Here is a 142945-nt window from a genome sequence, read left to right on the forward strand (position 1 = left end):
CGTGGGCCAGACCCCGCCCATCTCTACCCAATCTCCACCCCAGACCCCGCCCCCATAATAGTACTAATTGCACCTTGCACGTCCCGTGCCTCATCTGGAAGCCTTCCCTCTGACGTTGCAACGTCAGAGAGAAGGCTTCCGGTTCAGGCGCAGGATGCCCGTAGGAGCCACTGCCCGTGGCTTTGTGCACTGAATCAGTTAGGAAGAGGGAGCTGGCTCGAAGATAACGCCGTATCGATCGCACCGTGGACCGGCGGCTGAAGAACACTGTTTTGGGCCTAATGCACATGCTGGCCCTGTGGATCGGCAGGAAATTTCTGTGGACCGGCATTGGTCCATGGACCAATGGTTGAAGAACACTGGACTAGAGAATGACACAGTGACAAAATTCATCACTGTTCCCGTCCCCGCGGGAAATCATCCCCGTCTCATTTTTGAGTGTCTATCTCAACCTCAGTCCTTCTACACCAGCGTTCTTCAATGCAAGGCTTGAGGGTTAGTGGCTGGGCCCATTCATGCTCCGATTCTTCCCTCTCTCCTTAAAGAATGACAAGGGGATGAGGACAAATTCTGTCACCGTGTCATTGTCTAGAATTTGTCACCATCATCGTCCCCGCAGATAACCGCGGGAAACCATCCCGAGTCATTCTTGAGAGTCTATCTCAACCTCAGTCCTACACCAAGGCTGGATGGGCCCATTCATACTCCAATTATTCCCTCTCTCCTTAAAGAATGACACAGGAATGGTTTCCCACGGGGACGGGATCTGTGATGAATTTTGACACCGCATCATTCTCTAATTCATATGCTCCAGGAAAAACCAAGATTTCTTACTCTAGCAGTCTTCTATGCTCACACATACAATGGGAGGGCATTTCCTTCCTCCTGGGTCCCTCTTTGGACACTGCAGTCCTTCCTGGTAACTCCCTGGATAATTCTTTCTCCCTGTTCTGTTCCCCCTCTAGGGATTTTAAGTTGATCTCAGTCTGAGACGCATTCCCAGCTCAGCAGGCTAACTCTTCCTACTTCAACCATGCCCTTCATAGACTGCAGTCTCTAGCCTTTTAAGGTGATCCTGCAAGAGAGACCAGCGACTTCCTATACACTCCCTCACAGAGTCATTAAGGATATGTCTGACAGCACATTTTAAACCAAATTCAAGAAAACATTTTTTTTTTTCACTCAAAGCACAGCTAAACTGTGGAATTTGTTACCAGAAAATGTGGACAAACAGCTTAATTAAACAAGTTCCTGGAGGAAAATTCTGTGAACCATTATTATCCAGGTAGACACAAGAGAGCCTGGGACCAAACTACAAGATATAGATCAGGGGTTTCAAAGTCCCTCCTTGAGGGCCGCAATCCAGTCGGGTTTTCAGGATTTCCCCAATGAATATGCATGAGATCTATGTGCATGCACTGCTTTCAATGCATATTCATTGGGGAAATCCTGAAAACCCAACTGGATTGCGGCCCTCAAGGAGGGGCTTTGAGATCCCTGATATAGATCTACTTTTCAGGACCCTACGGAGTGCTGCTGAGCCAAAAGAGCCACTTTCAGCGACAGGAAGCCAGGTTGGAGGAAACTCTCCTCCAGCACACAAACATACGGAGCAATTCTGAAACTTGGCATCTTGATTTGTGTGCTAAAATGGGGTGCACTTAGCGTCAATTCTTTAAAAGCTTTTAGGTGCACCTAAGCCACTTTGAATACTGCATTCAGTTCTGGTCGCCATATTTCAAAAAAGCTATAGCGGAATTAGAAAAGATTCAAAGAAAAGCAAACCAAGATGATAAAAGGGGATGAAGCTCGTATGAGGAAAGACTAAAAAGGTTAGGGATCTTCAGCTTGAAAAAGAGACGGCTGAGGAGAGATATGACTGAAATCTACAAAATCCTGAGTGGTGTAGAACGGGTACAAGTGGATCGATTCTTCACTCTTTCAAAAAGTACAAAGACCAGGGAACACTCAATTAAGTTACACGGATATACCTTTAAAACGTAGAGGAGGAATTTATTTTTTTTTTTTTTCACTCAATGAATAGTTAAGCTCTGGGACTCGTTGACGGAGGATGTGATAAGAGCAGTTAGCTTAGCTGGGTTTAAAAATGGTTTGGACAAGTTCCTGGAGGAAAAGTTCATAGTCTGCTATTGAGACAAATCTGGGGGAAGCCACTGCTTGCCCTGGGATCAGTAGCATGAAATGTTGCTACTATTTGGGATCCTAGAAACTTGCTATTTGGGATTCTGTATGGAATGTTGCAGAACGAGATTTAGGAGTAATCATCAGTGCAGACATGAAAACTGCCAATCAAGTGGAGAAGGCTTCATCTAAGGCAAGGCAGATATTGGGTTGTATCAATAGAAGTTTCGTCAGCCGAAAGCCTGAAGTCATAATGCCGTTGTACAGGGCCATGGTGAGACCTCATCTGGAGTACTGTGTGCAATTCTGGAGGCCACATTACAGTAAAGATGTGCGCAGAATTGAATCGGTTCAGCGGACGGCCACCAGGATGATCTCGGGGCTCAAGGGTCTCTCGTACAAAGAAAGACTGAACAAATTGCAGCTCTACACTCTCGAGGAACGTAGGGAGAGGGGAGACATGATCGAAACATTTAAGTACCTCACGGGACGTGTCGAAGTGGAAGATGATATTTTCTTTCTCAAGGGACCCTCGGCCACAAGAGGGCACCCGCTCAAACTCAGGGGCGGAAAATTTCATGGCGACACCAGAAAGTATTTCTTCACAGAGAGAGTGGTTGATCATTGGAACAAGCTTCCAGTGCAGGTGATCGAGGCAGACAGCGTGCCAGACTTTAAGAAGAAATGGGATACCCATGTGGGATCCCTACGAGGGTCAAGATAAGGAAATTGGGTCATTAGGGCATAGACAGGGGGTGGGTAAGCAGAGTGGGCAGACTTGATGGGCTGTAGCCCTTTTCTGCCGTCATCTTCTATGTTTCTATATGGTACTGTGACCTGGATTGGCCACTTGGAAATATGATACTGGTCTCACCTAGCATGGCTGTTCTTATGTACTAGCATTAACCTGCATTTGCGCGCAACCTTGGAAACAGTAGCACTTAATTACACCAACTGATATGTGTGTTACTTAACTTGGCCCCACACCCACCTTGGAGTTACCCGCTCTATAGCAGTGTTTCCCAAGTCAGTCCTGGGGTACCCACCTGCCAGTCAAGTTTTCAGGATATCCACAATGGAGGCAGTGTATGCAAATCGGTCTCATGCATATTCATTGAGGATATCCTGAAAACCTGACTGGCAAGGGGGTACTCCAGGACCGACCTGCTGGGAAACACTGCTCTATAGGATAAGGCCTATTAAAGGCACCTTTGATGCAGGTAACTGGCGCATAGTGCTAGGCTCAAGCTTATAGAATTGCCCCGATAGTCAACTTCATGAATGACAGCGAAGACCAGCACCGTCCATCCAGTCTCCCCAGAAAGGTGGCTAGAGTTGAACCTGGAACTCCCCCATGCTCTCTCTTTTCTTATTAAGAGTCAATTATGTTTTACTCGGAGATGCTCTTTATTTTTATTCCATCCTCTTCCCGTATAAAGGAGCCTCCGCGTGTATCTCACGCCTTTTTGAATTCCCCTTACTGATTTCATCCCCGCCTCCTAAGAGCGTCCCAAGGATCCACTACCTGCTTTCGCTTTCTTCAGGACTGGAAGATCCTGTCCTGAAGCTGCATCCTTTCCGCCTCTCTGCAGAGGGCTGTCCCCAGGATCCTTGGGGGTTTTGTTTTTTGGTCTTGACAGCCACGTCGGCTTCCCCCTCCAAGACTTTGATAATCAAATTCCACAATCGTGATCACCTTACAGTAACTCTATAAAAAAAACCACATACTTGGACAACATGCTTTTAAATATTAAATTTTGTTTTACAGGTAAAAGGAGATGCTGATGGTTCTTTTAAGTCTCTGTGGCTGGCAGAACTTGTTTTGTTTTGACTTCAGCTGCTTTTCACCACACACATGCCCCTAAGCTGTTACCCTAGGTGATCAACTGGTTTTGCCTAATGCAGTGTCGAGCCATGGTACACTAAATGTAGTGGCTGCGGCTCAAGGAATATGCAAGTGCACAGACGTTGCACGCATGCATGATGTCATCACGTCAACATCCATGCATGCGTGAAGGCCCTCTAGATGGGCCCTGAGCTGCTGTTGGGGGATGCCAGCAGGGAAGAGGGCCGTAGAGGCGCTGGCGTTGGCTGACTGCCTACAGGATGTACCTCTCACCACGAGAGGCATGTCCTGTAGGCAGTCAGCCGGCATCAGCGCCTCTCCTCCACCCCAGTGTGTCGCAGCATGCCTGAAATCTCAGGAGGTACACAATTTTCGATACACTGGCCTAATGGCTGGGTTGGCCCTGACTCTTAAAGCTCCCTTTCAGCCCCTTTTTGCTGCAATACCTCTTAAGCCTTCAAGGTCCCAGTCAGTCCCATCTTTTGACAGTCCTGTCAGGGTTGAGATCCTGGTGTTTCTCCAATATGGAGCTGATATTGTGAAAGAGATGTGTCTTTCTGTACATGGGCCTTCTGACACCATCAAGTGACCGATGGCCACACTAAAGGAATGCTCTTCAAGCCTGTACCATGCACTCTGCAGTAACCCATAGATCCTTTTTTTTCTGTGCCTGCTGCAAGTTCTCATCTGCAACCGTCCATTCTATGCTGCTATCAGTCCATATGGGTTTTCTCATGCAGGGCCAGGAAGGATTTCTGCGTGAAGCTCCTGTTACATATAGGACACTTATAGGGGCCCGTGTGAGTTCTCTGGTGCCGGATGAGGTCCGAATTCTGGCTGAACCTTTTGTGACATTGAGGACAGGGATGCGGTCTCTCTCCTGTATGTGTCCTCCGGTGGTGGTTCAGGTTGGAGCTGTGGCTGAAGCTCTTTCCACACTCCCGACACTTGTACGGCCTCTCCCCCGTGTGTGTCCGCCTGTGGTCTTTCAGCTGCGTGCTGCGGCTGAAGCCCTTCCCACACTCTGTACACTTATACGGTCTCTCCCCGGTATGGGTCCTCCAGTGGTCCTTCAGCTGCGTGCTGCGGCTGAACCCCTTCCCACATTCCGTGCACATGTACGGCTTGTCTCCCTGGTGGGGTTTCTGCTGGAGCAGTAGAAGGTGGCCCCTGGAAGCGTCGTCGCTCCAGTTCTGTCCAGAGTCTCGCCCTCCTGCGATGGATCTCGGCTGTTCTAGAATGCCTCGTAGTAAATCAAATTCCCCTCCGCTGCCAACATTCTGGTCCTCTCTATATGCCAAAGGGATTCCTGGAATCCACTGGGAGTCTGGTCTTTCCAGGCCAGAACACTCCAAGACACAGTCTTTTTCTTTTTCCAAAAAGCTTTCCTGTGGGTTCAGGTTCTGAACACTCTTCTCCAGTAGCTGATCCCCTTCTTCTTCAGTCTTCTTTTGGCTTCCTTGCTCTGTAGAAATAAAATCACAGTCCAGCTAAAACTGAATTATATAAGACGCCCCCCCCCCCCCCAAATATAACAATAAAAACTACCCAAGTCCACCCGGTCCCTGCAGTGATTTCTTGAATAAAATGGTGTGGTAGCCGTGCTAGTCCACTTTTAACGATTGTTATCTAGAAATAAAACAAAACATAAATGAAAAGGCATCACCTTATTTCATTTATGCTTGTTTTATTGTTAAGGAAGCAAACACGAGAGAAAATTCCTTCTCACAGCGGAGAGTCAAAGAAAGGACAGCGAAGGCGACCTCCGTGTTCTACCAATTTCATTTACTTGAAGACTCGTACTTGTTTTGGCCTAAACAGCCTGCATCAGGAGTCTTAACAGAGGACTGACTACACATGCACACACTCAATATAATGTTGTATTAATGAGTTCTTGAGGATACCAATCTTCAAAAAAGGATCAAGGGGAGAACCGGGAAACTATAGACCAGTGAGTCTCACATCGGTCCCTGGAAAAATGGTTGAGGCTTTGATTAAAGACAGCATTGTACAGCACCTGGATAACCATGACCTGCTGAGAGGTAGTCAGCATGGCTTCAGGAAAGGGAAGTCATGCTTGACAAACTTACTTCAGTTTTTCGAGGGAGTGAACAAACAAGTCGATAGCGGAGAACCGGTTGACATAATATACTTGGACTTCCAGAAAGCGTTCGACAAAGTACCTCATGCGAGACTTCTCAAGAAACTACAAAGTCATGGAATAGAAGGGGATATACTAAGATGGATAGGAAAATGGCTGGAAAACAGAAGACAGAGAATGGGCATAAATGGGAAGTACTCAGACTGGAAGAAAGTAACTAGCGGTTTGCCTCAGGGCTCAGTTCTTGGGCCTATCTTATTCAATATCTTCGTAAATGACCTGGAAGAAGAAACGACCAGTGCTATCATCAAGTTTGCAGATGACACAAAACTATGCCGAGCAATCAGGTCATAAAAAGACAGCGAAGAACTCCAGAGAGATTTGAAGCAACTTGAGAGATGGGCAGAAAATTGGCAGATGAGTTTTAATGTAGAAAAATGCAAAGTGATGCACCTGGGCAGTAAAAGCAAGGAGCATGGGTACAAACTGTTAGGTATAACATTGGGGAAGAGCGAACAAGAAAAAGACCTGGGAGTACTGATAGATAGAACCCTGAAGCCATCGGCTCAATGTGCGGCGGCAGCAAAGAAAGCTAACAGGATGTTAGGCATGATAAAGAAAGGAATCACGAGTAGATCAAGGGAGGTCATAATGCCGCTTTATAGAGCAATGGTCAGACCACACCTGGAATACTGTGTCCAACACTGGTCTCCATACCTGAAGAAGGATATAACACTACTGGAGAGGGTGCAGAGGAGAGCGACGAAGCTAGTAAAAGGTATGGAGAACTTGAGCTACAAAGATCGCCTCAGAAAACTGGGACTATTCACCCTTGAGAAGAGAAGACTGAGAGGGGATCTGATAGAGACTTTTAAATTGCTAAAAGGGATCGACATAATGGAGCAAGCTCACACACCAACAGGGGGAAAGGATGGTGAGCAAGAAACCGCATTATTCACATTGGCAAATGTAACCCAGTCTCGGACCAGAGGTCATGGACTGAAGCTGAGAGGGGACACGGCCAGGACAAACGTCAGAAAGTTCTGCTTCACACAGCGAGTGGTGAACGCCTGGAACTCTCTCCCGAAAGAGCTGGTGGAGGAAACCACCGTTCTAGGATTTAAGGGAAAATTGGACGCACATCTTCTTGCAGGACACATTGAGGGATATGAGTGACCATTGTATTCGCCAGGGTGTGCCTGGCTGAGCCTCCGCGTGTGCGGATCGCCGGACTAGATGGACCCCGGGTCTGATCCGGTGCAGGCATTTCTTATGTTCTTATAAATAAAGGGAAAACACGCTTGAATATCTGCTCCTGATGCAGGCCGTTTAGGCCAAAACACGTACGTGTTGAGTCCTCAAGTAAATAAAATTAGTAGAACACAGAGGTTGCCTTCGCTGTTCTTTCTTGTTTTCTTGTTATACATCACTTTTAAAGATAAAAACAAGTTTTTGTAAAACCCCACCCCAAAATTTCAAAACAAAATAGATGTATCTGGTTACGGTCAGCCCAGCCAAGAAAAATTCAGAAACCTTGCACCGAATCAGCAACAAGTCCCCTGCTCCCGGAACCGCTACTTGGACCCAGGGAACCTTGTAGAGCAAATTCAGAGATCATCCCGGGTTTCACCTCTTGTTCCCCCCACCATCCCAGGCTTTCTTGATCACCAGTATTGTTTTCACATTCCCAACACTTCCTCTGGGGGGGGGCTGCGCAATGCATTTACCATCCTTTCTGGGCAGAAATATTCCATTCTATGCCCAAGGTTTCCCTTTTCCAGCATTAGGCGAGTTTGTTCTGAAACAGAAGGTCTCGCCTCTCCCTAGTCGCAGGACACACCAAGCCAGTCGGTTTTCAGGATAACCACAATGAATATGCATGAGCTAGGTTTGCATGGAAATAGAGAATGACACGGGAACTCATTTTCCCGTCCCTTCCCCGTGCGTTCTTTTCCTGTCCCTGCCCCATTCCTGCATGCTCTGTCCTCATCTGTGTAAGCCTCAAACGCTTTAAAATCATAAGTGTTCGAGGCTTGTGTGGTTAAGGCAGAGCTTACAGGGATTGGGGCAGCGACAATGAGTTCCTGCGGGGATGGGGGAAACCCGATTAACATAGAAACATGACAGCAGATAAAGGCCAAATGGCCCATCCGCAGCATCCACTACCTCCTCTCCCTGTAGGCTAAGGCTCTTTACACTTGCATTGTGAGGTCAGAGACCAGTGGTTCCCAAACCTGTCCTGGGGGACCCCCAGCCAGTCAGGTTTTCAAGATATCCCTAACGAATATGCATGAGAGAGATTTGCATACCTGTCACTTCCATTATATGCAAATCTCTCTCATGCATATTCATTAGGGATATCTTGAAAACCTGACTGGCTGGGGGTCCCCCAGGACAGGTTTGGGAACCACTGGTCTCTGACCTCACAATGCAAGTGTAAAGAGCCTTAGCCTACAGGGAGAGGAGGTAGTGGATGCTGCGGATGGGCCATTTGGCCTTTATCTGCTGTCATGTATCTGCTGTCATGTTTCCCATCCCCGCTCGTCATGGCTGCCTACAAAGATATTTTTGTATTTCTAGACCGTTTTTTGATACCATATTCTCCAGCCAGGACACTCAGATCAACGGAAAAAGCATTTGCTGACTATCCCTCCTCTAAAAATAATAGGTACCAGAAGAGCTACAATTTTTTCAGTCCAGCTTTGGAACAATTTACCAATTTATCTACATGGAGAAACCTCTTTAGAAAAATTCAAAAGCACATTAAAATGCTACCTGTACAAAGACGCATTTGAGTCATAGTTAGGATAATTCATCTATCATTAATCCCAGGCTCAAATACCTAATTTTAACCAGACCTTATGTATAGGTCACAACCTCCCCTATCCTCTTTTAGGCTTAGCCATATTTTTAAAACATTCTTCGGTACCCTCCTGATGTTGTTATTCCTTAAATGTACTTTTACTTTTCTTAAAGATTGTAGTTCACCCCTCTTCCCTTTTGTATCGCTAATTTCTTGTGTACATACATTGTATGTTTATATGTGCAAATTGTTTTATTTTGCCTCCCAATTTTAAATTGTCATACGCATTGAAGTATTTGATATTGCGTGTACAACAAACTTTTAATAAACTTGAAACTTGAAAACTTTTTGATTTTTATGCTGGCTTAGCGATCCAGGCACCCAATGTGCACTTTAAGTGATTTTCATTTGTATGATGTCACTTGTATGATGTCATTTGTATGATGTCACTTGTATGATGTCATTTTTATGACGTCAACAGAGGGTTCAGCCTGATTGGCAAAGCACTCTGGCGGCGTTCTTTTCAAATACAAGAGCCATTTTGCAATCACTGTGAAACAGAAAGGCAACCGTGCAACATGTGAGTGCTGTTCTCTGTTACAAATCGTCCTTTGAATACGCAAAGTGTAATGTTTAGCTTCCATGACCTCTTTAGAATTGGCTTTGATGCATTATAGTGTTTTTCTTTCATTCATAGAAAATCGAGCAGCAGTCCGTTAGCTGGTATCGGCACTTATTCTAGCACTTCCCCTGAAGAAGCCAGTTAGAGTGAAACGGATTTGGCCTCCGTCGGAACTATAAGCTAAGTGCTTGCTGTCTATACATATCAATATGCCGTATACAGCTTTGCTAATGGATCGATTTTAGACCCGGTTGCTTGCTCTCTGTTCATCACTTCAGTATAGGAGTAATATGATTCTGAATGAACGATCATTTAAAGAAATAGAATTGAAACACTAAATTGATTTCAAATATTAAATTAACACTGAAATAATTTGAAAAAATTAAGAAAATATTTGATTAATTCAAATGGAGGTTTTGACCAGTTATAGTACCCATTAACCCAAAATTGGTAATTTCTGTTAACTGGACGTCTGGGGTTTTTTGAGGTCTTTTTCCTCTATTTGGATATGAATGTACATCACAAGCCATATAGTGTTCTATATTTTTTGATTGCCTTGGGATTTTTTTTGAACACTTAATTAAAGTTCCACATTTGACTTTGGTCAATTTTGTACTGTATCGGAACATAGAAACATCACAGCAGATATACCTTTGTCATTTATTTCCCTTTTGTATTTTCCTTAATGTTTCTTCTTTACTTTATGAACTGTATTTCATCCCCCCTTACCCAATGTTTAGAATATGTTAAACTGAGTGCCATTTAGTCTTTTTTAAGTATTTGTATGTATTGTATTCTCCCTAACAAATGTCAATTTTAATGTGTACATCGCTTAGAAATTTGATTAAGCGATTAATCAAGTCACCTAATAAACTTGAAACTTAAACTTGAAAGTGGTCCATCCAGTCCCCCCATCTGCAGCATCCACTATCTCCTCCTCTCTCTAAGACAGGGGTGTCCAATGTCGGTCCTCGAGGGCCGCAATTCAGTCGGGTTTTCAGGATTTCCCCAATGAATATGCATGAGATCTATTTGCATGCACTGCGTTCATTGTATGCTAATAGATCTCATACATATTCATTGGGGAAATCCTGAAAACCCGACTGGATTGCGGCCCTCGAGGACCGACATTGGACACCCCTGCTCTAAGAGATCCCACGTGCCTGTCCCACGTTTTCTTGAATTCAGACAGTCATTGTTTCCATCACCTTTAACGTGAGACTATTCTACACATCTCCCACCCTTTCTGTAAAAAAGTATTTCCTTAGATTACTCCTGAGCCTATCATCTCTGAACCTCATTCTACACCCTCTTACTCTGGAGTCTTCTTTCAATTGAAGAGACTTTCCTCATTCATATTTATGTCACGTAGGTATTTAAATGTCTCCCCCATATCTCCCCTCTCCCGCCTTTCCTCCAAAGTATACAGATTGAGATCTTTAAGTCTGTCTCCATAAGCCATATGATGAAGACTACCAACCATTTCTGTTGCCTTCCTCTGGACCGACATGGTGTGTCTTCAAGGACAGGGTTGAGAGCCCTTGTTCCAGAACTTTCTTCTCATAAAAGGGTTGTTTCTTATGCATTATTTAATACTTTTGTGTATCTGTAAAAATCTTATAACACCTCTCCTTCATTAGACACGTATATGTTTAAGTTCTTAAGTCTCATAGGGTTTTCGGTGGCCACCATGGACTGTTTGGTAGCCATTCTCCAAACCCTGTCTCTTCCTTTCCTTCACTGGGCTGGGAATATTTTGCGGGCATAGACTGCCAGATTCTATATATGTCACCTAAGATTGGGTGTGCACTTTTTGGCGTGGATGCCAAATCCATTCCTAAACTAATTAATTAGGTATTAACAAGGAATTATTGGCGATGATTGGAATGAATTAGAATTTATGTGTGGATTTGTCCTGGGGGAAGCCTTCCCAGAAGGTAGGCGTAATGTTATAGAACAGTGTCTCTCAAACTGTGTGCCATGGCACAATGATGTGCCCCGAAGAGATTCCGAGTGTGCCACGAGAGATTCCAGTATTGTACTTTGTTTTTAAAAATTCCTAAGTGTACGCTAGAATAGATTATATGCACATCATGCATGCAAGAGTCTATCAATGTTATGAGCGTCTGCGTGCGTAAGGATATAACTGACCAGACAAGCATCATTCTTTGACGTGATTGGTCCTTGTAAACTAATAGCAAGTAATTTTATTTTTATACTAGTCTTAAAGCCCGTTATATTAACGGGTGCTAGAATATATGTCTATCTTTCTTTCTGTCTCTCTCCCTACCCCTGTCTTTTTTTTTCTGTCTCTCTCTCCCTCCGGCTGTCTTTCTTTCTGTCTGTCTGTCTCACTCCCTGGCCCCCTTTGGCTGGCTGTCTCTCTCCCTGCCCCTGTGCCTTTTTTCCTTTCTTTCTGTCTCCCTCCCTACTTCCCTGTGCAGCAGCTGCAGCATTGCCTCTCCCCCCACTTCCCTGTGCAGTAGCCACAGCATTCCCTCCCTCTCCATTTCCCTGTGCAGCAGCAGGATTTCTCCATCCCCCTAATCTTCCTGCGGTCTGGCCAACTCCCTTGCCGGAGTTATTTTTCAGTTTAAAGGTGCCGCCACGGCTCCTCTAACGATCCCCGTCTGCATCAGAAGTCTTCTTAGAAGCAGGTGCAGCTCGTGACAGGAGCCGCGGCGGCACCTGTAAACTGAAAAATAACTCCAGCAAGGGAGCCGGCCAACTGGCAGTTCAATTCGGAGCTTCGGTCTGCCCTGCTCCCTGCTCGCCTTGCCGTATTGTATTTTTTAGTTGAAAGACGCGGCGGCGGCTCCTCTCACGATCCCCACCTGCGTCGGAAGTCCAACGCAGGCGGAGATCGTGAGAGGAGCCACCGCCGCGTATTTCAACTTAAAAATACAATACGGCAAGGCGAGCAGGGAGCAGGCCAGACCGAACAACAGGACGAAAAACAACCCTAAACAGAACCCATTCCAAGAAATACCTTGAGATTCAGCATCACTGTAGCCCCTACCAGCAGCCAATATCTAATATAATAAAACGGTAGCCACGCATGCGCACTCCTACCTGCGGGGCCCTACAGCGCACGGAAAATGGAACACGCAGGAGGGAGTGCACATGCGCGGCTAGCGTTTTATTATATTAGATTTTATGCAGTAGTTATCCTAACGAGCAACAAAGCAGTCAAGGCTTCATTACTGTTTGGTTCTTCTTTTCTTTGCAAACTTGGATTTTCCCAGCTTTGACAGATATTAAATAAAAAAAAGAGAACGACTGCAGATGGTGGATGATGAAATGTGTGTTTGCTTGTCGATTAAACGAGCCAAGTTTTGAGTTAATTTGCATTCAAAAACAAGCACATCCATTACTAAAAAGGTTAGGCCTCTTCAGCTTGGAAAAGAGATGGCTGAGGAGAGATAGAACTGAAGTCTACAAAATCCTGAGTGGAGTAGAACGGGTAGAAGTGGATCGATTTCTCACTCCGTCAAAAATGATAAAAGACTAGGGGACACTCGATGAAGTTACGGGGGAAATAATTTTAAAACCAATAGGGGGAAATATTTTTTCACTCAGAGAATAGATAAGCTCTGGAACGCGTTGCCAGAGGTGTAAGAGCGGATATTGTAGCTGGTTTTAAGAAAAGTTTGGACAATTTCAGAGTCTGTTAGTAAGAAAGACATGGGGGAAGCCACTGGGCAGTGAGGTGGTAGTTTTGGGTTCGCCCTATTATCACCTCCATATCTCTGAGCACTTTTTGATTCACTATCAGTTGTATAAGTGCTATTCAACTCTGATTATATATAATAGAGTGTTCTTGTTCAATGTTTGCTATCGCCATTTGATCACTCTACTCTCACTTTTTTGAGAGGATTTTGCCCCGATTTTTGTCTATTTGACTGAATCTGCCCTGAATCGGTAGCATGGAATGTTGCTACTCTTTGGGTTTTGGTTAGGTACTAGGGACCTGGATTGTCCACCTCTTAACTTAGGTGCTGGTATGTTTACAGAATATGGGCCAAAGGGCCGGATTCTATAAAATGGTGCTATTCGGCAGGGTTGTCAACCAACCGCTACAGAATCGCACCTACCAGCGCAAAACTCAGTCATCACTAGATGTCCCTAATGTAGGGTTTCCTGGCACCTAACCCAGACACCTAGCAATGCTTTAAGTCATGCCATGTCTATTCTCCACTCCAGGCGCCGTGCTGAATTCCACGTACAACTTCATTTAAAGTTGAATTAATGTTTTTATAGATTGACTTCTAATGGCATTTCCAATTAAGACGCAAATTAAAGTCAAGTAACAAACTTGGAGTTGCATGCAGAATGCGGCTAGGCGCCGCTTATAGAATCGGACCCAAAAGGCGTTCAAAGGTAGGACGCTCTTTATAGAATACTCGCTTGGTGTAATCATCCCGGCACCGAGAGGTACGCAACACCCCCTCAGACCCATATGCTGCGTCAAAACGGTTTTATTACCCTAATCCCAAACGTGAAAAGAAGGGTGCAAGTCAGATTGCTGAGGCTGGTCAAATACAAGACGAGGAGATCGCCATATGACAATTTAGTCCTTCGAGTTAGGATGACTCTGTGGGATCCATAACGCAGGACTGAATTTTGAATTCAGGCCTAGGAGGTTCTGACGCTTAGAGTTCACAGCCTCTTCCTAAAGCCCTCAAAACATGTTTGGATTCCTTTGCTGTTATTTTCAAAGCTGCCAAGTGACCCAGGTCCAGGAGGGAGGCTTCTGGCCAGTTCAAGTTTAAACTGACAGCTCAGGGCAATGTGAAATTTATAGTCCCTGAGCTACCCATTGAAATCAGCCCCGTAGACAATGAGGCTGTCAGAAATCCAGAACTGGCCTAAAATCTCCCTCCTGGAACTGGATAAGCGCTGTATTTTACCTCTCAGCCCAATATTGTTACGAGGATTTAGGAATTTTAAGTGTAAACAGTTATACATGTTCCTCGGCACATTCTCCCAATCCAGAGATGAAACTCACCAGGACGATTTTAGCGTGGGATGCGGAAAACAACTATGGAAGCAGGCAAATGGCTTCCGATCCTCTGGGCCAGGCTGGGCTCTCCTGCTCTTCTCAAGAGAAATTTAACTGGAAGCCAGAGGTGCCCAGGAGAGAATAAAATCAAGCTGAGGCCCAGGTGTTGACCACATGCTCAGGTGGGAGTAGTAACGGATGGTGCCTACCTTTACCAGGGATCTCTGCTTTTCCTCCTCCAGCAGGGCCGTCGCTCAGACCTGTTTCTTCTTCCTTCACGATCCACAGCGAAAGGTCAGGGTTGAAGACAGGGACACCGGCTAAAGACACAGAAACATGGAAGGTGATGACAGATTATTCAAGCTCAGCTCTTTCTCTCTCAATCTTATTAGGGCTGTCTCCCCATGATTATAGCCAGATAAAATTGTGCATAATAATGTTGTCCCTATGAAGAGCCCACCCAGGTCAGGACCCCAAAAGCTACGGTAGGATGTGCCCTCCTCTCCACCCTCTCGCTCCTTCTGCACCCCCCACGACACACTCATACCCTCTCTTCCCACCCCGTACCTCTTTAAATTTCAACAGCGCGAGCAGCTTCTCCGGATGTAAGATCATCTGTCCAAGGAGAACTACCGTTACAGGTAAGCAACTTCTATTTCTCCGGCCTGCTGCTCGTGCCAACGTTGACTTTCCCTCTGAAGTCACTTCCTGGCCCCACGACCTAGAAGTGATTTTGGAGGGAGCCAGGCCAGAGTAGTTGCTCGCGCTGGTGAAGATTTAAAGAGGTATTGGGGGGGCAGGGAAGGAAGGGCACAAGCGTGGCAGAGAGGTGTCGGCGCCTCTGTCAAGATGGTGCCCAGGGCAGTCTGCCCCCTCCCCCCCACACACACACTATGCCACTACGTGCCCACCCAAAATTCTCACGCCCTTGTTACAGGTTTTTCAAGGATCGATGAATGAAACCCCATCCACAAATAGCCAATGGAGATTGCAATGATTTTTGGTGTGGATTTCTGAGATCCTTTTTCCTTTGATTAAGCACTTTACATTAGACTATAAACCCTTTTGAGTATCTGAGATCAGTTGTGGTTTATGTGCATTTTCGCTTGTTTTGTGGATCCTCAAGCCCACCATCTGCAAGGGTCCTCCGGTGGCAAGAACCTCTCCCTCTTCCGCTTGCTCCAGCCCACAGCGCTGTTCAAGTGCTGACCTCCCCACTGCCGCGCATATGTGGAAACTGAATATGCATGGGGAGGGCGGAGCAGGGACGGGAGCGGGAGGCGTTCTTACTGCTGGAAAACCCCTGCAGCGGGTGGGGCTTGGGAATCCCCATCAGCTCAAATATTTTTAATGCTTTGAGTGGGCCCGGGGAGGGGGGCTGTGGAGACCACGTGTGCCCATCCAGTTTGCCCAGTGGCCCACCCAAGATATGAGGTCTCAACCCAGTTTGGGAACCTCTTACCACAGATACCACCTGATCTTTGGATTTACCGCTTACTATGACCTCTTGTTCTACAACTTTCCAACTACAAATGCCTCAGACAGGATTTTACGAGCTCTTTGCAATCATAACATGGAAGGTTCAAGTTTATAATTTAAGCAGTAATCAGCTCCTAGCAATGCTGTTCATAATTGGGCCTAACTGCATTAGATCTTAAGGCCATGCAACTTGCTCAAAATGCCGCCGCCTGCCTGGTGGCGCATGTCTCTCGGTTCGAGCACATTACGCCTGTTTTGGAAAAACCTGCGTTGGCTGCCAATCAGTACTCGTATCGAATTTGAGACACTGTGCTTCATTTTTAAACTTTTTGAACGTCGGCGGTCCTGAGTTGCTGCGGTCACCGGTGCACTTTTAACGTGCCGTCATGGAGTTTACGTTCTAAAGATAAGCTTTGTCACGATGTGCCCTCCCTGACTGTAGTTAAGCTTCTGAGATACCGGAAAGTGATGTTTTCTGTTCAGGGTCCTATTTGTTGGAACAGGCAGGCATCTATTTGTTGGATCTTAAGCAAGCATCATCGGTATTACAATTTAGAAAACAGCGGAAAACTTGTCTATTTTATTTATTTATTCATTCAATTTTCTATACCGTTATCCCAGGGGAGCTCAGAATGGTTTACATGAATTTATTCAGGTACTCAAGCACTTTTCTCTGGGTGTCCGGTGCAGTACTCAGAGAGACCCTCCAGGAAAGAGACTTGGGAGTACTTGTAGACAAGTCAATGAAGCCGTCGGCGCAATGCGCAGCGGCAGCGAAAAGGGCAAACAGAATGCTAGGAATGATTAAGAAGGGGATCGCAAACAGATCGGAGAAGGTTATCATGCCGCTGTACTGGGCCACGGTGCGCCCCCCCACCTGGAATACTGCGTCCAACGCTGGTCGCCCTACATGAAAAAGGACATAGTACTACTCAAAAAGGTCCCGAGAAGAGCGACTTAAATGGTTAAGGGACTGGAGGAATTGCCTTACAGTGAGAGACTAAAGAAACTGGGCCTCTTCTCCCTTGAAAAGAGGAGACTGAGAGGGAACATAGTCGAAACATTCAAGATAATGAAGGGAATAGACTTAGTAGAGAAAGAGAGATTGTTCGCCCTCTCTGAGGTGGAGAGAACGAGAGGGCATTCTCTCAAGTTAAAAGGGGATAGATTTTGTACCAACGTAAGGAAGTTCTTCTTTACCCAGAGAGTGGTAGAAATCTGGAACGCCCTTCCAGAGGTTGTTATAGGGGGAAACACCCTCCAGGGATACAAGACAAGGTTAGACAAGTTCCTGCTGAACCAGAACGTACGCAGGTAAGGCTAGACTCAAATAGGGCACTGGTCTTTGACCTAAAGGCCCTCGCGTGAGCAGACTGCTGGGCATGATGGACCACTGGGTCTGGCCCAGCAGTGGCAATTCTTCTGTTTGTCCCGGTGGGCTCACAATCTATCTCATGTACTTGGGGCAATGGGGGGATTAAGTGACTTGTCCAGGGTCATAAGGAGCAGCGTGGGTTTGAACCTACATCCTCAGGGTGAACCTACTGCGCCACACTCTCCCACTACGTGCTTTTTCAACCTGTAGCAGTGAGTAACGAGCTAGCAGTCAAGTTTCAGTCCGGATCCAGAATACTGCGGCTAGGTTGATCTTTGCAAAAAGAAAATCTGACCATGTTTCCCCGCTCTTGGTAAAACTTCACTGGCTCCCAGTAATCTCTAGGGTTTACTTTAAAAGCGCCTGCCTAACATTCAAGATCTTGCATGGCACTCTTCCCCCTTTAATTCCTCTATCTTGGAATTCTGCGAGACCTGGTATTACCAGATCTATCCAAAAGCTTAAATTATCTTTCTCCTCATTAAAAGGCGTTATCTATATTGGAAAATTAGGTAAATCACTGAGCTTTGGAACCATCTTCCTGTCCAGCTGCGTAACTTGGGCTCTTTCCAATTATTTTGAAAACATCTGAAAACTTGGCTATTTTCAAAAAAAATGTAAATTTTGCTGCTCTCTCTCTAATCACTAATTCTTACTACATTTTCAAGTTTCGAGTTTTATTGGGATTTGTTATCTACCCAATATCATATATTTCAATGCGTATAGCAATTGTTTTTTAAAATAACAATTAACAAATTGGGGAGGACAAAACAAGATAATATAGACAAATTTTGGCATTCTATTACAAACTGGTACAAAAGGCAAAAGGGGTGAACTACAAATTTTTTAAGAGAAGAAAAAGGAACATTTAAGGAAAAAAAAACAACACATATGGAGGGGTCATGGAAAACATATATGGTAGGATCTCAAATCTAAGATATAAAGTGAAATAAAGAGTATTTTGGCGACCTACACATAACACTCATTAAAAACTGGGATTTAATATTTGTAGGTAATATTTTCTATATATTGAAAGCGTCCTTGAACAAAAAGCTTTTCAGGGAACGCTTAAATTTTTCTAAAGAAGGTTCATTACGAATAAATAGTTGTAAATTGTTCCATAGAAACATAGAAATAGAAGGCAGATAAGGGCCACGGCTCATCTAGTCTGCCCACCCTAATGACCCTCCCCTACCTTTGCCTAGTGAATAGAACCCACGTGTCGATCCCATTTGGCCTTAAAATCAGGCACGCTGCTGGCCTCAGAGCTGGGGTGCTATGACCTTTCTTTAAACTTTTTGTAAACCGTGCTGAGCTCTATCTTTATAGAGAAGATGCAGTATATAAGCGTTAAGGTTTAGTTTAATTTAAGCAAAGAGATGCTGGTCATATGTTTTGTGGTTGGCTGTTTATTGTCGGTTGTATTGTTATATGTTTGTTTGTCGTATTGTAATTTGTCTATTGTATTGTGATGATCTGTTGTTTTTGAACTATGTGTTGCATGAGAAGGATGTAATTTGTGGGTTTTTGTTTAATTTGTATGTTTTATTGTACTCCGCATAGAACTGCAGGATAGGCGGAATATAAATTTTTTAAATAAAATCTCGAGGGACTTATACAATTTCTTTCTACCAGTTTCCCAAGAATCCATGATAGGAACAGAAGTGGGGCGAGAGTCCACCACGGTGAGGAAAAGGTGGGTAATGGGTTTGCTCACTCACTTTCAGCTGCAGAGGCACCGGTTCCATCAGTCACCCAGTGGTCCCCAAGGTCCTTTGCCTCTTCCGCCTGGATCCGTAAGACGATTTCTGGCTGAACAGCCATGAGGCCTGCGTGAAATGTGAAACACGAGAGATAACTCGTCAGCAGAACAGGGAACCAGAGGGAGCCACAGCCCTTTGTAGGCCAAGGTCAGACTTATCTATACATCGAGTGAAAAATACATTTTCTCCAATTTTTTAAAATTTTGCTACTTAGTAGCTTCATTACATGCCCTCCTAGTCCTTGTATTTTTGGAAAGAATAAACAAAGGATTCACATCAACCCATTCCACTTCACTCAGTATTTTATAGACCTCTGTTCTATCTCCTCTCAGCCGTCATTTTTCCAAGCTAAAGAGCCCTAACCTCTATAGAATGTCTCCATGAGTCGTTCTGTCCTCTTAATCATTTTGGTCACCCTTCTCTGTCCTTTTTCTAACTCTGCTTATAGAAACATGATTTAAACCAGCTCCGTATTTATGAAAATCTAAAGACTCGCTATTTAATCTCAACGCAAAACAGAGGCCTATAGATACAAACTTATAAATAGAAATTCATAAGTAGAGTCTTATAGACCTCAGCGGTACCTTCTGTATAAATCCAAACTTTTAAAACATACAGAGTAGCAGCACCCAAATCATTATTAATTCTTTATTCATTTTGAAACTTACAATAAGTGTGACATATGTTCAAACAAATTAACAATAAATACATCACTTAATAATCATCATTGGTACAAAACATAAACTTATCACCCCCAACTTCCCACCCTTTCCTACCATATAATCAAATATCTTATAGAATATGTAATAGTAAAATAACCCCCCTCCCCCCCTCACTATTGAACTTGTAGATTTAAGGGAAACAATTTCATCTAAACAGTACAATATTTTGTTAATGGCTCCCACACATCTTGAAATTTCCTAAAACAGCACCTAAATCATCATCGGTCCCAAATAAATATAAATATCTTATAGCATTAATTAGATTTTTCGTTAGATTTTTAAAGTAGTGAAATACTCATCTTCGTCTATGCGGGTGGGGGCAGGCACTCCGACATAGAACTATGTTTCGCCCGTGAGGGCTTTTTCAAGGAATTTCGCCTTAGAGAGCAACAGACTCATGCTTCCTGCGTTCATCCGTTTTAACCAGGAAACCGATGGCAGATAAAGGCTAAATGGCCCATCCAGTCTACCCATCCGCAGCATCCACTCCCCATTGGCTAAGGCTCTTAACATTTGCATCTCCTCTTCCTATAGGCTAAGGCTCTTTACACCTGCATTGTGATGTCATACAGCTTTATGGTGATAGAAACATAGAAACATGATGGCAGATAAAGGCCAAATGGCCCATCCAGTCTACCCATCCGCAGCATCCACTCCCCATTGGCTAAGGCTCTTAACATTTGCATCTCCTCTTCCTATAGGCTAAGGCTCTTTACACCTGCATTGTGATGTCATACAGCTTTATGGTGATAGAAACATAGAAACATGATGGCAGATAAAGGCCAAATGGCCCATCCAGTCTACCCATCCGCAGCATCCACTCCCCATTGGCTAAGGCTCTTAACATTTGCATCTCCTCTTCCTAAAGGCTAAGGCTCTTTACACCTGCATTGTGATGTCATACAGCTTTATGGTTATAGAAACATAGAAACATGATGGCAGATAAAGGCCAAATGGCCCATCCAGTCTAACCATCCGCAGCATCCACTCCCCATTGGCTAAGGCTCTTAACATTTGCATCTCCTCTTCCTATAGGCTAAGGCTCTTTACACCTGCATTGTGATGTCATACAGCTTTATGGTGATAGAAACATAGAAACATGATGGCAGATAAAGGCCAAATGGCCCATCCAGTCTACCCATCTGCAGCATCCACTCCCCATTGGCTAAGGCTCTTAACATTTGCATCTCCTCTTCCTATAGGCTAAGGCTCTTTACACCTGCATTGTGATGTCATACAGCTTTATGGTTATAGAAACATAGAAACATGATGGCAGATAAAGGCCAAATGGCCCATCCAGTCTACCCATCTGCAGCATCCACTCCCCATTGGCTAAGGCTCAACATTTGCATCTCCTCTTCCTATAGGCTAAGGCTCTTTACACCTGCATTGTGATGTCATACAGCTTTATGGTTATAGAAACATAGAAACATGATGGCAGATAAAGGCCAAATGGCCCATCCAGTCTACCCATCCGCAACATCCACTATCTCCTCCTCTCCCTGTTGGCTAAGGCTCTTAACATTCGCATCTCCTCTTTGTATAGGCTGCAGCTCTTTCCACCTGCATTGTGAGGTCATAGATCATTATTGTTATAAGCTAAGGCTCTTTACACTTGCATTGTGAGACCATAGAGCTTTATGGTTATATAAATATTTCATAAGATAAAGACCAAATGGCTCATCCAGTCTGCCCATCCGCAGCATCCACCATCTTCTCCTCTCCCTAAGAGCTTGTCTTACGCTTTCTTGAATATATATATATTTTTAGATACAGCAACTAAATTGGCACACAATATTTGAGGTATGATCGCACCATAAAGCAAAAGGTTTCCACAGCAACACAAAAGACACAGATATATGCTGTGGCCACTCTGAAAGCTGGACTGGTTGGTGGAGGATTCAGTAAGCGGCAGGGGAGGGGAGAGTCATTAAGATGGACCGATGTGGCAGTAATCCTCGATCCTCCTACTTACGCCTGCTGGAAGTTCTGGCGCTTCGCCCTCCATCCACATCCTGCCAGTCCTTGCTATACAGCTTGTCCCTCTGTTTAACTCTGAATATAATGTCGCTGTTCAGAATCCCATATCCTGAAGATAAAGACACAATGTTAACGCCAGTAAAATGCTTGCACTATTTTTATGAACTTTCTATTGTGGTGATAGGTTAGTAATTCATCACCTGTCTTTCTTTATTAAGGGTTTATTTTGATGGTCCTTATACAAGAACTGTGTGTGGTCTTATGGTATATTTCCTTTCGTGGAACACAGTGGCATGCAACATTTCTAAGATGTCTTTTTCTTGGAGGGAGGAGCTAAGTATTCTTGTGCTTCTATGCCGCACCCCTTCCAATTCCCATATACATGCAGGTTTCCTGTGGCAATTAGCAACATGATGTTAACATTGCAAGATTTACTTTTATGATAAACTAAATCAATTTTGACTATCTTTAATTCTTATTTTATGTATATTCTGGTTCTTTGACTATTTGTAAACCGAGTCGAGCTCCGATGAGAGATGACCCGGTATATAAACTGAAGACTAGATTAGATTAGATGTCATCTCTGCAGTGCTGGAAATTTGGATGTGGTTACATATTGAGCTAGAGTGTTCGCGTGAAGTTCAGCTCTAATTAATCTCTAATTTCAGAATCTCTGCAGAATTCAGAATCTTTGCAGTGCATCATAGGAATCCAGGGCAGGTGGAAAACAAGATGGCCGCCGCTTTGGCCCTGAAATAACTATCGGGTGTCTACGAAGATTTTAGTTTTACTCTTTGTGGTGCCTAAATGTTGCCCTTCAATAAATTTCAATAAATCAATTGTCCCCTCACCCAGAGAGATGAGGGCTTCATGGACCTCCAGCATCACCTTCCTGTAAAACTCCTTCTGCCACTCCTCCAGCCCTTCCCACTCTTCTTCTGAGAAATGAGCTGCCACGTCCTTGAAGGTCACAGAGACCTGGAACAAAATGATAAGCCTTTGGGACCCTCTCATCCTTACAATACGTGCATGCTGGCTCTTAAACAGTAACGTACAGAGAGTGGCATTATTCAGCTACTGTCTTTACAGTGAAGTGATTTACATTAGGACAGTAATTTTTCCGGCCTAAGTTAAATCAGTTAGCTATGTGAACAGCGGCCGAATAGAACTTATTTATACAAAACATTCAGGCAAGAACTGAAAACTATATTATTCAAGAAATTCGTCAAATGATCTAACCCAGGGGTAGGGAACTCCGGTCCTCAAGAGCCATATTCCAGTCAGGTTTTCAGGATTTCCCCAATGAATCTGCATGAAATCTATTTGCATGCACTGCTTTCCATGCATATTCATTGGGGAAATCCTGAAAACCCGACTGGAATACGGCTCTCGAGGACTGGAGTTCCCTACCCCTGATCGACCCTTCCCAGATCCCAACACATACTATATCTACCAACCTTGTAATCTCCCTGGGAATGCCCAGGCTAATTCTTGTTGTAAACCACCTGGAACTGAAAGGTATTAGTGGGATAGAAGACATCAATGTAATGTAATATTTTATTTATTCATTCAATTTTCTATACCGTTCTCCCAAGGGAGCTCAGAATGGTTTACATGAATTTATTTAGGTACTCGAGCATTTTTCCCCGTCTGTCCCGGCGGGCTTGCAATCCGTCTAATGTACCTGGGGGGATTAGTGACTTGGCCAGGGTCACAAGGAGCAGCGTGGGCTTTAACCACTGTGCTACCACTCTCCCCTCTCCACACTCTGAATAGCTGGTCATTCTTGCTCCACCCAGTGGCATAGCGGAGGGTAGGGGGGGGGTGTACTGGCTAGAGCACCATCTTGAAAGAGGCACCGGCACCTCTCCTCTTCTCCTCTCACCCACCTTGTCAAATGATCGCCAGCAGTGAGCAGCATCTCTAAGCTCTCCCTCTGACATCACTTCCTGGTCGCTGCTTGTGATCATTTAAAGAGGTACGCTGGGGGGGGGGGGGCATGATGCAGTGATGCTTGGCACCACCGCCCCAGGTGCCTCCTTCCTTCATTATGATGCTGGCTCCACCCCAGCACTGAACGGGCAAACAAAATTTTCAGTAACACTATGAATGCAATTCCTTACAGGGCGCCTGGTAGGAGACTAAAGGAACAGAAGTGCCTATTTTCCTTACAGAACACAATCCTAACTAGGTGCAGACCTGCAGTGGCGTATCAAGGGTGAGAGGCGCCTGGGGTGAGTAGTGGAGCGCCCCTTCCCCTGTATCTTTAACGTTCCCGGAGCAAGCAGCAACCCCAGCTCTTCCTCTGATTTCACTTCCCGGCCTTGCGCCTAGGAAGTGACATCAGAGGATGAGCAGAGGGTGGCCTGAACAGCAGGTTGGGGTTGCTGCTTGCTCCGGGAACGTTAAAGAGGTACAGGGGAAGGGGCGCGAGGGGGGAAGAAGCGGAGGGGGGGGGGCACCGCTCCGGATGCCTCTCACCCTCACTACGCCACTAGATAGATTTCTATAATTGGCACAAGGAAGTGTGAGCTCTGCTCTTACTCTGTCCATGTCCACCCCCTTGCCAAATGTCCCTGCTCAGTAGAGCTTACAATCTAATAAAGGAGACAAACAGGACAAGTAGAGGATTAGGGAGTTTCTCAGAGAGGGAATGATAAAGCAAGTACGTCCGATTTACAAGCGAGTGGGAGTCGGGAGTTGAAAGCAATCTCGAAAAAGTGGGCTTTTAGTCGAGATCTGAATACTGCCAGAGACGGAGCTTGACAAACTGGCAGTCTGTTCCAGGGCCAGGCGTAAGGCGCAGCAAGAGAGAAGGGACGCAGCCTGGAATTGACATTAGAGAGGAGGGGGTACCAGTGAAAGTGGATCCTCTCATGGGGTTGTAATGGCTGTTGCACCAGGGAACGAGGGAGAGGGCTGCAGTGCTGTAAGACCACTCGCCTCACATAGGGTGGTTGCATCAGAGAGGGAGCGCTGGAGGAAGCACTAGACTAGGGCTTTTTCTGAGGGGGGGGGGGTACTGGGGGATAATGAGTGCTGGCACCTTTCCCGTTGCATGATAAAAAATGACCCCCGATCCCCAAGTATTAATAAAAGAGCTCAGGGTCTGAGCTCATGGTCTGCGCATTCAGTGCTACCTTTTCATGGATTCTGTGGCTAGTTGCAAGGGGGCCTGGTTACTGTGGGGTCAATCCCTCGGTGATCATACCACTGGTAAAGAATGGCCTGGTATTTGAGTTCTGGCATAATTTTTTCGTGAAGAAACAAATGCACCGCATAGGACCCTTATGCAAGGTCACTGTACTAGGGAGGAAGGGCCGAAGGGAGCACAGGACCCTCACACAGAGTCACTGGGCCAGGGAAGGAGTGTAGGGTGCACTGCTGGGAGTGTGGGACCCTCAGATAGGGCTGCCAGCCCTCCCCCTCCCACAAAGGTCACCTCAAGCACTTCTGAAGGCTCCAACTTGTACCCTGGGGGAAGGAGAGAACTAGCCACAGCCGGCTCAGGGAAGAACAGACCATAGCTGTGCAGATCCAGTCCTGGTGTTGCATCCCTTCCCTTCATCAGCACAGGGCTGGATCCTGGGGGAGGGGGGTTCTTTCGTCTCAGTAGGGCATCGGGTGCATCCCCCCCCCTGACCTGCTGCCCCTTACCTGCTGCTGGTGCAGATGTGCAGGCATGCTCCGGATGGCCAAGGAGAAGGCAGGGCAAGTAAATGCCCCCCCTGCACCTCCCCCACTCTTTCTCCTCCACTGCAGATCCTGCAGCCTACCTAGGGGGCGGGCACCAGTGCTGGCCAAGCCTACAGCCAACCATAGAATGCCACACCTACTGTGCTGGGAAGTAGCCCTGGGCTTTTTTTTTAATCTTTTAAGGTGGAATGGATGTGAACCGACCCTTTCACTGTGGTGGTTTTTGCTGCAAGCTGCCCCTTCCCTAAACTGTATAAATACTGTTGCAGAGACATTTAGGTTTGATATAAATCCCAGATGGCTCATGTTTCTTGCTGTGATCTTAACACCCTCCTTCCTTCAATACTGGGCAGGAGGAGGAGCTGCCAAGATACCCAGTTCCAGGCTTTTGGGGCAGCCCTGATTTTGAACACATATCCCCAAAGTATTGTGGTATTAAGAGTCCCTGATTCTACCCATTTTGCTTTGCTTTTTCTTGGATTCTTTCTTTCCTATAAATCATTGTAGTTCTTTTCAATGGCGTAGCGAGGTTAAAGAGGTGCCTGGCATCGCCACGCCATGCGCCCAGTGGCATAGTATGGGTGAGCGGTGCCCCTCCACGCCTTTTTCCCAGCCACCCCTGCCCCCCTACCTTTTTAATTTCTCCGGCGTAAGCAGCATGCTCATGTCAGACTTGGGCAGACTTGCACGGTCTGTGTCTGTATATGGCCGTTTGGTGGAGGATGGGCTGGGGAGGGCTTCAATGGCTGGGAGGGTGTAGATGGGCTGGAGTAAGTCTTAACAGAGATTTTGGCAGTTGGAACCCAAGCACAGTACAGGGTAAAGCTTTGGATTCTTGCCCAGAAATAGCTAAGAAGAAAAAATTAAAAAATTTAAATTGAATCAGGTTGGGCAGACTGGATGGACCATTCGGGTCTTTATCTGCCGTCATCTACTATGTTACTATGTTACTATGTCAGTGTCTGCTCACCCTTTGATGTCACTTCCTAGGCACGGCTCCCGGAAGTGACGTCAGAGAGTGCGCTTATGCTGATGTGGGCAGCAACCTTATGCCGGGGAAGTAAAAAAGGTACAGGGAAAGGCAAGGGGCGCATGCGCGCAGCAAGGAGGGAAGCGTCAGAGGGTGAGGGGTGCCACGCCCTTAGGAAGACTACACCTGGGCAGACCATCCCCCGCACTCCCTTACTACGCCAGTGCATGCGCCTCTCCTACTTTTTCCTGCCCCCACGAGCGCCCACCCCCTGCATACCTCTTTAAATGTTCACCACCACGAACACCATCTTGCCCCTCCTGCTTGCGTCGGCTTCAGCTCCCTTCTTATGTCACATCCTGGTCCAGGAAGTGATGTCAAAAATTACAAAGACTAGGGGACAGAGCAATACATTTAAAACCAATAGGAGGAAATATTTTTTCACTCAGAGACTAGTTAAGCTCTGGTACATATTGCCAGAGGCTGTGGTAAGAGCGGATAGTTGCTCATGTTGGCTATGGCTCCCTTCTGACGTCACATCCTGGTCACGGGGTGCCGAGGCCCTGTCAGAAGGGTGCCAAGGCCGGCGCAAGCAGCAGGCGGAAACTGCTCGTGTCAGCAAACATTTCAAGAGGGATGTGGGGGGTAGGGGTGCTTAAGCGGCAGGGAAGAGTGGGGGGACGCATGGTAAGGTGGTGAAGAAAGGAGGGCGCATGGTGCGGCAATGTTGGAAGAACTTAATATGAGGGCTGATTGAAAAGTAATGAGATGGCCTCTGTTTTTCTTTCCAGGAAGTAGATGTGGCAGTGCCATGCTGTAGCTTCCCCCATGTGTTTCTCAATTACAGTCTATGGACTTTTCCTCCAGGAACTTGTCCAAACCTTTCTTAAAACCAGCTACGCTACCTGCTCTTACCACATCCTCTGGCAATGCGTTCCAGAGCTTAACAATTCTCTGACTGAAAAAAAAATGTCTTCCTGTTGGTTTTAAAAGTATTTCCCTGTAACTTCATCGAGTGTCCCCTAGTCTTTGTAATTTTTGACGGAGTGGAAAATCGATCCACTTGTACCCGTTCTACTCCACTCAGGATTTGGTAGACTTCATTCCTATCTCCCCTCAGCCATCTCTTTTCCAAGCTGAAGAGCCCCAACCTTTTTAGTCTTTCCTCCTACGAGAGGAGTTCCATCCCCTTTACCATCTTGGTCGCTCTTCTTTGAACCTTTTCTAGCACCGCCATATCTTTCTTGAGATAAGGAGACCTGAATTGAACGCAATACTCCAGATGAGGTCACACCATGGAGCGATACAGGGGCATTATAACATTCTTAGTCTTGTTAACCATCCCCCTTAATGCACATTGGGCGGAAGGTTTTATCGTGTTGTCTACAATGACATCCAGATCCTTTTCTTCAGTGCTAACCCCCAAGGTGGACCCTAGTGTCTGATAACGTAGATTCGGGTTATTCTTCCCAATGTTCATCACTTTGTATTTGTCCGCATCACAAATCTTTTTCGTGGACATCCTGAAAACCAGACTGGTTTGGGGTGTCCTGAGGATTGGGTTAAGTACTTTTCGTCTAGAGCATAACTCTTCAATTATTTATTTAATTTTCGATATGTTCTCCCAAGGGAGCTCGGAATGGTTTACATGAATTTATTCAGGTACCCAAGCATTTTTCCCTGTCTGTCCCGGTGGGCTCACAATCTATCTAATGTACCTGGGGCAATGGGGGGATTAAGTGACTTGCCCAGGGTCACAAGGAACAGTGTTGGCTTGAACGCACAACCTCAGGGTGCTGAGGCTGTAGCTTTAAGCACTGCACTACACTCATAAGAACCAATGGTCCATCCTGCCCAGCAGTCCGCTCACGCGGCGGCCCCAAGGTCAAGACCAGTGCTCCAAATGAGTCCAGTTTCGCCAGGTTAGCATGAACTTGTCCAACTTTGTCTTGAAACCCTGGAGGGTGTTTTCCTCTATAACAGCCTCCGGAAGAGCGTTCCAGCTTGCTTCCACTCTCTGGGTGAAGAAGAACTTCCTTACGTTTGTACGGAATCTATCCCCTTTCAACTTTAGAGAGTGACCTCTCGTTCTCCCTACCTTGGAGAGGGTGAACAACCTGTCTTTCTCTACTAAGTCTATTCCCTCTCCAATGATGTTTTGAAGGGGAAGAACTTAAAGTTGATCGGCAAAGTTGTATTCCCCCCCCCTTACTCTCCTGATTTAATCAAATTCAGAATGATGGACATAGCTGGGCAGAAGGTGCTTTATTTTTGTTAAGTACAGTTTTGCAAATACCCACTTAACTTGCAGAAGCCTGCTCTGACTTGAAGGTACTTTTTTTGTTTTGTTTTATAAATCTTTATTCATTTTTAAAACTTTCAACAAGCATAACATAAGATACAATCATTATATCCTTTAACATCACTTAATATACCATCAAATTGTAACTCACATCGAATATCCCCCTCCCTTATACCCAACAATTGTTCTTAAGCATAAGAAATCATAAAATATTCCCTCCTCCCCTCCCCGGATGTGTATGAAGAAAATAATATACTTTTTTTTTTTTTTTTTTAATCAGAGTGAATACTCCACTTCCTGTTAGTGAAGCTGTTGGACCTCTTCTTAAAAGCCGTGCTGGTTTAATAACGACTCACAATTGCACCTGCATGAGTGAAAAATTAATTTTCAAAATATAGTTTGTACTAAAAGGAAAGTGGATCGAACTGTAGAGAGAACTAGGAATGGGAGGAGGGTGGGACCTGGGATCTATGCCAGTTGGGCAACTATGGTTTGGGATTCACGCGGGCTTGTTATAAGAACATAGGAACATAAGAATTGTCATGCTGGGACAGACCAAAGGGGCGATCAACGATTTAAGCTATCTTGTCCAATCCGTAAAGGTATCAAAAGAATCAAAGCTTTTGGTCAATCTCTGCCCTTCAAGTTCACTCAACTTTGGAACGATCTTCCACTTTCTCGACGAAGTTTTCGTTCTCTTTCATCCTTTCGCAAGTCTTTGAAAACCATTCTGTTTACCAAACTCTTTGAACATAAGAACATAAGAATTGCCACTGCTGAGTCAGACCAGTGGTCCATCGTGCCCAGCAGTCCGCTCACGTGGCGGCCCTCTGGTCAAAGACCAGCACCCTAACTGAGACTAACCCTACCAGCTCACGTTCTTGTTCAGCAGAAACTTGTCTAACTTAGTCTTGAATCCCTGGAGGGTGTTTTCCCCTATAACAGCCTCTGGAAGAGCGTTCCAGTTTTCTACCACTCTCTGGGTGAAGAAGAACTTCCTTACGTTTGTACCGAATCTATCCCCTTTTAACTTTAGAGAGTGTCCTCTCGTTCTCTCCACCTTGGAGAGGGTGAACAATCTGTCTTTATCTACTTTGTCTTGAATCCCTGAAGGGTGTTTTCCCCTATAACAGCCTCCGGAAGAGCGTTCCAGTTTTCTACCACTCTCTGGGTGAAGAAGAACTTCCTTATGTTCGTACGGAATCTATCCCTTTTCAACTTTAGAGAGTGCCCTCTCGTTCTCTCTACCTTGGAGAGGGTGAACAACCTGTCCTTATCTACTAAGTCTATCCCCTTCAGTACCTTGAATGTTTCGATCATGTCCCCTCTCAATCTCCTCTGTTCGAGGGAGAAGAGGCCCAGTTTCTCTAATCTTTCGCTGTTTATTTGTATCATTTAATCACTGTTTTATATTTTTATTATCTTATCTAACCACTGTAAACCGAGTCGAGCTTTCCCAGATTGAGGACCCTGTATACAAAACTAAACATTAGATTAGATTAGTATCCTGTTTCCACAGCTTGCCAATCCAGGTCATAGTATCTGGCAACAACCCAAATAGTAGTAACAATAAACAAAACTTGCCAGGGAACAAGTGGAAGAGGATCAATATTAGAGTATATTTAGACCCTCTTTTACTAAGCCATGATTGAGGTTCTACTACTGCCCAGGGTGCTAAATGCTCTGACGCTGCTCAGACACACATAGAATTCCTAAGAGCGTCTGAACATTTAGCGCTCCGGCCAGCAGTAGAAACCCTACTGCAGCTTAATTCTCCTTAGTTGTATTTTGTTATTAAAATTCAATAAAACATTGGAACTAGAAGATTAGAGAGGGATTCAGACAGAATTGTTGATGTTTGGTGCCATCGACTCGTACCCGAGTCCTAGCGACTTGATGAATTGTGGGTCTAAAAAGAAATCGGTTTTGTGCTAGTCCGGAAAGGTCCTTCAGCGTCATCCCCATGGTTGTTTTCAACATGTCCAGCCATCTGATTGCAGGTCAACCTCTTCGCCTGGTTCCTTAGATCTTCCCAAACTTTCGACGATTACAAGAACGAGAGGGCGTTCGGAAAAATTAAAAGGGGACAGATTCAGAACCAATGCTAGGAAGTTCTTCTTCACCCAACGGGTGGTGGACACCTGGAATGTGCTTCCAGAGGGCGTGATAGGACAGGGTACGGTATTGGAGTTCAAGAAGGGATTGGACAATTTTCTGAAGGAAAAGGGGATAGAAGGATATAGATAGAGGGCTACTATACAGGTCCTGGACCTGATGGGCCGCCGCGTGAGCGGACTGCTGGGCGTGATGGACCTCTGGTCTGACCCAGCAGAGGCACGGCTTATGACGTCCTTCTCCAATGATCTTTCTCTTCTGACAGTATGACCAAAATAAGACAGTTGTAACTTCATCATTTGAGCTTCGAGTGACAGAGCTGGTTTGATCTCTTCCAGAATCGATTTGTTAGTTCTTCTGGCAGTCCTGGTTTAGTAAAAGGGGGAGTTAGATAGCAAACCTGCCCTACCGGATCAACTTTAACATAAAAATCCTTCACAGCCCCAAAGATTTAATACAAAATACTATAGAACAGTCGCTACACTCCTGCAACGTCAGAGAGAGAGCAGAAACAACAGCTCAGTTGTGATGGCGTGATGTGCGTATACGGTGCGTACTTGTGATGCGCATATACAGTGCGCACTGGTAATGCGAGACCTCGCAGCGTCAGAGAGAGAAGAACCATCGGCTCAGCTGTGATGACGTGACCCTCGGATACGCACTCGTATTGTGAGACCTCGCAGCGTCAGAGAGAGAAGAACCATCGGCTCAGCTGTGATGATGTGACGCGCAGATACGTACTCGTATTTCAAGACCGTGCTCATTTATCAAGTTAAAATGTAATACAACATTTTGCTTGTCTTGCAAAACACTCACACACCAAGTTACTCACAATCCAAGGTTTTCCTGTATAGCATAGGTGACCACAGACTAGAAACAGAAAACATGCAGACAAAACCTGAACTGGAAACCCCGAGGCGTCAGACTCTGCACGCCGCACAATGTCCAAATGCACTGTGCAAAATACAGAGGCATCGGAGATGCACGTTTCCCAAAGCTGAGAGAAAGAAAAGAATGAGCAGAGTCTCTATAATTCTGGGGGGTGAGAGGAGAAACGGCAGCTACAGCAAAAAAAAAATAATAATAATAATGTATTCTGCCACCAGGCAAGAATTATAATCTGGCCCGGGAAAGACAGATCAGGACCAGAACCCGGAAATTGTTCATATTAGTTGACTTCACTGTCGCTGCTATTACTGTATAAATTATCTTCCCCTGTCTTTCCTCTTTTCTGTCTACCAGGAAATGCATCACTTTGGTAACACATGTAAGACTGTCATGCTACGGCAGCTGAATCTGAATGCATAGGGCAGGAGGGGCAGGAACTGGGAGCATTCCCCGGCTTGGTTTTACCGAAAGGCTCCAGAAAAAGGAGGACGGATTGAGACATCCGGGTTTTACTTCCATTGCTTTCTAATGAAAGTAAAAACCCAGATGTCTCAGTGCCGTCCTCCTTATTTCCATTGCTTTCAATAGAAATAAAACCCGGATGTCTCAATCCGTCCTCTTTTTTTTTCTGGAGCCATATGGAAACCCTCCCCCTCCCCCCCCCCCATCCCCAGTGTCCTGCTCAGGCTGGGTAGCTGGTTAAAGCCTCTCTCTGTCTCCTCCTTCGTGCATGGGGGAGGAGAGCAGCGAGCATGCGCAGCAAGAAGAGAGGTATGGCAGTGTCCATTGACAGACACTGCAGACTGAGCTGAGCAGTGGGCAGTGGAAGGGGGAGAAGGCGATCCTGAAAGAGCCCGTAGCCGGGGCCTGGCTGCAAAGGAAGGAGGCTGCATGCAGTGGTAAGGATGCCCCTTTCCCCATCCCTTGGCAACGCAAGGCAGAGTCAGTGAAAAGGGTGTCTGTAGGCAAACCTTTGGCCTTATAACCCCCCCCCCCCCACCCCCTCAATGATTTTGATAAACTCAATAATCGTGATCACCACACAAGCATCCTTTAAAAATGTAGGCTGTCAGGTCCTATTGTTTGGCTTTGACCATGGTGGCTGTTTGCTGCCCTAGGCCTAATGACTGAGCCAGCCCTGATCCACTCCATGAAGAGGGGGTCCAGGGGCTCCCCCACACACTAACATTTAGCAGAAGTTCTTAGGGTTATCCTATGGCTCCAGAAAAAAAATAGGAAGGGTTGAGACATCCAGATTTTACGAAGCAATGGGTTTCCTGAGAAGGGGGAGCTGGTAAAGCAGGGCGGGGGCTATGATTCTCAGGGATGGAAGAGAGAGAGCACTTGCCTCTAACCCTCTGCGAGAAGTGTGTCTGTGTATACGGGGAGGGGGGCGCTGGTGTGGCGATTCACGTAACTTTATTTTGCATGACAGTTGTACATGCGTTGACAAATTAATGCATTTCCTTGTACAAAGAAAGAGGAAAGGCAGGAGGAGAAGATCATTTTTACAAAGGAAAAATATCAACATGAAAATATAGTTTATAGAGTTTGAAATTCAGCGCCATCTAGGCCAGACGGGAACGGCGAAATACAAGTAGCACATAGCCAGCTGTCCGGCGATATTCAGCGGGAGATAGGCGACTATTTTATGTGAAATCTCTAGTGTAGCGGATTGGCCGGTGACCAGCTAGTCATGTGATATGGCCAGTCACCGCCAGTATTCGGCATCTCACCAGTTAAGTTCGACAGCCAGTCGGGGCCACCTACAAAGTTGGTATAACTTTGGCCGTCAAGACTTAGCTGATGAGCCGTTGAATATTGGTGAAGCCGAGATATGTCTTGGCTGGCCCAAAATAGACCGGAGGTTTAACGCCGGGCACCGGCATTGAATTTCTGGTATTGCTGCGGGAGATCGCTGTGGTCTGAGTATCGGCTGGATAATGTACAGAGAGGTCACTAAAAAGGATTCCCAGGTTCTGGTCAGAATATATTTTCTTACCTGCTGTTTCTTCTCTTTGCCTCAGGATTATACAGAGTTTTTCCTGCTCATTCTTTTTATTTATTCAGTTTTCTATCTCATTCTCCCAAGGGAGCTCAGAACAGTTTATAGCAGGGGTGTCCAATGTCGGTCCTCGAGGGCCGCAGTCCAGTCGGGTTTTCAAGATTTCCCCAATGAATATTCATGAGATCTATTTGCATGCACTGCTTTCATTGTATGCTAATAGATCTCATGCATATTCATTGGGGAAATCCTGAAAACCCGACTGGATTGCGGCCCTCGAGGACCGACATTGGACACCCCTGGTTTATAGGAATTTATTCAGGTACTCAAGCATTTTTCCCTGTCTGTCCTGCTGGCTCACAATCTATCTAATGTACCTGGGGGAGTGGGGGGATTAAGGGCTAGATTCACTAAGCCAGTGTTTCCCAACCCTGTCCTGGAGGAACACCAGGCCAATCGGGTTTTCAGGCTAGCCCTAATGAATATGCATGAAGCAAATTTGCATGCCTATCACTTCCATCATATGCAAATCTCTCTCATGCATATTCATTAGGGCTAGCCTGAAAACCCGATTGGCCTGGTGTTCCTCCAGGACAGGGTTGGGAACCACTGCACTAAGCAAACCGATCGTGTACCGATCGGTTTGCGAGCCCTTTGCGAGCCGATTTCCCTCCTGCAGTATTCACTAACCTGTTTTGCGATCCGATTCCGACCCGCGCATGCTAATGAGGGGAACTGCATGCAAAGTGGGCAGGGACGCGATTCACTAAACAAATTTGCCGATTCGACTGTGCTGGCCGATCAACCCAAAAAGCGACTGCAGAAGACCAGTCGCTGAAGCCCTTTCCGACTGCCTTCTGCCGCCCTGCTCTCAGCCTTGCCAGCCCCGATCTCCTGCTTCCCCGATCTGCCTGCCTGCCCCGACTGTAGCTGCCCTGATCGCCTGCCCCGACTCTCCCACCCTTCCACGCAGTGTAAGCCCGTGGTTTTTACCCGCAGGCTTTAAAGCGGGTTAAAACCACAAGCTGTAAAAAAAAGTTAAAAAAAAAGTGCCGGGCCGCAGGTCCAGCGCAGGCGCAGACCATCTAAAGATGGTCTGTACATGCGTGGGGATCGCTATAGAGTGATCCATGCCGATCGCCCCCATCTACATGTTGCAGTTTCATGAATTTGTCGGACCTGCCCGGATTGGGCCCGGATCGGGCAGGTTAGTGAATCTAGCCCTAAGTGACTTGCCCAGGGTCAGAAGGAGCAGCATGGGTTTGAACCCACAACCAGTGGCGTAGCGAGGTTGAGCGGCACCCCTTCCCCCTCTGCCGAACACACGCACCCCTTCCCCGTACCTTTTTAACTTCTCTCCAATGTCACTTCCTAGGTGCGGGTCCCAGAAGTGACGTCAGAGAGAGGACAGCAAGTTGGTGGCTGCTTGCGCCGAAGTTAAAAAGGTACGGGGGGAAGGGAAGGGGTGCGCGCGCGTAGCAGGGGAAGGAGTGGGAAGGGGGTGCAGAGCAGGAGGCGTGCTGGCGCCTGGGGCAGATTCCCCCTCCTTACTACACCAGGGTGCTGAGGCTGTAGCTTTAACCGCGGCACCACTCTAGAAATCAAAAGTGAGCCAAGTTTAGGACAATCAAGCCATTATGACATCACCAATGAGGCTGTCTCTGAGGCATTATGACATCACAATACCAACTGTAGTCTTCTTGACTATTGCAATATAATCTGTTTAACATGCACCAAGAACAAGCAGTTAAATTGATTTATCGTCTGAGGAAATATGAAAGAACCACCAGGGACTTGAGGTAAAATTGCGTTATTTGCGGATGATGCTAAACTATGCAACATTGTGGGCAGCGCAACCGAGCCCGACAGCGCAACCGTGCCCGACACTATGAGGTAGGACCTACTTTTACTGGAACAATGGTCTAATACTTGGCAACTGAGTTTTAATGCCAAAAAGTGTAAGGTGATGCACCTTGGTAGCAATAACCCCTGCAGAACATACACCCTGAATGGTGAAAACTTAACAAGAACCATCGCAGAACGAGACCTGGGTATAATCATTAGTGAAGATATGAAACTGCCAATCAGGTGGAGAAAGCTTCAGCATCCGGAGAAGTTTTATCAGCCGTAAGCCTGATGTCATAATGCTGTTGTACAGGTCGATGGTGAGACCTCATCTGGAGTACTGTGTTCAGTTTTGGAGGCCACATTATCAAAAGGATGTGAAGAGAATGGAGTCGGTTCAGCGTATAGCCACTAAGATGGTCTCAGGACTTAAGGATCTCCCATATGAAGAACGTCTAAGCAGGCTGCAGTTATATTCTCTCGAAGAACGCAGAGAAAGGGGTGACATGATAGAGACATTCAAATATCTTATGGGCCGTATTGAGGTGGAGGAAGATATCTTCTTCCTTACGGGTCCCACGGCAACCAGAGGGCATCCGCTCAAACTCAAGGGTGGGAGATTTCATGGTGACATCAGGAAATATTTCTTCACCAAAAAAGTGGTTGATCGATGGAATGGTGTTCCATGTCAGGTAGTTGAGGCCAGTAACGCACTCGACTTCAAGGGAAGATGGGATAAACATGTAGGTACGCTTCGATCTCCTGAAAACTTCCAAAAATGTATGTGTGTGTGTGTGTGTGTGTGTGTGTGTGTGAGGGGGATGGGGAGACGACAGGGGGATCAATATTCAACATGGTTTAAGTGGATAGGAGAGGCTTCTGCCTATTTAAACCATGCTGAGTGGACTGTCCCTGGATTTTCAGCGGCCCTGAGTGGATAAATACTGCTGAAAACCCAGGGTCACCACTTTGGCACTGTCCAGTTAGTGCTGGCGCAGTTGTGGAGAGCAGTTGGGAGTGGAGCCAGTAGCTATACAGGCGCCCATCCAGCAATATTCATTGCTGATACCCAGATACCTAACCTAGGGGTTACCAGATGTCTGGGAAAACCAGGACATGTCCTTTTTTTTTAGAGGACTGTCTAGGTACCTGGAAGGATTTCCAAAACGTGACATTTTTTCCAGGTTTTGGAAGGTCCTCAACTCGGAGCCACATCTTGAGGGCTTCTGAGCATGCACGCATGTCAATGTGATAATGTCGCACACATGTACATGACATCTGCGTGTGTACAGAGGTCCCTCAAACTTGGCCTCGAGCTCAGGAAGGAGACATGAGGTTCATGTGGGAGTGGGGCTGGGGGTGGAGTTGAGCGGGGCCAAGTGTCCTTTAAGAGGAAATCTGGTAACCCTAACCTAACCAGGCAGATAGGACCACTTAAAAAGCAGTCCAATCTTTGTCCAGCCAGATACGAATATCACCCAGTACCCGTATCACTTCCAGGTAGGGTTTTACCATATAGCTCCAGAAAAAGGAGGACAGATTATCCAGGTTTTCCTTCCATTGGATGTAAAACCTGGTGTCTCAATCCGTCCTCCTTTTTCTGAAGCCAAATGGTAGCCTTACTTCCAGGTCCACTGAACCTTTTTCCCTCTCTCATCCCCTGGACCATGTGCAGCATCTTTCACCCCTGCCCACCAGCCCCATGCCCAACCTTTCTCCATCTATCACCGCTCTCCAGCACCATACCACATCTCTCCCTCCATTCCCTCCAGCACCATGTCCAACATTCCTCCCTCTTGCATCCCTTTCGATCCGTCTCACTGTTCCCTCTCCACCACCATAACATTTCTCCCTCTCATCTTTCTCTTCCCCATGCATCTGTACCTTATTCCTCTTCCTCACATTCCCCATGTGCACCATCTCTCTTTCCCTCTCACTCACACACTCACGCCCAACAATTCTCCCTTTCTATTCCCTTTCCCACCTCAGCATCTCTTTCCCTCCCTCCATCCTATGTCCCAAGTTCATGTCCCCTTCCTTTCTTCTGTGTCCAAAGTTTGGGCCCCTCCCATGTCCCAACATGCTCCCTCCTTTAGCCCAATTCAGTGCCAGTGCCTGGACGTAGCCTATTACTGAGGATCCTTCCCTAATTTAGCTGATGGTGGTCACGGTTTACAGAAATGTGGACCGCTGCCAGCTCAGAGTTGATCTGGGTGCTTCTGGGTTTTTTATGTGCATTTCTAGATCATTGTGATGGTGGAGGTTTTCTTGTAGGAGCTCTGCTGCTCTTCTCCATTTCACCTGCTTAGGATCCGGTATTAATGGCCCCCCTCTCCCCTTTCCCGTTATCAGTGAGGACCCTTTATCATCCTGTGCTTTGATCATTAACCCTTCCCACCATCAGATATTAATTACTATTAACAATCCTATCATGACCTACTGCCCTTCCACCATGTGTTATTGCTATTAACTCTTCCCTTGTCCTTTGTAATCTCCGTTAATGCCATTTCCCCGTCCCTAAGGGTCCTGTCCGCTGTACCTGAGAACCCTCGGGTTAGAGTGTGCTCTCTGGCCTTCGGTCTCACCACCCGGACCATATCTTTCTGTTTCCTCGCAGGTGACCACACAGTACGGACCTCCTGGGCTTCCTCTCTTTGGTGCATGTCTGTTGTCAGCTACGGTACAGCAAGGAGCCTCTACCACACCCCCAGGCACAGCAGCAGAAACAGCCATGGCTGAGCTCAGGTCCAGCCGGGTGAGACGTTCTTTCTTAACTGAGCAAATTGCATGAATTTTATGAAAAGAATGAACTGCCGCACCAAGTCCCTTAGCAACTGGCAAGTTTCTTTGACCGTGGGGAGGGCATCCTCTCTTAGGGGTTTATAAATTGTAAATTTCAGTGCTTATCTTCCAGGTGATTGAGGGGGGAGGCGCTTAAAAAATATCAGTGAAATCAAATAAATAGGGGCTGTCAACACAGGGAAAACCAAGGTACAAAACCAAAGTGAACATACAAGATAAGTCAGGCAGAGACTGGCATAGTAAGGGGTGTATGGGGAGGGGGGGGCACAGGCACCCATCCACCTCTCTGCCCTCTTCCCTAGTATCTCTTTAATTTTTCCTGCACAAGCAGCATTACAAACTTGCTGCCCGCGTCGGTGTGGCCTCTCTCTGACGTCACGTCTATGCTAGCGGTCTGCACGGGAACGGGGATCGCAGGAATCCCGCGGGTCCCGCGGGGGTCCTGCAGGAATCTCCCCTAATCCACGGGACTCCCATAGGGACCCCCCTCTAGCCCACGGGGATGGAAGGCTTTGGAAGCAGGGTTCGTCTATATAATATAATGGACACGTCAGCCTTTTAGTAAAAGAGGGGGGTTTATAAGTTAATTTCCTGAACAGAAAACAAAAAAAGGGTTCCACCAAAGAGATTCCACAAGGAAAACAGCAACACAAACAAAAAAGAAACTGTGGAATTGATGATCCTGTCAGAAGTAATTGCTGCTTTTTATGGGGACGGGTGGGGATGGAGGTAATTCCTTGTGGGGATGGGTGAGGACGGAGAGGATCCTGGCGGGGAAGGGTGGGGATGGGTGAGATTTCTGTCCCCGTGCAACTCTCTAGTCTGGGCTCCGCGCCTGGGACATGACATCAGAAAGATAGCTGACACAATGCAGGCAGCGAGTTCGCGCTGTTGCTCTCGCCTGGAAAATTATACAGGTATGGGGTAGAGAAGGGGGTGCGTGCGCGGCAGGGGATGGGGGATGGAGAAGAGGGTGGGGAGAGCTGCCACCACCCTGGGCAACCACTTACCCTCCCTAATGAATATGCATTCGTAACATACAAAAGCTATTGTGAAAATATTTTCTCATTTAATCAACTATAAATAACAAAAATTAGTATCAAAATACACATTTGTATCATTGATTATACACGAAACATCAATTTCATAATACTAAATTCATCTCCACATACTTAGAAATAATCATATTCATGAATACACATCCTAAAATATGTGTCCATTCAATCACTGTTTTTTGGGGGGCTCATCACACTAACAGTTCACCACGCGTTCCAGTAGATGTCCTTGCTGGAACGTCTAAACACAATCCTTTCCTTCTTCCTGTATCATTTCTTAATGTGAGCCAACAGCCCGACACAAAACGGTGTTTCAGGAGCTGTCCTGGATTGAGCTCAGGCCTTCTCATAATCCTTTCAAAACGGCATGTTCACTATTGGGCAACAGCCCAGGGTTTGTCAGAAACCAAGTTTCAGGTATCTCGACAGGATCCTCGCTGTCTGAAACAGTCAGTCATTTCCCAGAAATTTGTCCAGACTGATAGATGAGCTTAAATATGCAGACTTAGACTGTGAGCTATTACTGAAAAGACATGAGCTAAATCAAAAATAAAAGGTACAGAGAGGGCAGCCTCGAACAGAAGAGATTGAGAGGGGACATGATCGAAACATTCAAGGTACTGAAGAGAATAGACTTAGTAGATAAGGACAGATTGTTCACCCTCTCCAAGGTAGGGAGAACGAAAGGGCATTCTCTAAAATTGAAAGGGGATAGATTCCGTATGAACGTAAGGAAGTTCTTCTTCACCCAGAGAGTGGTAGAAAACTGGAACGCTCTCCCGGAGGCTGTCATAGAAACATAGAAGATGACGGCAGAAAAGGGCTACAGCCTATCAAGTCTCCCCACTCTGCTTACCCACCCCCTGTCTATGCCCTAATGACCCAATTTCCTTATCTTGACCCTCGTAGGGATCCCACATGGGTATCCCATTTATTCTTAAAGTCCGGCACGCTGTCTGCCTCGATCACCTGCACTGGAAGCTTGTTCCAATGATCAACCACTCTCTCTGTGAAGAAATACTTTCTGGTGTCGCCATGAAATTTTCCGCCCCTGAGTTTGAGCGGGTGCCCTCTTGTGGCCGAGGGTCCCTTGAGAAAGAAAATATCATCTTCCACTTCGACACGTCCCGTGAGGTACTTAAATGTTTCGATCATGTCTTCCCTCTCCCTATGTTCCTCAAAAGTGTAGAGCTGCAATTTGTTCAGTCTCTCTTCGTACGAGAGACCCTTGAGCCCCGAGATCATCCTGGTGGCCGTCCGCTGAACCGATTCAATTCTGCGCACATCTTTAATGTGGCCTCCAGAATTGCACACAGTACTCCAGATGAGGTCTCACCATAGGGGAAAACACACTCCAGGGATTCAAGACAAAGTTAGACAAGTTCCTGCTGAACAAGGACATACGCTGGTAGGGCTAGTCTCAGATAGGGTGCTGGTCTTAGACCAGAGGGCCGCCGCGTGAGTGGACTGCTGGGCATGATGGACTACTGATCTGACCCAGCAATGGCAATTCTTATGTCCTTATGTTAAAAGGTGCTGGGATAGGGTTACCAGACGTCCGGGAAAACCCAGACATGTTCTCTTTTTAGAAGACTATCTGGGTGCCTGGATGGACCTTCCAAAACCTGGTAGTTTGTCCAGGTTTTGGACAGCCCTGACCACTGGCTGCATCTGGAGGGCCTCTGAGCATGCGTGCATGATGTCACATAACCTCCAGATGTGGCCCAGAGACGAGAGAAGAAAGACAAGGCTTTCTGGGGGCAGGGCTGGAGGCAGAATGGGGCGGGGCCAATTGTCCGGGTTTCTACCACAGAAAATCTGGTGACCCTGTGCTGGCATGTTGTGTTTACTTTGCTAGGCCACAGTGACATTCAATGATGTGGCAGCCTATTTCTCAGAAGCCGAGTGGGAAGTGTTGGAAGAGGGGCGGAAGGAGCTTTACAGAGGCGTGATGAAGGAGATCCATTGGGTGCTGATGTCTCTGGGTAAGTAGGGTTACCATATTTTTTTGCAATGACCCTGCCCCATTCTGCCTCCAGCCCCACTCTGTTCTGTCCCACCCTGCCCAGTTCCGCCTCCACAAAGCCTCCTTTTTTCTTCCGGATGAGCTCCAGTCATGTCTGGAGGGCCTGAGCATGCACGGATGTATACAGTGTCATCTGCGCATGCTCAGAGGCCCTCCAGATACAGCCAGATCTCATTGGGGGCTTTCCAAAACCCAGACAAATGCTGATTTTGGATAGTCTGTCTAGGAACCCGGACAGTCCTCTAAAAATAGGACATGTACGGGTTTTCTCAGACATCTGGTAACTTTATGAGTAAGACTCCTGGAGATCGGAGGGGGAGGCAAGGGGTTAGAGAGCTTGCGCTAACATCCTTTGTCAGTGACTTTCTTTGATGCTGGCTGTCTTCTGTTTCCTATCTGAAGCAGTTGGTGTCAAATGATGGATTATCCTCTCTCATGGTTGAACACCTTTTTCCAAATGGGATGGTGGCCATGATTTTGACCACAGCACCTAGTGGTCCAAGGGTCCAAATGGGATGGAGGTGTTTTGACCCAATGATATGGGGACAGAATTTCTCCCTGTCCCTGTGGATAACTGCGGGAAACCATCCCTGTGTCATTCTTTAAGGAGAGAGACAAGAATCAGAGTATGATTGGGCATAGCCACTGACCCTCAAGCCTTGCATTGAAGAATGCTGGTGTAGAGGGACTGAGATTGAGATACACACTAAAGAATGACAGTCTCTGGTATCCAGAGCAGATATTGTGATGTCATGATGCCTCATTCCACCAATGCCCAAGAGCCAACCTCATCAGTGATGTCACAATGGCTTGACTGTCCTATACTTGGCTCACAAAAGAATCAGAGTATGAATGAGCACAGCCACTGACCCTCAAGCCTTGCATTGAAGAATGCTGGTGCAGAAGGACTGAGGTTGAGATAGACAGTAAAGAATGACACTGGATTGTTTCCCATGGTTATCTGCGGGGACGGCGACAAATTCTAGACAATGACACGGTGACAGAATTTGTGCCCATCCCCGTGGATAACCGTGGGAAAGCACCCCCATGTCATTCTTTAAGGAGAGAGGGAAGAATCAGAGTATGAATGGGCCCGGCCACTGACCCTCAAGCCTTGCTTTGTAGAATGCTGGTGTAGCAGGACTAAGGCTGAGATAGACACTAAAAAATGACAGTCTCTGGTATTCAGAGCTGATACTGTGATGTCATAATGCTTCATTCCACCAATAAGAGCCAACTTCAATCAGTGATGTCACAATGGGTTCATCATCCTATACTTGGCTCACATAAGAATCAGAGTATGAATGGGCCCAGCCACTGGCCCTCAAGCCTTGCATTGAATGCTGGTGTAGAAGCTTAAGAATGACATGGGATGGTTTCCCACGGTTATTCGCTGGTACAGGGATGGGGGTCAATTTCTGTCCCCCTGTCATTCTCTAGGAACCTCCCAAAACAGCACTGGCTGTGTGTCAATCATGCGTAGGCGCCGTTAAGAGAATCACGGCTTATGTCTACAGAGGCACCAATCAGTGCCTAAGATAATTTCTGGCGTAAACCATGTCTACTTTGACCTTAGGTGCCTCTGTAGACACGGATTATAGCATCCTTTTTTGCAGGCGCCTACATTTTTTCTAATGCCTTTTTAATTGATTTTAAATGACGTGGTCAATTACCGTGCCATTTAAATTAATTAAAACAATTAGGTTAGGCAGCAGTAGATACTGTTTAGAGAATTTGGGCCTGTCTGGGTATATTCAAAGGCACTATCCTCATGAGAAGTTTGGACAAGCTCCTGGAGGAAAAGTCAATGATCTCCTATTGAGACAGACATGGGGGAAGCCGCTGCTTGGATCGGTTGTATGAAATGTTGCTACTCTGTACAAACACAGCAGGAATTGATCAGTCCCTGTGGTGCTCATTTGGCAAAAGCAGGCGCACCCTCGGTGCTGAAGGAGCAGTGAAAATAGTACAAATACCAACCTCTTCATCTTCACCCTTTCTCAAAATGCCAGGTTACACGATCGTCAATGACGACGTTCTGCTAAAGATCAAACCAGGGGAGGAGCCCTACCATAAATACCATTTCGGTTCGGAAGACGCAGGAGGCACCATGGACCTCAGTAATTGTGAGTTTAAGCATCTGTATCTCAGAATAACCCCCCCCCTTGCCTGCAACTCATTCATCGGAAAAGGCGATCCATTCCGCCCCTACCTCCTCATTCTATAAAAAGTTACCTAAATTTAAATCCCTTTAAAGGTTGTAGATAACATAGAAGATACATCATTTTTTTAATATTCAAAAGGTTTTCATTGCCCCTATACTAATGGCAAATATTTAAGTATCCATAATGTCACATTTATAAATCATCAAATTAAAAAGTATGAGGTCTGATATCACTGGGTATGAAAATAGCCTCAGTTTGCTCCTATCACGCATAGTTTTGGAGCAAATCGCAAATATTTAGAGAATGAGAAGTCATAGTGTAACGCATTGTGCCAATTTAAGAGCTCCTGTAAATATTATATTCTAAAATCATTTTGCTTTTGAAGTGCATTTATAAACGAGATTAGGAGCATCTCTAATTAATATCCAACAGTATATCCAGTCAGCATTGATGAATTCCATCTGCCCAGATAGTTGGCGATTAAAATTGAAAAATTATAAAAATTTGATTAAGGAGAAACAAACTAAATATTATGCCCATAATATTAGTGTGGCAAGCTCAAATTGAAAGGAGCTATTTGGGTGAGGTGGAAGGGTGGGAATATTTTATGATTTCTTCTGCTTATGATTAATTGTTGGATATAAGGGAGGGGGATATTTGATGAAAGCTATAATTTGATGATATAAGTAATGTTAAAGTATAAAATGATTGTACTTGTGTTATACTTATTGTGAGTTTAAAAATGAATAAAGATTTATTTAAAAAAAAAAAAAAAATTGGTTAATTTGTTTAACATAGATTCTAAGACAAGGACGAAATCGGAGAGCCCACCTTCATCGGAAGCTCTTGCTGAGTTCTTTAAAATTAAAATCTGTAATTTGAGAGCATACTTTAGCTCTTTACCTAACAGATCCCGATACGATTATTATTCAATTACATGACGGAATTAAGGCAGATATGACCTGGGAACAATTTAGCTCCCCAGATTGGACAATTTTCTGTAAGTTATTTACTAAATATGCTAAATCCAATTGTCATCTGGACAACTGCCTATCCAATGTAATGAGGAATGCTTCTTTCACATTCAAATTCAAAATGGCTTCCTCATTGAAAGAAGGACTGTTCACGAAGGAAATAGGCCAAATTTTGGTTACTCCAATTATAAAAAATTCTGAAGAGTCTATTACTTGTAATTCAAACTTCAGACCTATTGCCACCATTCCATTATTTACGAAGCTTATGGAAGGATTAGTAAAAGTTGAACTAGTAAATTATCTGGATAAATTTGAAGTCCTCTGTAGTCCTCAGTCAGGATTCTGTTCAGGATTCAGTACAGAAACTCTATTGGCCTCATTGATTGACCATCTCTATGGCCTATTTAGTTTGGGGACTAGTGCATTGATTCTTCAGATGGATTTAAGTAGTGCCTTTGACCTGGTAGACCATGAGATTTTATTAAACTGCCTGGATTCAATTGGAATATCGGGTAATGTGTGGAAATGGTTCCAAGGTTTTTTGAAAAATAGATCGTATCAAGTATTTAGTGCTGCTGAATATTCTTCCTCGTGGAGTAACCCGTGTGGTGTACCACAAGGTTCACCACTTTCGCCAATGTTATTTAATTTCTATCTAGTGTCATTGGGAAACCTACTACATAACTTGCAGGTTAAATTTTGCCGATTATATAGCTACTAGTCTTTAAGCCCGTTACATTAACGGGTGCTAGAATAGATGTGTCTGTCTGTCTGTGTTTCTTTATCTCTCTCTCCTTGGCCGCTGTCTGTATCCTTCTGTCTCCCCCTCCCCCCCGAGCAAAGCTGTCTGCCCCCAGCACCCACCTCCCCCCCAAATGTCTCTCCATGGCCCTCTTCTGTCTTCCCCCCCAGAGCAAAGCTGTCTGTCCCCAGCACACCTCCCCCCAAAGCAGCCCCCTTTCCCTATCTCTCCATGGCCCCTTCTGTCTCCCCCCAGCACACCCCTCCCCCCAAAGCAGCCCCCCATCCCTCTCCCTGTCTCTCCATGGCCCCTTCTGTCTTCCCCCCCCAGAGCAAAGCTGTTTGCCCCAAGCACACCCCTCCCCCCTAAGCAGCCCCCTTTCCTTCTCCCGCTGACTCTCTCTCTGGCCCCCTTTCTCTGTCTGTCTTTCTGTCCCTCTCCCTGCCCCTGTGTCTTTCTTTCTTTCTGTCTCCCTCCCTCTCGCTGTCTGTCTGTCATTTTTCCCCATTTCCCTGTGCAGTAGCATAAGGGGTTAGGGAGTTTCTCAGGCTGGCAAACTGTCCTCTCCTCTCCCTCTCTAATGCTCCTCCTATGCTTTCCTTTTCTTTTCTGTTCTCTTCCTCCTTCACCATCCCCTCCTCTTTGTCCTCTCTCTCTCTCTGCTTCTCTCCTCCTCTCCGATTTTCTTCTTCTACCTTGCCTCTTCTCCACCCTCTGATGCTCGTCTTTCCTGATTCCCCCCTCTGGTGCTGCCCCACCCGTGGTTGGCACCCATTGGCTGCTGCGCGCGAGACCTGCCAGCGGCCGGATCCAATGGGAAGCAGCCATCTGTTGGAGGCTGGAGTCGGGAGTCAGCGCCAGGAGCTTTCACGGCTGGTGGTTCCGCGTAGAAAGAATCCCGTGCCTCTTTGAAAACTGTCACGCCGCTGGAGCCGGGAGGCGACGGAGAGGGCAGGGGGTGCTAGCGGCCGGCAGCTGCCGCTCCGCAGGTGCAGAGCAGGGAAGGGCGCGCATGCGCACTTGTCTTGCCTCGCATGAGGCCAGACTGTAAGCCGCGCATGCGCACTTCCTAGCTGCAGCTCACGGAAAACGGACGCACGCATAGGAAGTGCGCATGCGCGGCTTACCGTTTTATTAGATATTAATTTCTTTGACATCATTCACAACTGAAATAAAAAAATCAGATTTCATTTATTCTGGCGCAAATAGAACAATGGACTACTAAATTTACACTTAAGCTTAATCCGAAAAAAAAAAAAAATAAAGTTCTTCCTTGCTAGTCCCAAAGATAAAATCAATGAAAATGTACTCCATTTAAATGGTCAGAACTATTCAATAGCCACTACAATCAAAATATTAGGTGTTACGTTAGATCGTTTGTTATCTCTTAACTATCATACTCATCTACTGATTAAAAAATGCTTTTCTGTATTATGGAAGCTTTGTACTATTAAAAATATTTTGATTTAATGTCTTTTAGATCAGTGGTTCCCAGGTAATATAAAAATACAGGAAAAGGACAGTGATGAAAAACCCCTCAATAGTCACAAAATTTTATGTGAAAATAAATTATATAGAGGTACCCAGTTATCTAATCGCTCTTTAGAGGATTAGGAGGGTGTTAAAACCAGAAATGGATTTGCTTCCTCTGGGATAAGATGGAGCCAATCGATTCCTTCACCTTTAAGCCTGTCTCTAAGTTATTTTCTCCTCTTTTTGATACCAGTGAAACCAGACCTTCTCTTCAGGATTAAACAGGAGAAGGAGGAAGAAGAAGCTTGTCACTGGGACCCACAGGAGGCCATGGGTCAGGAAGAGCTTTCTCAGCCCGAGATAGGTGAGTTCTGCATCAGGGGACTTAAAGGCAGCCTGGTCCCTGAGTTTCTTATGAGTCTCTTTTTCCCTTATATCACTATTTTCAGGATTTCCACAGTGAATATGCGTTGAGATAGATTTGCATACCAAGCAGGCAATAACATAAAATTTTATTTGCATACCGCAATACTCCATGAAGTTCAAGCAGTTAAAAGGGGAAAAATGAAATGGGTGGGCGGGAGGGCGGGAGAAGGGAAGAGGAGAGAGGGGAGTGATAATGAGGGATTATGGTTTATAATATAAAATGATTGAAGGAACGATAATATTATTTGATAATATGTATTATATGGAATGGAATTTTGAAATATGTGAATTTATTTGTAAGGAATATCTTTATATATTATCTGAATGTATTTTCTTTTGTTCCTTCGATAAAAATGTTTTTGAAATAAAGGAGTTAATTGAAAAATCATACATTTGAGGTGAGGATATGAGTACAAGTAACTGAGGAGTACAAATAACAATGGACCATAGTAAGGTCGGAGTTGGATACTACTACTATTAATTATTTCTACCAGACGTACGCATCACTGTACAGCAGTGGTCTCAAACTCAAACCCTTTGTAGGGCCACATTTTGGGATTTGTAGGTACTTGGAGGGCCTCAGAAAAAAAATAGTTAATGTCTTATTAAAGAAATGACAATTTTGCATGAGGTAAAACTCATTATAGTTTATAAATCTTACTTTTGGCTAAGTCTTAATAATAATATTGTAATTTATAGGTAAAGATACATATGATCAAGAAACTGTTTTTTTGTTCTTTTTTGATTTTGATAAACGTACCGAGGGCCTCAAAATAGTACCTGGCGGGCCGCATGTGGCCCCCCGGGCCGCGAGTTTGAGATCACTGCTGTACAGAGTCACAAAGGAGACAGTGTCTGCTCAAAAGAGCTTACAATCTAAACAGACAAACAGGATGTCATGGGTACAGTTAAGGGAACGGTTAATCTGCTGGCTAGGATGGTGGGCAGTGGGGATTACAGGACAATCACGTCATTGTGACATCACTGATGAGGTTGGCTCTTATTGGTGGAATGAGGCATTATGACATCACAATCTCAGCTCTGCTTCCCAAAGACTGAAACTGTACAGCGCTGTACAGAGTCACAAAGAAGACAGTCCATGCTTGAAGGAGCTTATTATCTAAACAGACAAGACAGACAAACAGGATGTCATAGGTACGGTTAAGGGAAACGGTTAATCTGCTGGCTGGGTTGGTGGGCAGAGGAGTAGGGTTAAGGATTGAAGGCTATATCAAAAAGGTGGGTTTTCAGTCTGCTTTTAAACAAGGGAAGGGGCTTGACGGACAAACTCGGGTAATTTATTCCAGGCTTAGGGGGCAGCTAGATGAAAGGAACAAAGTCTGGAATTGGCATTGGAGGAGACCTGCATAGACACAATGTCGCCTCCTGTATATGCCTCTCTCTGTGCATCCCAGCATTCCCCTGGCTCTTTGGCCACTGTTCTCATCTGACATCTGCATGCTTAATAAAGCTTTGTTTAAAAATGCATAGAAACCAACTGATCTATTCCCCCCCTCCCCTCCACCACAGGAGAGCCTGGCTCGATGAACAAGACTAAGAAACGACACTTGGAGGCATGTATTGAAAAGCTGAAATCGCAGGAGCAGCTGCCAGCAGTTAGGAGAAACATCGAGCATGACCATCCGGATCTCGACAGGATAGCAGCTTTCAAGCACCAGAGGAAACCCAAAGCAAACAAAACCAAAGTGCCTTCCAGAGTCCAGGGAGGTTCTGACTCTCCGGCGAGTCCCGGCAAGGAGCCAGCATCACCAGTGGCAGAAGGGTCACCTGAAACCATGCGGGATGCCTACTCTGAGCCCTGCGACGCAGAGCAGAAGCGTGCGGAGAGACCATATTGCTGTTCTGAGTGTGGAAAGTGCTTCAAGAAGTGCTCACACCTGAAAGTGCACCAGCGGATCCACACTGGGGAGAAACCTTACTTGTGCGGGGTGTGTGGGAAGGGCTTCAGCCAGAGGGAGTCTCTCATTCCCCATCAGAGGGTCCACACGGGGGAGAGGCCTTATAAGTGTTCCGTCTGTAAGAAAAGCTTCGGCTATAAGGTGTCCCTGACCATCCACCAGAGAATCCACACAGGGGAGAGACCTTATAAGTGTTCTGAGTGTGAGAGATGCTTCAGTAAGAGCTCGCACCTCAGAGTGCACCAAAGGACACACACCGGGGAGAGACCATTCACGTGTGAGATATGTGGACGCTGCTTTAGTCACAAGGAGTCTCTGACAGTGCACCAGCGGATACACACAGGGGAGAGGCCATACCGGTGCACAGAGTGTGAACGAACCTTCATGACACTCTCCCACCTCATTCAGCACCAACGGGTCCATACTGGGGAGAGACCATTCAAGTGTGGTGAATGTAACAAATGCTTCATCAAGAGTGCCCACCTGCTCCAGCATCGGCGGACCCACACCGGGGAAAGACCTTTCAAGTGCACCGAATGTGAGAAGTGTTACACCAAAAACCAGAATCTAAAAGCCCACCAGAAGACTCACAATGGGCCAGTCCCAGCATTCCTGGAAAACGGGAGCAGTGCTAGTCAGGGGGAAGCTTCCTCAACAGAGTCAGGGCCCTGGGAAGGAGGGAAGCAACTTTCCTGCAACAAGTGTAGGCAGACCTTCTCCCAGTGTTCAGACCTGGCTGAGCACCAGGCCATCCACATGAAAGAGCGACTGTTTGAGTGTGAGAAGTGTGAGAGGAGATTTCGGCGGCATGGGAACCTGATGAAACATCTGCGCACCCACCAGGAAGATGAGGTCGTAGACCCCTAAGGAGACCTTCGGCCAGACGGGGAGCCTTGCTAATCATCAGCGTGCACAGGGGCTACAGGTTGTGCCCCTATGGAGAACATGACAGAATTTCAGTCACAGCTGCAGCTTCACCAAGTACATGAGATGCAATTGAGGGGCAAGATGCATATCTGTGACCCATGCACAGTCTGCTGACACCTCCTTGACTCTGCACCCCGAGGCGACAGCCTGTGCCTCTTGGATCGGGTGGGAAAGGAGGGGTGAGGAGAGTTTGATTATGCTTTTTAGTAGGGATAGTACTACAGTAAAGAAGACTAAGGTGGGAGAGGGAGAAATGCTGGACCTGGTGGGGGAGGGAATGATGGAGAGGGAGAAATGCTGGATCTGGTGGGTGAGGGAGTAAGGGAGAGATGTTGGACCTGGCATTGGAGGAAGTGAAGGAGAGGGAGAGATATTGGACCTGGAGGAGGAGAAAGCAAGGGAAAAAGAGAGACGCTGGGCCTGGTGGGGGAGGGAACGATGGAGAGGGAAAGGTGCTGGACCTGGCAGAGGAGGAAGTTGTCGGGTGTCGCTAGGTGCCATTTATAGAATCAGACCCCAAGGTCTCGTACGCTAACCCTGCGCTAATCAGTTAGCACGTTAATGACAAACTTGAAAAAAAATAGCCAATGTTTCATCTATTAGAAACATAGAAACATTATGGCAGATAAAGGTCAAATGGCCCATCCAGTCTGCCCATCCGCAGTAATCATTATTTCTTCCTTTCTCTAAGAGATCCCAGGCTTTCTTGAAATCAGACACAGTCTCTGTCTCCATCACCTCTTCTGGGAGACTGTTCCACACATCTACCACGCATTTCCCTAGATTACTCCTGAGCCTATCACCTCTTAACTTCCCCTGCAGTTGTTACCCCTGATACAGTCTATGAGCGAAACACGGCCCCGTTAGGTAAGGTTCAATATATTGGACTCCTTTCTATTTGATTGATCTGCTTTTCGGCTTGTTGTTTTACTTGTGGCAGATCTTTGCCCCTTTCCTTGTGTATATTGTGGATTTATGTGTAAGCCAGATAACCTACAGTTTAAGGTCTTGCATTACAAGGAAGCTTCACATTTCATTAAAAAAAAAAAAAAAAGTGAAGGGATACTTTTACTAAAGGGTGTTAAGCTGTAATGTGCCTTAAGGCCTGGATTCTTGAACTGGCGCTGACTTTTTAGGTGCCGGTGGGCACCCAATCTCGGTTAAAAAAAACCCCGTTCAAACAATGTTTTTAACAGCATCATCATCGTGTCAAATCTAAACCCATAGGCCCACCCCCCGGCCCGCCCAGTTCCACCCAACCCTGCCCTGTTAAGCCCGTGTCATGCCCCCCCAGGACTTGCCCCCAGCCCCGTCCCCTCATCTTGATCTCGTCTGGAGGGAAGGCATCTGCGCATGCACCGGAAGCGACGCGGTGGTGTCGCGCTTGAAAGCGTGCGTGGGCGTGCCTTCATCGCGTTGCATGCGCGGAAGCCCTCCCGCCGCAGTCCCAAAGAAGAAACTTTCCAAAACCTGGACAAAGTGCCGGGTTTTGAAAAGCCTTCCGGACACCCGGACATGCTCTCTATCTGGTAATCCTATAAGAGACCCTCCAGACATGGCAGGCTTTCCAAAACCTGGACAAGCTGACGGATTTGGGAAATATGTCTGGATTTTCCTGAAAATCCGGTACCCCTACTCCGACACTCATTCAATTCCTATGAGTGTTGTTGGAGCATGTACCTCGCCCGGCCCATGGTAAAGAGCTCTACCGCTGCTTGATAAAAGGAGCTCTTAATAGCCAAGTGCTGACTCCGCCCCCCAGAATTTTCCCCAAATAGCTGGTTTTCAGGTCGGCGCTAACTGGTTATTTTCAACGGCTAAAATTTAGCAATTTGTGCCGAATAGGTGATTTAACTGGCCGAGAGCCATTTGTGGCCTGTTAAATTGCTCTGAACATCGCTCCCCCCCTCACTTTTCAGCTTGTAAATTAAGATGAATTTTCAGCTGAAAAGTTATGCTCCAAGGTTTGGCTGAAAATAGGGCAGAAATTTAGAAAGCTAACTTAGGAGTAGAGAATGACACGGTGACAAAATTCATCACCGTTCCCGTCCCCACGGATAACCGCGGGAAATAATCCCATGTCATTTTTTAGTGTCTATTTCAACCTCAGTCCTTCTACACCAGCATTCTTCAAAGCAAAGCTTGAGGGTCAGTGGTTGTGGCCATTCATATTCTGATTCTTCCCTCTCTCCTTAAAGAATGACATGAAGATGGTTTCCCGCGGTTATCCGCGGGGACGGGGATGGGAACGGTGATGAATTTTGTCACCGTGTCATTCTCTACTTAGGAGCATGAATTTAGGAGTGCAGCATTTTTTTTTTTTGAATATCGGGAACATATCTCCTAGCTCATTTACAGGGATGAGCGGTGGCTCTTCCACCTCTCTAGGACAAATAATTTTAGAGCTTTGTTTATGAAAAGGGGTCCAAATGCTTGAGTGGTCAATTAATTACGTATTTTCCTTCAAGATTGGTACAGTCATTACAAGAAGAATCTATTAACGCCACACCAAGGGCTGCGCAAGCAGTTTGGCCGGACAGGACGCAAGTTCGGAGGGTCGCAAAATTGCTCCCAGCCCACTGTCTCTTCCCACTAGTGGTGGTTGAGTTACACTGTCCAGTTCTGCTGTTACTGAAGTTAAATATGTGGACACACACACACACACACAAAAAAAAAGGTATTTTCCTGTACCAGAACTTTCTTTTTGGATAGTTATGGGGGATTACTCAGTATTTTATATTTAGGAAACGCGAGGTTTTTATAAGGCGGCCTGAGGTGGCATCCAAAATATTAATTAAAGGCAGACTCGTGTGAACATAATGTGTCCTATTTTCAGATTTAATTGTATTGCTGTTTTTACTGTAACCGTATCACTCGTCTGTTTTTTTTTATAGAAGTTTATAGTTTTAAAAAGAAATGTTTTTAGTGTGTAACTTATGTTGAAGTTTTTGTGAATTTCATTGTGAGCTCCTGAGGAGCGGCTAGTAATGCATTTGAATAAAATATGCCTTGAGAATTTGTTGTCCATCATTGTCAAGTTTTCCCACAGTGTGCCACGTTATGTTTCAAGTTTCAAGTTTATTAAAATATTTTTTAGACCGCTTATTCTGGTTTCAAGGCGGTTAACAATATAAAATTACATAAAAACAAATAATAAATTGTATAAAAACGTATAAGAACAGGGATAATAAATATAAGATGAAGACGTACAGACTACACAACAATGGGATAGTAGGGAAGAACTACAATTAATATAGAAAAGGTAAGACATAAAAGGATAAAACAATTGATTAGGTAAAAAGTCATAGAAATTTAAATTTAGCCCTTAAAAGGGCAGTTATTATCCAAAAAGCATCTTGAAATAGAAATGTTTTTAATTTAGTTTTAAATTGTTTTATATCAGATTCGTAGCGGAGATGAATCGGTAATGAATTCCACAGAGTGGGGGCAGTAACAGCAAAGTTATTGGAGCGCAACGTATTAATAGATTTTAGCGAAGGTATAAAATTGTGTTGCAGTGAGCCAGAGGGTTGGCTGTATCAGTGTCTGAGTGTTTTGCTGTTTTCAGTGAACATTTGTGGATCGATATTCAGCCTGCAAGCTTTTTATTCCCAGATATTCAGCACCTGTATAACAACCCTGGATGTTCAGAGACTACTACCTAGAGAACTAACATACTGGGACAAACCTAGTGGCATAGTGAGGGGTGAGAGGCGCCTGGGGTGGTGGCGTCCCTCCCCCGCTCCTTCCCCAACCCCCCTGCCCCGCGTGCGTCCCCTCTTCCTTTTTCCCATACCTCTAGTTGCTCACCACAACTTCGACGTGCTCCTCGTGACCGCGTCGGCTCTCCCGCTGACGTTACTTCCTATGCAAAGCACCCGGAAGTGACGTCAGCAGGAGCTGACGTGGTCGCGAGGAGAATGTTGACATTGATGCTTGCAGTGGTGAGAAATTAGAAGTATAGGGAAGGGAAGGAGGGTGCACGCGGCGGAGGGAGGAGTGGAAAGAGGAGGGGTACCGGCACCCCCACCACAATGGCACCCAGAGTACACCGTCCTCCCCACCCCCTCATTAGTACGCCACTGGACAGACCGAAGGTCCACCAAGCCCCGTATTCTATTTCCAACAGTGGCTAATCCAGATCACAATTACCTGGCTTGTGGACTTTTCTTTTAAGAACTTGTCCACACCTTTTTTAAACCCTGCTAAGCTAACTGCTTCACTATATTCTCTGGCAATGAATTCCAGAGTTTAGTTACAAGTTGAGTGAAGAAATAGTTTTTCCGGTTTGTTTTAAATCTACTGCTCCCTAGTCATGGTATTTTTGGAAAGAGTGAACAAGCGATTCACATTTACCCTTTCCACTCCACTCGGTATTTTGTAATCCTCTATCATATCACCTCTGAGCCGTCTCTTCCCCAAGCTGAAGAGCCCTAGCCACTTTATTCTTTCCTCATAGAAAAATTGTCTCATCCTGGATAAAGCATCGGAGCAGAAGAGAGCATTTAGCATGCCTGCCGACGCTAAAAACTGTTTGCGCTGTTTTGTAAAAATGGGGGGTACATTGGGATATCCCTTAATTCTACCAACTTGCGTGCACAATTTTACACATGTGCGGCCATCACTATGTTGACATCATATGCAAACGCCATTGCGTCAATGTCCACGCATGCGTGAAGGCTTCCAAATGTGGCCTTCAAGCTCGGGAAGGTTCGTGGGGGACGGGGCTGGGGAGGAACAGGGCGGAGCCAGAGGCGGAATGGAGACAGAATGGGGTGGGGCCAGGCATCCTCTGTTTTTTTCAGAGGAAATCTGTCAACCCTAGGGTAGGAGTTCTTCTTACCCAGAAAACCCCTGGTGAATATCATCAAAAGCTTTTAGGCTGAAAGTTTAGTCTATCCAAGATTGAAGAAATAAGGTTTCCTGATAATCGCTGTAAAAATTCAAAAAATCATGTTGGACCCCCTTCTCTAAATTAAAGTATACTGCTAGGGTCTTAACCTTTCCATATCCTTTCTGGCTCTTGGGGTTTTATTTCAGGGATATAGCCACAAATGGGCCTGGGTGTAGGGTTACCACACTTCCGGGAAAACCTGGACATGTCCTGTTTTTAGAGGACTGTCTTGGTGCCCAGAGGGATTTCCAAAACCTGGCAGTTTATCCGGGATTTGGAAATCCCCTACCTCAGGGCCATGTCTGGAGGGTTTCTACATGTGCACAGATGTCGAAGCGATGATATTATACGCATGCGCACAGGTGTCCTCTTTTTTTTATACAGGAAATCTGACAACCTTACCTGGGAGGGACATGGCTCTCCATGTCTTTTGCTTTTGGAGTCACACCCACCCTATCAGCAGCCATAGAACAAGCCAATGCCAGAAAAACAGAGGAGGTATCAACAATCTTGGTGCCTTTTTAAGGTCCTCCCCACAACATCAGTATTTACACCACTGGTTTATTTGGTCTTCATCCAATGAGGCCTTATGATATGACTAGGCCTCAATGCTAATGCCCTGTATTTATATAAGGGAAGGGAGAGTCCTGGAGAGGTAGAGGACCAAAAATGCACACATTCTAGAGGCCTATCTTCAAGTTCTAGGCCTTAAACGAAGAGGCCCATCTTCAAATTCTAGGCCTTAAACGAAGACAAGGCCAGCCTACTGCTATCTTTAAACATTTAGTTTAAGCCCTTTGATAAATATCCTGGTTAAAGGTGTCATATTTATTTCTCAGTGCAATAAAAGGACTCAAGAACAAGAGCTCCCTCATGGAATGCACTCATCCTATTACCCATTCTGAGCTCTTTGGGGAAAACAGGATAGAAAATGAATTACATAAATCAATCAATCAACCACCCACCACGTCCATGACAACAGAGGAAACTTCACCAGTAAATACAGCAAGGCCCGTGTGATAGACATGCTGGGGATTAGGGCAGAAATTAAGGAGGGGCCCCCCCAATTCGTCTCCTCCCTACCCCTGCCCTCGATTTTCCCACCCACCAAATGCCTTCCAGCATCTCTCCCCTTCCTCTTCCTTCACTCCCCCTCCCCATCCAGGATCCCTCCATTTAAAAATCAGCTGCTTCAGGGTACCCTGTGGGCGGGGATATCCTTCCCTTCTTCCCACCCCATTCCCAAGCCCTCTCTCACCTGTTAAAATGCAAAGAGGTCAATGGCACAGCAGCGATTCTCTAGCACTGCTCATGGTTTCCTTGGCACTGTTACTGTACTGTGGCCCACCCAAGCGGAAACAGGAAGTTGTATCAGGGGGAGGCGGACTGCGACACAGGAACAGTACTGAGGAAGCCATGAGCAGCGCTAGAGAATCGTTGCCATGCCGGAGACCTCTGTGCATTTTAAAAGAGGAGGGGGCTTCGAAATGGGGTGGGGAGCAGGGAAGGATATCTTAACCCATGAGGGCCTCCTGGAACTGTGGGGACCAGGGCAGCCGTCCTGTTTGCCCCATCTCTAACATAAGAATTGCCGCTGCTGGGTCAGACCAGTGGTCCATTGTGCCCAGCAAAAGACCAGTGCCCTAACTGAGTCTAGCCTTACTTGCGTACGTTCTGATTTAGCAGGAACTTGTTCAACTTTGTCTTGAATCCCTAGAGGGTGTTTTCACTTATAACAGCCTCCGGAAGAGTGTTCCAGTTTTCCACCACTCTCCTTACATTTCTACGGAATCTATCCCCTTTTAACTTTAGAAAGTGCCCTCTTGTTCTCTCTACCTGGGAGAGGGTGAACAACCTGTCTTTATCTACTAAGTCTATTCCCTTCATTATCTTGAATGTTTTGATCATGTCCCCTCTGTCTCCTCTTTTCAAGGGAGAAGAGGCCCAGTTTCTCTAATCTCTCACTGTATGGCAACTTCTCCAGCCCTTTAACCATTTTAGTCGCTCTTCCCTGGACCCTTTCGAGTAGTACCGTGTCCTTCTTCATGTACGGCGACCAGCCCTGACTTAGAGACACATACAGAATCACTAAATTTCTGGAGTCGGATGACGGCGGCGACCTCGAGAGACCCTTGAGAAAGCACGATTCACGTGCGAAACATGTCGGGTCTGGCTCCCCTGGTTGGCTGAGATAAGTACCATTTGCACTTTTGATTATTATCTATTAATATAGCAGAAAGCTGAGGCACTGCAGGAAAGCAAAAAAAAAGGCTAAAGCAAACTAATGTTAGTAACAACACTATAGTATGAAAAGACAGCCAATGATGAAGCACCACACTATGCTTCCCGCGAGATAAAAATTATTTTTGCGGTGGAGTGGTGGGGCTGAGGCGTCTTGTACACCAACATAAGATTACATTCTTCAAATAATATCCAGACTGTGTATATTGAAGGGGATGCTATTGTTTATTCATGAGGCTGGATCAATATAAATAATAACAAGTGGTCATCACAGTAGTGTATTTATTTCCACAGCATTGCATAGGCTGTTAAATGCTGAATGTTGTTGCTAATCGCATAAGAGATAGCCATCTGCAGAAATACGGACATTCATAGAAACATAGAAGATGAAGGCAGAAAAGGGCCTTAGCCCATCAAGTCTGCCCACTCTAATGACCCACCCCCCCAACTTCACCCCCCAAGAGATCCCATATGCCTATCCCACATGCCTTCTCTTAAAATCTGGTACGCTGCTGGCCTCAATCACCTGAAGTGGAAGTTCATTCCAACGATCAACCACCCTTTCGGTGAAGAAGAACTTCCTGGTTTCGCCATGAAATTTCCCACCCCTGATTTTCAGCGGGTGCCCTCTTGTGGCCGAGGGACCTTTAAGAAAGAAGATATCATCTTCCACCTCGATGCTGCCCGTCATATATATAAACGTTTCAATCATGTCTCCTCTCTCTCTACGTTCCTCGAGTGAGTATAGCTGCAATCTGTTCAGCCTTTCCTCATACGGGAGATCTTCGAGCCCCAAGACCATCCTGGTGGCCATTCGTTGAACCGACTCAACTCTCAGCACATCTTTTTGGTAATTTGGTCTCCAGAATTGTACACAATACTCCAGATGAGGTCTCACCATGGATCTGTACAACGGCATTATGACTTCGGGCTTCTGGCTGACGAAACTCCTACGGATACAACCCATCATTTGTCTTGCCTTCGATGAAGCCTTCTCCACTTGATTGGCGGTTTTCATGTCTTCGCTAATGATCACCCCTATGTCACGTTCTGCCTTAGTTCTAGCTAAGGTCTCACCATTTCAACGACTTTTAGGCGGTTAACCTAGGGTTACCAACCATCCGGATTTACTCGTACGTGCCCTCTTTTTAGAGGACATGTCCAGGCGATCGGACAGCTTTTCAAAACCCGGCACTTTCTCTTGGTTTTGGAAAAACTTCCAGCATGGGACCGCGTCGGGAGAGCATCTGCGCGTGCGCGGATGCGACGTAGTGACATCACACTAGAGAATGACACGGTGAAAAAATTGGTCCCCGTCACCGCCCCGTCCCCGTCTCACCATCCCCGTCACCGCCCCGTCCCCGTCTCACCATCCCCGTCACCGCCCCGTCCCCGTCTCACCATCCTCTTCACCGCCCCGTCACCGCCACTGCCATCCCATTCACTGCCCCGTCACCGTCACTGCTGCATACATAAAAGCCTCAAACGGGTACGATTTTATATACTTTTCTAATATCTCCCCTATGTATCTGGCATTGCCCCCCCCTGTGTCCATATTCCATCCACATGGCATGTCCCCTTTTTGTCTCTGTCCCTATGCCCCAATGCACATAATTTCCCCTCTTTCTGTTACCTTCCTGTGTCCAGATTTCCCCTATCTTCCTCTTCCATACCAGTGTGTCTCTTCTTTTCAACCCCATCTAGCTTTTTTCCCTCTTTCTTCCCCCCCCCCCCTGCTTCTAGCATCTGGCTCACCTGCCTGTCCTTCCCTTTCTTTCCTGCTGTGGGTTTTTCTTTCCGTTTTCATCACCTTGGCCCAGAATCCTTTTCCCTTTCACTCCCTCCTTACAGTCTGAGCCGGGAACACTAGCGATCGCACGGTCCTCGCAGCCCCCACCCGCCTGCCCAATCGATCCTAGTGTTTAGCCAGCTCTCTCCCTTCTCCTCACCTTAATTTGCAGGCTTTCTTTTTCAGCGACCTGCACGCTTTCCCAAAGAGCCGCACACGCGCGGCTGCTCAGTGTTCAATCTTCTGCTCTGCTGCAACTTCCTGTTTCCGGTTGCGTCAGAGCAGAAGATCGAAACTGAGCAGCGGCGGGTGCGTGGCTCTCTGATAGCGTGCGGGTCGCCGAAAAAGAAAATCTACAAACTAAGGTGAGGAGAAGGGAGAGAGCTGGCTAAACACTAGAATCGATTGGGCAGGCGGGTGTGAGCTGCGGGGACCATGCGATCCTTCATGCCTCACTGCGGGGACAAGACCCATTCACCGCCCCGCGGGCGGTGAATGGCCTTGTCCCCGTCGCCGCAGCGACTGCTAGTTTTCTTCCCCGTTTTCGGCGGTGACCCGCGGCTAAAATGCGGTGGCCGCGGGTAAACCGCCACCGTGTCATTCTCTACATCACACGAATGCACGTATGCGTGCGACATCATCATGCCACACCTGCGCAAGCGCAGATGCCCTCTCGACATGGCTCTGACCACGAGAACAGCTTGAGGGGGCAGGGCTGGGGGGTGAGGCTGGGGCGGAACAGGACGTGAGGTGAGTGGAATGGGCCGTGGCTGGGTGGGCCTAGGGGTGGGACCATAGGTCCAGATTTGTCAGGAGTAAAATCTGGTAACCCTAGGTTAACCTGGCCAAGTGCTGACTCAGCCCCTAGAATGCTTCCGAAATAACCGGTTTTCAGATGGACACTAACCGATTAAGAAGTGTCGCTGAAAATAAACGGTTAGTTGTGAATAGGTGATTTAATCAGCCAGGAGCTGTTCTTGGCTGGTTAAATTGCTTTACGTATCTGGCCCTTCATATCCTATCCCCTCCGTTCTTTTTTGGGGGGAGGAAAGAGGAGAAACAGCAGCCAGTGGCGTAGCGAGGGTGAGAGGCGCTTGGCATGGTGGCGCCCCTCACCTGCCCTTGTCTCCACCCCGCCCCCGCTCCTTCCCCGTTCCCTCCTGCCGCACGCACGCCCCCATCCCCTTCCCCCATCCCTCTAGTTGTTCGCCGCCGCGAGCAACAAGAACTTCGACGTCTCTCCCGCTGATGCCACTTCCTGTGCGCGGCACCCGGAAGTGACATCGGCGGGAGTGACGACGCAGTTGCGGGAAGCACGTTAAAGTTGTTGCTTGCGGCGGAGCTAGAGGTACGGGGGGGGGGGAAGGGGGAGCGCGCCCGTGGCGAGGGGAGGAGCGGGAAGAGGCGGGGATGGAGTGGAGGAGGGGGGCCGGCCCCCCTCCCCCCTCCCTTACTATGCCACTGACAGAACCAGGGCCACAATCTGGGAATGGTTCACCTTAATAGTAATAATAACTTTATTCTTGTATACCGCAATGCCATGGAAGTTCAGTGCGGTTAACAGAGGAAGAGACTGTACATTTACAGCGAAGTTACAAACATGGCAATGATAAGGCTTATAATATATAGGTGTAACAAGGACAGACCATTTAGATCAGGGGTGTCCAATGTCGGTCCTCGAGGGCCGCAATCCAGTCGGGTTTTCAGGATTTCCCCAATGAATATGTATGAGATCTATTAGCATACAATGAAAGCAGTGCATGCAAATAGATCTCATGCATATTCATTGGGGAAATCCTGAAAACCCGACTGGATTGTGGCCCTCGAGGACCGACATTGGACACCCCTGATTTAGATAAACAGAATCGATTAAGAGAGGCCCTATAGTGGCTTGGCAGGGTAGGAGGGCTCAGAGTTTGGAGGCATTTCAAGGGCAGGGGAGGGGGAGGGGAGTTAGAGGAATTTGTCAAAGAAATAGGTTTTTAATGACTTCCTGATTGATTTCTCTTTATAGCTTTATTTTACTTTTGGTTATTGTTATTTATTTTAAATTACTTCCTGCAATGTTTCCCCCCCCCCTTTTTTTTTTTTTTTTTGTAAACTGCATGTAAATCTTGTCATGGCCTAACATAAAGGGCTCTGCATGACTCTCCCGAAGGGAGGGGCGGGGCTTCCAGCCGTGCAGGGCCAGGCCGATCCGCTCCTGGTTTTGGCCGCAGTGCACGCTGGGAAGCGCTGGCGCCTTGCAGATCTGGGAGCAGCCCCGCAAGCCTCGATCCTGCCTTTCTTCTGCCCTTAGGCGCCCGGGGTGAGTGCAAAGGAAAACGCGTGACGGGGGTCGCTTGGTGCACAGATCGGGGTTTGTACGGGTGTGCACTTAAGCGGAAAAAGCAAGCCCGGTGGCTCCGGGGAGAGAGATCTGTGATCCTGCACGTACTGGATTTGGGTATAAAGAGCGGTGCATCCGAGTGTGCACTGAAGTGTGTTCCTTTACAGAGCTAGCTCTTTGTTTTGCATACATGTGCCATTATAGAGATCTGTGTGCACAGATCCGAGTTCAAAGTTCGTATATAATGTGTTTTCTGTGTGCACCTGTATATAGAGAACTCGGAGTTTGGTAAATAAGATCGGGGGGGGGGGTACGTGGGGGGTACGTGCCTAAGTGTGGTCCTATATTTACTTAACTGAGAAGTTGTATGTTTTGGGTTTTTTTTTAAATCTCTCTTGTGCACACAGAAGTGTATTCCTTTATACAGGTAGCTTGGTGTTTTATTTTTTTTTGCATGTGTCTCAGTGCACAGTTGTGCCTTGTGCAACTATGGCTAAAGCTGTGTGTTTGTGGCATAGTGGTTAGAGCAGTGATTCCCAACCCTGTCCTGGAGGAACACCAGGCCAATCGGGTTTTCAGGCTAGCCCTAATGAATATGCATGAGAGAGATTTGCATATGATGGAAGTGATAGGCATGCAAATTTGCTTCATGCATATTCATTAGGGCTAGCCTGAAAACCCAATTGGCCTGGTGTTCCTCCAGGACAGGGTTGGGAACCACTGGGTTAGAGCAGGGGGTGTCCAATGTCGGTCCTCGAGGGCCGCAATCCAGTCGGGTTTTCAGGATTTCCCCAATGACTATGCATTGAAAGCCGTGCATGCACATAGATCTCATGCATATTCATTGGGGAAATCCTGAAAACCCGACTGGATTGCGGCCCTCGAGGACCGACATTGGACACCCCTGGGTTAGAGCTACTGCCATAGTACCCTGAGGTTGTGGGTTCAAACCCCACGCTGCTCCTTGTGACCCTGGGCAAGTCACTTAATCCTGAAAACACTCGCAATCCTCCAAGGGACCCAATTATTCAACACTCCAAACGCCCCTGGTACACATTCTCCAATCTAAAGGGAATTAAATTTGTGCTAAAACTACTTCTCGCTCTAAGGATATCACAAGAAAAGGAGGAAAGAGCCTGGGACTCCTGCCTGCCATTACTTGATGGCTTTCAGGCAGGCATATTTGTGAGCTACCTCATTGGCTCAAAAACCTCCCCCCCTCCTTTTATCGGGAGTGACCATAAAATCACTTCCCGCTACTGTGGTAGAACTGCGTTCACATGTAAACACAAGCTCAAAACTAGAACTCAACACTTATCGCATTCCACCGCAGTTCAAAAAAATCTCGTTTACTCCACGCTGCTGATCCAAATCAAGCTGTTGAGCCCAGTGGCCGACGATGGCCTGCCAGCGTTTCGCCATTCTGCGTCGGGACAAAAGGGCTGCTATCGGCACCTAACTACGTGCTCATAGCCTATGGCGCAGCATAGTGAAACGCTGGCAGGCCCAGGTAGATTAGATAGATTGTGAGTCCACTGGGACAGATAGGGAAAATGCTGAAGTACCTGTACGTCGGTGAATCGCAAACTGTGCTGCGAAAAGATCCCTTAGGCCACTCCCATGGGCGTTTTGCTGGCCTGCATTGTACGCGTCTAGGTCCGCCTAAGGCTACTTCCAGGTCAAGCCACGCCTAGCATTAGACGGGCTCGCGCACCTCCCTGGGCTCCCGGAGGCGCCTGCAATGTAGGCGGCCTGCCTCGGACAGTTGGTTTAAAAAAAAAAAATGTGCCTCTCGATTGGCTGGTTAGGCAGCAGTTGGCCGCTTACAATTGGGAATTTGGCCTTTTGTGTTCTCTTTGAGAAACACATGGGGGAAGCCACTGCTTGCCCTGTATCGGTAGCATGGAATATTGCTACTCCTTGGGTTTTGGCCAGGTACTGGTGGCCTGGATTGGGCTTGATGGATCATTAGTCTGACCCATTAAGGCTAGTCTTATGTTCTTTAAAGTTTGAAGGGTTTGATGTAATTTTGTCAGATGTGATGGGCAAATCAAAGAGGAATTGTTTTTTTTTTCCGAGTTAATCCACTAAAAATCACAGTGCTGTACTGAAGTGGAGATGTACCAGTAGGGCGTAGGAATATCAAATAAAGCTGATTTTTAAAAAAACTTTATTCCAGGGCGTTGCATCAAGTATGCCGGGGTGTATGGTTCAAGGTTGCTGCAATAGCACGGGCCGGTCCCAGGGGGTCAGCTTCCACCGCTTCCCCCCCGACGGGCCCCTCTTTCAGCGGTGGCTGGAGGCCCTGAAGCGCAAGGACTTCCGGCCCCAGAAGCACCACGTGGTGTGCTCCCAGCACTTCCGGCTCTGGGACTTCAAAGATGACCTGCGCAGCCGCCTCTTGGGTGCGTGTCGAAGTGCAGGTGCGTAAACACTTCAGGTTGGATTTAGGGAATTCGAAGGGTTAATGCAACCGTTTCACTCCTTGGTTTCGTCAGGGGCCGTGCTGCTTCCTCAGTATATGCGCTTCACATCATACCGCTGTAGCCAAAATTTTCATACTATCTACAAAAAAAAAAATCTGTAATTAATTCGTACATGTATTTTAAATCGCTAAAACAAGAACTTTAGACTACCGCTTACACTCTTCACAAAATTTGCATAATGCCTGGTCCCATGTCAGTCCTTCACATTTAGTTTAGAGAGAGAGACTGCTTGGTGCCCGCCCACTTTTTTCCTAGGCCGTCTCAAAATCTGGTGTCTGGCTATGCTATTGGCGCTGACCACAGCGTTTGAAATATTAGAGGGATTGTCTTTACAAAAAAATCAAACTCCTATATCATGAAAAACCCACCACAGTCCAAAATGCAGGGTGCCCACAAAAACACTCCTTGATTTTTAAACTTACTGGAAAATGTTTATAAATAAGATGACAGCAAATACAAGTCCCAAAACACATGGTTAGCGAGATCTTACACAATCGCTTGCACTTTTACCCTTAACCCTTTCAGGACCAAGGGACATATTTGTCCCATAACCTTAAAATCCTATAAATTTTGATTGGGATAGTCTACAGTTCTAAATTTGATATGTACGGATTCCATATGATACTGCCTTTATGTAAACAAACTGGTTCCGACATTCATTCATTAGCGTCGTTGCCAGATTGACGAGAAGATTCACTTGCCACACTGTCCATAAGCCAGAAGTGTGATTTTTTTAAATAAAAATAATGATATTTCACAAAAAAAAATCAATTTTTTGGCATCTGCAAGCCCTTTTTACCATAAAAATGTTGTCAAAACCACAAAAATTGGCCTACGATCCTTATGGTCCTGAAAGGGTTAATAAGCTGCAATTGGTGCAGAAGTTACAACCTTCAGACAATGCAACGCGGCAAAATGACCAGGTGTTCCTCAAATGGCCCAAGACATCACCGGACATTACTGTTTGTGACTTTTTCCTTTGGGGGTACATGAAAGACATGTACCTCCACTACCCGCAACTATGGTGATCTGCAGGAAGCTATAAATGCGATCACGCCAGATATGCTTCCGAGCTCGATTATCGCATCGATGTTTACCGAGTAAGAGGTAAGGCGCACATCGAGTGTATGTAATCAACAGATACCATATGAAACTTTATGAGTTGATGAAACTGTAGCCTCAAAGGTGAAAGAATATTCCAATAAATTTTGATTTTGTAACCATTTAAAATCAAGGAGTGTTTTTGTGGGCACCCTGTACTTTCTGTTGAAAATTAATGACCAACATGGAGACTAGTAACCCCTCTTGGATTTCACAGCTGAGACCTTTTGAAGGCTCTGTATCAATAAATGCCACCTTCAGTGTCAGCATTAGCAGAATCCAGAGACTAGTGGGATTATGTCCACCAGCCAGCAGGGGGAGAAAGAGAGCACTGAATTGACCTCAGGCATATCTTGGATGCACATCTTCCTGGCCAATCAGTATACTCTGTCTCCAGCAGGTTGAGGATGGGTTTCTTACAGCTCCTGGATTCTGCAGTGAATTTCAGCCAGGCTTGGCTGCAGCTACCAGCACCAGTTTCCTAGATCTGAAAAATGGCTGCTGTCGTTCTGGTTCCTGGTTTTGGCTCCCGAGGACGGAAGGCTATTTGCTCCTGTTGCTGCAGCTTCAGTAGAGCCTAGGGGTGTTGGCCATATTGAGCCAACGTTAGGGGCAACACCTGGTCCCACTCGGGTCCCTTCCCCACCCTCACAGCCAGTGAAGAAGAAGCAGCTGATGTGGTCGGAGGGTCCTTTCCCATATGAAGAAAAGCCCGACCATGGGTGCCGGCATAGTTCCCTGTGTGCTGCAGCACTAGCACCTCTCTCTTTGCCTTCCAGTAGTAAGCAGGAGCACGTGAGTAATTGGCTTAAACCTCAGTAGAGAGACGTGTCCCTGTGGCTTAGGCCTCAGTAGAGAGAAATGTTTCTGTGCATGTTCCTGGGGCTTTAGGCGAGAAATGTTCCCGGGGCTTTAGACCTCAGAGGTGAGATCTTCCTGTGGCTTTAGGCCTCAGGGTGAGATCTGGTGGCTTGGGGCCTCAGAGGTAGGATATTTCTGTGGCTTAGGCCTCGGATGTAGGATATTTCTGTGGCTTAGGCCTCGGATGTAGGATATTTCTGTGGCTTCGGCCTCAGTGGTGAGATATTCCTGTGACTTAGGCCTCAGCAAGACAAATATTCTTGCGGCTGAGGCCTCAGTTACCATGATATTCCTGCACTTAAGGCCTCAGATGAGACGTGTTCCTTTGCCTTGGGCCTCAGTAGAGAAAAATTCCTGTGGCTCAGTTGAGGCCTCAGTTGAGAATTATTCCTGTGGCCTAGGCCTCAGAGGTGAGTTCATCCGGTGGCCTAGGCCTCAGAGGCGACGTCTGCCTGCGGCTGAAGCCACTGATGGGTAATATTCCTGTACCTTAAGCCTCGGAGTTGAGTTCTTCCAGTAGCTTAGGCCTCGGAGGTGAGATCTTCCCGTGGCTTAGACCGCAGATGAGTGAGTTTCATGTGGCTCAGGCCTCAGTGAAGAAAATTTCCTGGGGTTTAGGCCTAAAATGGGAATTGCTCCTGTGACTTGGTCCTCAGTTCAGCAATTTTCCTGTGGCTTAGGCCTCAATTGAGTGATATTCCAGTGGACAAAACAAAAAAAAACAACACCCTGAGAATCTCTTAACCCCAAAAATAGGTATTTTTAACAATGGAGGTGGGCCTCAGCGACCTAGAATCAGGCAGTTGACTGCTAGCTTTTGTTGCCCCAGTGGCAGAGGATTCCTGAGGGTTCAGGCCTCAGTGGAATTCAGATTCCTGGGGCTCAGGCCTCAGGGCAAGACATATTCCTGGGGCTCTGGCCTCAGATGAAAGAGGCTCCTGTGACATGGATCTCAGTTGAGAAATTCTCCTGTGGCTCAGGCATCGGTGGAGAAAGATTCCTGAGGAGTAGGCCTTAGTTGAGCTGCGGGATATGAGCTGTACGGTGCCTACCTGGGGGGGGGGGGACATCACCTGGGCTCCCAGGTCCCCTTTTCCCCTCTCCCCCTGAAGGACTTGGATACTTCAGTTCCACAAGCTCATTTGGGCTGTGGGCATGGAGTTACAGGGAGGCACCGTTATGGGGAGTATTTTTACTCCTTTCCCGCATAGGGAAAAGGAAGCTGCTTCAGCTGTAGTAGCAGACGCCCAAGGGCTTGCGGCCAGGTCGGGCAGCAGCGAGCTGTCGGAGGCCCTAAGGGCGGTCGCTCAAGGCCCTTCCTTCCCGCTGTGGATCGGGGGTGGGGGGGGGTGGAGGGGTGTCACTGCAGTTGCAGTTGACGTCGCTGCCGCTATCAGTATTTCTATTCTCGGAGTAGAGACGCTGCTTCCGGCAGTATTGCCTTTGCCACCGCTAACCAGCCGACCCTAGTTGCTGCCACATGGGCGGTGGGTTGGCCTTGGCTGGGGAGCAGTTTCACTTGCAGCCTGGTGTACTGTGCTTGGTCCCAGCCAGATGACAGTTAGGCTATGGCTAGGCTGATTGTGGACTAGTTGATAGCTCTCGCTATTGCTCTGAGTTATTCTTTCCACTCCTGGGGTCATTCATGTGGAGGAATGGACTGGCGGTTGAATAAGCTACCTCAGTGTCTGAGGCTGTTACTGTTTCTCCTTGGAACGCTGGGACAGGCACTTGTCACTTCATGGCCCGGTTACAGAGTAGTGTCTGGTTATAAGGTGATGCCTTGCCACTCCTCTGGCATTATTCTTGACTGGGATCAACAGTGTGGCCTCCTGGGTCCTAGGGACTTGGTACTTGAGTCTTGGTACTTGGTACTTGGTACTTCAGTCAGAGGGGGAAATCTTCTTTTGTCACGAGTCCAGGCTGGCTTCCCTAACACCTTCCGAGGGAAATAGGTCTGGTTTACGACAAGGCTCATGGGGTTTGCCATCAGCCGAGGACCGTTGACAGACATGTTGGTTGCATTCCATAGGAGGTTCTTTGAAGCCTGGTGATCGCATTAGCAGACTGCTTTGCTCTCATACTATTTGTGGAGGGACACTGTAGCTGGGGTTTTCCGCAGCATGGTGCTCTGAGGCAAGGTTTGCTCCTGCTCAAATGGGCTAAAGGGGTTACCCTCTGTATGTTCATAGGATACGTACTCTCTGGGTGTCGTATCTCCTTAGACATGTGCTGCAGGGCAGGTTTTTCAGTTCACTTTATTTCCCTCCCTACGTTTGGACTGCTTTTCTACATCCCACTAGTCTCTGGATTCATCTGCTGCTGAAGACAAGGAAGGGAAAATGATTTCCTACCTGTTAATTTTCTTTCCTTTAGTCACAGCAAATGAATCCAGAGCCCCACCCTGGTGTGGGGTTTGTCACTCTCAGAAGCAGTTTGGGCTTGCCTTTAGGTTCAAACAATTTTTATTGATGTAAACAACAATAAATACAACGCCAGTGCACCTCATGGGTGCACAGTACAAACAATGATGCATCATATACAATAATATAACTAGCATGTACGGAAGAAGAGTAACAGCAACCAAACTCTTCCCCTTCCCACTCTATATAGGGCAAGCGAGACTAAGGGGGCGGAAAGGCACTCCGAGGCCCTGGACTCTTATGAGCCCGAAGATGCCACAACACCCCTTCCCTCCACCTAACCCCACTTATCATATCTGTAACTAAGTGCCAGAACCATTCAATACACCCCCACCTCCCCTCCCCAAACCTTCCTCCCCTCCCCCCCTAGTGGTACTCTCCACCCCGCCCCACCAGTACTCACCATTGCTCTCCCTGCTCTATAGATAGAGCTCCCAGATTAGGACACCCATCTTAAATCTGCACTGCGACCCTTTGGATGCAAAGATTGCAGATATGGCTCCCAGGTATTCATGAAAAATATCTTTCGCTTCCTAGCTCCTCTGGCATCCCGCGCCTCCCAGATGGCCAACTGATGCAACTGGTTCCGCCAATGCCAAAATGCTGGAGGGTCAAGGACCGTCCAGCACTGAAGAATACATTTCCTGGCCAATAAACTAATCTTCCTACACAAAGCCCAATGCCCCCTAGGCAAATGGCCAAAAACCTTTGGCACATCCAAGATAAAGTGGGCCGGAGCACTGTGCAAGGCTCTCCCAATCAACCCTGATATGTAAAAGATTATACCTCTCCAGAAGCGCTGGATAATGGAGCAAGACCAAAAGGCATGTCCCAAAGTGTGTTCCCCCCCCCCCCCGTCCCACATTTATGACACAGTAGTGTAGGTATGGGTTTGCCTTTAGACTGAAGTTGCAGTTTTGATTTTTATGTATCAATGGTTCAGGTAGCGCATGTGACGGAAGAAATTCCATAGGTGTCCTATGTCTCATATGTTTAATTCGGTTGATGTGATTTACTTTTATATGATTTATTTCAACTGCTTTGAGAAGACCTATACTGATTGGCCAGGAGGATGTGCATCCAAGATATACCCGAGGTCAATTCAGTGCTCTCTGTCTCCCCCTGCTGGTTGGTGAACGTAATCCCACTAGTCTCTGGATTCATCTGCTGTAACTAAAGGAAAGAAAATTAACAGGTAGGACATAAATTTTCCCTTCTCTTCGCAGCTGACAACTGGCGCCGGCGTCGATTGAAGCCTGAAGCCGTTCCGACCATGTTTCTCTCTGGAAAACCTGCCGGCGCAGCAAAGGCACAGCGACCTGCAAACAAGGAGGTTCGCATGTCTCAGAAGGTGAGAGAAAAAACAGTAGATCAGTAGATCCACTTGAGCCCTCCTAGGTTAATGCACACTGACATCTCCACACGGCACCTGATTTAAGAGCCCTTTTTAAATTCAAGTTCAAATTTATTTGACATACCGCGGATATAAAACCAAAGTTAAAATCTAAGCGGTTTACAATAAAAATTGGGTAAGGGATTAAAGACACAAGCTAAAAAAAACCCCCAAAACTGGAAATATAAGGGACAAGGCGAAGGGTAAAATTGAAACATTTTTAAGGAAAAGGGGGATGGCCATGGTTATGGGATAATAATAAATGATCTCGATCAAAAAAGAAAATAAGCTATATATTAAAGGCCTGTGAGAAAGAGTAGGCTTTTAATTGAGCTTTAAAAGTTGAAAAAGACCTTTCCGTACAAGGTATAAGGGAGGGAAATTTCAAAGAGTAAGAGCCTTTACTAAGTTGTGGTAACGAGTGGTTTTACCGTGTCCTAATGTGGGACTTTCCTAAGTGGTAAAGGCCATTTTTACCACGCCAGTAAAAGAGCCCTTTTTTTTTTTCCCTTTTTCATCTTTGCCGGGTCTGCTCTAATTTTTTCATTAACACAGAAGACCATCAAAAATATTAATGTAGGGAAAGGGATTCGGAATTGTATACCGCCTTTTTGTAGTTATACAACCACACTCAAAGCATTTTCCTTATCTGTCCTGGTAGGCTCACAATCTATCTAATGTACTTGAGGCAGTGGAGGATTAAGCAGTTTGCCCAAGGTTACAGGGACAGCACAGGGTTTGAACCCACAACCTCGGTGTGCTGGGGCTGAAACTCTAACCACTGCGCCACACTCTGGGTGCCTCGAGCTGCGGCCACTACCTGTAGTGTGCCACAGCTCGAGAAAGTTTGCGGGACACTGATGTAGGCCTTTAAAAAAACCTGGCCTAAATTATAGGCGCCCAAGTGTTAAGTTAGGCGTGATTCTTTAATGGGCGCCTAAGTGTGATTGACATGGAATAGGCACCTGTCATTTTTAGGTGCCAATTACAGAATCTGACACTTAAGCTCTTAATCTATATACGACGCCTTAACTTGGGCACGGTAGGCGTCCCTGCCGGCGCCTAAGTTAAGAGGAAAATGCTGTTTAAAAGAAATTTCCAGGCGCCTAATGGTGCCTAAAAAAATGGCACCGGAATCGCGTCTCCACGGGTGTGATTCACGCCAAAGGTAGGTGCTGGAAATATAGGCCCTAAAATCCTCTGGCCTACATTGCCTGAGGCGTGATTCTCTAAATCACAGGTGTCAAAGTCGGTCCTCGAGGGCCAGAATCCAGTCGGGTTTTCAGGATTTCCCCAATGAATCTGCATGAGATCTATTTGCATGCACTGCTTTCAATGCATATTCATTGGGGAAATCCTGAAAACCCGACTGGATTCCGGCCCTCGAGGAGGGACTTTGACACCCCTGCTCTAAATGGTGCCTTTGTGTGATTGACATGCCGTTGGAGGTGGTCGCTTTTAAGGCGGTCGCCGACAACGGCACCATTTAGGGAAACTGGGCCTTAGTGCTCAACTAAACTTATATGTGTAAGTTTTTTTTATATTCATGTCGATAAGTGCTAGTATTCTTCAGTATAACTGTAGGCCAACAACAGCACCTGCATTTACCATGTTTCCCCAAAAATAAGCCCTCCCAAATGTCCCTGACACTCCCTGGTTTTGCCAGCAGCAGCGCTTCCCCTCCCCCCCACCGTGCAGCCGAACCCCGCTGACCCTCCCACCCTTTTCCTTGCACAGCATCGTTCCATCGCGCCTTCCCATCCGAACCTCACCGACCCTCCCACCACGAGACCGATGTACCTCCCCCCCCCCCAAACAGCAGCGTCAGCAGCACTCTAAACAGGCTGCTTTGCGGTGTTCTCCCGCTGGGTCCTTCCCTCTGCCGCTTCACTGATGATGACATCAGCGACGCGGCACAGGGAAGGCCCCAGCGGGAGAAGGCCGCGAAGCAGCCTGTTTAGAGTGCTGCTGACGCTGTTGTTTGGAGGGAGGTATGCCGGTCTCGCAGTGTGAGGGTTCGGCGGGGTTCTGCTGCGTCGAAGGGGGGGATGGGAGGGATAGAAAGATGCTGCTCAAGGGTTCTGCTGCGTGGGGGGATGGGAGGGATAGAAAGTTGCTGCAGAGGAAAGGCACAAGGGGACGAGTGAGAGGGGAGAAAAGATGCTGCACATGTGGGGGAGAGAAAGGAAAGAGGAAGAATTGGGGTGGAGGAGAGGAAGGGAAAGATGATCATAGTACATGAAAAAAATAAGACATCCCTGAAAATAAGACAGTGTCTTAAATTAATTTTGGGCCCAAAAAATGTACTAGGGCTTATTTTGGGGGAAACACATAAGAACATAAGAACATAAGCAGTGCCTCCGCTGGGTCAGACCAGAGGTCCATCGTGCCCAGCAGTCCGCACACGCGGTGGCCCATCAGGTCCAGGACCTGAACTGTAATCCTCTATCTATACCCCTCTATCCCCTTTTCCAACAGGAAATTGTCCAATCTTTTCTTAAACCCCATTACCGTACTCTGCCCTATTACGTCCTCTGGAAGCGCATTCCAGGTGTCCACCACACGTTGGGTAAAGAAGAACTTCCTAGCATTCGTTTTGAATCTGTCCCCTTTCAACTTTTCCGAGTGCCCTCTTGTTCTTTTATTATTCGAAAGTTTGAAGAATCTGTCCCTCTCCACTTTCTCTATGCCCTTCATGATCTTGTAAGTCTCTATCATATCCCCTCTAAGTCTCCTCTTCTCCAGGGAAAAGAGTCCCAGTTTTTCTAATCTCTCAGCGTATGAAAGGTTTTCTATCCCTTTTATTAGACGTGTCGCTCTTCTCTGAACCCTCTCGAGTAACGCCATATCTTTCTTAAGGTACGGCGACCAATATTGGACGCAGTACTCCAGATGAGGACGCACCATCGCCCGATACAACGGCAGGATAACTTCTTTTGTTCTGGTTGATACTGTGTCTTTGTTGCATAAGCTCTACATTGTCGTTCCTGGTTGATCTTAGGAGTCCTTGTGTGTTTCCAAGTTTATTTATAGTTTGCTGTACTGACCATCAAACAAATATCTGGATGGTTTACAATTGCTAAAATTGGAGTTTTAAAAATAAATAATTTTTAAAAAGAGGGCACCATAATGACAGGACAACAATACGGACAAAGGTGATATATTAGGTACTGGGGAAGATTCCAAATTATATCGAAGTCAAAATAAAAATAAAAGGGAGGTAAGACGGGAAAGGGGGTGTCGCTTCTTAAAAGCGGTTCTCTTTAACCGTTAAAGATGAATGGAAAAAGGATCTTATTCTGAATTTTGGTATGCGTCTTGAAATAAAAAGGTTTTGAGTTTGATTTTTTTTTTTTTAAATTCTTTATTCATTTTATAACTTACATAAGTATATCAACATTGGTATTAACATTTTAACCTAGATATATCACTTGAATTCTACAATTAATCTTATCAAATTAAATTTATCCCTTTCCCTCCCATCCTTTATATATTTCATAAAAAACATTTTCCAATAATAAATTCCCCCCCACCCCCACCCAATTTCCATTTGTACTAATCAGGGAAGAAAAATACATATTCATTCTTGACAATAATCTGATAATGGCCTCCACACATCCTGACATTTATTAAAGTTCCCTTTTTGAATGGCTAATGTTCTTGAATTTGATTTTCAATTTGTCAAGTGAGTTTTCCGATCGAAGGTGTGATGGCATTGCATTCCAGAGGAATGCTAGATGGGCGCCTGAGTTAGGTTTAAGGCCACAAGATGGAGGAGGGTATATTAAGCGTATCCCGACTCTTTCTGTGTCTGTTGAGCTAAGGGAATGTCAATTTTGGGTTTACGCGAGTACAATTGTATAAATTGGGACTGGCGGGGTCCTCACAGTGTGCAAAATGTCAGTGTGACCCGAAATCTTTTTTTTCATGCTTTTTGGAGTTGCCCGGTGGTTAGGGTATTTTGGCAGCGGGTGATTCGATATTTGGAACATTTGGTGGGACACTCTGGGCTCCTTTGCTGTGCGCGCTAGACCATAACGCCAGCATTGAACTGGCATTGTGCGCTAGTAACACTAGCGCACCTTAGTAAAAGGAGCCCTCTATTTCCTTCACCCCAGTGGGCTTTCTTTTGGATAAATACAAGGCCTTCCGATTGCCTGCAAGAGATGGGAGGCTTTTCATTAGGAAGACTGGTCTACTGGCAAAAAAAGTTATTCTGGGAGAGTGGACTTCGGCTCATTCCCCGTCTTATTGGGCGTGGCGGAATCGCTTGCATCCTCTCATGCTCCTCGAGAGGGGTCGGGTGCGAGGTTATTTTCGACAAACAAAATTTTTCTTTCAAGTCTGGGAACCTTATGTATACTCTTTGCCTCCTAGAGCTCGTAACTGGATTCTTAAAGTTTCAGGGTATTAAGATCTTAATGGTTGTGTTGGCTTTGGGGATCCTGGGTTGGGAAGGTTGCTTTTGCTGGTCATCTGGTCCTTTTTCTCCCCTCCCCCCACCCCCATTTTTTTGTGTGGAGGGGTTGCCTTGGGATGTTCAGCAGGGAGGTGGGTTCTTGGGATATTGATCTCCAGAGCTCATAAGAGTCCAGGGTCCTGGTACGGATATGATCGTAATATCGTTATGCTGTCGTGCTTAGGGATGGCTGCAAACAGTGGTATTCTTCATTTTGTAAAACTGATGATGACCATTTATCCTTTGGAGTGAAAATACTCTGTTTCTTGTTGGATTTTTTATTGTTCAGTTGACCAGTTTCTGTATTTTATGCTTTCATTCATCATCAATAAAATAGTTTAAATCTAGAGACTAAAAAGTTATAGAATGAGGACGTCTATGGTTGTGTAGACGAAAGTGGTCTCTTCTTCAAGCTTGTTCACAATGCCATGCATGTGTGTGTGTTTTTTTTTCCAGGTTTCTGTGACCTTCAGTGATGTGGCTGCCTACATCTCGGAGGAAGAGTGGGAAATACTGGAGGACTGGGAGAAAGATCTCTACCGGAATGTGATGAAGGAGATTCATATGGTCCTCATCTCCTTGGGTGAGGAGGCTGATCTGTTTCGTCTTTTGTCAAGGAGGGGGTCCCACAGGAATTCTTCAAGTCCTAGTTGCCCTGTTATCCCTGGAGGAAAGTAGTTGTTTGTATATATATGTATATGTATATATATATATATGTATATGTATATATATATATATGTATATGTATGTGTATATGTATATATGTATATATGTATGTGTATATGTATATATGTATATGTGTATGTGTATATGTGTGTATATATGTATATGTGTGTATATGTATGTGTATATGTATATATGTATATATATATGTATGTATACATGTATGTATGTATATATATATGTATGTATACATGTATGTATGTATGTATATATATATATATATATGTTTATATTTTTTTACAGGACTAGATTGTCTTGCACTTCCCAAGGGATGGAGGGAGGTACGACTGAATTGGTGGGTTTAGGTTTAAGAATGTGGTTGATGAGAAGTGGGGAGGATACGATGGAGGTTGGGCCTAAGAGCCAAGGCCTAGCCAGCTGCTCCTTGTTCATTTCCACTTGGAGAAATCGGGGTGGGGTGGGGGGGGGCATAAAAAAGAGGGAGAGGGGACTCTTGTCTTAATCTTGTTTGTTTGTTATTACTTTTACTTGAGAGGAGGGGAATGACTAAAAGTTAAAAACTTTGCTGTTGATGATTATCAACCATGATTGAATCATATTTGATGACTGTTTACTGTTTGGTCCTGTATGTTCAAATATCTTTACTGAACCGTGTATAGTCCTCCAAGACCATAGAGGTCACTGCTGCAGATGTTATCCCATTAAGCTTTGCCCTGGGATCCTGCAGAAGGGGCCAGTTGTGATTTCAGAAGCCCACATGCTAACATCTTCAGATTCTAGACCTTTAGTTATAAACCGCTTATAGCCTGAGTGGTTTTACATTCAGGAATTTCTCCCTATCTGAAACAAAAATCCACCTTTCTTTAGCACTCTCCAGACCAGTAGAGGTTAACTTTACGAATGGGTATATATCTAATCATGACCAGCAGGTGGAGACTGAAAACAAAACTTTGGGACAGTATATACTATCCTCCCTTCTCTATTTCCCCAGTCTTCTTTCAGTCTCCAGCAGGTGTTGAGTGATCTGTACCCATCTCTCTTGGTAGGGCTGTTGGAATTTGTTTAGGGGTTTTTTGTCCCTGTTTTTGGCCGGACGGAGCTTGGTCGGGCCCTGTTTGGGGGTCCGTCCGACCTCGGGGGTGTCAAACCCGGCGGGTCACGAGCGGGGTCCCTCCCCCCACTTCCTCCACCTCCCCACATTTTTTTAGAGGAGCCTCAGCAGTAAGCCTTGCCCCCTAAGTCAAGCAAGGCATATTGCTTCGAGAGCCTGTGGAGTCTGTTCTGTAAAAAACATAAAAAATAAAAAATCCTGAGGTAGTGCTGGTCTGGAGGGTTGTTTCCCTTTAAGAAAACTGTATTTTACTGTATTTTTTCATGTAACCAGCACTTTTTTATAGCTAGGTCGCGTCTGGAGCAATTGTGCCCTTCTCCGGGGGAGTAGGCCACAATTTTAGTCCAGCCGCGAGGCACTCGCGGCCGGCCTGAACTCGGCGGTTTGGGTCGGTGAGGTGGTGGAGCTCCGTCGGCAGCGGCTGCAGGCGCCCAGAGCTCCCCGCCGATGGTGCCTCGCGAGTCGGCTTGGAGCAGTGGGGAAGCCCGGTCTTCCACAACCGCCCACGGAGGGATTCCCCGAAGGATTCCCTCTCAGCTGATTTTTTGACAGCTGATGCCGACTTGCCTGTCTTAGCGGCTGGGACTGTTCAGTCTTCTCAGCCGCTACAGGCCATGGAGGGAGCATTTTTGGCGGGAACTTCGCCATTTTCTTTGTCTGGCCCCTCCATTTTGTCTGCAACCTCAGGTGACCTTCCCCCTGTATGGCGAACACAGGGGCAGGTTTCAGCATGGACCCCTGCTGGGGCAGGGAGTCCCTGGGGACCCCCAGGGGTTTTTTGCCCCCAATTTATTTTCTTTCTTTGTGCGGACTTTTGGGGGTCCCACGTGCGCCTGGGGGGTTTCGGGGGGGGTTTCCCTCCGCGCCCCCTATGGCTTTGCCTCCCTCTTTTCGTTTGGCGTCCCCTCTTCCTCCTCCCTCATCCAAGCGCCCGCGGGGGGGCTTGGATTGCGAATTGGTGGGCGGAGGAGCGTGTTGGCCTGGTTGAGGACCTGGCTGCTTTGGCGGGCTTCCAGGATCCTCTAGAGGGGACGCCTGTTGGCAGCGGGGCGGCGGGTTTCCCGTCTTCCAGAGCAGATGCGTCCGTGGTGCGCTTTTTTATTCAGAGGGATGAGCTTTTAGACCTGTGTAGCAGGTCTCCTTGGTGCTGCATTTTTGCAGTGGCGCCGCCGGAGACCCCGCGTATGGGGGCCCCTCTGCTTCAGGGGGTCTGTCCTGGTTCCCGCTCTTTTCCTGTGCGTCAGGATTTGCGGGATTTTGTGTTGGCGCAGTGGCCTATGGGCGCAGTTTCGTTTGGTGTGCGCCTTGGCTCTTGGGTATCCCATCCCGGAGGGAGGTAGGGCTACCTTAATTTCGCCAATGGGGAACGCGGTGGTCTCGGCACTTCCTAAGCGGCATACCGTGCCTGTTATGGACGGTTCTGCTCTTAGGGTCTCGGAGGCGCGTGCGTTAGAGACTCTTCTTAAGTATGATTTTGATGTCTCTGCCTTTGGGGTCCAGGCGGCTGTTTGTGGGGAGCTAGTCGCTCGCGCCGTGTTTCGGTGGGCTGAGCGTGTCCTGGATCGGGAGTCTGATGACTGGTCTCTAGTGGATCAGGAGGTAGCGAAGATTGCGATGGCTGCCTCGTTCCTCTCAGATGCTCTTTATGACTTGGTGCGGATTTCGGCTAAGTCTATGGCATGGCCGCGCGGCGTATTTTGTGGCTGCGCGCTTGGGCGGCGGATTCTGCGTCCAAAGCTAAGTTTACTAAAGTTCCCTTTAGGGGGTCTTTTTGTTTGGAGAGGAATTAGATGAGTTGATTCAGACTCTGACGGACTCGAAGGTGCCCCGTCTGACTGAGGACCGTGCCCGCCCTGCGTCTAGGTGTGGGGCTGCCCGGGGGCGTTTGCGGGAATTTCGCAAGTATCGCCCGGGGCGTGGGGCTGCTTCTTTCCCGGCTCAGGGTTTTTCCCGGGGTCGGTTCTTCCAGCGCATGCAGCCCTTTCGGGGGGCCCGTCGGGGGGCAGGGAATCCCTCCGCCGGTTCCCCCGCTTCCCGTCCTGCGCAATGACTCCTTGCCGGCGCCCCCTTTGGTTCCGGTGGGGGCCCGGCTGCGCAAATTTTTCCCCAAATGGGCCGAGATCGCGTCCGATCAGTGGGTCCTTGAGGTGGTGCGGGACGGTTACGCTCTGGAGTTTACCCGCTCTCTGCCGGACTTTTTCCTCGCTTCTCCATGTCAGACTCCATGGAAGACGCAGGCTTTTCGTCAGACCCTTCAGCGTTTGCTAGATCTCGAGGCAGTGGTGCCGGTGTCCCCTACGGAGTGGGGCACCGGCAGGTACTCCATTTACTTTGTGGTGGCCATAAAGGAGGGGACCTTTCGGCCCATCCTGGATTTGAAAGGGGTCAACAGAGCTCTCAAGATTCCGTCTTTCCGCATGGAAACGCTGCGGTCGGTCATTCTGGCGGTTTAGCCGGGGGAGTTTCTTACGTCTCTCGATCTGACGGAGGCCTACTTGCAGGTTCCAATTCGGGCCTCTCATCAGCACTTCCTTCGCTTTGCGATCTTGGGGCGGCACTTTCAGTTCTGTGCGCTTCCCTTTGGTCTGGCCACGGCTCCTCGGACGTTCACCACGGTAATGGTGGTCGTCGCGGCAGCCTTGCGGTCGGTGGGCATCCTGGTTCACCCCTACCTGGACGACTGGTTGATTCGGGCAAAGTCGTTGCAGGAGAGCTCCCGGGTTACGGCTCGGGTGGTGGAGTTTCTCCGGTCGCTGGGCTGGGTGGTCAACCTTTCCAAGAGTCGGTTGGTCCCGGCTCAGCGTCTGGAGTGCCTTGGGGTTATGTTCGACATCTCCTTGGGGAAGGTCTTCCTTCCAGAGGCCCGGGTGAGCAAATTGCAATCTCAGATTCGCCTGCTTTTGGCGTCCCGGGGTCCTCGGGCGCGAGATTTCCTCCAAGTCCTGGGGTCAATGGCGGCGTCCCTGGACGTGGTGAGGTGGGCGCGGGCCCACATGCGTCCTCTTCAGTATGCTCTGCTCCGGAGGTGGTCTCCCCGGAGGCAAGATTTGGATGTTCCGGTTCCCCTGCGAGGCTTGGCGCGCTGCAGTCTGCGCTGGTGGCTCCGGACCCCTCACCTGGTTCAGGGGGTGGGTCTGGATCTCCCGCAGTGGACGGTGCTCCTTACGGATGCGAGTCTCCTCGGTTGGGGGGCTCAGTTTATGGGCCACTCAGCTCGGGGCACCTGGTCCGCGGAGGAGGCCTCCTGGTCGATCAACGAGTTGGAGACCAGAGCGGTCAGGCTGGCGCTGTTAGCTTTCCACTCCCTTTTGCTGGGCAAGTCGGTCAGAGTCCTGCCGGACAATGCCACGGCGGTGGCTTATGTCAATCGTCAGGGGGGCACCAAGAGCACTCCTGTGGCGCAGGAGGCGGCTCGGCTCATGGTTTGGGCGGAGTCCCATCTTCTGGACCTCTCGGCTTCTCATATAGCCGGGGTAGAAAATGTTCAGGCAGACTTCCTCAGTCGTCACTTCCTGGATCCAGGAGAGTGGTTTCTCGGCGCCGGAGCGTTTCGGTTGATAGTGCAAGATTGGGGGCAGCCCCTGATGGACCTGATGGCCACGAGTGGCAACGCCAAAGTGCCCCGCTTCTTCAGTCGTCGCAGGGAAGGGCTGGCCGAGGGTCTGGATGCTCTGGTCCAGCCGTGGCCAACGGAGGGGCTGTTGTATGTGTTCCCTCCTTGGCCGCTGGTGGGCAGAGTGCTTCTTCGCATTGTTCACCATCCGGGTTTGGTGGTGCTGGTGGCTCCGGATTGGCCTCGACGTCCGTGGTATGCGGATCTGGTGAGGCACCTGGTGGCGGTTCCTCTTCCTCTGCCTCTCTCGGACGACCTTCTGATGCAGGGTCCCATTCCCTTGTTCGACCCGTCTCTCTTCTGTCTTACGGCGTGGCTCTTGAAAGGGGTCGCCTTAGCAAGAAGGGATATTCAGACAAGGTGATCTCTACACTGTTGGGGTCCCGGAGGCTTTCTACCTCTCGGGCTTATGTGCGGGTTTGGCGTCTCTTTGAGGAATGGTGTCGGGCGCGGGGAGTGACCTCTTTTCGCGCTTCTCTGCCTAACATTCTAGAGTTCTTGCAGGATGGCCTGGATAGAGGCCTGGCTTGGTCTTCTCTCCGGGTTCATCTTGTGGCCCTGTCGACCTTTCGAGGGTTGGTGTCAGGTCAGCGTTTATCGGCTCTTCCTGATGTGATTCGGTTTCTGCGGGCGGCCAAGTTGCTTAGGCCTCCCCTACGGCCCTCGGTTCCCTCTTGGGATCTTAATCTGGTTCTCTCTGTTTTGGTGCGCCCGCCTTTCGAGCCCTTGGACGACTGTTCTTTGAAGGACCTTACTTTGAAGGCGGTCTTTTTGGTGGCCATTACTTCTGCTAGGCGTATTTCTGAGCTGCAGGCTTTCTCTTGTAGGGCTCCCTTCTTGGAGTTGTCTAGGGAGCGGGTCGTCTTGCGGCCTGTTCCTTCCTTTCTGCCGAAGGTTGTTTCTCCTTTTCATGTCAATCAATCGGTGGTTCTCCCGGTCTTGGGTGGTCGGGAGGGCTCTTCTGAGCAACGGCAGCTGCGCAAGTTGGATGTCGGTCGGGTCCTTCGCTCTGATGTGCAGCGGACCCAGGAATTCCGGAAGTCCGATCATCTCTTTGTCCTCCTGGCTGGTCCTCGTCGGGGAGCTGGCGCTTCTAAGGCTACTATTGCGCGCTGGATCAAGGAGACGATTGCTTCCGCTTATCTTCTGAAACAGCAGCCTGTTCCGGAGTTTCTCAAGGCTCATTCCACTCGGGGTCAGGCGGCTTCTTGGGCTGAGTCGTCGCTCGTGCCTCCGGTGGATATTTGTAAGGCTGCGGTTTGGTCCTCCTTGTATTCTTTTGTTAGACATTATCGGGTAGATGTTCAGGCGCGTCGGGACGCGGTGTTCGGTGAGCGTGTTCTGGTATCGGCCCTTCGGGGGTCCCGCCCGTGAGAGGGACTGCTTTGGTACGTCCCATTCGTAAAGTTAACCTCTACTGGTCTGGAGAGTGCTAAAGAAGGAGAAATTAGGTTCTTACCTGCTAATTTACTTTCTTTTAGCTTCTCCAGACCAGTAGAGGTCCCCACCCTGTCTGTTGTTGTTGTTGTTGTTGGGGCTGTTTTCGCGGGCAGTTTTTGTTTTTTGCTGCGGGTTCTAGTATTTTTCTAGGGCCGGGGAGAATTAAAGAACAGCGGCTGTGGCTCGGCTGGCTTAGCTGGCGAGCTGTGGGGACATTTTCCTTCGGGTATTTCTCCTCTGCATTTTCCAACAGCATTTGGGTATGTTATTTGTTACTCCTGTTCGGAGTATTGTTTTCTTCCTGTTTTCCAGTTCTTGGTTCTGCTTGGCTATTCGGCAGACTGAGGGAAATAGAGAAGGGAGGATAGTATATACTGTCCCAAAGTTTTGTTTTCAGTCTCCACCTGCTGGTCATGATTAGATATATACCCATTCGTAAAGTTAACCTCTACTGGTCTGGAGAACCTAAAAGAAAGTAAATTAGCAGGTAAGAACCTAATTTCTCCTTAACGTGCTCGCTAAATAGGCTCTGGCTGATTTAGCATTCCTGTATTTTAGCGGTGGATGATCAAAACAGCTTAGGGAGGTCTTTTCCGAGTTTTCGAGCAGTCTTCGATACTGCTGTGCAAATGTAATATAAACCAGGTCGTTAATATTGAAATAATCATTCCGAATGATTCTCTTAAGCTGGCTGTGCCACATTTGCATACAAAACTTACCAACAGGTCTGAGCCATTGCCTCAATTTCTGATCAGTGCTTGAGCGCTGATTGGCTCTGGCACTGACAGGAAAGTAAGGCTTGACAGCTCAGACCCCACCCCCCTCCCTACGCAAATTAAAATAATAAAAATAATAATTAACCTCCTCCAACCAAAAAAATTGAAGTTCAGCCACCGAGACAAGATGCTGGGCTCAATGAACTACTTACCTGACCCAGCGTCACAGTTTTTATGTTAATACTGTCCTGTTACCCCTTTTCTGATAGGATTATTTTTTTCCGTTTACACTGGGGAAGTCGCTGGCTGAATCAGAGCAGAGGGAAATGAACTTAGAAACCAATAGGGACTTTCTAACCACTGGCCAAATGAGCAGCACAGTGAGTTACCCAGTGGGATTTTCACTACTGGAAGGTTTTAAGAGAGGCTTCGACATTCTGATAAAAGTGGCTTATCCGAGGAACGGAGTTCCTGGGGAGGCGTATAAGGAGAGATAGTGAGGGACTGCAGAATGAATACACTTGTGGGTTAGCAATGCGGTGATGCCTCTATGTGTTGTAAAATGTCAGGTTATTTTGTCTCCCCCAAACTAGGCTACACCATTGTCAACCCCAGCATCCTACTACGGATTAAGCCAGGGGAAGCGCTGAATTTCCAGGATCCTCTGGACTGCAAGGGCACAGTCGGCACGAGCAACCCAGAGCAAGGTGAGTACGTTCTGTGGTCCTGGCTAATGGGTGCAAATCATAGCAGATGACTTTAAAGAAACTCTAAAAACTTTCACAGACTTTGAAGCGGTCAGTTACCTCACAGATAACACAGTAAAATTACAAACTTCCCTCCTTCCTGTGAGCACCTTTTTCACAGGCTCATAATGTGAGGAGTTTCAGGGTTTACAGCTTCGTATTCTATCTTGTTAATGGTAAGTTCCTCACACCACTCAATTCTGTACCTCAGTTGGAGGTTTGCCGAACCACATTCCCTTCTGGTAGAGGCTGACTGAATTTCAGATTTGCCACTGAAACCAGCCTGAAATCCGGGTTCAGTTCCCACCCCCTTCCTTGAACATTCTCTGCCTCCCCTCCCCCCACAAGCATTGCCAGATCTGGTCCCGACAGGCTGAGCTGGCCATCTCAACCACAACTCCTCCACCCTCCCCGGTTCTCCCCAGTCGCTCCTGCTTCTGCCGGTTCCTCAGTCAAAATGGCTGCGGAGATTCCCCACAGCAGCCTTTCAAGATTTCTGTGGGAGGTCCCGGCAGCCATTTTGAGCTTGGAACTGGCTTGGACAAGAGTGACTGGGGATCCTTCTGCCTGGAAGAGGCCACTAGACCACCAGGGCACTTAAAGTTGGCCCAGGGAGGACCTTCAGGTAGTGAAAGAACAGTGTGTGTGTGTGTGTATGGGGGGGACTTGCTCTCTCTGCTGGAATGTTGGGGTTGGCGGCCCGAAAGGACCCACTCTCTCTGCCAGGAGGGAGGTGCTGTTTTCAGTTTTTGCTTCGGTTTTAGCCAAAACCAAGTGGCAAATTTTGACTGCTGATTCTGTTTCAGTAGAAACCGAGAGTTTCGGTACTCTCTCCAGTCTGATTTGCAGAGGTCTCCAAGCGTGTCATCCTGTGTCAGCTGTGCTCAAAAGAGAGTATGAGATCTGTGACCTAAGGACTCGCAGACCTCGGCTGTCACAGTAGGGGAATGCCCGTTCGCACTGAACAGGGAATAAAAGGGAACCCATGCATATCACTTATTTGAAATGTGTTGAAAACGGGACAGTAACAACGCATTACCACATCCATCGCTGTGGTCACGCACCTTGTAAGATACAAAACTCAATGAAACCTAACAATAGGAGTGTCACATTTACAAAATGGAGAAAATATTGGCATTACAACAAGGAAATATAAAAAATTTTAAGAAAATATGGGATCCATTGACAAAATATTCTAAAGATCAGATATCTTAACACATTGATAATAATAATATAGGGTTAGGGAGGGAAATATAGAAATTAATATGAGGAAAAATGAAAATACAAATAACAGGGGAAAGGGATTCAATATATATGATATGATATTGTACATACAACTATAATTATTATAAATTAAATATTATGCTATTCATTTATTGTAAGAATGAAAATTTGACTGGGCCCATTCATACGCTGATTCTTATGTGAGCCAAGTATAGGATAATGAACCCATTGTGACATCACTGATTGAAGTTGGCTCTTATTGGTGGAATGAAGCATTATGACATCACAGTATCAGCTCTGAATACCAGAGACTGTCATTCTTTAGTGTCTATCTCAACCTTAGTCCTTCTACATTCTCCAGTGCAAGGCTTGAGGGCCAGTGACTGGGCCCATTCATACGCTGATTCTTATGTGAGCCAAGTATAGGATAATGAACCCATTGTGACATCACTGATTGAAGTTGGCTCTTATTGGTGGAATGAAGCATTATGACATCACAGTATCAGCTCTGAATACCAGAGACTGTCATTCTTTAGTGTCTATCTCAACCTTAGTCCTTCTACATTCTCCAGTGCAAGGCTTGAGGGCCAGTGACTGGGCCCATTCATACGCTGATTCTTATGTGAGCCAAGTATAGGATAATGAACCCATTGTGACATCACTGATTGAAGTTGGCTCTTATTGGTGGAATGAAGCATTATGACATCACAGTATCAGCTCTGAATACCAGAGACTGTCATTCTTTAGTGTCTATCTCAGCCTTAGTCCTGCTACACCAGCATTCTCCAATGCAAGGCTTGAGGGTCAGTGGCCGAGCCCATTGGTGGAATGAAGCATTATGACATCACAGTATCAGCTCTGAATACCAGAGACTGTCATTCTTTAGTGTCTATCTCAACCTTAGTCCTTCTACATTCTCCAGTGCAAGGCTTGAGGGCCAGTGACTGGGCCCATTCATACGCTGATTCTTATGTGAGCCAAGTATAGGATAATGAACCCATTGTGACATCACTGATTGAAGTTGGCTCTTATTGGTGGAATGAAGCATTATGACATCACAGTATCAGCTCTGAATACCAGAGACTGTCAGGATGGCTTCTCACGGTTATCCATGGGACATGGGGGTGGTTTCCCGCGGTTATCCACGGGGATGGGCACAAATTGTGTCATCGTGTCATTGTCTAGAATTTGTCACCATCATCGTCCTTGCAGATAACCGTGGGAAACCATCCCGTGTCATTCTTTAGTGTCTATCTCAACCTCAGTCCTTCTTCACCAGCATCCGTCAATGCAGGGCATGAGGGTCAGTGGCTGGGCCCATTCATACTCTGATTCTTCCCTCTCTCCTTAAAGAATGACATGGGGATGGCTTCTCACGGTTATCCATGGGACATGGGGGTGGTTTCCCGCGGTTATCCACGGGGATGGGCACAAATTGTGTCATCGTGTCATTGTCTAGAATTTGTCACCATCATCGTCCTCGCAGATAACCGTGGGAAACCATCCCGTGTCATTCTTTAGTGTCTATCTCAACCTCAGTCCTTCTTCACCAGCATTCGTCAATGCAGGGCATGAGGGTCAGTGGCTGGGCCCATTCATACTCTGATTCTTCCCTCTCTCCTTAAAGAATGACATAGGGTTGGCTTCTCACGGTTATCCATGGGAACAAATTCTTTTACTGTGTCATTGTCTAGACAGAATCTAGGGGTTCCTTTTTTTATTTTCCAATCAACTTGTAGATTGCAGACCCTAGGTATGTTTAGGGGCATCTCTGGGAGTTGAGGTGTTTCTCTCGCTATTTCTCCAGGCTATCAGACTGTGCACCCTCATATCCTGCTGAAAATCCAGGACTTGCAAGAAGCAGAGGAACCTCGACGCCAGAATCATCAAACCATCGAGGAACAAGCAATTGTAGCTCAACCCCTCCTCTGCGAGACCAGTACCTATATAAATCCAAGCACGGACCCTCTAGGTAGGATAAACTTCTTAATGTTTGAGATTTACAGGAAATTTTATCACAGCAGATGAAAAGACTTAGCTCCTAAGCGTGAGGGGAAATCAAGAAGACAACCGGGTCTCTGAGTCTTCCCCATCCTAGATCCCCTTATGGTGGAAAAATGGGAAACAGAAGGAAATAGATTCCACAATTTTCTCTACTATTTGGGATCCTGCCGGGTACTTGTGATACTGGGTTTTATACTGGTCAGACCCGGTATGGTGATTCTTATATTCCTGAGAACCAGACTAGGTGAATGATTCCAACCTACGCCCCCAAAACCTGGCCTTAGAATTGCTGGCCTGGAAGTTAGTATGATGATTCAATTTTCCCATAATAAGATATTGGATAAGAGGGATGTGGGTGGGTTTATTTTATTCATATCATAATATAAACAATTCATCATTATATCTTGTCATATTGTATGCAATTTTCAAAGGAAGGGGAGGGGGTGGGTTTATAATTAGAGTAATAGTTGGTATACTTAAGTATGATATGCTTTTTCAATATTATAATACAGTATTGTATAATAATATGTTGTATTTACAATGATTTAAGAAGGATTATCAAGTGTGTACTCAATGAAATTGTATAAATTTATGTGATACACTTGTTATATGAAAAATGAATAAAAAACTAAAACCATGATGGACTCGGAACCAAGACCTGGGTTCTAATCCCATTTCTCCCACTAATACACCTCAAGATTCTGGACAAGTCAGTTTTTTGTTTTCTGCAGCTTCAGAGGGTAATTCTATAAAGAGGCGCTCGGATATAAGAACCCCAGTGTAGCCTGTACGCCAGCTAGAATAGTCCCACACCAGTATTTCTCCGTCTTCAGCCGATGGTGCAGGTTGAACTGGTGCAGGTGCTGTCTTTATTTTTGTTGTGGCTAGTGATCTGGTGGTTGAATCCTGGGGGCCGTCTGCCTCCTGGGGTTGGCCTATAGGCCACTTCCTGGTGGAGTTTGGGCTTTAGCCCCTTCGCCAGCCCATAGGCTGGTGGCATTCTGGCTGCTGGCAAAGATCCCCTGCCAGCTAGGGTCATCCTTTCAAAGCAAATTGACTTACAAAGTTACTTGGCAATCTAGATAACTTTTGTAAGTCTTATGTGTTTTGAAAATGAGCCTCTTAATCTCTGTCTCTCCCTGTCAAATTTGGGGCACAGACCATAGAAGTCTGCCTGGCCCTGGCCCTATTTCCTAACTACTGTAGTTACCGTCTACGCTCGCTCCAGCCCTGATCCTGATCTGTTCTTGCCGTTTGCTGGACCCAGACTGTAGAAGTCTGCCTGACATTGGTCCTCTGAAGCAACCGTCAAGGCTCACTCCAGTTAGGTCATTTTTGCTTTAATTGGATTCCATCCTTTTCCTATATAGTGTTCATCTGTGTTTATCTCATGCATTCTTGACTTCTGTCACCATTTTTGTCTTTGCAACCTCCTGCAGGGGACATTCCAGGCATCCACCATCCTTACTGAGAAAAAGCATTTCCTGCCATTGCTTCTAACTCTTCCACCCAACAAAATCAAATTATGACCTCTAGTTTGACTGCTTCCCCATTTCTGAAAGATTAGTTTGCAAATCAATACCTTCTAGCGTTCTACAAGTTGTGTGCATAAGTGGGAGATGCCCATTCTCTGCCCAAGTGCATGCCCCCTTATCCGCTCCTGCTAAAGCACTTGGCGTTCACCCTTATAACAGAACGCTTAAGAGTGCTTATGTGCACAATTGATAATTTTTTGAGCAAGGAGACAATGACGGCCATCAAACGAAGAGACGAAACCGTCGGGAAATCCAACTCGGCAAGAACTCAATTTTAATGGAGAAATGACAGTGACCCTACACGGCCGTGTTTCAGCATATAAAGCCTGCATCTGGGGTCTGTAGGTTTCTTGTACTGTGACTTTTTCACAGCCCTTGCTCCATATATCGGCATAAAAACTCCCAAGTCTAGAACTTTGGTGCATAAACACAGCAATACAAATGGATTATGCTCCGAAATATGGCTGTGTCGGGTCATTGCCATTTCTCCGATGAAACTGAGTTCTTGCAGAGTTGAATTTCCCAGTTTTTTCATCTCTTCATTTGATGGCCACCGCTTTCTAGGGTTACCAGATTTCTTCATAAAAAAAAAAAAAAAAGCAGACACGTGGCCCCGCCCCATTCCCTCCAGCCCCTCTGTCACAAAGCCTCATCTCTTCTTCACTGAGCTCAGAGCCACATCTGGAGGGCCTCCAAAAACGAGCGGATGCAACACGATGATGTCACGTACATCGCATCATGTGCATACTCGGAGGCCCTCCAGGTGCGGCCCCAAACTCAGAGCCCTTCAAAACCGGGACAAACTGCCAAGTTTTTGAAAATCCAGCTAGGCACCCGGACAGTCCTCTTAAAAAGAGTCTAGAACATCTGGTAACATCTGGTAACCCTATATGCAACTACAGGCCAGCAGTTAGACTTGGTGACAATGTAACTTCTCTGTGGAACATATTAGCAGGGGATATTGACGTAGCTTGGGTATTGCCTCTTCCTGATTCTCTTGCCAGGTTATGAGATTGCTAGCCAGGATGTCACGATGGCTGATGAGGAGCCGGGGACTGCGGCCAGCGAGTTCTATGCTGCTCTGCCCATCAGTAAGTACTGTGAAGGACAAAGGAGAAGGGTAGGAGATTTGGCTCACCTGGAAGGTGAGGAGAAAGACTTGATATATAGCCAGAGTCTTAATAGGGGGTGTATTGCCACTTTAGATGCAAAAGAACAAAAAGGAGTTCCAACCTAAAACTGCAGAAAAAACAACCGAAAGCAAACAAAACAAAACTGCAGATATGTACAAGACGTAGGCTAATTTTATTAATGACAAAAAATGATATGCAAAAAATAATAATATGCAAACCCTTTTACCAATTACCAATCAAGGGACCCGACACGGTCCGTGTTTCGGACACACCTTCGTCAGGGGTCCATGGTAAAGGTAGAGGGAGAAAACAAAAAAATCACAGAGAAACTGTATAAAGGTAGCAAAAGTAAAACAACGTCTCGATCCGTCACTGTAAAAAGCCGTCAAAACGAAATTTCGTTTTGACGGCTTTTTACAGTGACGGTTCGAGACGTTGTTTTACTTTTGCTACCTTTATACAGTTTCTCTGTGATTTTTTTGTTTTCTCCCTCTACCTTTACCATGGACCCCTGACGAAGGTGTGTCCGAAACACGGACCGTGTCGGGTCCCTTGATTGGTAATTGGTAAAAGGGTTTGCATATTATTATTTTTTGCATATCATTTTTTGTCATTAATAAAATTAGCCTACGTCTTGTACATATCTGCAGTTTTGTTTTGTTTGCCACTTTAGATTCCATAAAATGGTGTAATGAGACTCATGAGAACCTTCCCCCCCCCCTAGGGTTACCAGAAGTACGGATTTCCCTGGACATGTCAGCCTTTTGAGGCCAGGTCCAGATGGTTTTCCAAAACCCGGCACTTTGTCCTGGTTTTGAAATGCTGTGTCGGGCAGGGAGGAAGTCCGTGTGCGCGCGTGACGTTGTAACGTAGCGTCCACACGCGCGGACTTCCTACCTGCCCGATAGGAGCAGGCAGCGGGGGGGTGGGGATAGGGCGGGGATGGGCGCAATTAGATAGGCCTGGAGGCGGGGCTAAGGGGGGTCTCGATTTTCCGAAAGGAAAATCGGGCAAACCTATTCCCCCTCTCTACACTTTTTTTTTCTCTTCAGCTGCAGGGGGTAGGGGACAGGAAGCCTTGAGGGCAGCAGTGGGCGTCCTGTGTCCCCCCACCTCCTCCCAGGCTGTGGTATGTTTTTGGTTCATAGACAAAATCGCGCCGACAACTGAGCGCAAGGTTGACGGCGCGCCGAAGAAAAGCACTATTTTAAAGGGCTCCGACGGGGGGGGTGTTGGTGGGGAACCCCCCCCATTTTACTTAACAGACATCGTGCTGGCGTTGTGGGGGGGTTGTAACCCCCCTCATTATACTTGAAACCGAACTTTTTGCCTGTTTTTTAGGGAAAAAGTTCAGTTTTAAGTATAATATGGGGGTTACAACCCCCCACAATGCCAGCGCAATGTCTGTTAAGTAAAGTGGGGGGGTTCCCCCCACCCCCCCGTCGGAGCCCTTTAAAATAGTGCTTTTCTTCGGCGCGCCGTCAACCTTGCGCTCAGTTGTCGGCGCGCCGTTGTCTCGCGCGATTTAGTCCCGTCACCTGTGTTTTTAACAGGCTTCAAGTTTGAAGTTTTATTTAAAATTTGATTAAACGCTTATAAATATTTCTAAGCGATATACATCGATTAAAATGGGAGCTACGTAAAAAAACATACGTGTCGGGACATTCACAAAAACTAGACTAACTAGAAACAAGTTGGGAAAGAGGGAAGGACTACAGTTTTATACGAGAGGAAACATTTAAGGAATGAACAAAAGGAGGGTTCAGTAAAAATGAGGAAAATAAAAGTGAAGACGCACTGATGGTTAAGAAAGTATTCTGAGTGTTACTAACGCCCTAATCATAGCTTTCAAATGCATCCTTGAAAAGACTTGAGGGAACTTCTAAATCTATTTAGTGCAGTCTCCTCCCTGACCGTGAATAGGCAGAAAGTTCCAGAGCTGGGGGGCTTTGACTGAGAAAATCGTAGTGCATCTTGTGTTGATCATCTTCAACGATGGAATGGAAAGAAAGTGTTGCTCGTTTGATCTGGGTAGGGAAAAGTGAGGGGCTCAGAGTCGAGGGCAGCTTGCGGCATGAGGCTGAGCTGAAACGAGCCCTGCATAGGGGGAGCTTGGAAGGGGGCATGATGGGGGGGAGGAGGGGAAGAAACAGGTTGAAATTGGGGAAGGCAGAGTGGGTGGAAGTGGAGATGAGAAGTACGGTGGTAAGAGATCGAGAGGCCCAAGGGTGGGGAGGCACCTGGAATACTGTGTCCAGCACTGGTCACCGTACATGAAGAAGGACACGGTACTACTCGAAAGGGTCCAGAGAAGAGCAACTAAAATGGTTAAGGGGCTGGAGGAGTTTCCGTACAGCGAGGGATTAGAGAAAATGGGCCTCTTCTTCCTTGAAAAGAGGAGACTGAGAGGGGACATGATAGAAACATTCAAGGCACTGAAGGGGATAGACTTAGTAGATAAAGACAGGTTGTTCACCCTCTCCCAGGTAGGGAGAATGAGAGGGCACTCTCTAAAGTTAAAAGGGGACAGATTCTGTACAAACGTAAGGAAATTCTTCTTCACCCAGAGAGTGGTAGAAATTTGGAACGCTCTTACAGAGGCTGTTAAAGGGGAAAACACTCTCCAGGGATTCAAGTCAAAGTTGGACAAGTTCCTACTGAACCGGAACGTACTCAGGTAGGGCTGGTCTCAGTTAGGGCACTGGTCTTTGACCTAGGGGCCACCACGGGAATGGACTGCCGGGCACGATGGACCACTGGTCTGACGAAGCAGCGGCAATTCTTATGATCTATTTTATTTTCTCTTCATGTCGGTGCCCTGCTTTAACTTTGACCATCCTGCTGCCCAGGATGGAGGCATCTTTAACAAGGCAACGGCTACATTCCCCCTTCAGTTTTGTGTTTGCAGGCTTGTAGATTGATAAGCTAACTCTAAAAGGACAGCATGGCACCCCCCCCCCAATCACTTGGAATCTCATCCTTGGGTTTTGGCCAGGTACTAGTGACCTGGATTGGCCACCGTGAGAATGGGTTTCTGGGCTTGATGGACCGTTGGACTGACCCAGTAAGGCTATTCTTATGTACAACAGCTCTGGTCCTTAATATTTAGTATCCTTCCGTTCTTACTCAGAATCCATTTTTCATCTTTATCACAAAACCTCTTAAGATCTCTGATTCTTTTCTCTCTGCCCTAGACCAAGTGATCGTGGCCCCCACCATTAAACAAGAGGCAGAGGCGGAAGAATCATCATGCGTGGGGGTGTGCAGAAGCCAGGAGTGCTCCAATGCAGGTGATAGGCTGGAAAACTTCTTTAAAAATTTTTTTTTTGGGGGAAGAGTGCTCCTTCAAAGCTCCTCCATGGTCTGGGAGTCGTACTCTTGGCCTTGTCTGTGGTTGAGATCCCGGGGTAAGGGTGTGCGGAATGGCAGAAAATTATTTTGGGGTTGCTGGTGTTGAGGGGTGGAGATTATGGGTAGAAGTTGGGGCGAGAGTGCTTGTGTTGGGGAAGATGGGTGATTTGGAGGTTCAGCTTGGTCAAGAGAGGTAGAGTTCTTGGTAATGGTGAGTTGATTAGGGTGATGGTGGTGTTGGCTGGTGTGAGGGTAGATAAGAGGGTGCAATGGTCAATTAGGCTTAAACTAAATATTATCTGTGCTGGATTTGGTGGTTGGGACAAAACAATTTTATAGATTTAAAGGACCAGAGTCTTGCCATGAAGGTACTTTTAGGTAGGGGGAGGGGAAGGGTGCATTGTGTGTGTGCTGTGGCCCCAGACTTTAGGGGCAGCTTGTGAGTGGGATCAGAGCTGTGGTCCGAGCCGAGGGGAGCTGCTTAATTTTGGGGAAAGGTATAGAAATGAGAAAGAAATACAGAAGAAGAGTTAAAGGGGAATACACATCCCCCTCTATATTCGCAGGTTCGGAACTCGCGACTTTGGTTACTCACGGTTTTCATCTGGGTGACCCACCCCCATCTCCCGGACCTCTTCACTTACTTACTTTTTAAAACCTGGTGGTCTAGCAGTGAAGCAGAGCAGGAGCGAATTGGGAACAAAAATGGCTGCTGCGAGTTCCTGTGGTCTCGCGGGAACTCGCGGCCGCCATTTTTGTTCTCGGCTTTGCACGGGGCAGAAGCATAAGAAAATTGCTCCTGCCCTGCTTCACCATTAGACCACCGGGCTTTAAAAAATAAGTGTAGCGGGTCTGGGAGGCGGGCCCTAAAGTTATTCGTGATGTTTTGGTATTCGCGGGCCGACTTTGCCCCAACCCCTGCAAATATGGAGGGGGATGTGTAGTGGGGGCAGAGAAGACCAAGAACACTGGAGAACACTGGACAAACCAGCTAAGGATGAGGAGAATGGAGTTTGGGGGGTGGACGGACACAGGAAGAAAACTGGGATTCTCAAGAGGAAGTGGTGTGTGGGTAATTTGCCTTACTTGTTTCTTTTCATGCGAGCCCCTGCTCTAGGTTCAGCAATCCTGTCTCCGGCATAGAGCTGTCCTTAACAGGACCGTCATCTGACAAAACGGTGCCTGGGGCGATGGCTGCTGCTGTCCCCTCCTCCGTTTTCAGGTTCTCATTTGAACATAGAAACGTGACGGCAGAAAAAGGCCATTTGGCCCATCTAGTCTGCCCATCTGCAGTAACCATTAACTCTTTCTCTCTGATTGAGCTAAAAGGCAGCATGGTTGCCCCTCCTTCTCCAGCATGGCACCCCGAGGGGGCACCCTGTTCGTTACCCTTTACTCCTGCCAAGGTCCTTAATTCTGGGTGTTCTGGTGACGCAGTGCCATCCTTACGCAAAGTCCAGTTTACATGTCTTGACCACCTGCCTTTCTCCTCTCTGCCGTAGATCAAGCGACACTGCCCCCCAGCATTAAGAAGGAGATGGAGGACATGCAGTATACAGGTGAATGCGGAAGCTCCCCAGGGACTAATCCTAGCACAGGTGAGGAGCTGAGAACTCCTTCAGTTTTGATTTTGGGGGTGGGGGGCAAATTTGGAGCAGCTGTAAACCTCCTAGAAGTCATCCTACTGGTCTCATGCTGTTGGCGAGAGGTTTAAAATCATACAATGGACTATTTACGTCTTTGATTCCTCTATCTTTAAATAATCAGAGGTCTTCTGATTCAAGAAACTCTCAGAAATTTAAATTAACATAAGAATAGCCTTACTGAGTCAGACCAATGGGCCCAGTAGCCTAGTACCTGGCCAAAACCCAAGGAGTAACAACATCATTAGTGAAACGACAAAGGGAAGGCCCTGGCGGGGTAGGCCTTGAAGCAGCCTATTCAGAATGCAGCTGCTGCCGCCACTTTAGGCGGCCTCAGAGCAGAGGTATGTCAGGTCTCACCGGCTTGAGGGTTGCTGAATCGACGAGTCTGATTTTTTTTGGCGAATCGGGCAGCACTAGTGTCAGGGATGGAGTTAAGGAGTGTCGGGGACATTCGGGCGAGGGGGGAGGCAGGGGGCTTTCGGGGTCGATCTTAACTAGAGCTTATTTGGGGGGGGGTAGGGCTTCTATTGAGAGCATCTTTAAAAATCATTCTAGGGCTTATGTTTGGGGTAGGTCTTATTTTCGAGGCAACACGATAACACCTTGAGGAGATTTAACAGGGTTGAAGAGAGGGAGAAGAAGATGGAAAAGATATTTCTTCGCAGTGGGGTGGGGTGGGGAGGTTGAGAAAGTGAGGCTGGAGAGATCAGCGAGAAGGTGAAGGGATAAGAAGCTGGGGCGGCCTAAAAGGAGATATTGGGATTGGAGGACGGGGGGCCAGTGCTTTGCTTCTTCTTTCTTTCACCTGCATTGGAATCAGTAACCGTGTTCCAAATACAGAGATGTCCTTAATACTAGGGGCATCTTCACTCTTACCCAGAGTCTCTTTTTTTTCTCCATTCTAGGCCAAGTGATAGAGAACCCCAGCATTAAAGAGGAAGTGGAGGAGGAGGACCTATATAGAGGGGCGTGCGGAAACTCCTCTGGGACACGGAGCCAGGAGGGTCCCAGCGCAGGTGAGGCGGGGGTGTCTCTCACTTCAACCCCTTTCTTATGGGAGGGGGATCCTCGGAATCCAATCTGATCTTAGCATTTCTTACCTGCCTTATCCCTAATAAAGTCCAAAGGGAGCCGGTGAAAGAAACAGGGAAAGACAATAAACGTGGCCAGTATTCGGAAAAAGATGAGCTCCTAAATTTGTGCCCGGTTTTCAAACAAATTTTAGGAGCATAACTTTTCAGTCAAAAATTTGTCTTAATTCAGGGGCTTAAACATTTTAACCATTCCCCTTAACTGTATCCATGATATCCTGTTTGTCTGTCTTGGCTGTTTAGATTGTAAGCTCTTTGGAGCAGGGACTGTCTTCTTTGGGACTCTGTACAGCGATGCGTGCGTTTGGTAGCGCTATAGAAATAATTCATAGTAGTGGTAAAAAGAAAACCCAGCGGGACCCAACGTGGCCAGTGTTATCGGAGAGCAGAGCGCCTTCCTCAGGGATCCACAACCCCCCTCAGGAGAAACAAGTGATTTAGAAGCTCAGTTGTGCCACAAGAACTTGGTGGAAATTCGGGTTTTGCAGTCCAAATGGAAACTTGCAGATCGGAGCTTGATGGGGGAGCAGCGGCTTCAATTAGTTCAGAACCCTGCAGTCAGTTTACTGTACCACAGTTCTAAGTTTAAAGTAAACTAAACTAAGCCTTAAGCTTATATACTGCATCTTCTCTATAAACATTGAGCTCGGCACAATTTACAAAAATTAAAAAGGGAAGTACAGTGGGAGTTGAGTTGGTGGTAGGGGGAAGCGGAAATTTACATTTTTGAAAATAGCCAAGTTTTCAGATGTCTTCGGAATGGTTGGAAAGAGCCCAGCTGGGCAGGGAAATGATTCCGAACATAAGAACATAAGAAGTTGCCTCCACTGGGTCAGACCGAGGTCCATCTCGCCCAGCGGTCCGCTCCCGCGGCGGCCCACCAGGTCTGTGACCTGTGAAGTGGTTTCTGTCCACCTCTATAACCTACCTCAAGTTATATCTGTACCCTTCAATCCCCCTATCCTCCAGGAACCTATCCAAACCCTCCTTGAACCCCTGTACAGAGTTCTGGCCTATCACTTCCTCCGGAAGCGCATTCCATGTGTCCACCACCCTCTGGGTAAAAAAGAACTTCCTAGCATTTGTTCTAAACCTGTCCCCTTTCAATTTCTCCGAGTGACCCCTAGTGCTTGTGGCTCCCCGCAGTTTGAAGAATCTGTCCTTATTCACTTTCTCTATGCCCTTTAGGATTTTGAAGGTTTCTATCATGTCCCCTCTAAGTCTCCTCTTCTCTAGGGAGAACAGCCCCAGCATTTTTAACCTGTCGGCGTATGCAAAATTTTCCATACCTTTTATCAGTTTAGTCGCCCTCCTCTGCACTCCCTCGAGTATCGCCATGTCCTTCTTGAGGTACGGCGACCAGTATTGAACACAGTACTCCAGGTGCGGGCGCACCATTGCGCGATACAGCGGCATGATGACTTCCTTCGTCCTGGTTGCGATACCCTTTTTTTTTTTTTTTTCCAAAGCTCTGTAGTTTTGAAGTGAAGAGATTTCCCTAATTTTCCAACATAGGTAACGCCTTTTAGTGAAGGGAAAGTTTGATCACGTTAACGCCATTTTTAAAATCGGAGCATAATTCTTCCGGTGTCTTATCGCATTCCTTTCAAATACAATATTCTCACTCACCGTATATTATCTAGTAACCTTCATTTATAAATCGGATGCTTATCCCACGTAATTTATCACGTTCTCTCCGTTCTTTAGCACAGGGGTTACTGACAGTCCCTTCCTTAAAAGTGGTAGGTACCAGACGTCATGACATGTTTTCAATAGTGGCCCCCCAGACTTGGAACTCTTTGCCACAATACATAAAAAATGAAAAGGATCTCAGCCGTTTTAAAAACAAATTAAAAACTTTCCTTTTTAAAGATGTTTTTAATCTTTAATAGAAACACTTTTTTACTGTAGTTAAGTTATCCCTCCTTATGTTTTTTTCTTGAATGTTCCCTTTTTTCTTCTTGAAACATCTATTATGTAACTTTTCCCCTTTTTATCATTATGTGTCTTAGTTTGTCTGTGTATAAGTCGGTTTTTTATTTAGTACTTGAAATTTTTAATGTCTTTTAAAAGGATTATGTTTGTCTTAAAATGGTTAAGTGTTTGTCTGCTTATGAGTTTTGTTTTTGGCTCGTATATGATATTAGTAATTTGTTTTATAATGCTTATGTATCTTATTGTAAATCGCTTAGTAAATTATAGATAAGCGATTCATCAAATGAATAAATAAACATAAATAAACATAAACATAGTGGTCTTCCTTCTTTCTTATACAGTCTTCTGGTCCCATATTCACCACAAAGAACATTATGTTCAACTCGGCAACAGTTAGTGATTGTTCCTTCATTTCAGCAATTATTTCTTGATTTTCATAGGAATTCCTCTTAGAACATAAGAAATGGCTTCGCCGGATCAGACCCTAGGTCCATCTAGTCCGGCGACCCGCACCCGCGGAGGCCAAGCCAGGTGTTCCCTGTTGAGAAACCTTGTTTACTCGTATCCCTCAATGTGATTTACGAGAAGGTGTGCATCCAACTTGCCCTTGAATCCCGGAATGGTGGTCTCCATCACGACCTCCTCCGGGAGTGCGTTCCAAGCGTCCACCACTCGTTGTGCGAAGCAGAATTTCCTGATATTTGTCCTGGGCCTGGTGCCCCTCAGCTTCAATCCATGACCTCTTGTCCGAGTCACATTGGACAATGTGAATAACGATGTTTTTTGCTCTATTTTGTCGAATCCTTTTAATATTTTAAAAGTCTCTATCATGTCCCCTCGTAGTCTTCTCTTCTTGAGGGTGAACAGTCCCAGTTTTCCGAGGCATTCTTTGTAGCTCAAGTTCTTGATACCTTTAATTCTTTCTCCGTTATGGCTCCCACCCTTGGGAATTCCTTACCCTATTACCTCCGCATCAAAAAAAATCTTCTCTGACTTTTAAGGCGCAGTTGAAGTCATACTATTTTTCTTTGGCTTTCCGCTCTTGATCTTTTTCCTTACTTTACTTATGCTATGGATCACCCTTTCCTCTTGACTTCTTGCTTATATCTTTAATTGTTTGGGCCGAATTTCACTGTGACTTCCCTTCCCCAACCTTTTTGTTTTTATCATAACCTCCCCTTTCTTTATCCCCCCCCTTGTACCCATTTTTGTTTGTATTGGTTACTTTTTGTTTTTGTTTATTGCCTCCCTTGTTATGTCTCTAGTTTTTTTGTATTTAATATATTATTATTGTAAACTGCTTAGATTAACTGTGGTTGTATTTGCGGTATACCAAATAAATTGAAACTTGAAATTTCCACATGGAGATCGGACCCAGCTAAGGCTTCTCTGAGAGACGAGGAAGGTGCAAGGTTGCTGAAACACTGGCCGTGTTGGATCTCTCTGGGTTTTCTTTTAACCTCTGTGAATAAAAGCTGATGTAACACCTTATATCCAGAGTTAAAGTTTCTTTACGTCCCTTCCTATTTGTCTCATTGGATTTCTCATTGGGCCTGTTTCCCGTCTTTTTTTTAAAATATATGGCAGACAGGAAACAGAGGGTTGGAGTGAAGGGCCATTACTCAGACTGGCATGGGGTCACGAGCGGAGTTCCGCAGGGGTCGGTGCTGGGACCGCTCCTGTTCAATAAATTTATTAATGACCTGGAGGCGGGAACAAATTGCGAAGTTATTAAATTTGCGGATGACACCAAACTCTACCGCAGGGTTGAAACCATGGAAGACTGCGAAGATCTGCAAAGGGACCTAACGACGCTAGAAGAATGGGCCAAAAAATGGCAAATGAACTTTAATGTAGGGAAATGCAAGGTCATGCATGTAGGGAAAAAGAACCCGATGTTCAGCTACAAAATGGGAGGATCACTGCTAGGGGTAAGTAACCTTGAAAGAGACCTGGGAGTGATGGTGGACACGTCTTTAAAGGCGTCGGCACAGTGCGCCACAGCCTCAAGAAAAGCAAACAAAATGTTGGGTATCATTAAGAAGGGTATCACGACCAGGACAAAGGAGGTCATCCTGCCACTGTATCGTGCAATGGTGCGACCGCATCTGGAGTACTGTGTCCAATATTGGTCGCCGTACCTCAAAAAGGACATGGCGGTACTTGAGGGAGTCCAGAGAAGAGCAACTAAACTGATAAGAGGTATGGAAAACCTCTCATATACTGACAGACTGAAAAAGCTGGGGCTGTTCTCCCTGGAAAAGCGGAGACTTAGAGGAGACATGATAGAAACCTTCAAGATCCTGAAGGGTATAGAAAAAGTAGACAGGGACAGATTTTTCAGATTACGGGGAACCACAAGTACAAGGGGGCACTCGGAAAAATTAAAAGGAGACAGGTTTAAAACAAATGCCAGAAAGTTCTTTTTCACCCAGAGGGTGGTGGACACATGGAACGCGCTTCCGGAGGCTGTGATAGGCCGGAGCACGTTACAAGGCTTCAAAGAAGGTTTGGATAGGTTCCTAGAGGATAAAGGAATTGAAGGGTACAGATAAGAGTAGCGGTAGGTTATAGGGATAGTCTGGGACCATTGCTCAGGCAATGGGCCTGATGGGCCGCCGCGGGAGCGGACCGCTGGGCGAGATGGACCTCTGGTCTGCCTCAGCGGAGGCAACTTCTTATGTTCTTATGTTCTTATATATATAGTTTAGGCCTTCCATTTGTTTGCCTAGATTTATGAACTTAGAAACATGATGGCAGATAAAGGCCAAACCATCTAGTCTGCCCATCCTCAGTAATTGGATTCTCTAAACATGCCAATATTGGCGACCGCATAAAAAGCGGCCATCGATCTTTTTGCAGGTCCTAGTGGCTGTCTTCAGTTTGATCGGACTCCAGTATTCAATTTTGGTATCCAGACATGGTCTGGTATTGAATATGTGGGCCTAAATCTGCCCCCAGTGATCTGCCATCATAAGAACATAAGATTTGCCGCTGCTGGGTCAGACCAGTGGTCCATCATGACCAGCAGTCCGCTCACGTGGCAGCCCTTAGGTCAAAGACCTGTGCCCTATTTGAGTCTAGTCTTACCTACGTATGTTCTGGTCCAGCAGGATCTTATCCAACCTTTTCTTGAATCCCTGGAGGGTGCTTTCCCTCCTATAACAGCCTCTGGAAGAGCGTTCCAGGTTTCTACCACTCTCTGGGTGAAGAAGAACTTCCTTACGTTTGTACAGAATCTATTCCCTTTTAACTTTAGCGAGTACCCTCTCATTCTCTTCACCTTGGAGAGGGTGAACAATCTCTCTTTCTCTATTAAGTCAATTCCCTTCAATATCTTGAATGTTTTAATTTTCTCTGTTTCTGTGGTGATGGAGGAGGGTACAGATAAGAGCAGCATGCCCACTATCAGAGATCCCCATAGCCTCAAGGGAGGGGGGGGATTGAGTTGACATGACCTAGTGACAGAGCAGGTCATTGGGGAAGCTGAGTTGGTACAACAGGCTACAGAGTCGGTACAGGCTACAGAGACTAGTGTGAATCATGAAGAAGAGTAGGGGCAGGGGCCGTGGCGTAGTAAGGGGGTGGTGAGGGGTGCAGTCTGCCCTTGGGCGCCATGTTGGTGGGGGGCTGATACCCTTCCTCCTCTCCGCACCCCTCTTTCCTTCCCCCATACCTCTAGTTGAAGTTATTGTTCGCAGCGGTCAACATCATAGAAACATAGAAAATGACGGCAGAAAAGGGGCATAGCTCATCAAGTCTGCCCACTCTAATGACCCACCCCCCTAACTCTACCCTCTTAGAGATCCCACATGGGCATCCCATTTATTCTTAAAATCTGGCACGCTGCTGGCCTCGATCACCTGCACTGGAAGCTCATTCCAATGATCAACCACTCTTTCGGTGAAAAAATACTTCTGGTGTCGCCATGAAATTTCCTGCCCCTGATTTTCAGTGGATGCCCTCTTGTGGCCGAGGGTCCTTTTAAGAAAGAAAATATCATCTTCCACCTCGATATGACCGGTGATATATTTAAACGTCTCAATCATGTCTCCCCTCTCCCTATGTTCTTTGAGAGAGTATAGCCGCAATTTATTAATCCTCTCATCATACTAGAGATCCTTGAGCCCCGAGACCATCCTGGTGGCCATTCGTTGAACTGACTCGACTCTCAGTACATCTTTATGGTAATGTGGCCTCCAGTATTGTACGCAGTATTCCAGATGAGGTCTTACCATGGTTCTGTACAATGGCATTATGATCTCGGGCTTCCGGCTGCCGAAACTTCTACGTATACAACCCAACATTTGTCTAGCCTTGGATGAAGCCTTCTTCACTTGATTGGCATCGTGCTCTTTGTGACCCCCGTCGGCTCTCCCATTGATGCTACGTCCAGGTACCACGCATAGGAAGTGACGTCGGAGGGAGAGCCGACGAGGTTGCGAAGAGTACATCGCTGGCTGCCGCGAGCAACAACTTCAATTAGAGGCACGGGGGAAGGGAAAGGGGGGGTGGCGGGGGCAGAGGAGGGGCACTTCTCACCCTTGCTACGCCACTGGGCAGGGGGGCTGACTGAAAGCAGGACACAAGCCAATGAAATGTTGGCGTCTGTGTCTTGGACCAAGGGGTGAGTTGAAGAACAGTCAGAGCATTTGGGGTTGCGAGATCAGCAACAGGATGGAACCATGGTGGGCATAATACAAGGGATCTCCACCGTTTCTACACTATTTATGAAATATCTCAAAAGCAAATTACATCACTTTTCCACATAATTGCCCTGTTTGGTGATACATTTTTCCCAGCGTCCTACTAATTTCTTAATGCTGTCGGAAAAGAATGTTTTTGGTTGAGCGCAAAAATATGAAACTCTGGAAACCTTTTGAAGAACCCTCGTAGATAATAGTGTCCTGAGGGGGGGGTCCTCTGTGCTTTGAGGTGCAGTGGGCCTCCACGGATAAATTCAGCGACCTGCTGCGTAGTTGCCGCCAACTCGTCTCGTGCATTGGGTGAGAGGGGAATTCCCAAACCTCCTCTCAGTATGAGAGACTTGGCAGGCCTGTTTATATGCTTTGCAGTAGAGGTGTTCCCCGTTGGAGTGGTATTTCCTTTTTTTTTTTTTTTTTGTAAATCTTTATTGATTTTGAAACTAAAACAGTGCATTACAAACAAAAGAAAGAACAATAATTACTATATACACTATCTAGGTAACAAGTTTCAAGTTTAATATTTTTCTTGATTGATCGCTTAATCAAATTCTAAGCGATGAACATATTAAAATATAGTCAAATAGAGACAAAACATTACAGACTTTAAATAATAACATTGGGTAGATAACTAATACATTATACATTATACTCATTACATAAGGTAAGATAAGGGTTTGAAATACAATTAATAAAGAAAAGCAAAACAAAGGAAAAATACAATAGGGAAATAAATAACCACAGAGCATAATACAATAAAATAAAATCGCTGGCTTAAGAACTGTTTAATTACCGTATTTTCACGCATATAACGCGCGCGTTATACGCGTTTTTACCTACCGCGCATACCCCTCGCGCGTTATACGCGTGAGCGCGGTATACAAAAGTTTTTATACATAATATTGTGGTTTCTGCGCGCTATACCCGTGTGCGCGTTATACACGGGTGCGCGTTATCTGCGTGAAAATACGGTAAATATTAAAAGCATCTTTAAAAAGAAATGTTCCCATCCTTTCTTCATTTATTAAGAATATAACATAACATAGGACATAATATATAATAATAGAATTAAGTTACCCAAGTGTATCCATCAATAATTATTTCCCTCCCCCCAACCCCCTACCCTGGATGTGTAAAGGTAAATAAGAAAAATAAAGATAAATAACATTATTATAAATTTAGTCAGTGGGCTCCATACTGGAGTGGTATTTTCAAAACTTTTATTGTTACGTGCCATTGACTCGTGTTCAACTCCTAGCGACTTTCAAAACTACAAGCGGCCGAAGTACCCAGAGGAAAAGCAGGTGAAAATCTCTGTTTTCCCATGGATGATTCTTTGAAGGTCCACCAAGCCCAGTATCTTTTTCTCAGCAGGGGCCAATTCAGGTCACAAGTACCTTTAAGATCCTGAAAAAGTAAAATGGATTTTATGCTGCTTATTTATTAATCACCTTTTCATGAAGAGATTCACCCAATGCAGTTTACAATACATTGACTAGGAATCAGGTACTCTTAAGTATTTTCCCTATCTGTTCCGGAAGGCTCACAATCTAACTGTGATACCTGGGGCTTATCGCTGCTCCTGCCCCGTACATGAGAGGATGCTAAAATAAGTGCTCCCTGTTGGAACCCTTGAAAAAGCCTGTTTGGGCGAAATGGGTCCCGTCGGGCATACAATTGTTGGGGCAAGCAAATGATGCAAAAATAAAGGATAAGTAAAAATTTTCAACATTTGTTGATTGTCTTCATGGACTCTTGAGTTTTAGAAGAGAAAGTAATTTTACAGATTGGTGATTTAACCCTGATTGGTGAGGTCGTTCCATATTGTGGAGCTTATCCTAGGAATAAGCAAGTCCATCTTAATAATGGCTTGTGGCTTTTTGTTTAGGAAATTATCCAAACCTTTTTAAAACCCTGCTAAGCTAACTGCTTTTACCACAGTCTCTGAAAACAAATTTGGAGTTTAATTACATGTTTGTGTAAAGAAATATTTTGTCCAATTTGTTTTAAATTTAGAGTGAGTGGTAGCAGTGGAGACCTCCGTGACAGTAGGTACAGATGGAGAGCATCCCCCAACCCTGGTTTTTCAGTTTCAGTGTTTGGAAAGAGGGGCTTCTTCACTGGTCTTCAGAGGAGAGTTGACTGCTTTATGTGGATTCACCTCGGTGCTCAACCCTGCCTGCACTCCTCCATTTTTACTCAAAGTTCTTCCTGCATCTTGGTCCCAGAAATCCTGAGACTTCCCTTTCTCATTTCTGCTTTAGGCCAAACAATTGTGAACCGCAGCATTAAGCAGGAGATGGAAGAGGAGGAGTACGGAAGACCCTCAAGGACAGGCATCCAGGAGGATCCCAGCGCAGGTGAAGGACTGCTGACATGAACCTTTCTTTTGCGGAGGGGAAACACTTTAAAACACTTCAGATTCATGTTTTGACAGATTCTTCAGGCTAGCGGGGACATCAAAAACAAGAGGGCATTCAGAAAAACTGAAAGGAGACAGATTCAAGACGAATGCTAGGAAGTACTTCTTCACTCAGAGGGTGGTGGACACCTGGAATGCGCTTCCAGGAGAGGTGATAGGACAGAGCACAATAATGGGTTTCAAAAAGGGCCTGGATGACTTCTTGAAGGAGAAAGGGATTACAGGGTATAGATAGCCAATTCCATCTTTTCTTAAAATCTGGCACGCTGCTGGCCTCAATTACCTGTTGCGGAAGATTATTCCAGCGGTCAACCACCCACCAGAAAATATTTCTTCACCGAAAGGGTGGTTGACCGCTGGAATAATCTTCCACAACAGGTAATTGAGGCCAGCAGCGTGCCAGATTTTTTAAGAAAAGATGGGATTGGCATGTGTGGGATCTCTTCATGGAGGTAGTTAGGGGGTGGGCCATTAGGGTGGGCAGACTGGGTGGGCCATGGCCCTTTTCTGCCATCATGTTCTATGTTTCTATTTGGCATGTGGGATCTCTTCATGGAGGTAGTTAGGGGGTGGGCCATTAGGGTGGGCAGACTGGGTGGGCCCTGGCCCTTTTCTGCCGTCATGTTCTATGTTTCTATTTGGCATGTGGGATCTCTTCATGGAGGTAGTTAGGGGGTGGGCCATTAGGGTGGGCAGACTGGGTGGGCCATGGCCCTTTTCTGCCGTCACGTTCTATGTTTCTATTTGGCATGTGGGATCTCTTCATGGAGGTAGTTAGGGGGTGGGCCATTAGGGTGGGCAGACTGGGTGGGCCATGGCCCTTTTCTGCCGTCATGTTCTATGTTTCTATTTGGCATGTGGGATCTCTTCATGGAGGTAGTTAGGGGGTGGGCCATTAGGGTGGGCAGACTGGGTGGGCCGTGGCCCTTTTCTGCCGTCATGTTCTATGTTTCTATTTGGCATGTGGGATCTCTTCATGGAGGTAGTTAGGGGGTGGGCCATTAGGGTGGGCAGACTGGGTGGGCCGTGGCCCTTTTCTGCCGTCATGTTCTATGTTTTTATAGAGGGGTACTATACAGGGTACTTCAGGATTAAGGCATAAACAATTCAGGTGGTGGGAACTTACAGGTCAAGGACCTGGAGGGCCCCCGCGGGAGCAGGCTGCTGGGCACGATGGACCCCTGGTCTGACCCGGCAGAGGCAATACTTATGTTCTGTCAGTGGTGTGGGGGGGGGGGGGGGGGGGGGGGTTAGATCTCTGAGAGAAGCAGCAATAAAATGTGTTGGGGGTGGGGAAAGAATACACCCCTTGTGTACTGCAAGTTGACCAGCCCTTGAATACTCTCCAATGTGGTGCACATGGGGTTAAAGTCCTTGAAACTTGAGGATTAAGATCTACTCCATTCCTAGGGTTAACAGACATCCAGGAAAACCTGGACATGTCTTCTTTTTAGAGCGGACTTTCCAAAACCTGGCATTTTGCCCAGGATTTGGGAAGCCCCAACCAGTTCTGGCTGCATCTAGAGGGCCTCTGAGCATGCGCAGATGATGTCGCACACATCTGCGCGTGCTCCAGGCCCTCCAGACACGGCTGGAGTTGGTTGTAGAAGAGAGGAGGCTTGCTGAGGGTGGAACATGGCAGGACTGGGGGGTGGAGCCAGAGGCAGGATGGGGCGGGGCTGAAGGCAGAATAGGGTGGATCCAGAGACAGGATGGGGCGGGGCTGGAGGCAGAATGGGGCGGGTTTATGTGTCCAGGTTTTTCTTTTTCAAAATTTGGTAACCCTATCCATTTCTCTGGGCTGGGGAGGGGGAGGCAGCTAAATATGCTTGAAATTGTTGATGTTTTGGAGTGTAGTCCTCTGTACAAGTGTTCCTAGTTTCTCTCGTCTAATTTTTTTTTTTTTTTTGGGGGGGGGGATAGATCCGGTCCATCCTAACATCTGCTCAGAAGGTTTCAGGAGCTTGAGGAAAGAGGAAACAGCAATGAGTGAGTGTGCCCAGGCCTGGTGCGGCCTAGAAAGTGGAGAACTGGTGCCCCCTGCAGCCTACGGTGAGGCCTGAAGAGATACCGGGGGGAGGGGGCCAAAGGGTGTTTCCTCATTGTACAGACCAGTGCAGACACGCAGATGGAGCCCGAGAGACACTGGTTTGATGTCATCACCCTATGAAGGTCCTGTGCGGTCCACAGCTAACCAGTATTTCTCAGTCTCCAGCAGATGGAAGGATGTAGGTCTGTGTAGTCTGGGAGCGTTTTCAGGAGAAGTTGCCTCTGCGAGTTCAACAATTCTATGGGTCTGCCCAGTGAGATCACGAATCGAGAGGGCTTGGACTGGCAGTACTGGTTTGGTTCCTCTGGGGTAGAGAACCCAGGGTTCTATGTCCCTACCATATCTTAAGTTTTTCTTTCCCTGCCTGGTTGAACAAACCTAGGGTTTCCCTGGTACAGTTCGTCACAAACTTTTTAAGCTGTGGCACACTAATCTTGAGGCAGCGGCTGGAGGGCACCCGGAATTGCGCGGATGTCCTCCAGCCATGGCCCTGAGCCTCCTATTACCGCAGGTGGAGGGGGGGGGATGCTGCGGAAGGAGAAGTGTGGAGAAGGAGGAAAGGTGCAGGCGCCGGCTGACTACAAGACATGCCTCTCGCTGAGAGAGGCTTGTTCTGTAAGCAGTCAGCTGGTGCCTCTCTTCCTCGCCGGCATCTCGTGGCACACCTGGAATCTGCCGGGGAACAGAGTTTGCGATACACTGCCCTCAGCAGTGCCTCTCATCTGTCTCCCCTGGCACCCATTGCTCCCATGGTGAGGTCTGAAGGGATACTGGAGGCAAAAGAATGTATAGGTAACAGGCACCCATGGGGAAAATCTATAAGAGGCACCTAAAGATATGCGCTTAATAAATAAATTGGCATCTAAAGTTAGGTGCCTAACTTAATTAGTAGATTGACTTCAATTAGGAGCTTCAACAAGGTCATAATTGAAAAAAACTATAAAAATTAATTGGGTGATAGGCACGATTCTGCAAAAGATAGGCCCCTATCTCATGGCGTGTTATCTCCAAAGTAGGCGTGTTTAGGGGCAGAGAAAGACTTAGGCATCGCTAGGCACAATTCTCTAAAGGACTTAGGCGCCTATAAAGTAGGCCTTTAAAACTTTGGCCTAGATTACAGGCACCTAAGTTTGTTAAGCACGATTCTGTAATAGGCGCTTATCTTTTTAGACGCCATTTAAAAAATTCCCCTCCTAAGGGACTGATTGTATCAAATGTAGATGGGAAGGAAGTTTTGTTCTGGGACAAGCTGTACTGAATAATCATATTCGATTCGGCCCTGAATTCATTGTTCGTACTTAGCTGAATAATGATTTAAATCTGAATAATCCTGGTGCTTTACTGTGCTTAATCCTACTGAAATAAACACTTGATCTCTGATTTCACATTGCTCCTTTTTATATTTGTTATGTTAAAGCTCAATGCCCATTATTTTATTCAGCCGAATAATTTTTATTATTTGTATTTTGGCCAAATAGTAAAAGAAGCTTCTGGTACGCCTTTAGTGTCTTCACATTGACCCTTAGAAACAACTCTTGGAATTCTGCCTTGTCCAAGTAAATCACCTCCTGAGTCAGACCAGGAGTAAACCCTGTTGGTGCTGTAAAGCCTTTGTGTATTTTTTTTTAGAGAGCGCCCCCTTATGAGGGAACCCCGGGAGAGTCTGAATCTTCGCCCCCCCAAAACAGGAACATTTGCTTAAGAAATTGCACCCTCCTACCCACCCCAGCTTCCAAGAGGAGCTTCGTTGTGTAGAATGGAGGTGGAAAAGGAAGAAGGGTGATTAGTAGGTTGTCATGGGTCAGCTCCCAGTGGTGTTGGTAGGGGCATAAGCTCGTATATAAATTAGTCCTTGAGGCTAGACCTGAAGAGTTTTTGCTGCTGTTGTGTAACAGGTGCGGCAGACACACCGACTCTCCATGTGTTCTTGGCAAATCAGGCGCAGGAGACGTATTTCTGGAGCGAAGAGGACTTCCGACGGGGAGATGATGGCTACCAGAGCTGCACCACAGGTGAGGGGGAAGAGCTTTTTCTAAGGGGAGCAGAAACTAAGGCCACAGATGAAAGGAAATAAACATGTCTCTCCTTCACTCTTTGGATCCACTTGACGCTCTGGAAATAACAAATATTAATTCAAAGCTAGACAAGATCACAACATGGCTCCACAAAAACCACTTATCACTCAACTCACAGAAATCTAGAGCTCTACTGCTCACAAATAATGATATTCAAAACCTTATCTTTCTAATATCTCTCTAATACACCCATACATCTATCACCAACAGTAAAGATCCTGGGCATAGTCTTTGACCCCATACTGACCTTTCAATCTCAGATTTCATCCATCATTGTCTCTACAATTCGTTAGATATCAGGTCTCCTACACCCTTCCGCACTCAACATCCTAATTCACTCACTGGTAATCAGTCACATTTACTGCGACTTGCTCTACTACAGTATTAGATCCAAAGACCTCCAGCAACTCCAATTTAATTAAAAATACATCCATCAAATTTATAATGATTAGGAAAAGATATGATCACGTGACTTCCCTTCCAAAAGCAGCTCATTGGCTTCCTGCACAACATCTAACTCATAAAATTCTAGTCTTACAAAACACATCAATCTCGCTCCCCCCCTCCTACCTGGACATCTTTTTAATCCCTACATAACCTCTGTTCCCTCCAGCAAAACCTACTAGTCATCCCATCCCCAGGGCATATCACCTATGACACAACCAGGAATAGTATTTTATGAGAGCGTTGGGCCTCACCCTTTGGAACGCCCTTCCCAGTAACTTAAGGTTAGAATCTTCTATTGATAGGTTTAAATTGTTACTAAGAACTTCCCAAAGCGCCTTCAACTACACTCAGTCCTCATCAGGGAGCTACCCTGCAGGCTTGCTCAGCTTATCTATCTCTTTGCTTCCACGCTATCCTGTCCTATCAAATTATTTTATTCTACTTTCCTTTAACCTTTCAATTTTTTGCTCTCCATACCCCTCTCTACTGTCTATGGACACTTTAATGTACACTTCCTAGAAATGTGGTACATCAAGCTTAAATAAAACTTGAAATGTACTATCTAAGCATGCTAAGTTTTATTTTACTTCCATATAGAAATCCTTTGTGTTTATCTCAACGCATTTTTCAATTCTTTTATTGTTTTTGTCTCCACCACCTTCCTCAGGAGGGCATTCCAGGCATCCACCACCCTCTCCATGAAGAGGAATGTCCTGATATTACTCTTAAGGTGCCCTCCACCCCCCACAATCTCAGTTCATGTTGTTCTACCACTTTTCCCTCTCAGTGCCTCAACTGTTCCATAGGTTGAGCCGCCTCTGGGTGTCATGATCTTTTTTGTTAAAATTGGGTTATCCAGCTATGAAGAAGGTTTAATTGAAACAAATTCTGGAATATTCTTTTTCTTACCAAAGGGGCTAGAGTTTGGAATGACAGCCCTTTACAAACTGGATTAATTTCTTCTTATATATTGTTTTGTAAAGCTTTGAAAACATACCTACTTTCTAAATTCTTGAAAATTTAACGAGTAGTGTTTAAACGGGTGTTATTTTGTTTTATAATGTAATTATTCACTGATGTTAATTGATTCTTAAATTGTAAACCACCTTGAATCCTTGTAAAGCCAGGTAGCATTTTAATCACTGGAATAGAATAGTTTCTTGGGGTTGTGTTGATATAGCCTCATCACAGATACTCACTGTTGGCTTCTGACGAGAGATCTGTTTTTAGGTTACCTCTTTGAGTCTCTTTGAATCTATTGAGCATGTGGGTTAAACTGCATGTAAAACACATACAGCTCTTAGGATGATTCTACCAGGAAAACATAAAAGACTTCCTGTTCTATGATTATATCACTTCCTGGAAGAACCATCCAGAGCTTTGCATTCTGTTGGCATTCAGGTTTTCAGTTTCTCACTAAGGGCCATACTGGTAGTATTTTGATTGGCCATCGCTATGGGGGGGGGATTTCTTTCCACCCTGAGTAAAGTGGCAGCAACCTAGGCACATCTCATGACAGAGGTCCCAGGGTTGTTTGGATTCCATCTCCTGGGAACAGGGAGTCAACCAAACTGTATCTTGAAGTTTTATCCTTTCTGTTTTTGAATGTTCATAGGACGGCAGGTGACAGCGGGCAGATCAGAGGCCTGGGCTTCACGGTCTAGAAGAAAGAGCGCACATCTGATTCTGAAGCACCCATCCCTAACTAGTTCAACAGAGCTGCTCCCAGAATGAGTCTCGCTCGTCTTCACCCAAAATACACCATGGTGTCTTCTCAGCAGGGTTTGAGGCTTCTGAAGCGTTGACTCCCGCCCCTGTGCCACAGCCATGAACCTATTTGGGGGGGGGGGGGGGGAGGTGGAGCGTTGGAGAGGGGAAGTTCTCAGCTCTGCATTGTCAACAAACTTCCTAGGAGGATACAGTTTTGTTTTTTGGGTTGACATTCTCGTTGTACACCGCCTTGGGGGTGAATTTCTTCCAAAAGGCAGTAACTAGATCGTAATGAAGAAATAAAGAGTTAGCTAGAGATTAGTAATGTTTACAGCTGTTGTAGCCATCAAAGGACTTGACTCAGCTGCACCTCTGAATCTTTTTTTTTTTTTTCTAATGTTTAGATTGTTCTCTCTTGAGAATTAATAAACTATTTTCCACGTTTCTCTGTTCTTGCTCTGGCCTAAAAAAAAAAAAAAAAGATTGATGTGCAAATTTCCAGGTTGAAGTCGGCATTTACTTTTATTACATCCAGAACCTGTCAGCTCCTGCTTTTCTCCTGGAAACTTCCAGGTTCATATTAGAGAATGACACGTAGACAAATTTTCCCCGTCCTGTCCCTACCCCATTCCTGTAAGCTCTTTCTTAACTGAACAAGCCTCAAACACTTATAATTTTAATGTGTTTGAGGCTTGTGCAGATGAAGACGGAGCTTGCAGGGATGGGAAACTGAGTTCCCACGGGGACGGTGAAAATTTGTCTCCCTGTCATTCTCTAGTCCATATTCAAAGCAATTTTACGGAGTAGAAATAGCTTCTGGCCGATTCAACCAATTGTTTGGGACTAAGCACTAACTTTCAGTGGCCCTTAACCAGTTTACTGCCGCTGAAAATCTCCAGCTAGCGTCTGTCTCTCAAAAGCAACTGTTTTGGGTGTATTCCCAAGGGGTAGGGGTACCATATGGCTCCAGAAAAAGTCATATGCCACACAAAATGATATTCAAAGTTTCTAGTACCAGAAACTACGTGCTCTTACTCTTCACTACAGGACAGCAGAAGAGACCTCAGTGTTTCTCAGGAATATCCTGTGAAACTATCTATGGCAATAAATATATTGTCATAGAGAAATACATCCCTGGTCTCAGCTATTTCCACTGCCTGCTAGAACTTCCTTCTCACTTATTATCTTTCTTTTGTTATTCAAAATATTGATCAAAATATAGAGAAGAGAAAGCACTTATCTTAATTGTTTCTTCTGGTAGTGTAAAATCACCGCAGAATGCAGTTTAAGAAAAAGCGAGGTAGAATAATTATCTCGTTTGAGGAAGTCGATCTCATTTATGAGGAAATCATTGAAGCAGTAGCTCGTTCCTTAAAAATAATCCCCTGATTAAGCCGTAGGGCGAAACAGGGCCTGTCGGGATATCATTGAAAGCAAGAGGTTGACTCTGGAAAAGGAGATCGACTTCCTCAAGCGAGATAATTATTCTACCTCGCTTTTTAAGAACTTTCTTAAACTGCATTCTGCGGTGATTTTACACTACCAGAAGAAACAATTAAGATAAGTGCTTTCTCTTCTCTATATTTTGATCAATATTTTGAATAACAAAAGAAAGATAATAAGTGAGAAGGAAGTTCTAGCAGGCAGTGGAAATAGCTGAGACCAGGGATGTATTTCTCTATGACAATATATTTATTGCCATAGATAGTTTCACAGGATATTCCTGAGAAACACTGAGGTCTCTTCTGCTGTCCTGTAGTGAAGAGTAAGAGCACGTAGTTTCTGGTACTAGAAACTTTGAATATCATTTTGTGTGGCATATGACTTTTTGAAGATATTCAGCTTGTACTGAGATAGTAGTTTTGTCCAGAAAAAGGAGGACAGATTGAGACAGCCAGCTATTATTTCCATTGCTTTCAGTGGAAGTAAAACCTGGCTGTCTCAATCCATCCTCCTTTTTTTTGGAGCTATATGGTAACCCGGCTGGGGGTGGGTGGGAGAGGTCAGAGTCAGCACTTCTGGTTAAGTGGCAATAGTCAACACTTAATCGAGCAAAGTAATGGCACAAACAGGACTGCAAAAAAGTATTTTTCTATCTTTATGCGTTAACTCAGAGCTAGTTTAACATTAACGGCATCCTCTTTAGCCAGCTCCGCCAATCTGGAAATTCAGTGCCGAAGCCCAGACATGGCCTAGCATTGAATTTCTGGGCATAACGTTGGCGGTGGTGAGCAAAATGCTGAGCGCCACTGGCTCAATATCGACCCCCCTACTGGTACATTATTCAACAGGGTTTAAGAGGGCCTAAGAGGTTTTTTGTCTGGTTAAAACCATGCTGAGCGGACTGGGAGGGAATATTCAGTGGCAATTAACTGTGCAATGTGTCTGAATAGCTCCTTTGACCACGACAGCGTTGACCAGGTAATAGCCAAAAACAAACTAACTGGGAAGCACCAGGCAGACGAGCAGATACCTTTAATAGCTATTTATTGAAGAACTTGCAACCAAGAACAAAGAAATACCGTAGAAGGAGATGTTCATGGTTCAGATCTTTATTCGGTCAACAAAACGATGCGGTCAACAGTTCCAGACAAGGAAGCCACCTGTGCAATAGATGTTGCTGACCCAACATGGTCCATGTTTCAACTTAATCGTCTTCTTCAGGGGTCCGACGGTGTGCGGTTACATGACAGAAATAAGCCAATGTGGATATTCTCTAAATTGAAGAACTCGGCGGTCTCCGCTGGAAATACGAGTAGAATACTCTGCAGTAAAATGTCTTCCTCAGAACCTTCAGGAAGGAAATAAAGAGCAGGCTGTTCAAGAAATAGGCCGAGACAAACTCCTGCTACAACCAATATCCTCACTCCATCACCAGATTCCAAATGTTGCAATCAATAGCTTCCCTGTAATCTTCTAGAAATGACCAGAATCTCTTCCTTTTGTAATCCGCCTAGAACCGCAAGGTACGGGCGGAATAAAAGAAGCTAATGTAATGTATGTGTTACTACCTAGGTTGGTAGAATTGAGGGGGGTAGCGGCTGTGTAGCTCTCAGGATGAGTCAGCCACATATGGGTGACTCCCTAGCCGAGGGATGTACCGACTGGACCTGCGCCTTAGCGCTTTGTGCATCCCTCGCCTGGCTGTGGAGGCCGAGCTGGGCAGGGTAATCAGGCAAAGCAGGTGAAGTTGTGGAAACAAGGTTTTAGATAAAGTGCTGTGTTAACTGAGCAATAATACTCAGAACAGTGAACTGGTCAATGAGAATCAATGAACAGTGAGAAACCAACTGGTCAACAGTGACAATTCGTACTTGCATGTGAGAATTCATACTTGCCTATTCCACATTCAGTCTAGACAGGAGTGCTGGAAGACCTACTTAACTCACAGAACAGCGAAAACTGGTCAATGACAATCAATGAACAGTGAGAAACCAACTGGTCAACAGTGACCATTCGTACTTGCATGTGAGAATTCATACTTGCCTATTCCACATTCAGTCTAGACAGGAGTGCTGGAAGACCTACTTAACTCACAGGGGATTAGGGGGAAGCAGGGGGAAATGGGTAGGGCTCGGGCATGCCCAGTGGGGCCCGGGCACTGCACGTGCTCGGAGGAAAAAAAAAAAAAAATCTGAGCTATTGGAGAGCTTATCCGCAAATTGGGAGCTGTTGGGACAACCCCAGACTACAAGATGTTCAGAAAGGAAATAAAAACTCTACTCTTCAAGAAATCCCTTAATAAAGCTTAATACCATGATAAAGCTTAACCCCCCTCTTACCATCCCCTCCCTAACCCCAGATCCTACTTTTCTCTCTTGGAAATCTTCTCTGATCTAACGTTGTAACCCTTCTTCCATAACTCTTTTTGTAATCCGCTTTGAACCGAAAGGTAATGGCGGAAGAGAAATCTGTAATGTAATATTACATGAGAGAATTTTAATGTTGCTTTCAGCACAGAACAGGGCCTCTCTGCACTGACCTGCAAGCAAGCACCACCATGTTCTATCCTTCTTCCAATAGGAATTCTGCAGCGGAGAAGGCGGGAGACTGCAGAGTCGATTGCAGGCCTGCGCTCGGAAGTTTCATGCTGTGCTGATGCAAACATAGGAATAGCCATACTGGGTCAGCCTACTGGTTCATCTAGCCGAGTCTCCTGTTTCCACTGTAGCCAATCCGGGTACTGAGAAACCCAACTGGTACTACTATGCCAGAATCTCAAAGAGTAAGCAAGATTCTGGTCTCCCAAACAGTAACAACGTTCCATGTGGAATCCCTAAAAAAATAGGAAGATTCTGGAATCCCAAAGAGTTGCAAGATTACATGTGGACTCCCCGAAAAAGTAGAAAGTTTCCAGAAGCCCAAAGAGTAGTAGTAAGATTACATGCTGCCGATCATAAGACTATGGACTTTTCCTTCAGGAACATGTCTAAACCTTTTTTAAACCCGGCTATGCTAACTGTTCTTACCACATCCTCTGGCAACAAGTTCCAGAACTTAACTATTCTTTGGGCCTGGGCAAAGCTAGGAGTGGGAATGGCAGCAGGAGAATGGGAGGTGGAGAAAGGTGTTGGAAGTGGGGGAGGAATTGGAAGAGTGGTTAAGGGGGATAATATTCTGGACATGGGAGGGAGGAGGTGAAATACTGGACACCTGGAGGGGAAGGGTGGAGGTAGGAAAAGGAAAGGGAGATGCTTAACAAGAGAGGGGTAGGCAAGGGAAGTGGATATACTGGGCCAGGGGTAGGCAATTCTGGTCCTCGAGAGCCATAGGCCGGTCAGGTTTTCAGGATATCCACAATAAATATGCATGAGACAGATTTGCATCTCAAGGAGGTAGTGCATACAAATCCATCTCATACTTATTCATTGTGGATATCCTGAAAACCTGAACTGCCTGTGGCTCTCGAGGAACGGAATTGCCTACCTCTGTACTGGACTATGGGGACAAGGGAAGGGGAGATGCTACCTGGGGGAGGTGGGAAGGAGGGAAAGGGAAATACTGGACAATAAGGGGGTAAACAAAGGAAGAGGAGATGCTGGCCACTGGGGCAGGGAGGATAAGGGGAGATGTTGGACTTTGGTTAGGGAGCAAAACGAACTATATATGTGAGATTGAAAATAGATTTCAGGCCAGTCCTGGTTTTACCTGAAGCAGGGATTTCAATAGAAGTCAGACTATAATTCCTCACTTTGGGATGTAAATTCTACACTAGAACTGGCCCCAAAATTCTCCCTCCTAGAACTGGGTAACTTGGTGCCCCTGAATGCCACTAGATTCTGGTTTTGCAACAGGAGACGGGGGAGCCACCTTGTGCCAGCTGCCTCTAGTTTGTCTGCTTCTACCCCAAATCCATGTCCACTGGGCCGTGGCCTTAACAAACCTTCAGCTGCGAGATCTCTTCCCCCAGGGCTCAAGGCCCTATAAGCTCCCACAGTTCAGCATCTCCCAATATTGTCATCTTTTAGTCATAGCAGAGCTGAGGAGGAAGAGTCTGCTGTCCAACTCTTGTCCAATAAAAGGGGGAATCACCTAATTTCCCCTTTCATTTTGGGCCCCTTTTATAAAGCTGTGGTAGCAGGTCCTGCCTCGGCACGTGCGAGGATTTGAACGGGTTGCATCACACTTGCCACGTGGGACCTTGTGTTTTTCTTTGAATTTTATGGATGTTTTCCAAGATAATACAAATTGTGATGTATAGAGTTTTATTTTAGTTCCTTGTACTTATTTTATATAGGAGTCTTTTTATTAAGGTGTGCTAACTGATTTAGCACGCGCTAAATGATAAGGCGCCCTTAGCGCGCCTTAATTAAAGGATTTAGCTTGCTCTAAAAATGGAATATAAGGTTTGAACTTTAGATTGTTTATTATGAATCAGTCTACGTCAGTGGTCTCAAACTCGAACCCTTTGCAGGGCCACATTTTGGATTTGGAGGGCTGCAGAAAAAAATATTTATTTATTGCGATTTCTATCCCGCTGTCCCCAAAGAGCCCAGAACGGGTTACAGGTTTAACATACACAGCACACGGTATAGGTAACAGGTTACAATTTACACTAGATTAGCCATAATTTCAGCTAATGTCTTATTAAAGAAATGACAATTTTGTGTGAGGTAAAACTCTGGGCTCCTTTTACGAAGGCGCGTGAGCTAGCTGCTACCGCCTCCTCGTGAGCAGGCGGTAGTTTTTCGGCTAGCGCGGGGGGATAGCGTGCGATTAAAAGGGGGATAGCGTGCGATTAAAAGGAGCCCTTTATAGTTTATAAATCTTTTCTTTTAAGAGTTAAAGGAAAGATTTATAAACTATAAAGAGTTTTACCTCACGCACAATGGCCACCTGGATGGTCTCGGGACTCAAGGATCTCCCGTACGAGGAACGGCTGGATAAGTTGCAGCTGTACTCACTCGCGGAACGCAGAGAGAGGGGTGACATGATCGAGACATTCAAGTATCTCACGGGCCGCATCGAGGTGGAAGAAGATATCTTCTTTTTCAAGGGTCCCGCGGCAACAAGGCGGCATCCGTGGAAAATCAGGGGCGGGAAACTGCACGGGGACCCCAGGAAATTCTTTTTCACTGAAAGGGTGGTTGATCGCTGGAATAGTCTTCCACTTCACGTGATTGAGGCCAGCAGTGTGTCTGATTTTAAGGCCAAATGGGATAGACACGTGGGATCTATTCACAGAGAAAGGTAGGGGAGGGCCATTGGGGTGGGCAGACTAGATGGGCCGTGGCCCTTATCTGCCGTCTATTTCTATGTTTCCTATTTTTTCTGCAGCCCTCACAGTTAAAGTTTAACATTTTTCCTTTTCCTTTGAATTAACAAAAGATTATAATAGTTATAACAGGCGTCCGCAACTGGCTTCAGCTCTCACTTCCTCCAGCACCGGACACACGCACAAGCTGCACTGCCTCCAACCATTGCTTCAATGGGTATCGCCTCACTGCTGTAACCTCACGCAAGCGCTTTCCTGCGTCTGCACACGAGTGGACTCCACAATCGCGTACAGACGCAGGAAAGCGCTTGCGTGAGGTTATAGCGACCGCCGGGCATTTGTGGAGGGGACAATCGCGTACAGACCAAGGGCCTCAAAAGAGCACCTGGCGAGCTGCGAGTTTGAGTTTGATCTACATGGTTCAAAGATATAACAAAGAACAGTACATCGAGCTCGGTCCCTGGGACTATTCAAATCCAGAGTAAACCCCACCTCTTCGAGAATGCATTTAACTCATAACCCCCTCACTCTAAACCACCTGAGAAACTGCCTAAGCCCCTCCTTGTCCTATTGTTTTAATTTAGATTGTAAGCTCTACTGAGCAGGGACCATCTCTCAAATATGTTGTTGTATGGTGATAAATAGTAGTAAAATACAGTAAATGAATGGAATCCAAGTCAGTTCAACAAAAAAATGAGATGTACAGAATACAGTTTTGCCTGTATTTAATGTCTTTTTATTATCTTGGATCTGGGTAGCTTGGCAGTCTTGGTGAGTCTCTGTGGCCGGAAGATCTGCCTGGTCAGATGCCAGGACCCACCCACATGTGTGTTTATTATTATTTATATACCGCACTTTGATTTAACATCAGTGTGGTTTACAAAAACGAAACCCCTCCTTCACAAAGCCGCGCTAGCGTTTTTACCGCCAGCCGCTGCGGTAACAGCTCCGGTACTCATAGGAATTCTACGAGTGTCGGAGCTGTTACCGCAGCGGCCGGCACTACAAACGCTAGCGCGGCTTTGTAACGGAGGTGGAAAGGAAGAAAGGAACGCCAATATGAAAACTGAAAAGAAAAAAGGTTTTATTAGTTGCTGTGGGGTCATTTTCCACCTCTAAAAATACAAGTTAAAATAGAAAAGAAAAATTCAATAAAATCCTAGACCCCCCCCCCTAAGTGAAAAAGCTAATTGATTCTTTCTGGAGGAGAACCAGCTGGTCCTGGCTGTGACCAGTTTCCCCAGCTCTCTGCCTCCTCCCTGCTCAAGCCTCACTGTACGGAAGAGACGTCTGTGCCAGCCTCTTCCTGTCTCTAGATCAGTGGCTCTCACACTGACACGGCACAGTGGCGTGTCCCGAAGAGACTCCGGGTGTGCCACGAGAGATTCCAGAATTTTATTTAAAAAAAAAATAAAAAAATCCCTTCATAAGTAAACACTAGAACAGATGACAAGTACGTCGCGTACGCAAGTCTGTCAATGCTATCAGCGTCTAAGCGCATCAGAATACAACCGCCCAGACAAGCGTCATTCTTTGACGTGCTTGGTCCTTGAAAACTAAACGGCAAGTAATTTTATTTGTAACGCAATAGTTATCTAATCTAATCTAATCTAATTTAATCTAAGCCTTAAGTTTATATACCGCATCATCTCCACGGAGGTGGAGCTCGGCACGGTTTACAAGCTAAGAAATATAATAAGAGGGAGGGGGGAAGGGTTTACATGAGCGTCTATAAATAGAGGGAAGAGAAGGGGGGGGGGAAAAAGTATTATATATTAGAGAAAAGCCAGGTTTTCGGTTGTTTGCGGAATAATTGAAGGGAGCCCAGGTTCCGCAGCGGGATAGTGAGGTTGTTCCAAAGACCTGTGATTTTGAAGAGAAGGGATTTTCCCAGTTTGTCAGCATGGAGAATGCCGTGTAGAGAGGGGAAGGATAGAATATGTCTGTTATCCTACCTAACTTGAGCAACAAAGCAATCAAGGCTTTGTTACCGTGTGGATCTTCTTTATCTTTGTAAATCTGGATTTTCAGCTCTGACAGATATTAAATCGAAAAAAAAAAAAAAAAAAGAGAAAGACTGCAGAGGGTGGATGATGAAATGTGTGTTTACTTGTTCAATACTGAGCTACGTTTTGAGTGAATTTGCACTCAAAAGCAAGCACATCCATTGCATTGATTAGCGATTCTATCTACTTTAGTTGGTGTCAGGTCAAAAGCGCGCCGGGACAAAGGCGCGCCCAGACAATTGAGCGCAGCGCAGAGGCGCGTGCCGTTCAAAATTACTGTTTTTAGGGCTCCGACAGGGGGTGTGGGGGGGGAACCCCCCACTTTACTTAATAGACATCGCGCCGCGTTGTGGGGGGGTTGTAACCCCCCATTTTAATGAAAACTTCACTTTTTCCCTGTTTTAAGGGAAAAAGTTAAGTTTACAGTAAAATGTGGAGGGTTACAATCCAAAATGCAAATACTTAAGGAAGTATCAAATGAATTCTGTACATACAAAATTGCTTCCTATCAAATTTTGTAATAAGCTTAGCCGTGCCTCAGAGACCGAATCATCCAGCAAAATAGTGGTTATTGCTTGTCCTCGGTCAGGATCTCATTCATTGGCATCAGGCATATGCTTGCTGCATCTAATCTAATATTTTTTTTTGTATCTCGTTCGATCACATGGTTCTCTCCATGTTCATCACGTTTTTTATGTTTTTTTACGTCAGCGACGTAATGAACGTAAGCCCTGGTAGGTCCATTAAAGATTTAAAATCTCGGCGTTCTTTATGTTCGCCGCCATGTTCAAAGAGCAAAATAGACAGAGAAGCCAGAATAACTTTGTTCCGTAAGTTGCTTTGTTAATTTTGTAAAGAAATATATGCAATATAGATAACATCACAATGACTTTAAAAGCATTTTGTATAATCAATGTAATTTTGTGTTATAGGCACTGTCAACCTTTCCCCTGACGAAGCCACATCGGGTGAAACGGTGGCCCCGTTGGGATTTACAGTGCTGACAGTTCATCCAGATAAGTGCTACTTAAATATAGGCACTATCTTATTAAAGTGTATGATATTTATTTATTTATTAAAGATATTTTTCTAAAACACAAAAAAACTTGATAAAAAGAATTAAAATATTTATAAAAGAATTAAAAAAAAGAACTAAAAAAAAAAAAAAAAAATATTAGATTAGATGCAGCAAGCATATGCCTGATGCCAATGAATGAGATCCTGACCGAGGACAAGCAATAACCACTATTTTGCTGGATGATTCGGTCTCTGAGGCACGGCTAAGTTTGTTACGAAATTTGATAGGAAGCAATTTTGTATGTACAGAGGGTTACAATCCCCCAAACCCCCCCATAACGCCGGAGCAATGCCCACGCCCCCCCCCATCAGAGCCCTAAAAACAGTAATTTTGAGCGGCGCGCGCCTTTGTCCCGGCGCGCTTTTGACCTGACACCGCGCTAGATAGTACAGAGTGCTATAGGACGCAAGGGTGAAGGATTAGCTTGTGCACAGGGTGAGGCTGGGATGTCACAGAGAGGGTTGTTTTGTTTCATGGGTGCAGTACACAGATCCCAAATTGATTTTTGGGGAAAAACGGAATTTGATCATGTACTTTCATTACTGAGAAATCTTCGCTGGCTCCTTGCTCACCTCAGAATTCGATTTCAATGCGCTTGGATGATATTCCAAATTATCCATGGTCGAACTTTGCTTATAGTCCCTGTAACATGGAATTCTCTTCGGTCTGTTGTTTCGAGGAATTCTCAGACGTACAAGCTTTCATTTCCTTCAGTGAAAGGGATAAAGCTTGGTAATATCTCTCGCTCCTCCTTTTCGGATAGGTGTACAATGCTTTGGAGTGAAATTCCTAGTTATATTAGAACTTTTTTCTCTCCGGATTTTTCATACATCGATGAAAAAACAATGCTATTTCAACAGTTTGGGGGAAATGGTACTAAAGAGTGTTAATTTCCTTTTGTTTAGTAATTCACATGTTAGTTAAACTGATTCCCTGTTTATTGAAGTCATATGTTAACTGAGTCGAGCCCCTAGTTAAGGAGATGACACGGTATATAAATCTAAGGCTTACATTAGATTAGATTAAATCAGTGGTCTCAAACTCGAACCCTTTGCAGGGCCACATTTTGGATTTGTCGGTACTTGGAGGGCCTCAGAAAAAAAGAGTTAATGTCTTATTAAAGAAATGACAGTTTTGCATGAGGTAAAACTCATTATAGTTTATAAATCTTTTCTTTTGGCTAAGTCTTAATAATAATATTGTAATTTATAGCTAAAGAGACATATGATCAAGAAACTGTTTTATTTTATTTCTGTGATTATGATAAACATACCGAGGGCCTCAAAATAGTACCTGGTGGGCCGCATGTGGCCCCCGGGCCGCGAGTTTGAGACCACTGGATTAGATCCCTTTTTGAGCCTGCGTTACACACAGTTTTATTAACCACCTTATTACCAAATGGCATATTTAGCGGTGTGCAATCAAAACCAAAGCCAGAAAAGAATTCCCTTAGCAGAGGACAGTAACCCATCAAAAGCCACCCCCCGTTATTTAAAATAAATCTGGATGCACACTCTCAGCTCAGCTCCTTTGGTTTCAAGCGCATCACTTCATGTCCCTTGTTGAGTTTCAGAAAATGATCTAACGGGCAGCTGAAAAATCCCGAGTCCTGGGTTGAACTTAATTTACCCCCCTCCTCCCGTTTACCAAAGTGCAGAAGAGGTTTTTAGCGCCGGCTGGCGTGCTGAATGCTCTGCTCCAACGCGCTTAGGAACTCTCTGACCGTAGGATCAGCGCGGAACATTCAGCGCGCCAGCTGGCACTAAAAACCACTTCCGCGCTTTTGTAAAAAAAAAAAAAAGGGGGTTGGGTTGGGTTAATTTGGCATTTATATTCTACTCTGGCTTTCATAGCACCTTACTGATGACCTGAGAGAGAGAAAACCAGAAGCAAGTGTACCACAAAAAAACAACCACTCAAGAGTGTGCACTAAAATATATATTTTTAAGTTAATATGTGGACTAATATGAGGCGATAATATGTGGTATGCTACTTTATGTTAAACCTACTTTAGATAAGTATAAAAGTCGCCTTTTTGTTATCTTGACAGGAATAGGGGTTCAACTGATTACTCATAATTGGAAAAACCATGATAGGATTAATTTTACTTTTTGGTGGGTACCTGTGCCACGTATAAGTCTGAAAGGATGATGGCGGAACGTTTGGGAACCAATAAGTCCTTTAACGATGTATGGAGTCCCTTAACTAATTTTATTGCATTATAATTAGGGTTATGTTTCTTTCTTTCGTTTTCCATTAGAGTCCTTGCACATCCAGGGAGGGTGGGAAATGTATTTTGAAGAGTTAAATTATTTCATTATAATATTATAATCATATCATATGTATTATTGTCTTAACAACTAGGATAAGAAGGGAAGAAAATGATTGTTTCATTTTAATAATTGTATAGTTAATAGTGTGTTTTGGTGCAGTTTTTTTGGTGTCAGGTCAAAAGCGCGCCGGGACAAAGGCGTGCCCAGACAATTGAGCGCAGCGCGGAGGTGCGTGCCGCACTAATTTACTGTTTTTAGAGCTCCGACGGGAGGGCGTGGGGGGGAACCCCCCACTTTACTTAATAGACATTGCGCCGCGTTGTGGGGGCGTTGTGGGGTCGTTGGTGGGGGTTGTAACCCCCCACATTTTACTGAAAACTTCACTTTTTCCCTGTTTTTAGGGAAAAAGTTAAGTTTACAGTAAAATGTGGAGGGTTACAACCCCCCAAACCCCCCCATACGCCGGCGCGATGTCTATTAAGTAAACTGGGGGGGGGCTCCCCAACAAAACCCCCCCGTCGGATCCCCTAAAAACTGTAATTTAGTGCGGCGCGCGCCTCTGCGCTGCGCTCATTTGTCTGGGCGCACCTTTGTCTTTCGCGCCGTTGTCTATGAACCTTTTTTTTTAAAATGATTTACCATTTGTATTGCACTATCAAAGTTTTAAAATCAGTAAAGATTTACAAGAGAAGTTAATAAGTGGACTAATAGCCTGCCAAACCCTCTGAAGCGGAGTTCGAGACGGGTTACATAAAATAAAGACACAATGTTACCTGTTAACTTCAGAGTAGATTCCTAACATGCCCCCTCCTTTATAAGGTGTAGCGTGGGTTTTAGCGGCGGTAATTTCTCCGACGCTCACAGAATTCCTATGAGTGTCGGAACAGTTACCGCCGCTGCTGGCGCTAAAACCCGCGCTACGGTGTTAGTAAAGGAGGGGGCTGGTCTTCCGACGTATTCGGTTACAAACAGTATTTTAATTTTGTAGAGATACGAGGGTCCCTCAAAAAGTTTCCGCACTTTCTTATTTTCGTGGGAAATGGTTGGGACGGGAGTAGTGGTAAGAGGGCGTGTACCGGAATATCATGGGAAAAAAATGTATGGCAAAAACAGGATGATTGCGTGGAAAAGTGATGGAATTTGTTTTTGAGATTTTTAATAAGTAGTGGTAAAAAAAAAAAAAAAAAAGCGCAGAAACTTTTTGAAGATCCCTCGTAGATCACAGAAACCCAGCATGTTTTGCCGACAGCCTGTTGCCTCCGTCATATGCAAATGTATCATGCATAGTCATTAGGGATAGCGTGAAAACCGATTGGACCGTGCAGCGCCAGGATTCACGCTTAAATGTGGGTGCAAGGAGTTATACCAGCTGAAATTAGGTGTAAATCCTGGCATGCACATTGGGTGTGAATCTCTCCAAGTTTTCCGCAAACATCTGAAAACCTGGCTTTTCTCAAAAAATGTAAGTCTCCCTCCAACTTAGGAATCAAGGAAACGCTTATATCTTGGCATCCCAAGTCCTCTAAATTTTCTTCACACTTCTACCTCTAACCCTCTGTTGTAGTTCCTTCCTATTTCTCCTACTGTAAACTGCGTCGAGCTCTACGAACGTGGAGATGATGCGGTATACAAACCTAAGGATTAGATTAGATTAGATTAGATGCTATTCTATAAATGAGTAAGTGTATTTTCACTTGGATCTGCCGTTTCTAACTCATTTCGGTACCTTGCATCCATTAGAATGCTTTTTTTGCACCTAATATCAGCGCCATATATGGAATTTCCTCTTAGCAAACAGCCCCAGTACAAATAATGGAATCTGTGGTAAATAGAACCCAAACGTGTTAACAGGAAAAGAAAGACTGCATGGGATTTGGGGAGGGGGGTTTGGGGTGTGTGGAAAAGACAAATCAACAGTAATATACATGACTAGCATACAACCAATTTCTTTTTAGATCTGTAACTCATCAAGTTGCTAGGACTCAAACATGAGTTGACAGCATCTAACTAATATAATAGGTGACGGCAGACAAAGAACTGAACGGTTCATCCAGTCTGCCCAAGTCACATTCATTATCATTTCATAATGTGGTATAATACATGTACTTGATCCTGATCTTTCTTTGTCATTTTTGGGACAAAGACCATAGAAATCTGCCCAGCATTGACCTTATCTGGCTTGCCGTTCACGTAACACAGATCGTAGAAGTCTGCCTGGTGCTGGACTTTTTTTTCTCATAGTTGGGGTTGCCTTCTAAGCACCAACACATCAACATCCATAGGGTCATTTGTTTGTTGGGATACTGTCCTCTTTCTATCCCATTTTTGACTCAGGAAAGAGGAAATGACATCAGGACACAGCAGAAGGAAACCTTCATGGGTATACTGGGGTGGGACAAGGTTGAGAGATAGGAGGGCACCATGGAAGTCAGGGAGAGATGTTGGATGGATATAAAAAACCTGTATATATATATTTTTTAATATCTCTAGGAGGCGGGGACAGATTTGGAAGAACCCATCCAAAATATTAGGCCTGCCTAAGCCACTGCTTTTTATTTAGGGATCCTCTGTGATTATCTCACACCTTTTTGAATTCTATCACAGTTTATATCTCTATCACCTCCACCGAGAGGGCATTCCACGTATTTCCTGTTTTTACTCCTAAATCTACAACCCTGAAACCTTAATACATGTCCTCTAGTTTTACTGCTTCAGTCCCTGGAAATTATTTGTTTGTATATTCATTCCAGATACATGGGAAAGTGAGGGCTTCTGACTGTAGAGATGTGAAGCAGAGCGCTCAACGGGAGGAGAAAAAGGCCACTAAAGCATCCTAAATCTGTCACAGGCCAGACAACAGCCTATTCCTCTTAATTAAAGGCCAGTTAGTGTAGGGATAGGCTGGAGTGTCTACAGTTCCGTTTCATGGTCTTTCTCCACCCCTTCCCCAGATGGCTCTACCACTGTCCGGAAAGGTCTGCATTGTGACAGGCGCATCCCGTGGAATTGGGAAGGGAATAGCATTACAGCTATCTGAAGCCGGGGCCACAGTTTACATCACAGGACGTAAGAAGGATACCTTGGACCAGACAGCTCAGGAGGTAAGACTCTACCTCGTCTTTTGGTGTTTGAGCTCATTAATTCTTGGTCTTTCTTCTCATCTGGATCTCATTGGAGTCACAAGCACATACCGTGGCTTCATTTCTACCCATTAGGGTGTGTTTGTCCAAGGCGTTATTCCTCAGTCCCCACCAGAGAGGATCTATGCCTGAAGCTCCTCCACCATTGAGTGTACTCCATTTCTGTTCCAGGCCATTCCCAGAACTGTGCTTATTCCAGGTTGTACCATTCATTCCCTCACTGCTCAGGATCTTCTGTGCTTATCCCTGGCTTTACCCCTCGCTTCCTTACCATTGAGTATTTTCTGTACTTGATCAAGACTCTCTTGAGATGATAACATCCATGCATATACTAGCATTTCAGGAAAGAAGTATTTCACATGTAATAGTCTTGGTGGCTCTTGATTAGGTTACCAGATGTCCTCTTTGAAAAAGCTCAAAGAGGGTAGACTTAGCAAACATGTCAATAAATATTTCTTCATGGACAGGGTAGTGGATAAATGAAACAGCCTCCGAATGGAGGTGGAAGATGTGAAACTTGATTCGTAGCTTGGGATCCATTCTGATAAAGGGAATGCTAGAGACCACCTGGGGTCTGGGTTAGTGCGAACTAAGAAGAGATAAGATGACCCCAGTGGTCCCCTGCTCTCACAATATTCTTCTATGGTAGGTGCAGTCCCGTGGTGGGAAATGTATCCCTGTAGTATGTGATTCTACTGAAGATGAAGACATTAAGCTGCTGTTTGACAGAGTCCAGCGGGAACAAAAAGGGCGGCTGGATATTCTCGTGAACAATGCATTTGCCGGAGTACAGGTAACATTCACCTGGGACAGATAACACATGCGAATTCTCCTACAGTTCTGGTAATGATTAGACTAACACTGATAAATGCCCACCTAGGAAAAAGAAGACAGAAGCTATCACACCTACCTTAGAAAAGAGACACATACAGGAGTTGAGAGAAGATTTATGAGGTAGAGGGGTAGGCGGGACAAACATTGATGAGATAGTGAGTCTGATCAGAATTTGATAGAGGTAAAATTGTGGAGGGGGAGTGTAGTAATGGGAAAAAGAGAGATGAGAGATTAGGAGAATGAGGCTATGCAATGGGTGAGAATCAGGAATTGATGAAGATGAGGATAGAGTTCTGATAATGAATACAGTCATGGAGATGGCAAAGATTGATAGGAGTGAGGGGTGAAGGATAGACAAGATAGAACTGAAAAGAAGAGAGATAGGATCATGAGAGAAATGAAGAATATGTTGAGGAGTGACGTTCAGTGAATGACTTCACTCTCAGTAGCCTCAGGCCAAAACTTACATTATAAGCCATTTGGGGTACAAAAATATCTATTATAGCAGAATACAATTCACGTCAAGCTCAGTTTTGGAAAGGTTAACCATCTCCAAGGGATAGTGTAATCCGACGAGATGCTCCCCAAGTGTCAGTCTAGGGCACAGGTGTCAAAGTCGGTCCTCGAGGGCCAGAATCCAGTCGGGTTTTCAGGATTTCCCCAATGAATCTGCATGAGATCTATTTGCATGCACTGCTTTCAATGCATATTCATTGGGGAAATCCAGAAAACCCGACTGGATTCTGGCCCTCGAGGAGGGACTTTGACACCCCTGGTCTAGGGTGTCAAATGTAATCTTTTATTTTTTTGTGTTTTTATGTGTTCTCTAAGTCTAGGCTATGAGAGTCCCTGGGTTCAAGTCCCTCAAAGAGGCAGCGGAAAGTAAAATTAATGAGAATAATAACCAGGTGGTTGCATAAAAAATATATTTTATAGGAATAAGCTTATTATTACAAAGATGCCATGCTTGGAAGAAAGATATGTTTCATAGGAATGCAGAAATGGAATCAAATCTACACCTCTCTGACAAGTAGAGTAATCCACACACAAGAGTCGACTCATGTGTAGAAGAAAGATACACCATACATATGCTTGTTACTATATGTACAGAAAGATATTTTGTTATGGAGCTGCTTCTGTGTGTGTAGAGGAAAACATGTGGCTTTCCCAGAGCAGAGAAAGTCTGGTTGTGAGGTGGGGAAGAAGAGAGCTAAGAAACAAGAGTGAGGGAAGGGGTATATGTGTTTTTATATAGGTTGGAATCCTGTTCTAAAAATAGCCTCTATTGTTAGAAATTTATCTTAACATATTTTCTATTATCGTTCTGTGTCATAATTTAGTACAATGGCCCTTAATTGATAAGAAAGGTATGATTCTCTTAGACTGTCTAACATCTTTTGTTCTAGTCAAGTACTATAGTTAATATATCTTCTTGAGAAATCCAGGCTGACTAGACACCCATGATATGTGGATTCGGTGCAGGAGGGCTTATTCAGTCTATCTGCACTAATATGCTCAGAGCCAGATTAATATATCCCAGAGTCCTTTGCTGAAACTCTGGTTAGGCCATCAGAGAATGCTGACAGATAGTAGAGATTAGTAGTTTTGTATGGATAGGCCATATGATCTTTATCTGTTTCTGTAAAATCAGATCCATGGGATGAAAGCGTTTGAGGTACATAGGGATGGGGGATTCCTAGCAGGATGTCAAGAGATGTAGAGGAGGGAAAATATGAAAAGGAACAGAAAAGAGCTCCAGTGGCACACCCAACATCATATCTGTCTTCTTTTCTCAACACAACTTTCATCAGGCAAATATGACAAACCACACGAAACCATTCTGGGAGACTCCTCCGACCTACTGGGATGATTTCAACAATGCAGGATTGAGGTGAGGGCAAACGCTTAATGATTTTAACAGAAGCAAGGCAATTAACTTACTGAGGACTTCAATGAAAGGGAGGATATGTTCAGAGGTTCAGTAGCATGGGGAAAGGGGGATGATTGGGAGCAATTAGGTTATGGAAGTAGAGGCAGATGGGAGATCACATGTATTTGTGTGTGTGTTGGGGGAATCTCAAGCAGGGACAGGAATGGTGTTGAGTGGCTGTGATGTGGTTTTTGTCACCATATTTGGTATTTGATGGATGTGTTGCTCTCGCTCACATTTTCTCTGCCTCCTTTCTCTTAGAGGACACTACATCTGCTCAGTCTATGCTGCCCGGATGATGGTGCCAGCACAACATGGTCTTATTGTTGTGATATCATCCATCGGTGGTCTCATGTACATCTTCAATGTCCCGAATGGTGTTGGGAAGGAAGCGGTGAGAACACCATTCATATTCCTCCTCTGTCCCAGTTAAGCTTGACATCTACCTAGCACAATTGCAGCCAACTCCTGTTTCCCAGAGTCCCACTCAAGCTCTGGTTTTCCAGAAAGCCAAAATATACTCATAGCCACTGCAGTTATCCTTGAAGCCAAATCCTTTGGAGGTATTCATGGACTGGAACGGCTGTGTCCATTTTATTGTGAAGCCTGCATGTTCTCTATTTCTTTTCATTTATTAAAATTTACGTATAAACTTTCGTATACCGAGGTGGTGTACATATATATATATTTACATACAGTGACATAGCCAAAGGTGGCTCAAACCCATCCAAAATTTCATTTTCTTGAGTGCGATCATAGACCTCTTCCCCACTGGCACAGCTAATTGTGGCTCTGGTGAGTTCTGCCGACTCAGATGATCACAACTCCTGATTGAGGCTTTGTGGAGGGGGGGGTTGGGGGGAGGGGGTTGGAGGGTCTAAGGCTAGATATGGGTGTAGCTGTTGTGCGTGGGTTGTGTGCGCGGGACGTACACTCACACAACACACGCACAAACAGCTACTGACAGTTCCAGACCTGCTGGTAAATTCTTCCTCGGTAAAAGGTGAGCATTCCCTTTTGAGCAAATGTCATTTAAATACTAGCGAGCTCCTTGTAATGTGTTTGCAAAGGGCTCTTGGTGGCTGCTACCATGATTGGGTAAAAGAACCCTTTTGAGCATTGGGGGGCTGAGCTGCCTTACAAGAAAGACCAGCTACAACCAGTCTTTCTTGCATCGCAAGCTTTTGAACATTGTTTCCTCTGTTTTACACCATTCCCTTTTCCACTTAAGCTCTGTTCATTTTTCACATGAATCGCCAATGGCCTTTTCACCCTGCCTCCTTCTCAGTTCTAACATCTCATCATGAAAGTCACAGTACACATTGATCTAGCCTTCTCTCTTTTCCACTGTCTGTGCCCATCTCATATTCTCATGAACTTTTTCTAGTGCGACCGTCTGGCAGCAGACTGTGCCACGGAGTTGCGGAAACATAGAGTAGCGTATGTGTCGCTCTGGCCTGGCGCTGTCCTTACAGAGACGATGGAGGAATGCATATCAAAGATGGACCCCTCAGATCCACAGTCAGAGAAGGTAATACAGCAAGATCAAACATATCCAGTCTAACGAAGGAGAAACCTTCCCAAATGCTTTTGAAGGGAGGGTTAATCATTCAACGTTCACCTCCTCTAAACACTCTGGTAGGGAGAGTGCGACTCCCCCCCTCTAGATACCTCTGTAACCCTAAGTTACTTGGTGAGCATCAAGTAGGCGCCACAAATACATTTCATGAACTGGTGTGAGGGCAGAGCTAGGAGGCCGGTTGGCATTTTTATCCACACACTCGGCATATTCATTAGTCAATACAGCAGACCACACAGCTAGATATATTCCACATTGTGAAGGGTTTACTGTGACTTAGATATTCAAATAACTGGTACAATTGTTTCAGAGAAGCTCACTTCTCTTCTCTGAAAGCGTCGGACAGGCACATGGGATCCCGTAGGGAGAGGTGGAGATAGTGGATGCTGCGGATGGGCAGACTGGATGGGCCATTTGGCCTTTATCTGCCATCATGCTTCTATAACCATAAAGCTCTATGATCTCTCAATGCAGGTGTTAAGAGCCTTAGCCTATAGGTATAGGAAGACATAGTGGATGTGGCAGATGGGCCATTTGGTCTATATCTGCCATCATGTTTCTATAGCCATAAAACTCTATGACCTCTCAATGCAAATGTTTAGAGTCTTAGCTTATAACAATAATGCTCTATGATGTCATAATGTAAGTGTAACGAGCTTTATCCAATCGGGAGAGGAGGAGATAGCGGTGCTGTGGATGGGCAGACTGGATGGGCCATTTGGCCTTTGTCTGCCATCATGTTTCTACTTACACCACTTGCATGTGCCAGTGAGTTTAAACAAAGAAAAATGTTAGTAAACTATAACCCGTCCTGAGCTCTTTGGGGAGGATGGGATAGAGAATGAATTAATTACACTCCTCAGTATTCTAATCCTTAGCTCTTCTTTCTTAGATGCAGTCCTTGGAATAAAGCTGTCTCTTCCCTGAGGGGTATCTGGTGTTGAGAGGTTTTACCTTGGTGGCTCTTCTGCTCCATTTTTTCCCCTTTTCCTCTGGCTTTTTCTCACAGGCAGAGGTGGAAGACAGGGTCCCTGTACCTGTGCTCCCTTGAAGAAGCCCAGCAGCTTTCCAGGCTATAAGGCTGGTTCCTCCTCCTTGCACTTCTAAGTCGGCGACCGTGCTAGTCAAAGACCTTCCTTTGCATCGTGAAAAAGGTGCTGCAGCTTGGAGGTTAAAAGTTACATTAGTCCCCTTGTATGGGTGTGGAGGGAAATGGCCAGGGATTCTGGGCCAAATCTTGGTCACCTATTATTTAGGTGCAGTGGCCAGGGATCCAAACAACAGACTCCACCCCCCCTTGGGCTGTGTATACTTAGGGTTACCAAATCTGGGAAGATGTTAAATAGGTCATTTGACCCCACCTTGTCCTTGCCTCCCACCGGTCCTAGCCCTGCCTCATCCCTCTACCTTATTGCTATTTCCTTAATCCCCCTTCCCATCCTCTGTAACCTTTTAGCCCTCATCTACCCTCCACTTCATCTCATCACTCTTTCAGTCCCAGCTCCATCTCTATCTCTCCTTCCTTCCCTTGCCTCCAAGGCCATTCTTCTATTCCTGTCCCCATATTCCACCTCTGTCCAGCTTCTTTTCCTTCTATACCTTTTCTCCTGTACCTCACTCCAGAATCAATATCTCTCTCTTCTTTCGCCCTCTCCCAATGGAGCCTCATATCTCTCCCCCTCCCTAGATCCACCGTCTTTCTCAATCTCCCCCCATCTCAGCAACTGCCTCTCTCTCCCTCTTTACCCTCTATCTCCCCAAAGCTCCCTGTGGTAGCATCTCTCCCTACCCCCTAGCCATGGGTGCTTCTCTCTATCTTTCCTTCAATCCCCCTCTGCAGGTGCTCCTCTGTGTGTGTGTCGCTCTCTCCTTCCACCCAAACAGCAGGATCCAGATGACTTCTCTCTCCACCTCCCAATTTCCTCACCCACCTCCACCCTGGCCGCTGCATTGAATCTTCAGGCAGCCGACAGCAACGAGGTGAGCCTGCTGTCATGGCTTAGCCCGAAAGCCACCTCTCTGCAAGTCCCGCCTATGCGGGAAAAGGAATTCACTGCAGAGAAGCAGTTTCCAGTGCAGACAGCAGGCTCATTTCATTGCCGCAGCCACCGGCTGTCTGAAGATTCAATGCAGTGGCTGGAGAGGAGGCATATGGGGGAGATGGAAGAGCTGCTGGCTATAGCTGAACAGACTCCCCCATTTTTAAAAAACTGTCCGGGCACCCAGTCTGGGTTTTTCCATATGTCTGGTAATCCCTAGGTATGCTAACCATGATATTCCCTCATGTTGGTCAGGAAGGAAGTCACAGCCCCTACTCCCTACTCTGAAAACAGTAAGGTGAAAAAAAACCCCCAAACTCTACAACTTCTTTATTCTGGTGAAGAAGCTGAAGATTCCAGCACTGTTCAACAGGTAGAAAAGAGCCAGCCACTGAAATTCCTCCATAGGAACAATTGTAAACGTCTCCTACAAACACCTTTACAGGGACAGTATAACCTCTCCCAGATATCTTTTAGGGAGAGCGATGATGCTTGCTTTCTCAAACACTTTCTCACAGAGAGTGTCCCTCTCTACCGAATACTCGTTCATGCAGAGGGTAAGAATCCACCAGCACTCCCCACTGAGAAAGCCACTCCACTCCATCTCTGAGTATTTTTCTAGGGCAAGAGATCATAAAAGTTTCCTGCAGAATATGAGCGGAGGCAAAGTCTTTCTCTTGGGATTCTGGAGGGAGGGTACTAATTTTGTTCCTGTTCACAGACAGATGTGATTCTCTTGTTTCTGGAGCAAATGAAGTGGGGAGGGTCTCGGCCTCTTGTCCAAGGCAGATGATGCCCCATTATTTCACAAATGATAATACATCATAGTCCTCACCTTCCAGGGACTTGAGGTCAGAGACTTTTGATGAACTTTCAGATGAATAGTCTTTCCTACTTTACATTCTGTAGTTTCGAAAGACCTTCTCCCAGGCTGAAACAGCGGAACTGAGTGGAAAATGCATCGTGTCTCTGGCTACAGGTAAAAATAAGGAGGCTTTTATATTAAGATTTTTTACATTAGATTTTTAAATTGTGAATGAGATGGTTTCTTTTTCTTGAAGAAATCCCTAATATGGGAAGATTCACTCCGTTCTCTGAGGCTTGTTCCCGCATATAAAATCTATAGTGTGAATTTGAATTTAATTACTATATGACCTTACTGTATAGTCCACAGTCCTGTTTGATTGTTTAATGGTTCTTACTATGTATATTTAACTAATAGAACAACCATTTAATTCTATTTTTGTTGTTATTGCTCCAATAAAAGAACTATACACATAAATATTTATTCTATGAAAACAAGAAGCACATAAACAATATTGATACTTGGAGGGCCATAATAAAAAATCTAAGTCCGACTTGGACGTTTTCAGCAAAATATCCAAAGCTGGAAGTGGAGAAATGTCCATTTTTGAAAGGCAATCTTCTGGACGTCCCAAAAAATTTTTTTTTAAAAAGTCATTTACTTGGACATCCAGACCTCCAAAATGTCCAAGTTGAAAATGCCCAAATGGTCTGAATTTGGACATCAGAGGGACCAATCTTGTAATGGACTGGCCACACGGATGTGCCAACAGAGCAGTGGGGCACCTTAGAGGGCACTGCTGTAAACTTCACATAAAGGGTGCCTCATATATATCTCACCATAACCCCTTTATAATTTAGGGTGAATCCCCCAAGACTCCCCCAATATCTACTATACTCACCTGTCTACCACCCCAATAGCCCTTATGGCTGCATGTTGCACCTATATGCCAGTATAGTAGGGTTTTGGTAGGCTCACACTTCCCACCATAAATGTAGTGCTTAGAGTGGCTTATGGGCCTGGATCTTCTCTCTAAGGTTCACTAGCCCACCCACTAGCTTTCTTAAGGCACCTGTATGGTACTCTAATAGGCTTTCCTGTCTCAGATGCTGCTGTTCTACAGATGGGTATGTAGTTTTTCATTCTGATTTTTGTGAGGTGGGAGGGATGTGACCATTAGGGGAGTGTTAGGGGATCAAGATTTAATTCCTCCAGTGGTCATCTTGGGCATCTTTTTGGCACGTAGACACTTTAAAAACAGGTCTATTCCAAAACAACATAGTAGATGACGGCAGATAAAGACCCAAAGGGTCCATGCAGTCTGCTCAACCTGATTCAATCTAAAAATTTGTTGGGAGTTTTTTTTTCCTTAGCTATTTCTGGGCAAGAATCCAAAGCTCTGCCCGATACTGTTCTTAGGTTCCATCTACTGAAGTCTCCATCAAAGCTCACTCCTGCCCATCTACACCATCCCAGCCCCTGACGCCCTCCCCAGCCCATCCTCCCCCAAATGGCCATATACAGACACAGACCATGCAAATCTGTGCAGTACTAGCCTTAGTTCTTCAATATTTACTATTATTTTCTGATTCTAGATCCTCTGTGTTCATCCCACACTGTTTTGAACTCCGTCACCGTTTTCCTCTCCACCACCTCTCTTGGGAGTACATTCCAGGCATCTACCACCCTCTCTGTAAAAAAGGAAAGATTTTGTTCTATGTTAATACCTTTCAAGTATTTGAACGTCTGAATCATATCTCCCTATCCTTTCCTCTAAAGTATACATATTCAGGGCTTCCAGTCTTTCCTCATACGTCTTTTGGCGCAAACCTCCTATCATTTTTGTTACCCTCCTCTGGACTGCTTCAAGTCTTTTTGTGTTCTTCGCCAGATACTGTCTCCAAAACTGAACACAATACTCCAAGTGGGGCCTCACCAACAACCTGTACAGGGGCATCAACACCTTCATTCTTCTACTGGTTACGCCTCTCTTTATACAGTCCAGCATCCTTCTGACACCATCCACTGCCTTGTTACATTGTTTTTTATTGCCTTTAGATCTTCAGACACTATCACCTCAAGGTCCCTTTCCCCATCCGTGCATATCAGCCTCTCCCCTCCCAGCATATACGGCTCCTTCCAATTATTAATCCCCAAATGCATTACTCTGCATTTCTTTGCATTGAATTTTAGTTGCCAGATATTAGACCATTCCTCTAACTTCTGTAGATCCTTTTTCATGTTTTCCACTCCCTCCTCGGTGTCTACTCTGTTACAAATTTTGGTATCATCAGCAAAAAGGCAAACATTTCTTTCTAATCCTTCAGCAATGTCACTCACAAACATATTGAACAGGATTGGCCCCAACACCGAACCCCTTTCTCCGAGCGACTTCCATTCACCACCACCCTCTGGCGTCTGTCCATCAATCAGTTTCTAATCCAGTTCACCACTTTGGAGCTTAACTTCAGCCCTTCAAGTTTGTTCAAGAGCCTCCTATGAGGAAATGTGTCAAAGGCTTTGCTGAAATCTAAGTAAATTACATCTAGCATATGTCCTTGATCCAGTTCTCTGGTCAGTGCCAGGGTTCCCGCTAAGCTGCGCTGGGGTGCGCTGGCGCACAAAATATTACCTCGCAGCGCACAAGTTTCTCGTCACAGCGCACACAGTGTAGAGCACAGTTCTTCAACCGCCGGTCCGCAAACAAAATCTTGCCGGTCCGCGAAGGATTCGGTCCCCGCCGCAACGAAAGGCCGGCGGCAGCTGACTTGCAACTTCCTGTTGCAGTCGCTGTGCCGGGACTCCTGCCTTCGCCGGGACTCCTGCCTTCCACCGCGTTTGCCTCCTGCCTTGTCTCCGCACCTCCAGACCAGCAGCGGCAGCTGTGTATGCTTTTAACTTCGGCACAGAGCTGCCCCTAATCAATAGTTTAGCGCGGTTTCATAAGGCAGCCTCGGGGCCTTTGCTAGGCCGGCCCACATCGCATCATCGAAGCGGGCCGGCTATCAAAGGCCCCGAGGCTGCCTCATGAAACCGCGCTAAACTATTGATTAGGGGCAGCTCTGTGCCGAAGTTAAAAGCATACAGAGCTGCCGCTGCTGGTCTGAACTCTTGGGCCGCTGAAGGAGGGCAAAAAGCAGCTGTCCTGGAGGTTTCCCTTCCTCTCGCCTTTACAGGTTCCTTTTTTCCACCTTTTTTTTTTTCCTTCAAACGGCAACGGGCCCCAGCATCGACATCAATCAAGTAAGTTCCACTGTCAATCAAGCGGTTCTGCTCGGCCAAAGCTTCCCCTGTGACATGAGCCACCCTCAGGGGAAAGAAAGTGACCCACAAAGGTGAGGGGAAGGGGGGCAGATGATGGAAGTTGGGGGGGGGGGAGAGAGAGAGAGAGAGAGAAGGGGCAGATGATGGAATGGAGGAGATGAGAGAGAGAGAGAAGGGGACAGATGATGGAAGTGAGAAGAAGGGAGAGAGAGCAGAAGGCAGATGGATGTCAGTTGAGAAGGGAGAGCAGATGCTGAATGGAAGTGGGGAAAGAACACATACTGGATGGAAGGAGGAGATAAATAAAGGGGGAAGAAAATAGTAAGATAATGGAGGGGTGAGGGAAAGGGGTGACAAGCTGTGTGTAGACACAGTGAAAAGAGGGAAACGGGACTAAATAGTAAGAAAGAATTTAATTTAGATGGAGGCAGAAAATAGAGAAGGAAGACCAGAGAAGAAAAGGGAAGAGAGAGCAGAGAATGATCAGATCTGAGTGGAGGAAATGAGAAGAGAGATATGCTAAAAACCACAGGGGGGAGGGAAGGATAGAGATGCCAGACCATGAGGGGAACAGAAGGAAGATGATGGATGCTAGACCAAATTGGGGGGTGGGGGGGGGGCAGGAGGAGAGATGGCAGGGAAAGACAGACAGTGAATGGAAGGGGCAGATGCTGGACTGAAGAGACAGAGAAGGTTATCATGCTGCTGTACCGGGCCATGGTACGCCCTCACCTGGAGTACTGCGTCCAGCACTGGTACTTTAAGAAGGACACGGTACTACTCGAAAGGATCCAGAGAAGAGCAACTAAAATGGTTAAGGGGCTGGAGGAGTTGCCGTACAGCGAAAGATTAGAGAAACTGGGCCTCTTCTCCCTTGAGCAGAGGAGATTGAGAGGGGACATGATAGAAACATTCAAGGTACTGAAGGGAATAGACTTAGTAGCTAAGGCAGGGAGAACGAGAGGGCACTCTCTAAAGTTGAAAGGGGATAGATTCCATACAAACGTAAGGAAGTTCTGTGGTAGAAAGCAACATATTTATTTGGCTCATAACTTGCTGGCGCCCGATATTTTTAGCTCACAGTGAAAAAAGTTTGCTCACAACACCCGCCCGCTTAGAGGGAACACTGCAAGTGGTCACCCAATCAAAAAATTCAATCAGGTTCGTTTGGCACGAGGTAAAGCCATGTTACCTCGGATCCTGTAACCCATTAGATTCTAGGAAGTTCACTATCCTTTCTTTCAGCAACACTTCCATTATTTTTCCAACAACCGAAGTGAGGCTTACCAGCCTGTAGTTTCCCGCTTCATCTCTGTGACCACTTTTGTGAATAGGGACCACATCTGCTCTTCTCCAGTCTCCAGGAACCACTCCCATCTCCAAGAGATTTATTGAAGAAGTCTTTAATAGGACCCACCAGAACCTATATGAGCTCCCTCAGTATCCAAGTTCTATCCAGAACGTCTTGCAAAAGGTTCCAAAATGCTTAAGTACCTGATTGTAAAAAAAAACAAACCAACAAACCGCTTAGATAACCTTGATAGGCGGTATATAAAAAATCCTAATAATAATAATTATCACTGAAAGACGTCCAAGTCTAAACCATCCCAAAGTTTGCCCCAAACCCACCCCTAACACATCCCTATGAACTCTGGATGTACAGCAGGAAAAGCTTCCTGCTAGATGTCCAGGAAACTGGTTTTGATTATTGGCAATTAGGACATTCAAGTGCCATCTTAAGCTGTTTTTTGGCCGTCTTTAAGATTAGATTACGTATGAGCCCCATAGTAACATAGTAAATGACAGCAGATAAAGACCTGAACAGTCCATCCAGTCTGCCCAATAGTTACACATGTTATAAATGCATGTTTACATCAAATTGTATTTCTTCTTTGATATTTCCGGGCTGTAGACTGAAGAAGTCCGTCTGGTACTGTCCTTAGGCTTCAACTACTGGAGTTGCTGTTTAAAGCTCACTGCAGCTTATCCAAACCATCACATCATTGGCGGGATACAGTCTGTAAAAGTCTGCCCAGCACTGTCATGTTCCAAATTACTGGAGCTCCTGTCAAAGCCCTCCTTATTAGCCTGTCCTCAACTGAATTGCACCGGCCTTAGTTCATCAATTTAAACCATTCATTCTCTAATTAGAGAACCTCTGTGTTCATCCCACACCTTATTGAATTCTATCACTGTTTTCAGCTCCACCACTTCCTCTCTGTGAAAAAGAATTTCCTAACATAAGTCTGCCATCTTGCAACCTCAAACTATGCCCTCTACTTTTATTATTTTCCCTTCTTTGGAAAAGATTTGTTTCTATATTAATACCTTATAAGTATTATAATATCTGGCTTTCCTTCTGACATCACTTCCTGGCCCCCAACCCGGAAGTGATTTCAAAGGGAGCCAGGCCTGCATGAGCAACAGGCTAGAGTAGTTACTCAAGCTGGCGAAGATTTCAAACAGGTATGGGGGGGGAAGGGAGGGCACAAGTGTGGCCTGGGGGGGGGGAGCAGAGAGGTGACGCTGCCCGGGGTGGTCCGTCCCTCTTACTACGCCACTGGTTTTGGGGCTCTACATTGAATTAATTAATTAACATTAAAGGATCTCAAGTAGAGTCAATTCCACCATTGATTCTTAAGGGTTTTTTATTTTTACAGTTTTTGGTCCTTTTATTCATTCCTTAGTTAAGGAAAGTTTGCAAGGTATTCTGCCTACACCTCGAAAAGAAGCAATTACAAAATTAGTCCTAGTGAAGTAACAAATTATAGACCCATTGCTAATATTCCATTTTTAGCAAAGCTAACAGAAAAGGTAGTATTTACTCAGATCTCTGAATTCGTAGAAAAATCAAACATCCTTCATCCAAACCAGGCAGGATTTAGACAATATCACTCCACAGAACATTCGCTAATAGGCATGTCGCATAGAATAATTTACAAAATATGTCTGTTATCATTTAGGTCCCAACTTCATAAGTCTCCAGCCAACATTTGCTAACTGTTCCATCACTTAAAACCATTAATACATGAAGCCAATACATTTTTTCCGTCATGACCCCCCAATTGTGGAATTCCTTGCCAATCTACTTAAGGGAGGAAAGAAATGTTGGTAGATTTAAGAGTCAGTTAAAATGTTTTCTTTTTAAAGATGCATTTGACTGCTAGACATCGTAAAAGCACCAAAACTAAAGCAAAACCATACTTGAAAAAAAAACCCCCAAAAACAAAAACCCATCCTCTTGTAATTTTCCTTGATTGTCTCATCTGCCTCCAATTATTGTATTTCTATCCTATTTACCCTACTAGTCCCATCTGTTTTCAAAGTCATGTATTTGTTATATGAACTTTTTGTTCCCCTGTGTATTGTTATAAAATATTTTTAGAATTGTACATCGCCCTGAATATATGATAGGGCGATTAAACAAATTTTAAATAAACTTGAAACTTGAATTCTACCACTTATGTATGTCCATTTGCCTCCAGATCGCCATCTGATGAAACTGAGTGGGAAAGTTCTCTTGACTTGTGAGGTCGCCAAACGCTATGGACTGCAGGATATAAATGGTAAGACTTCCCTTCTGTGTTGTTCAGGTCTTGGCTTGTATCGTTCTAAAGCCGTGGGGTTAAGAGGGCTATAGACAGCGATTTGGGCTTGTATGATCCTTGGGCCAAGCATTCCAGTTGTGTATGTGTGTTCCGCATTGGTGTGACTAGGCGTGATCATTTCTGCCCGATCATTTGTGAGCCTCTTCAGCAAACAACACATGTATACAGTATTCTAGAAGTTGAATGTGCAAGTTGGAGACACACCAAAGCTCCTTCCACTTGTACAGCCTTTGCAGTCAGGCGCTATAGCTAGTGGCAAAGCGAGGGGGGCAGTCTGCTGAGGGCACTGTCTTGGTGGGGGGTGCCGGCACCTCTCCTCCTCTCCACCCTCAGTCCTTCCCCCACCTCACATGCACCTTCCCTTCCCCCTGTGCCTCTAACTCCAACCTCGGCTCTCCCTCTGATGTCACTTCCCCCGTGCCTCTAACCTCCAATCTCGGCTCTCCCTCTGATGTCACTTCCTGGTCGATGGAATCTGGTCCATCGACCAGGAAGTGACATCAGATAGAGAGCCAAGGCTGGAGCAGGCAGCAGGTTGGAGATGCTGCTGATGCCTGTGACGTTAAAGAGGTACGGGGGAAAGGGTTGGAGCACTTGGCGGGGTGGGGGGGGGGCACCGCCACCCCAGGCGCCTCTCACCCTCATTATACCTTTGGCAGGGGGACAGGGAATGAGTTGGGGGGGGGACGGAAAAGAAGGCACCACTGGCTATAGCACTTATGCACTATTGTATAGAATAATGCATAGTGCACCAGTGGGTATAAGTAGTTATTTTCTCTGCACTTACACATGCAGAATCTATAGAGGGCGCCTAACTCATGGGTGCTGTTGAGCACAATTGTCAATCATCCACCAGGGATCCTTTATAGAATCATGCCTAGCATTGTCTACCTGGTCATAGGCATCGGTAGGTGTTGATACCTTAGGCACACTCCCATTGACGTCAGGGTTTTCTTGACCCAAATGAGTGCGCTACCGTATATACTCGAATAGAAACTGAGATTTGGGGGGGGGGGGGGGCCAATAAAATGGCCCAAAAATAGGTGTCTCGATTTACAGTCGGGTCCACCTTAAATCCTGGTGGTTCAGTGAGCCGAGCCAGGATGGGAGTGGATCCCTCCCCAGGTGAGGTGTTGTCATGTCTGTCCTGGCTGTCAGTCAGCTGTAGAATCACCGTACGTTCCCACCCCTGCTGTAGAATAAATGCACGTCCTCTCCCTCCCTGCTGTAGAATCAACTCGTGTCTCCTCCCTCCCTGCCATAGAATCACCATACACCCCGCCCTCCTTCCCTCTCTCGGAGAAGCAGCGTAGGCCTCTCTCCGGGCTTCCCTTAAGTCACTGGTGGTCCAGCAGGGTGAGTTGGGGCAGGAGCGATTTTCTTAAACTCCTGCCTGTGCACTCTCACTGAAAAAAAATGGCTGCCGTTAGTTCCTGTGACAACTTCACGAGACAGCAGCCTACCAGATAATTTTTTAAATCTTTTTTTTTTTTTTTTAAATGGCGCTTTCAGTTATCAGCGTTGATTAAGCCTGATTGAATAATTAAGTTAGGCACCTAGATTAGCTGGAAGCACTGATCTAGGCACCTAACTCGAGGCGTCTTTTATAGAATCAGGTCTCCAGCGTATGTATAACTGCACATGGTCAATTAACAGAATTGCCTTTCTGGTGCACCTTAAACCAATTTAGCAAATGTTAACTTCTGAATTCACGTGCCTCTCCAGTTGCTGTATTTGTGGTCTGAAGTTGGACTTCTTCACCTCTTGCTTCTTTCTCTTCTCTTCTTGCAGGACGAACTGTGGCTCAGTTCACATCCCTGCGGAATCTGCTCTCCTTCTTCCCCCCGTTGGCCTGGCTCTCTCGATTCATTCCAGGGTTTATTCGGGTTCCAAAGTGGATCCTCACCCTCTCTGCCAACAAGTTCTAGCCTCAACTCAGCTTTCCTGCTGCAATAAGCTTGCTGTTACCGTGTCCAACTGGAGTCCATCCGGCTCTTGCTCTGCCAACGCTGCTGCTGTCTTCAAATGTCATGGATCTTTCATTGGCACAATCCAAGACTTTGAGTATTGTACCAAAGTACATTTTTAAAGTGTCTCTACAATCTGCATATCTGGAAATATTTGTTATCGGTGATGTTTTTCGGTAAAGCTGGATAATATTTAGTTGCTTGCTCATGAAGGATAAACCTAGAGTCCAGTTGTTAATAATCTAATATTGACGCCAATTGGCACTCATTAGTAATAATAGTAATAATAATAATTTTATTCTTCTACTAGTGTTTAAGCCCGTTACATTAACGGGGTCCTAGAATATATGACTGGCTGTCTGTCTTTATTTATGTCTCTCTCCCTGCTCCTGTCTCTTTCTTCCTTTCTTTCTGTCTCTCTCCCTCCTGCAATTTTTCCCTAGCCTCCTTTGTCTGTCTGTATTTTTTTCTGTCTCTCCCCTCCCCCCCCACTTTCCTTTGCAGAAGCAGCAGTGATATTTCCCTTCCCCTCCAAATCCCTGTGTAGTAGTAGCAGCATTTCCCCCCACCACCACCCCATTCCCTTCTCTTCCCCCCCTCCCCCACTTTCCTTTGCAGAAGCAGCAGCGGTATTTCCCTTCCCCTCCAGGTCCCTGCTGAAGCAGTAGAAGCATTTTCCCCCACACCCCATTCCCTTCTCTTACCGTGAGCTGCCCTGCTCCGTTCGGCCCCTCCCACTTCCTTTCCAGCGTGCTGGCCTGCTGTGGCTGAAGGTTTTTTTTCGGCAGCTCTTCTCACGATCCCCGTGGTGGCAGTTCCTCCTGTTCAAAGCGGCCTGCTGAGGTTCGCGGCCGGCTGTAACGAACCTCGCAGGCCGCTCTCCAACTTGGTAGCATGTTCCCTCAGACGCGATTACGTCAGAGGGAACGTGCTACCATGTGGAGAGCGGCCTGCGAGGTTCGTTACAGCCGGCCGCGAACCTCAGCAGGCCGCTTTGAACAGGAGCGGTAACATTTTTTGCGGGAAGGGGGGAGTCTAGTAAGTACACAGGGCCGGACGCAAGAGGAGCCGCCACCGCGAAAAACCCCAGCGAGACCGCGAGTGTGGGGCCGTTGCAAAGAGCTGACTTCTGCAGCGCCGTAGTCAATTTTGTTTTGAATGTGTGAGCAAGCAGTGAGTTTTTTTTTTCCTGCAGGAGTGTATGAGCGGTAGTGGTTGTTGCGGGAGAGGAGGGGGTAGTTGGAATTTGTCAGCTTCGCGTGGGGCCGTAGTAAGCGCGGGGCATGCTGCATTCTTGGCGGCCACGGACATACGGATCACGGAAGCACGCCGATAAGACTGCGCATGCGTCGCCTACGGTTTTATTATATAGATACCGCCGTAGTCAGTTGACTTCTAGGCGGTTCACATTGAAGAGGAATCCAAAAATTTAAAAGCTGGTCTACTTCGGTCTGTTTAAAACTGAATACTGGACGAGGGGAGGGTGGGGTATTGGGGTGGCAGGGAAGGTGGCGGATGTGCTGTACTTGCCTTGAGCACTTTTTGTGCTGTTTTTGCAGTGCTTGGTTGTCTGAAGAATTTTCAATAAAAATACTTAAACATAAAAACTGAATACTGGATGGACCGTTCAGGTCTTTATCTGCTGTCATTTGCTATGGGGTCCTTTTACGAAGGCGAGCTAACCGATTTAGCACGTGCAAATTGATTTAGCGCAGGCTAAAGACTTCGATTGTGTAAACCACACAGAATAAAACAGTATATCAAGGCCTTTACCCTTTACAATCAATCTATTGTGACATCATTGATGAGGTTGACTCTTATTGGTAGAATCATTGTGACACCATAATCTTGGCTCTGGTTACCAAAGAGTGAAACGCTTCACTCCAAGGGGGGGAAATTAGCAACTGTTGAGGAATTTCTGAAACTTACG

General features: G+C 46.1%; 4 protein-coding genes across 8 annotated transcripts; 3 read left to right on the plus strand and 1 right to left on the minus strand.

The window, feature by feature from the left end:
* Positions 1-4701: 4701 nt before the first annotated feature.
* On the minus strand, positions 4702-22849 carry LOC117368604 (zinc finger protein 135-like). The gene is made up of 5 exons (XM_033962332.1): positions 22687-22849; positions 21831-21944; positions 19092-19199; positions 14726-14836; positions 4702-5453 (listed from the first exon to the last, which is right to left on the minus strand). The coding sequence occupies exons 1-5, from the start codon at positions 22847-22849 to the stop codon at positions 4702-4704; spliced, it is 1248 nt and encodes a 415-aa protein (XP_033818223.1).
* A 1347-nt stretch (positions 22850-24196) lies between these two features.
* LOC117368322 (zinc finger protein 883-like) lies at positions 24197-50420 on the plus strand. Its single transcript, XM_033961872.1, has 6 exons — positions 24197-24248; positions 38274-38411; positions 41372-41498; positions 43552-43665; positions 47147-47257; positions 48850-50420. Exons 2-6 carry the CDS (start codon positions 38388-38390, stop codon positions 50103-50105), a joined length of 1632 nt encoding a protein of 543 aa, XP_033817763.1. The 5' UTR covers positions 24197-24248; positions 38274-38387; the 3' UTR covers positions 50106-50420.
* An 11124-nt stretch (positions 50421-61544) lies between these two features.
* On the plus strand, positions 61545-109819 carry LOC117368323. Its single transcript, XM_033961873.1, has 14 exons — positions 61545-61569; positions 63598-63841; positions 69516-69640; positions 74598-74724; positions 82299-82412; positions 85483-85647; positions 88219-88305; positions 91542-91637; positions 93201-93296; positions 94250-94360; positions 103338-103433; positions 105419-105547; positions 107441-107557; positions 109683-109819. The coding sequence occupies exons 2-14, from the start codon at positions 63613-63615 to the stop codon at positions 109799-109801; spliced, it is 1611 nt and encodes a 536-aa protein (XP_033817764.1). The 5' UTR covers positions 61545-61569; positions 63598-63612; the 3' UTR covers positions 109802-109819.
* A 7985-nt stretch (positions 109820-117804) lies between these two features.
* LOC117368332 (dehydrogenase/reductase SDR family member 1-like) lies at positions 117805-141354 on the plus strand. 5 transcript variants are annotated; one of them, XM_033961894.1, is made up of 10 exons: positions 117805-118055; positions 124801-124950; positions 125639-125782; positions 126660-126731; positions 127635-127714; positions 128015-128147; positions 129141-129284; positions 132281-132350; positions 138926-139006; positions 140840-141354. In XM_033961894.1, exons 2-10 carry the CDS (start codon positions 124801-124803, stop codon positions 140974-140976), a joined length of 1011 nt encoding a protein of 336 aa, XP_033817785.1. In that variant the 5' UTR covers positions 117805-118055; the 3' UTR covers positions 140977-141354. The 5 variants fall into 5 exon arrangements, 3 of the variants coding, with proteins under 3 accessions (XP_033817785.1, XP_033817786.1, XP_033817787.1); XM_033961895.1 differs by lacking the exon at positions 117805-118055 and adding an exon at positions 120704-120719; XR_004540945.1 differs by lacking the exons at positions 117805-118055; positions 140840-141354 and adding an exon at positions 130342-130486 and having other exon boundaries at positions 123411-124950; positions 138926-138997.
* Positions 141355-142945: the final 1591 nt, after the last annotated feature.

The sequence above is a fragment of the Geotrypetes seraphini genome, chromosome 10 (genome assembly GCF_902459505.1).
Source record: "Geotrypetes seraphini chromosome 10, aGeoSer1.1, whole genome shotgun sequence".
Taxonomy (NCBI): domain Eukaryota; kingdom Metazoa; phylum Chordata; class Amphibia; order Gymnophiona; family Dermophiidae; genus Geotrypetes; species Geotrypetes seraphini.

Bases quoted from the DNA above. Each gene is read 5' to 3' on its own strand.
- LOC117368604 (XM_033962332.1), bottom strand. From the start codon at position 22,849: ATGAGAGGGTCCCAAAGGCTTATCATTTTGTTCCAGGTCTCTGTGACC. The intron at 14,837-19,091 runs GTGAGTGAGCAA...CTGTGTCTTTAG, and splicing joins CGGTGCCTCTGCAGCTGAAA to CCGGTGTCCCTGTCTTCAAC. The intron at 5,454-14,725 runs GTAGGCACCATC...TTATTTCTACAG, and splicing joins AGCAGAGATCCCTGGTAAAG to AGCAAGGAAGCCAAAAGAAG.
- LOC117368322 (XM_033961872.1), top strand. From the start codon at position 38,388: ATGGCTGAGCTCAGGTCCAGCCGG. The intron at 41,499-43,551 runs GTAAGTAGGGTT...TCAAAATGCCAG, and splicing joins TTGGGTGCTGATGTCTCTGG to GTTACACGATCGTCAATGAC. The intron at 47,258-48,849 runs GTGAGTTCTGCA...CCTCCACCACAG, and splicing joins GCTTTCTCAGCCCGAGATAG to GAGAGCCTGGCTCGATGAAC.
- LOC117368323 (XM_033961873.1), top strand. From the start codon at position 63,613: ATGCCGGGGTGTATGGTTCAAGGTTGCTGCAATAGCACGGGCCGGTCC. The intron at 74,725-82,298 runs GTGAGGAGGCTG...CCCCCAAACTAG, and splicing joins TATGGTCCTCATCTCCTTGG to GCTACACCATTGTCAACCCC. The intron at 88,306-91,541 runs GTAAGTACTGTG...TCTCTGCCCTAG, and splicing joins CTATGCTGCTCTGCCCATCA to ACCAAGTGATCGTGGCCCCC.
- LOC117368332 (XM_033961894.1), top strand. From the start codon at position 124,801: ATGGCTCTACCACTGTCCGGAAAGGTCTGCATTGTGACAGGCGCATCC. The intron at 127,715-128,014 runs GTGAGGGCAAAC...CCTTTCTCTTAG, and splicing joins TTCAACAATGCAGGATTGAG to AGGACACTACATCTGCTCAG. The intron at 132,351-138,925 runs GTAAAAATAAGG...ATTTGCCTCCAG, and splicing joins CATCGTGTCTCTGGCTACAG to ATCGCCATCTGATGAAACTG.